Source organism: Schistocerca nitens, chromosome 3, assembly GCF_023898315.1.
Source record: "Schistocerca nitens isolate TAMUIC-IGC-003100 chromosome 3, iqSchNite1.1, whole genome shotgun sequence".
NCBI classification, from domain to species: domain Eukaryota; kingdom Metazoa; phylum Arthropoda; class Insecta; order Orthoptera; family Acrididae; genus Schistocerca; species Schistocerca nitens.
In genome coordinates, this window is record NC_064616.1 from 63442248 (window position 1) to 63586426 (window position 144179).

At 44.3% G+C, this 144179-nt stretch overlaps 1 protein-coding gene and 1 non-coding gene across 2 annotated transcripts; one reads left to right on the plus strand and one right to left on the minus strand.

Moving 5' to 3' along the window:
- Positions 1–27381: 27381 nt before the first annotated feature.
- Positions 27382–93326, minus strand: LOC126249076 (D(1A) dopamine receptor-like). Its single transcript, XM_049950727.1, has 3 exons — positions 92879–93326; positions 56951–57182; positions 27382–27553 (listed from the first exon to the last, which is right to left on the minus strand). The coding sequence occupies exons 1-3, from the start codon at positions 93324–93326 to the stop codon at positions 27382–27384; spliced, it is 852 nt and encodes a 283-aa protein (XP_049806684.1).
- Trnat-ugu (transfer RNA threonine (anticodon UGU)) lies at positions 89868–89942 on the plus strand. The gene has a single exon. It is a non-coding gene; the product is annotated as a tRNA-Thr (tRNA).
- Positions 93327–144179: the final 50853 nt, after the last annotated feature.

The following is a 144179-nucleotide window of genomic DNA, read 5'->3' on the forward strand; positions in this document are numbered from 1 at the left end:
TAAAAAGAACCATCACTGCATTTGCCTGAAGCGATTTACGGAAACAACGGAAACCTAAATCAGGAGGACCGGACGCGGGACTGAACCGTCGTCCTCCCGAATGCGAGTCCAGTGTGCTAACTACTGCGCCACCTCGTGCGCTGCGACTTCGATAGGAGCATCAACGGTAGTCACTACGCTTGTACTCACTATGTAGCACAGACTTGTGATTGTCTATAGTATTTCTTATTACATCTGTGTAGTTGCCAAAGTTATGTATTGTATTTTTCCCTGTTGTAACAAAACTCTTTATACGACTTGTTTGATCCTTTGCCTAGCGAACAGAGTATGCAGGCTTCCTAGCCACTAGCAGATTGACGACGAGGTTGGAATAAAGAGTTGCTGTGTAGACAGGCCTTGTCTCCTATGAATGTGATGCTCCACTCCCTCGGAGAATGACAGGTTTTGACACGGGTTTCCTTCTGCAGTTTATTTTTCTCCTGTATACTGAAAAACATTGGAGATTTTAGAGGGTATCAGGAGCAAAATAAACTGCAGAAGGAAACCGTGTAGAAAACCGTTATTCAAGGAGGTAACAGAGCCTCGCATTCATAGGAGACAACGCCTGTCTGCACAGCTACTAGCTCCATCTTTTCTCTACTGACGAACGTGCTAATCAGTCGCGGTCAATGATTAACAAACAACATTTCGATGCGTTCCGCATACGGTCCGTCAGCGTGCAAAAGTCACGTTTGCTGCCGAAGGGGTGGTCTAGTGCAGGCACCAGCACATGCAACTGCCTACAACTGCATCACAAAGGACACAAAAACTAGCTTGGAAGTAGGAACTGTTACGGCATAAATTCAAGCGCCGGCACACCACTCGGGAACAAGAGAGAAGAGATGGCTGTGAGAAGACGTCAGCCAGTCGCACATCGACCGACCCCTCTCCACGACGACAACGCGACTGCAGCGGCCCCTATGCGATTAGGACAGAAGCGTCGTGCACGACTGGTCTCGGCCTAGTCTACAGCAGTTTGAAGACTAGCAACTTGGACAGAAGCGTCAACTCTATCACTTGCTTGTACGGCTATGTAACACGGACTTGGGAATTGTTATACGGTAGAGAATTCTTATTTTGTGTGTCGCTCTTTGCTTGCGGCACATCTGCGTAACACAAAGTTAAGTATTGTAGTTTTTCATTTTGTAATAAAACTCATTAATAAGATTTGTTGGAATGTTGTCTAACGATCCGAGAAAGCCGGTTTGCTAGACACCCGATATTTGACGACCAGGCAGGATTTTAACAGCAACTCCACAACTGGACATTCGAAGTTTGGAAATGAAATAGCGAGACTAATGAGTCACGGAACATTGAGTTACCAGTGTTCTCCAACGCGCCTGCGACGATGACTAACTGAGACAAACCGCACGTACGCAGTACTGGTGGTGGTAAATATGAAGGAGAATGTGTGATCAGGATAAAATACGCACTCTTGTACGATTACACCGCCTTTCACAGAAGAACAACTAAAGATACCGAATAAAATATATTGTGTATGCAAATGACTGCAGATTTTTGCAGTGATATGTCAGATGAGTATCTATTAGCCATAATGGAATCAATCTATCATTTCCATACTCAGGTAGTGAGTGTTGAGAAAATAGCTTTTTTGGACCAAGTGATCGATGAATTGGTGAATTGGTTTCCTGTTGTCTTTCTCCAACTTCTTACGAAGTCTCATGTGTCAATGTTCTGTTGACGTCTGTGGTAATTGTTTATGCACTATAGTATTGCGTTCGATTTATGGATAACTACGGAATGAAATCGAGGGTCAGCTAAAAATTTGGAGCCATCATATGGCCACGCCCTTTCGGTTACCTTCATAGGTGTGCTCAGTTCAGCTTATCCATCCAGTAGATAAATTAACATTAGCTGTGCCACACACTCCCTCTCCGAGAGTCATTGTGGTCGTCTGGAACTACACTTAGGTCACGTAAATGTAAATTACGTATGTCATTGCTTACCCTGTTCAACCTCCTATTGGAAAGAGTGTACTTTCTCAACACACGTTGGTCCCTTTCCTTGCAGATATTTGGAGATATTTGAGGGTTGAGTAATATATGTATTTGTAGTGTGTAAGTAAGAGTAATGCATGTGTATGATGTAATGTTACTTTTGAGCTTCATGGTGATGATGAGAGGAGGAGGAGGGTAAAACCAGGTGTCAGCACAAAGCCTACGCCTCTTCAATAGCGCTAAGGGGGCAGCCGAACATAACGTCATCCGATGGACGGAACACCGTCAACAGTGTAACATGCCCTAAGTTCATCAGACACTGCGGAGAGGTTTCGAATTTAATCCAGGACTCGAGCAAACAATGGTGATCAGAAACTTTACACCACCATTTCTCCTCCGCTTTCCTAGTCCAGCGATCCGTTCACGCGTACGATAGCGACCTAGCCTGCGGAGGGGGGCACGATAAATTCTGAGCAACAGTGTCCCAGGAGTAATAGCCAATATTCAGGGATATGACACGAACGATCATTTCAATCAAAAAACTTTATGTGGATGTATGTCCTATTCCGAATAGTTTCCGAAAACAAAGTAATTTAATGTAAATTGTTATTTACTTTCTATATTACTAAAAATGGTTTAAATGGCTCTGAGCACTATGGGACTTAACATCGATGGTCATCAGTCCCCTAGAACTTAGAACTACTTAAACCTAACTAACCTAAGGACAGCACACAACACCCAGCCATCACGAGGCAGAGAAAATCCCTGACCCCGCCGGGAACCCGAGCGTGGGAAGCGAGAACGCTACCGCACGACCACGAGATGCGGCCTCTATATTACTCAACACAATGCCAGGTTTACACACGAACAACAGATAGAAAAAATTATAAGATGCTTTTTACAAAGTATCAACTAAAAAATAAAGATTTTTGACACATTCACCTCTAAGCATTGTCGCATACGTCTCAGTACATCTGTTGCACAGTTCACAATAAATGTTCGAACATCCCACTGTCTGCTCCAATGCATTTGTGCACTCTTGGGAGAACGTGTTGTGTTGCCTCTGCGCGTGCCCTAATGAGGGCAGCAGTGTCCATGATGAGACCGAGCAGTTCATCGTGCGTATCCACCTTCCGTAGGTACCCTTCAGGGTTCATTCGGCCCCATAAACAAAACTCTAATGTCGTAAGGTCTGGCGATCTTGGTGGCTAGTTAATTGTCCTACCACGACCAATCCATCGGTCAGGGTAAGTGTACTCGAGAAGTTCCCTCACACGTGTGGTAAAATGTGGAGAGGTCCGTCACGCTGGACGTACATTGGAGTCCGCGTGGCTAAAGGAACGTCTTCACGGCGCTCAACAAACCAATTATCCCAAAACTGCAACTGATTCTCACCCGACATTCAGTCCTCTAAAATAATTGGACCTATCAAAATATTACCGATCTTGCCGCACGAAACAATGATCAAAAATGAATTCGTAAAATGGTTTCCACTCTAAGGTGTGGATTTTCCAGCAGCCATTACGCATGTAGTTTATTCCATTCCGTGTAATCGTGGCCTCACGAGCGAATAGTATCAATGAAAGCAAATGACGATTGTCATTTAACCACTGACAAAATGCAAGTCTTGCGACATTGTCCACTGTTCCATAACGTATACACGTGGCTTCATCAATGAATAGTATTAAGGGAAGCAAAGATTTGTAAAAGATTTGTTTTGCTCTCATAGTTTTTGCCACTTACATGACTGTCAGTGAGGGAAAATTTTCGTTTCACTTTTCTTGAGCTGTGTAAATTATTCCTCAGGTATTCTGTACATGGTTCTGGAAAGTAGGAGGTGTTGTTGTTGTTGTGGTCTTCAGTCCTGAGACTGGTTTGATGCAGCTCTCCATGCTACCCTATCCTGTGCAAGTTTCTTCATCTCCCAGTACCTACTGCAACCTACATCCTTCTGAATCTGCTTAGTGTATTCATCTTTTGGTCTCCCTCTACGATTTTTACCGCCCACGCTGCCCTCCAATGCTAAATGTGTGATCCCTTGATGCCTCAGAACATGTCCTACCAACCGGTCACTTCTTCTCGTCAAGTTGTGCCAAAAACTCCTCTTCTCCCCAATTCTATTCAATACCTCCTCATTAGTTACGTGATCAATCCATCTAATCTTCAGCATTCTTCTGTAGCACCACATTTCGAAGGCTTCTATTCTCTTCTTGTCTAAGCTATTTATCGTCCACGTTTCACTTCCATACATGGCTACACTCCATACAAATACTTTCAGAAACGACTTCCTGACACTTAAATCAATACTCGATGTTAACAAATTTCTCTTCTTAAGAAACGCTTTCCTTGCCATTGCCAGTCTACATTTTATCTCCTCTCTACCTCGACCATCATCAGTTATTTTGCTCCCCAAATAGCAAAACTCCTTTACTACTTTAAGTGTCTCATTTCCTAATCTAGTTCCCTTAGCATCACCCGACTTAATTCGACTACATTCCATTATCCTCGTTTTGCTTTTGTTGATGTTCATCTTATATCCTCCTTTAAAGACACTGTCCATTCCGTCCAACTGCTCTTCCAAGCCCTTTGCTGTCTCTGACAGAATTACAATGTCATCGCCGAACCTCAAAGTTTTTATTTCTTCTCCATGGATTTTAATACCTACTCCGAATTTTTCTTTTGTTTACTTTACTGCTTGCTCAATATACAGATTGAATAACATTGGGGAGAGGCTACAACCCTGTCTCACTCCCTTCCCAAACACTGCTTCCCTTTCATGCGGTTCGACTCTTATAACTGCCATCGAGTTTCTGTACAAATTGTAAATAGCCGTTCGCTTCCTGTATTTTACCCCTGCCACCTTTAGAATTTGGAAGAGAGTATTCCAGTCAACATTGTCAAAAGCTTTCTCTAAGTCTACAAATGCTAGAAACGTAGGTTTGCCTTTCCTTAATCTTTCTTCTAAGATAAGTCGTAAGGTCAGTACTGCCTCACGTGCTCCAATATTTCTACGGAATCCAAACTGATCTTCCCCGATGTCAGCTTCTACCTGTTTTTCCATTCGTCTGTAAAGAATTCGTGTTAGTATTTAGCAGCTGTGACTTATTAAACTGATAGTTCGGTAATTTTCACATCTGTCAACACCTGCTTTCTATGGGATTGGAATTATTATATTCTTCTTGAAGTCTGAGGGTACTTCACCTGTCTCATACATCTTCCTCACCAGATGGTAGAGTTTTGTCAGGACTGGCTCTCCCAAGGCCGTCAGTAGTTCTAATGGAATGTTGTGTACTCTCAGGGCCTTGTTTCGACTCAGGTCTTTCAGTGCTCTGTTAAACTCTTCACGCAGTTTCGTATCTCCCATTTCATCTTCATCTACATTCTCTTCCATTTCTATAATATTGTCCTCAAGTACATCGCCCTTGTACAGACCCTCTATCTACTCATTCCATCTTTCTGCTTTCCCTTCTTTGGTTAGAACTGGGTTTCCATCTGAGCTTTTGATATTCATACAAGTGGTTCTCTTTTCTCCAAAGGTCTCTTTAATTTTCCTGTAGGCAGTATCTATCTTACCCCTAGTGAGATAAGCCTCCACATCCTTACATTTGTCCTCTAGCCATCCCTGCTTAGCCATTTTGCACTGCCTGTCGATCTCATTTTTGAGACATTTGAATTCCTTTTTGCCTGCTTCATTTACTGCATTTTTATATTTTCTCCTTTCATTTCTACCAGCCCTCGTCTTTTTACCTACTTGATCCTCTGCTGCCTTCACTACTTCGTCCCTCAGAGCTACCCATTCTTCTTCTACTGTACTTCTTTCCCCCACTGCTGTCAATTGTTCCCTTATGCTCTCCCTGAAACTCTGGTTTAGTCAGTTTATCCAGGTCCCATCTCCTTAAATTCCCACCTTTTTGCAGTTTCTTCAATTTTAATCTGCAGTTCATAACCAATAGATTGTGGTCAGAGTCCACATCTGGCCCTGGAAATGTCTTACAATTTAAAACCTGGTTCCTAAATCTCTGTCTTACCATTATATAATTTATCTGATACCTTTTAGTATCTCCGGGATTCTTCCAAGTAGGAGGTAGTATGAACGAAATTATTCTAAACCCAGTTGCCTTTTTATTTCAGTTTTATCGTGAGAGAGACTACTGTACTTACTTATGTTCGCGATATGATACAATTTAGTCACAATTATCACTTTCCGATCCTGGCCATAATCCGCTATGTCCTTTGCATTTGGCGCAACATTTGGCTCGAAAATTCTGTCAGCCAGTGTGCAATGTGCAAGTGGACGTGCCAGCTGTCAAGGGCGGAGCTGCAGGGCTCGTTTCTCCCCCGACCTCCTGCCGTGCTGGCCGATGCTGGTATAATCGTTAATTAGAACCGTAGTCCCAACGCGGTCATTGTTGCCCTTAGCTAACTGGCCCTTCGCACGCTGCAATCAATACGTTCATCAGAGAGACTTGCAAACGTTAGTGACTCTCCGAGAACGATCCCCTCCAGCTGCGTGTGTCCATACAGCTCCCAGCACGCCACAAGCATTATTTCTCCCTATGGCAAATTCTGCCATACAGGTGCATGATGTCGTGGACTATGGGTGGTAGGTTGTCAGAGCTATCTTCACATGTAGAATTCCTATTTTCAAGCCCTTCTCCAATCACTTTGGCCGCACAGGGTATCCGCGCGGTCTTGGGCGTCTTGACACGGTTCGCGAGGCTCCCCCGTCGGAAGTTCGAGTCCTCCCTCGGCCATGGGGGTGTGTGTTGTCCTTAGCGTAAGTTAGTTTAAGTTAGATTAAGTAGTGTGTTAGCCTAGGGACCGATGACATCAGCAGTTTGGTCCCATGGAAACTTACCACAAAGTTCCAAAGAATTTCCAATGACTTTGAGAACTCGAGTTCTGCACGCTGAGATTAAGTTAGATACCAAGAAAGATGTTGACTTTATCTCATCGTACATGGTGTACTTAAAGCCTTTCTCAAATCAAACAAACTTATTTCCAAGTAACTACGCTAGATACAGCTACACGGTTTGTTGCAAATGGCAGCTTCACTCATAACGCCTTTAAGGACACACTTTAACATGTCTATGCAATTTTTTGAAAGCGGTAGCTCAACTCATTAAGTTTTGACGGACGGACATGTTAGAACTTTAGGTTGCCCCTTAGTTACATGAATTTCAACCACGGTTAGTATTTCAACAAAATGGTGTCCGACACACCGGGGGTTATTTGTTTGCCAGTTCTTGAATGAAATCTTTCTGGATAAATGGATCTGTATCGTCGCCCAGTATCATAGGCCCGATATACACTCCTGGAAATGGAAAAAAGAACACATTGACACCGGTGTGTCAGACCCACCATACTTGCTCCGGACACTGCGAGAGGGCTGTACAAGCAATGATCACACGCACGGCACAGTGGACACACCAGGAACCGCGGTGTTGGCCGTCGAATGGCGCTAGCTGCGCAGCATTTGTGCACCGCCGCCGTCAGTGTCAGCCAGTTTGCCGTGGCATACGGAGCTCCATCGCAGTCTTTAACACTGGTAGCATGCCGCGACAGCGTGGACGTGAACCGTATGTGCAGTTGACGGACTTTGAGCGAGGGCGTATAGTGGGCATGCGGGAGGCCGGGTGGACGTACCGCCGAATTGCTCAACACGTGGGGCGTGAGGTCTCCACAGTACATCGATGTTGTCGCCAGTGGTCGGCGGAAGGTGCACGTGCCCGTCGACCTGGGACCGGACCGCAGCGACGCACGGATGCACGCCAAGACCGTAGGATCCTACGCAGTGCCGTAGGGGACCGCACCGCCACTTCCCAGCAAATTAGGGACACTGTTGCTCCTGGGGTATCGGCGAGGACCATTCGCAACCGTCTCCATGAAGCTGGGCTACGGTCCCGCACACCGTTAGGCCGTCTTCCGCTCACGCCCCAACATCGTGCAGCCCGCCTCCAGTGGTGTCGCGACAGGCGTGAATGGAGGGACGAATGGAGACGTGTCGTCTTCAGCGATGAGAGTCGCTTCTGCCTTGGTGCCAATGATGGTCGTATGCGTGTTTGGCGCCGTGCAGGTGAGCGCCACAATCAGGACTGCATACGACCGAGGCACACAGGGCCAACACCCGGCATCATGGTGTGGGGAGCGATCTCCTACACTGGCCGTACACCACTGGTGATCGTCGAGGGGACACTGAATAGTGCACGGTACATCCAAACCGTCATCGAACCCATCGTTCTACCATTCCTAGACCGGCAAGGGAACTTGCTGTTCCAACAGGACAATGCACGTCCGCATGTATCTCGTGCCACCCAACGTGCTCTAGAAGGTGTAAGTCAACTACCCTGGCCAGCAAGATCTCCGGATCTGTCCCCCATTGAGCATGTTTGGGACTGGATGAAGCGGCGTCTCACGCGGTCTGCACGTCCAGCACGAACGCTGGTCCAACTGAGGCGCCAGGTGGAAATGGCATGGCAAGCCGTTCCACAGGACTACATCCAGCATCTCTACGATCGTCTCCATGGGAGAATAGCAGCCTACATTGCTGCGAAAGGTGGATATACACTGTACTAGTGCCGACATTGTGCATGCTCTGTTGCCTGTGTCTATGTGCCTGTGGTTCTGTCAGTGTGATCATGTGATGTATCTGACCCCAGGAATTTGTCAATAAAGTTTCCCCTTCCTGGGACAATGAATTCACGGTGTTCTTATTTCAATTTCCAGGAGTGTACAATGAACACTAAGTTCATTGAGTTACGAGAACACAATTTTCCCTCTGGGAAACAAGTCTTGAAATACTCACGAACGAATAAACTCTTCTGGTTTGAACGCGAATAGTACCGGAGTCAGAATGCCTATTAATGATAAATGAAGAAACAGTTTTAAACTTACGTTAATCCTAAAAATGAAATGTATTCGTAGCGGCGAGTATTGACAACCATCAGCTGCATAATGGAATGACTACAATGAAAAATTGTGCTGGGACGGAACCCGAACCCAGATTACCCGCTTATCTCGAGCGGTCGTCTTACAATTACACTATTTGCGCACTCTTCAAGGCCGGCCGTGGTGGCCGAGCGGTTCTAGGCTCGAACTTGAAATGAGTCTGAGTTCTCAACATTTTAACTTGGGACTGTGCCGTCAGGTCTTCAGCTTCTTTCTAGCGAAGTGTTTTGTGCGTGTCCGAAGGAACACTGCGTCGTACTTATGAATAATAGAGGCACTGCAGTATCGTATTTATCCGCCGACACTGGCTAAGCGACTTTCAATTAAAATTTCTTCCCTGTACGAAAATATACATAATGGATGTACGTGAACAAGCTGTAGACACATGGTTGACGACATATGGAAGTTAAGGTCTGGCCTTGAAGCATGCAAAAAAATTAAATGGCTCTGAGCACTATGGGACTTAACTTCTGAGGTCATCAGTCCCCTAGAACTTAGAAGTACTTAAACCTAACTAAGGACATCACACGCATCCATGGCCGAGGCAGGATTCGAACCTGCGACCGCAGTTGTCGCGCGGTTCCGGACAGAAGCGCCTAGAACCGCTCGGCCACACCGGCCGGCCTTTAACTGACCGTTTATGGCAAATTCAAAGCTGCCGAGACTGCGGTCAGTGTATGACAAGCTTCGAAGCGTCCGTCGCTTTTAATTTGTAAAACAAGGTAGCAATGGGTATCTTCCTGGTAATACACTCATGTTCTGCGGAAACAAAACACCTTGAACGACTAGAGAGAGGACGTACTGCAGAAATAATTAGCATATCAATCAGAAGTTCCATGCGTGATGGCATCGACGCTTATAAGGCGCGAATGCCGTCCATCCATGCTTCATTCACATGATTCCAGAGTTCATCTGTGGTGGTTGACATTGGGTCACAATGCTGCACCCGTCGTTTCACCATATACAAAACATTTTCGATCGGTGACAAGTCTGGTGATCTGGAGGGTCAGGTCAAAAGGCTGACTCCTGTGACACCAAGAAGGCACGTGTTCGTGCGCAACGCGTGCTCGTGCATTGTCTTGCTGAGGAATGGCGTCTGGGGTGTTGTGCAGAAAGGGTATGGCTACGGGTCGCAGGAAGTTATTCACTTAGGTCACACTGATCACAGTGCCCTGGACACGCACCAACTGTAATTTGTGGTTGTACCCAATAGCACCCCACGCCGTCAGGCCGTGACAGAGCGCTGTATGTCGTGTGAGAACGCAGGCACTGCGATGCCGCTCCTCCTGCCTGCAGCAAATCAAAATGCGGCCTCATTTTCCAAGAAACAGAACCTGGATTCGTCCGAAGACGTTAGCTGATGCCATTCCTGTCCTTAGTGACGTTGTTCCATACACAATTACCGTCCGGTATGGTTCTGCACATTCGCCAAAGTAGGCGGAGAAGTGGACGATGCGCACGTAATCCATGCCGTAATAAACGACGACGGACTGTCACCCCTGATAGTATACTGTGTGTTACACTGTTCCACTGTTGAGCCAGAGGCGAAGAGGACGCACATCTGTCCTGCAATGCCATTCGGATGAGGTGTCGATCTTCTCGTGGGGTGGTCTGTATTATGCTGCCTGACGCATCTCGACTTGTTCTACGGCGTTCCGTGATCCAATCGGCACACACCCGTTACACATCCGAAACTTTTCGTCCCACACGGGCAGTAACTTTACGGATGGATGCGTCACGTTCTCTCATACCAATAATGTGCCCTCTTTAAAACTCACTCATTTGACGGTATGATTCGCGCATACGTCTGCGAGACATCCTGTACGTCTTCTCCAGCCACGCTGCTTCACGTCTTCTCAAACCACTCTGGTCCATTACCTTCGGTTTATAGCAACGAGAGCAGCAGGCAAATTTTACCGGTAGGTGGTGTTGCTTCCCGATATCGATGTTGACCTTGAATCCGCGGTCCAAACTGGTTCAAAAGCTAATCATTTCTGCAGAACATACTAATGAACGCGTCCATCGAATATTAATGTCCTATCTCTAGTCGTTCAAGTCGTTTTGTTTTATCTGAACATGAGCGTTCGTAGTGAACTTCATCTAGAAGCTGTACTCTTCTCGGAAAGAAAGCACAGACACAATTATGAAATTATGGATTTAACGCTCTATGTTTCGTTGTCGTTATATTACATGCCTAATTCGTTCAGGCAGAAGTCCTTTGCTATAATGACAGTACATTTCTGATTCATGAGAAACTCGTGACAATAATTTAAATTTTATCTTTTCCTATTCCTCTTTTCACAGATTGTACGTAACATTTCGACATATGTATCAGGTAATCCTACAATGCTTTGGAGAGGTTTAGTTAGGTACTGTTTTCATTTTGCAGCGACTGGCGTAAAGCAAAAGCAGTAGAACAATGACATTTCCTGGATTTTGTGGAACGCCAACGCTGCAGAGTAAGGAAGTATGGGATACGGACAAACGCCAGCATTTATAAATATTGCATCAACCGTAGCACGAAATCTAGCACTATTCATCTACATCATATAGTGAAACCTTAAACAAACGGATGCAGTCATAGTCTGCAAATTTTTCACGGTTTCTCCATGTCATCTCTGTACACAGTGTCCAGAAGTGCCGCTACCAAATTTAGTGCATATTTTTCGCTACTGATACTGCAGTTTCATTCTAACTATGGGTTGAACTGGGTTAGTTGCCTAGCCTGTACAGTCGCTGCACAATGCGGAATGTTCTGGCAGCCCTAGATTTCCTTTAAATACTATTATTAATATACGTTACGATCACGAAGTTCAACAATTCATTTCCGCAAAAATCTTGAATGTGGTTCTTTCGTAAAGGGAACGTAATATTCGTATTTCACCCAGAACATTTTCAAATCTATTGTTTTCGAGAATACCACAAAACTCTGATTGGTTTGAGAACAATAGCGAACATGATAAGAACAGTAGTGTCACACGATTTACGCAGGGAGCTGTTTAGAACAGGAAAAGGAATAACGAGCAGAAGAGATTTCGGTGTTTACCATCTCAATCGAGCGCCACCTGCGTGTCCCCTGATTTAATATCCAGGTCTACGAAGTTAATGGCACCGACGGACCAGAGTAATGAAAGAAGTTTGCAGAGAGCAGAGAGTAAATTACACCTGCAGTTTCTTTCGACGCTCAATACCAGTATCGTAGTTCGTTCTTGGACTCTTCACCATCGCTAATTTTTGCGTAAAGGAATTCATATGCCTCAATGCGGCTGCTTTTGGTTTCTATTGTCTATGAAAAGGTCGAGGCTTAATTTGTAAAGCTGGCTTTCCGTATAGCTATACACTGAGGTGTAGAAAATGTAATGCTCTATTTTCGGTACACCTTACTTCACTTTTACCGGCCTGCGCAGTGGGGCACAGCTAACATACACATACTAGCCTTCACCATGAACATATTTCGACTTCATTTGAAGTCTACCGCCACGTGTTCCTGTCTGTATGTGAAGGATAAACTCCAAAACTACTGTAGGGATTTTCATACGGTTTCCATTAATAGATTTATTCACGAGGAAGGTTTGTGTATATAATTTACTGCAATTAATAAAATGTTCCGGGCTATCATGCTGTGGTCGAACGGTGCTGAAAGCTTGCACGGCGGGGTGACAGCAGCAGGGGACGAAGGCAATCGACAACGGCTAATTGTGCTAGGGTATTCGAAGCACGTGACGTCATGCAGTGCCCGAGAGCACACGTAAACGGAATTCTGCTGCAGTCAGCAGCGAGCTAGGGTGCCAATCGGACACCCAAAGAAGCTACGATCCCCCTTGAAAATGTCCTCCACAGCTGCAGACGCGACGCGTGGTTTAAATGTGAAGCCCGGTACATTCTATTAATTGTGACACATCCGGCCGTGAAAGTTTACGTTTTACACATAATTTATTACTGCTATGCTAGACAATTCTTCCGGTCATAGATGCTTAGTGCTACCCGTGCGAAGCTGGGACAGGTCGATAGCTTTAATGTAGCGTATGGATATTATTACAAGTAATACGCCGTATTCAGCCTTACTCATAATATATAACGCGACTGGCAGCTACAATTGCATTTCCAAGGACTACATTGATGTTTTTGTGGAATAAATCTGCTTCAGTTAATTACCTAGCAATGAATGAACGATACGTGTGATAGCTTTTCAAGAAGTTCACCTTAGAAGAGATTAAACGACACTTAAATTATTAATATGGGTTACCTTAATTTGGATACAAGATTTCATTTTCTAAATTTACATTTACAGTTCAAATGATTTACTATGTTTATGACTGATACACGACTCGAATGATGGAGCGCAATTTGTGATCAAAAGATTTTTTGAAGAACCAGATATCATACTATTTTTGATTACATAGAAATCTAATATAAACTAAAATAATCAGAGGGATAGAACTTAATTTTTTTACGTTCTTGTACACACAGACCAGATACGGATGTCTTTTGATGCGCTGGGTGACTCAAACTATTCGTTCCAACTTCCTGCTCCCAGCGGTATGTAATTTATACGTTTGTGCATGTAATCAGGAAACAGTATCATACTATTTTCGTTTATGAAAACCGATGAAGTGATATGGACAGCTCATGACGAACCGTCTTTTGCCTACGTGTGATTACCTAATGCAGTATGCACACGAATACTCGTCTCCGTAGCTTAGATGACTATCTCAGTTTGACACTACCCTTTTCGCCAGTGCAACCTTTTCCCTGCGTCCTCCTTCTTCACCAGACGTAGTTTTCCTAAATCACTCAACATCGTTTCTTTGAGCACACGGTGGAAAAATCATCCCATCCTTGTCCAGCAGAAGTGGTCCGTCTTTAATGTGCAAGCTGTTGAAAGGAGGCTATACCGTAATCATCCATATTCTTTTGCTTTCCTCGGTTGTATCCGGTTGAAATCGCTAAGGTGAAAATGAATTTATAATTGCAGAGTTTGGCTGACGAACATCATAGATGTACGACCCACAGTACATGAGGACTAATCTGTGTAGCTGCGCCCCATGTATGGCATGTGCGAACGTATAGTTCTTGGCGGTAACGTGGAATAAATGAGATATTAAAAAAGAAAATCGGCTATGTCTTAAAATTTCCATTTCAATATCTCAATGAGAACAATGGTACAGGAACAAACAACTCTAAAACAGAAGTGGAAAGACTTAGCTACGTTTGCGGGGAATATTTGCAAGTGATGATTGAACATCACAGCCTCTCTACAAGAATGAAAGATAAGACAAAGAATTTAATGAAGTTATGTAAAAGTGAGACCACCCGATGTTACTAATCGTCACTTATTCTGTACTGTGAATATGCTTCAAAACTCTTTTTCGTTACAGAATATGTTTGTCGTAATAACTTAATCAGCGACATAATCCAGTGAACTGGAAAATAACATGTATTGTCTAATTTTGGGAACGGTTACTAAACAGTTGCACAAAATAAATAACTATTTCGTATAATAATTTGCCTTGGGATTCAGGAACGTACGTTAGACTCAAATTTTATGTATTTATTGAAGAGCCAATATCCTACGTGCTAACATCTGCATCACTACAGGAAGAATTATTTCATGGACTTCATACAGGATATATTGAAAACCGCAAATAATTACGTGTTGTACATACTGATTTTATAAAGTCATCTCTTCATACACTAAAAATATTGTCTTTAGGAATTAATCCCTGAGTATAGGTCGGAGCCATTACATACTGGATAGCTTGATTTTACGCGTCACTAGAGAGTTTTGTTAATCTGAAACGATCGGCAGAAACAGCTTCAGATTTGGTAAGTGACCTGCCACTATGCATAATTTTGAACTGCACGACATATGGAATAAATTGCTGTTTCTTGGTAGGTATCTCAAGTGGTCGGTGTCACAGGTTGCAATCTGTTAATTCCTGTAGAAAAACCAGAAGTGCTTTGAGTTCAAGGACGTTCGTGGGTACTTTTGACCTTCGCTAAAAATCGGTAATTACAGAAATGATTTGAAATGTCGTTATACGGGTACTACAGATTCCGCTCTACGGCCGCCCGATGGAGGTTCATTGCATGCCTACAACTGTACTCTGCCAGATTGTACTTGTATTATCTGCCCCTTCTCTCTTACATTCGCGAATGGCGAATGGGAAGAACAACTGACAGCAAGCCACTTTAGTTTCTCTGCTTTTTTGCGTTGTGGGTAGTTCGCGAGATGTTTTTGGGCTGAATTAATATCTGGTTTGACTTTTGGGAACGTACGCTCTGTGAATTTCAACATTAATACTCTCCGTGATGCAAAACGTTTCTCTTTCAGCGCCTACAACCGGAGTGCGACGAACAACTCAATAACGTTCTTGTGTTATTAAACGACGCCTTGAGGAAATATGCCTCTTTTCTTTTGATCTTTGCTACCTCCTCTAACAATCCTACGTGTTCATGATCCCAGATTAATATGCAGTACTTAAGAATCGGTCAGAGGAGTGTTTTGTAAATCACTTGTTTTGCGGGGTGAGTTACGTTTCCTGAGAATTGTTCCTATGAATTTCAGCCTTGCCCCTGCTTCTTCTACAACTTGTTTTTTAGGCTCGTTCCAGTTTAGGTCATAATGGACGGATACTCTTGGATACCTTTCGGTTGTAGATGTTTCCATTCATCTATCGGCTGTAGGGTAATTGGTCCTCCCATCTACTTATGCGTAATAACTTACATTCTCTTACGTTGAGTGGCAACTGCAAGTCTCTCTGCCAAACATCGATCTAATACAGGTCGTTTTGTATTTCGATACAATTTTCAGACGTTGCAGCATTCCTCCATACACCATCATCTGCATACATCTTCCTGGAGGTTCCTACGTTACCCACCAGATTTGTGTATGTACTGAATTGTCAAGGTACTCCTTGGGGTATAACAGAAGTTATTTCTACATCCGACGATTTCACCCTACTAATCGGTACTGAGTATGTTAAGCACCAGTTGTCAAACGCGTGATATTTTTACCACAACATGTTTCAGGACTACGTTATGTCATTATCAAGTGCTATAAAACAAGGAATCAAATCCATAAATCGCAATACTTCACGTACTGACAGTCGTATAAAAATATTTATACCGTCCTATAATATAAAATACTCAAAGCTTCTGTGGAATTAGGCACCGCCAGAACTAAAAACACAACAGCAAACATGCTAATATAAAACTCTTCCATGAACATCCCATGTTGACGTATTATATTCTCACGGCACACTCATAAACTCGAGACAGCCGCTTTCACCTACCAACAATAGTACTTTCCTACAACACATATGTCACAGCCCCCAAAGATGCTACCGTCTATCGTAAAATCTAGGAGCATTATACACTCCTGGAAATGGAAAAAAGAACACATTGACACCGGTGTGTCAGACCCACCATACTTGCTCCGGACACTGCGAGAGGGCTGTACAAGCAATGATCACACGCACGGCACAGCGGACACACCAGGAACCGCGGTGTTGGCCGTCGAATGGCGCTAGCTGCGCAGCATTTGTGCACCGCCGCCGTCAGTGTCAGCCAGTTTGCCGTGGCATACGGAGCTCCATCGCAGTCTTTAACATTGGTAGCATGCCGCGACAGCGTGGACGTGAACCGTATGTGCAGTTGACGGACTTTGAGCGAGGGCGTATAGTGGGCATGCGGGAGGCCGGGTGGACGTACCGCCGAATTGCTCAACACGTGGGGCGTGAGGTCTCCACAGTACATCGATGTTGTCGCCAGTGGTCGGCGGAAGGTGCACGTGCCCGTCGACCTGGGACCGGACCGCAGCGACGCACGGATGCACGCCAAGACCGTAGGATCCTACGCAGTGCCGTAGGGGACCGCACCGCCACTTCCCAGCAAATTAGGGACACTGTTGCTCCTGGGGTATCGGCGAGGACCATTCGCAACCGTCTCCATGAAGCTGGGCTACGGTCCCGCACACCGTTAGGCCGTCTTCCGCTCACGCCCCAACATCGTGCAGCCCGCCTCCAGTGGTGTCGCGACAGGCGTGAATGGAGGGACGAATGGAGACGTGTCGTCTTCAGCGATGAGAGTCGCTTCTGCCTTGGTGCCAATGATGGTCGTATGCGTGTTTGGCGCCGTGCAGGTGAGCGCCACAATCAGGACTGCATACGACCGAGACACACAGGGCCAACACCCGGCATCATGGTGGGGGGAGCGATCTCCTACACTGGCTGTACACCACTGGTGATCGTCGAGGGGACACTGAATAGTGCACGGTACATCCAAACCGTCATCGAACCCATCGTTCTCCCATTCCTAGACCGGCAAGGGAACTTGCTGTTCCAACAGGACAATCCACGTCCGCATGTATCCCGTGCCACCCAACGTGCTCTAGAAGGTGTAAGTCAACTACCCTGGCCAGCAAGATCTCCGGATCTGTCCCCCATTGAGCATGTTTGGGACTGGATGAAGCGTCGTCTCACGCGGTCTGCACGTCCAGCACGAACGCTGGTCCAACTGAGGCGCCAGGTGGAAATGGCATGGCAAGCCGTTCCACAGGACTACATCCAGCATCTCTACGATCGTCTCCATGGGAGAATAGCAGCCTGCATTGCTGCGAAAGGTGGATATACACTGTACTAGTGCCGAAATTGTGCATGCTCTGTTGCCTGTGTATATGTGCCTGTGGTTCTGTCAGTGTGATCATGTGATGTATCTGACCCCAGGAATGTGTCAATAAAGTTTCCCCTTCCTGGGACAATGAATTCACGGTGTTCTTATTTCAATTTCCAGGAGTGTATTTCGAGTCTAGTAAATTGTAAACCCCAATACTAAATTTCTGTTGCAACGCGTGCATCCATATAGAATTACGAACAGATAAAAACTGAATATCGCTAATTCGAATAAAAATGCGCAGAAATATAGACTGCCAGATTGAGGATTCATCTCATAAAAATTGGCGAGATTATTTAATAACTGATGGGTAAAAATTGCATTCAGGACGGACAACAAACTCGAGAAGAAAGTGAAAAATTGGCACAGGGGAGAACTCGATGAGGAAAGCGGGAGTTTATGAAATAAAGTGTCAGGATTGTTAAATGAAGCACGTGGAGAATACGGGAAGAAACTGCAATGTTAAGTTTAAAGAGTATAATAATAAAGAGAATGGGTTATCGACGGGGGAGAAACGAAGCATCTCAAGAATGAGTAGCATTCGTTGGGTAGCATCACAGATAGCATAAGGGTAATGCAGTTTGAGGATAAAGGGACGCTGTTGTCAAATTTAGAGGAAGTGAAATTTTTTTTTTTTTTTGTTTTAATAAATGAATGCCTCACCATGAGAAGAGAGAGGTGTCCAAGAGTCATTTCTGGGTCCACTTTAGCGATATCTTCCTTGGGAAACAGCCACCAAATTATTCGAATTAGCGGTGAGTTTTATGTCTGAAAATGCATGTTTGCTGCTGTCTTTGTATATTTTACGGTGCCTAATGCTACAGAAACTTTAAGGTATGTTATGCTGCTGGACGATATAAATATTTGTATATGGCTGCCAGTACGCGTAGTACTGCGATGTACTGATTTGTTTCCTCGTTTTATAGCACTTCATAATGGGATAACGTAGTCCCGAAACATGTGGTAAGAATATCACACGTTTGAAAACTGGTGAGCAACATGTTCAGTACTGATTCATGAGACAATCGTTCGATGGTTACACAACAGATACTCTGTTAAGATCGAACAGTTGAGTGCTGCCTGTAAGGAACTCCTGAATACCCTCTCAAAGTCTGTCCAGTACTCATGATGCTCGTATGTACGGAACTGTATCGAATACCTTCCAGAATCCAAGGAGTCCGAAATCAACTTAGTTACCGTTTTCTACGTCCTTTTCGAGCAAATGGACTAATAGAAGGGACTGAGTTTCACAAGATCTCTGTTTGAGGATTCCGTGTTACTCTCGGTACTTGAGTTTTCATTCCCTAAAATATGTCATAATGCGATAGTACACTGTATACACCGACTTCTCAACTGTGCTGACATAGAAACAGAAAAGTTTCAAAGCCAAAATATGCATATTTTAGCTGTGTCGTGTGATAACTCTCCGTTATCGTAATTTATCGTGTAGAAGACTACTGTAACACTTAGATGACCCATTTACCGAATACCAGTAATCTGTGGCACACAGAACATGTGAAAATCCAACATTCGGATTCTAAAGACGAACGACGAACTGGGACAATCCTTGCAGCGTCACTCAGCGCAATTTGTTCACATATACTGTCCTAGAAGATTCTTTTCTGAACAAGGGGCGACTCCTAAATGGACAAAAGCCTCATTACCTGCAACTGACTCCAAATCAATGTGTGATAGGAGTGTAGTGGCGAACAACTCTGAATTATTCGATATGGAAATGACGTTGTTTCAATTTTCGAGTCGAATCACGACACGTTCTTGATGTTTACGAAGACCGTTCATAATCTGATGCCGCAGAGGTATGCGTAAATATCACAAACGTATTCGTGTCCTCAATATGGTCGCGCCACCTACTGTGAAGGTGCTATTCGCTCAGGCACGATGGCGAGTCAATAGTTTTTTAGTGTAGTAACATATTGCCATTTTCCTCCATTTACATAGCAGATACCAGTGACCATCGTAGCCCGAGATACAGAAGTGTCTCGCTGCAGCTACTGGAACAATATTTATTTACGCAATGCTGCCTTTAGTTTATAAGTGTGCCCTGAGAATATAACACGCCAAAATGAGATACACTCCTGGAAATGGAAAAAAGAACACATTGACACCGGTGTGTCAGACCCACCATACTTGCTCCGGACACTGCAAGAGGGCTGTACAAGCAATGATCACACGCACGGCACAGCGGACACACCAGGAACCGCGGTGTGGGCCGTCGAATGGCGCTAGCTGCGCAGCATTTGTGCACCGCCGCCGTCAGTGTCAGCCAGTTTGCCGTGGCATACGGAGCTCCATCGCAGTCTTTAACACTGGTAGCATGCCGCGACAGCGTGGACGTGAACCGTATGTGCAGTTGACGGACTTTGAGCGAGGGCGTATAGTGGGCATGCGGGAGGCCGGGTGGACGTACCGCCGAATTGCTCAACACGTGGGGCGTGAGGTCTCCACAGTACATCGATGTTGTCGCCAGTGGTCGGCGGAAGGTGCACGTGCCAGTCGACCTGGGACCGGACCGCAGCGACGCACGGATGCACGCCAAGACCGTAGGATCCTACGCAGTGCCGTAGGGGACCGCACCGCCACTTCCCAGCAAATTAGGGACACTGTTGCTCCTGGGGTATCGGCGAGGACCATTCGCAACCGTCTCCATGAAGCTGGGCTACGGTCCCGCACACCGTTAGGCCGTCTTCCGCTCACGCCCCAACATCGTGCAGCCCGCCTCCAGTGGTGTCGCGACAGGCGTGAATGGAGGGACGAATGGAGACGTGTCGTCTTCAGCGATGAGAGTCGCTTCTGCCTTGGTGCCAATGATGGTCGTATGCGTGTTTGGCGCCGTGCAGGTGAGCGCCACAATCAGGACTGCATACGACCGAGGCACACAGGGCCAACACCCGGCATCATGGTGGGGAGAGCGATCTCCTACACTGGCCGTACACCACTTGTGATCGTCGAGGGGACACTGAATAGTGCACGGTACATCCAAACCGTCATCGAACCCATCGTTCTACCATTCCTAGACCGGCAAGGGAACTTGCTGTTCCAACAGGACAATGCACGTCCGCATGTATCTCGTGCCACCCAACGTGCTCTAGAAGGTGTAAGTCAACTACCCTGGCCAGCAAGATCTCCGGATCTGTCCCCCATTGAGCATGTTTGAGACTGGATGAAGCGGCGTCTCACGCGGTCTGCACGTCCAGCACGAACGCTGGTCCAACTGAGGCGCCAGGTGGAAATGGCATGGCAAGCCGTTCCACAGGACTACATCCAGCATCTCTACGATCGTCTCCATGGGAGAATAGCAGCCTGCATTGCTGCGAAAGGTGGATATACACTGTACTAGTGCCGACATTGTGCATGCTCTGTTGCCTGTGTCTATGTGCCTGTGGTTCTGTCAGTGTGATAATGTGATGTATCTGACCCCAGGAATGTGTCAATAAAGTTTCCCCTTCCTGGGACAATGAATTCACGGTGTTCTTATTTCAATTTCCAGGAGTGTATTATAGGTAAGAAGAGTAAGACGTATATTTGAGAACTTTTGCTAAAGCGAGTTGGTGCTTTGCTCTTAATTTGTTTTCTTATGCGTTTATGAGGTCTAGACTCACGCCGTTGTCGCCTGGCTGAAGTAGGTCAGAGGCCATCAGAAATCTGTCTCAACACCAAGTCAGCTTTTGTTGCAGGAGGAAATAGAAACATCATTCAGAGCGGCAATAGTTACTAGTTTAGACAAAACTTATATTTTAGCCTCTCTATTACACGCTATCAGTTCTCTACATTCTTTAATGTGCACTAGTTACTTTTGTAATCTGATAGCGTCCATAGCTAAGGACTATATTAGTTGGGTTGGCGACATTTTTAAAATAACTAATGCTGCGGTGGCCACAGCTGACATGTTTCAGGTTGGAGAATTAGCCTCAGTACTTCTCGGGCCTCTATGGCAACGACTGTAGGGCTTCAGGTACATCTCGTGTCGCTTGGAATTGGATTCCTCAAGCCACAGCACTTTCCAAAGAGCTTCATTCTCCATTTCGTCTTCACCTGAAGGTGAATAATACAACGAAGATTGGTTTCGGATGTCTGGACCAAAGACAAATGACGGCAATGGTCGCTAGGTTCCCGTATGAGATGTTGACTATTGCTGATAATACTGGTGAGTCACTTCGTCTGCTGTTATTTGAGTCGATCTTCCAATTATTTCCGGATTTGCATACACGAGAATGTTGCTTAACACTGGGAACTTCTGTGTCAGTGGGGAGGGAGGGGGGGTAGGTGTTGATACCCCCCAAGGCGGATGGATAATTGATATGGATTAAGTGTAATGGCTGAGGGGGCGGAAGCGGGGCGAGATGTTGAAAAGGAACTAAAAGCTGTTCGAAAGCATCGTATGCAACCCACAGCACGTCGAACCCACCAGTAACGCCTGTCTCCCATGTTCTGAGACCATTTTCCAATTCATTCCGATGGCCGATTGAAGTTCTGATGCCAGCTACCCTCGCTCGCTTGCGATTGGTGATATCGTCTCCAGGATGGACGGCAGTTCTTCGATCTTTAAGTCTAACACCACAGAGTCCGTCGATTCTGTGACGCTACCGGATGCAGATATCCGGAGCTATACGAAGTTAAATATAACATCCCCCTAAACACATCAGGCAACACACACTCAGAAAGCAGATAATCACGTCGCACAGAATGCCTGGTGTGCACGTGATGGTTTAATGGCTGAGAAAAACCGCTGTGTTCTAGTAACAAACAGTTAATTGTAACAAACCACAGTGAAATGTGCAAGGCACGTGTATGAGTTATAGATTTGCCAATCCGAGAAGCATTTCGAACCAAGACCGCAAATTATTCTGACTTTTTAATGGTAGCAACGCGTAGGTATTACTTGGAACTCAAAGCTTGCAGAATCCAGAAATAAATAATAGTGAAATTCTAAACTCCGAGTGGAACAGATGCTGTGAAGAAATCAGTAATATTCAATGAGAAAAATGCAGAATCTGAACACCGAGTAATCCGAATGAAGATACACGTCAAAGATATACCAGTAATAGTAATCTGTCTCTTTGTCAGCCAACGAGAGAGATGAACCTTGCACAGAACGCTTATAGAATATTGCGTATAGATTCCGAGTCCGCATCAGAGTAAGAAGGGAAGATTTCTACCTTTTAACTATAGAGCGGCAAACGCAGTCGTTTAAAACAAGCATCAGTGGTACCGAGGCAGAACCAGCTTTCATCAGACAATACAAACAGACCATCACCCAGCCCTCCATTGAGCTCCCGCTCGAAAACAAAGAAGTGGCAAATGGCGGTGGTTTTGCGTGAGTAGAAAGCACGCTACAGTGCGTCTGACTCGTAGCTGTCCTTGAAGTAACCGACTTGTAACAGTTCGTTGTGTTACTGTGGTGCCAAATGCTGCTCAAATTGCTGCTGCAGGTGCAGTGCGATGCGCCAGAGACATACATCCAACACAATGGTCTTCACTCTCGGTAGTGCCACGTCATCATCCAGAGCCCAGTACATTCTCGTGACGATCACTGCCAGCAAACACGTACAGTGGCTACATCCCTGCCAACCCTTTCTGCTGCATCACAGAAGGAATATCCAGCTACTCGTAGCCCTGTTATACGACTGTGTTCAAAGTCAGTGATGTGTCGATAATGGCGTCTTTGTCTCCTTACACGAATTCTTGACAAACATCAACTCACCACGTCGAGTCTGAAACGTAACTACACTACATCTACATCTACATTTATACTCCGCAAGCCACCCAACGGTGTGTGGCGGAGGGCACTTTACGTGCCACTGTCATTACCTCCCTTTCCTGTTCCAGTCGCGTATTGTTCGCGGGAAGAACGACTGTCTGAAAGCCTCCGTGCGCGCTCTTATCTCTCTAATTTTACATTCGTGATCTCCTCGGGAGGTAGAAGTAGGGGGAAGCAATATATTCGATACCTCATCCAGAAACGCACCCTCTCGAAACCTGGCGAGCAAGCTACACCGCGATGCAGAGCGCCTCTCTTGCAGAGTCTGCCACTTGAGTTTATTAAACATCTCCGTAACGCTATCACGGTTACCAAATAACCATGTGACGAAACGCGCCGCTCTTCTTTGGATCTTCTCTATCTCCTCCGTCAACCCGATCTGGTACGGATCCCACACTGATGAGCAATACTCAAGTATAGGTCGAACGAGTGTTTTGTAAGCCACCTCCTTTGTTGATGGACTATATTTTCTAAGCACTCTCCCAATGAATCTCAACCTGGTACCCGCCTTACCAACAATTAATTTTATATGATCATTCCACTTCAAATCGTTCCGCACGCATACTCCCAGATATTTTACAGAAGTAACTGCTACCAGTGTTTGTTCCGCTATCATATAATCATACAATAAGGGATCCTTCTTTCTATGTATTCGCAATACATTACATTTGTCTATGTTAAGGGACAGTTGCCACTCCCTGCACCAAGTGCCTATCCGCTGCAGATCTTCCTGCATTTCGCTACAATTTTCTAATGCTGCAACTTCTCTGTATACTACAGCATCATCCGCGAAAAGCCGCATGGAACTTCCGACACTATCTACTAGGTCATTTATATATATTGTGAAAAGCAATGGTCCCATAACACTCCCCTGTGGCACGCCAGAGGTTACTTTAACGTCTGTAGACGTCTCTCCATTGATAACAACATGCTGTGTTTTGTTTGCTAAAAACTCTTCAATCCAGCCACACAGCTGGTCTGATATTCCGTAGGCTCTTACTTTGTTTATCAGGCGACAGTGCGGAACTGTATCGAACGCCTTCCGGAAGTCAAGAAAAATAGCATCTACCTGGGAGCCTGTATCTAATATTTTCTGGGTCTCATGAACAAATAACGCGAGTTGGGTCTCACACGATCGCTGTTTCCGGAATCCATGTTGATTCCTACATAGCAGATGCTGGGTTTCCAAGAACGACATGATACTCGAGCAAAAAACATGTTCTAAAATTCTACAACAGATCGACGTCAGAGATATAAGTCTATAGTTTTGCGCATCTGCTCGACGACCCTTCTTGAAAACTGGGACTACCTGTGCTCTTTTCCAATCATTTGGAACCCTCCGTTCCTCTAGAGACTTGCGGTACACGGCTGTTAGAAGGAGGGCAAGTTCTTTCGCGTACTCTGTGTAGAATCGAATTGGTATCCCGTCAGGTCCAGTGGACTTTCCTCTGTTGAGTGATTCCAGTTGCTTTTCTATTCCTTGGACACTTATTTCGATGTCAGCCATTTTTTCGTTTGTGCGAGGATTTAGAGAAGGAACTGCAGTGCGGTCTTCCTCTGTGAAACAGCTTTGGAAAAAGGTGTTTAGTATTTCAGCTTTACGCGTGTCATCCTCTGTTTCAATGCCATCATCATCCCAGAGTGTCTGGATATGCTGTTTCGAGCCACTTACTGATTTAACGTAAGACCAGAACTTCCTAGGATTTTCTGTCAAGTCGGTACATAGAATTTTACTTTCGAATTCACTGAACGCTTCTCGCAGAGCCCTCCTTACGCTAACTTTGACATCGCTTAGCTTCTGTTTGTCTGACAGGTTTTGGCTGCGTTTAAACTTGGAGTGAAGCTCTCTTTGCTTTCGCAGTAGTTTCCTAACTTCGATGTTGTACCACGGTGGGTTTTTCCCGTCCCTCACAGTTTTACTCGGCACGTGCCTGTCTAAAACGCATTTTACGATTGCCTTGAACTTTTTCCATAAACACTCAACATTGTCATTAAAATTGCTACACCACGAAGATGACGTGCTACAGACGCGAAATTTAACCGACAGGAAGAAGATGCAAATAATTAGCTTTTCAGAGCATTCATACAAGGTTGGCGTCGGTGGCGACACCAACAACGTGCTGACAAGAGGAAAGTTTCCAACCGATTTCTCATACACAAACAGCAGTTGACCGGCGTTGCCTGGTGAAACGTTGTTGTGATGCCTCGTGTAAGGAGGAGAAATGCGTACCATCACGTTTCCGACTTTGATAAAGGTCAGACTGCAGCCTATCGCGATTGCGGTTTATCGTATCGCGACATTGCTGCTCGCATTGGTCGAGATCCAATGACTGTTAGCAGAATATGGAATCGGTGGGTTCAGCAGGGTAATACGGAACGCAGTGCTGGATCCCAATGGCCTCGTATCACTAGCAGTCGAGATGACAGGTCTCTTATCTGCATGGCTGTAACGGATCGTGCAGCCACGTCTCGATCCATGAGTCAACATAAGGTTACGTTTGCAAGACAACAACCATCTGCACGAACAGTTCGACGACGTTTGCAGCAGCATGGACTATCAGCTCGGAGACTATGGCTGCGGTTACCCTTGACGCTGCATCACAGACAGGAGCGCCTGCGATGGTGTACTCAACGACGAACCTGGGTGCACGAATACAAAACGTCATTTTTTCGGATGAATCCAGGTTCTGGTTGGAGCATCATGATGGTCGAATCCGTGTTTGGCGACATCGCGGTGAACGCACATTGGAAGCGTGTATTCGTCATCGCCATACTGGCATATCACCCGGGGTTATGGTATGGGGTGCCATTGGTTACACGTCTCGGTCACCTCTTGTTCGCATTGACGGCACTTTGAGCAGTGGACGTTACATTTCAGATGTGTTACGACCCGTGGCTCTACCCTTCATTGGATCCCTGCAAAACCCTACATTTCAGCAGGATAATGCACGACCGCATATAGCAGGTCCTGTACGGGCCTTTCTGGATACAGAAGCCGACCGCGGTGGCCTTGCGGTTCTAGGCGCTTCAGTCCGGAACCGCGTGACTGCTACGGTCGCAGGTTCGAATCCTGCCTCGGGCATGGACGTGTGTGATGTCCTTAGGTTAGTTAGGTTTAAGTAGTTCTAAGTTCTAGGGGACTGATGACCTCAGCTCTTAAGTCCCATAGTGCTCAGAGCCATTTTTTTGCATACAGAAAATGTTCGACTACTGCCCTGGCCAGCACATCCTCCACATGTCTCACCAATTGAAAACGTCTGGTGAATAGTGGCTGAGCAACTGGCTCGTCACAATACGCCAGTCACTACTCTTGATGAACTGTGGTATCGTGTTGAATCTGCATGGGCAGCTGTACCTGTACACGCCATCCAAGCTCTGCTTGACTCAATGCCCAGGCGTATCAAGGCCGTTATTACGGCCAGAGGTGGTTGTTGTGGGTACTGATTTCTCAGGATCTACGCACCGAAATTGTGCGAAAATGTAATCGCATGTTAGTTCTAGTATAATATATTTGTCCAATGAATATCCGTTTATCATCTGGATTTCTGCTTCGTGTAGCAATTTTAATGGCCAGTAGTGTATTGCTCACGACTGTAGGGCCGCTCTTATGCGACTGGTGCGAAACATAGACATCATCTTTCACATGTAGAAAAACGTCTATCAACTGTCGTTTATGTTGCACAACTCCTTCTTGGTGATGCGATTTCCTTTTCCGTTAGTACGTATATTAAAATATATAGGCTATGTTCGTTCACATTTTTACTAGATTATATTGTAAAATTTTGAAGAAAATCGGTCAGCAGTTTGCGGCATTCTCGGTACAACGCTAAACAACGACGTTTCGTTATACAATAGTACAGAATAGATAACAGGAAAGAGAAAGAAACCCTATTGGTAGTAGCACTGACTGATGGGCTATCAACATGTAGCTGATCGCATGTGCGCCTCGAAAAACTACTTCGACCGTCGGAGACTGTAGCGCGATTACGTAGGAGTGCGTTGGCCCCGGTAGAGCGTGGACCGGAGGTGGGAAGGCAGCGGCAGCGGCAGCGGCAGCGCCTCGGCGGCGCGCAGGCGCGGGGCTCGCACCTGTGTCTGCCGGCGGCGGCCGCTCGATGGCCCTCGTGGAGGGCCGCGTCCACTCTCGCCAGCGCCGCTGAATGGCACAATTACAGCCGCTTTACAACTGCACCCCACGCCAATTATGCGGCCCTCGGCAAAGGTTAAGTAAGGGAAGCGATACCTACACGTGGCCCACATTTCGTTACAGCGGCCTATCGATCCGGAGCACGGCCTGCTTATTAGCCCCGCTGCTAGCCGGTAGCGTTTCTTAAAAAACCTGTCTCTGTATTCTCACTGGGACTGCGAATCAATTACGAAGAAGAGACGACTAACTAAGATGCCTTATCTGAGCTATTTCTTTTTCTCCTTATTCATTGTTCTGTTCTTGTTAGAATCGCGAGCACGAGAAGAAAATTTCTCGTCCTCACTCGGAGATGACGTCGATATGAATGGTACGGTGTTTCATTTATGTTCGTGTATATCACGCAGTAACGTCAGTTATAAGTCAACTTAATCTTCACAGTAGTCAGAGAGAACCCGATCTGCACGGACGAAATTTCGATGATGGCATATGCCACCTGGAGGATAGGTAGAGGTTTCGACGTCGTCTGCCAACAGAGAACTTAGTGACGTAGCTACCAGAGCGCCGTCTGTGTCCACCCTTTAACGGGAAATGCTCACAGCCAGAAGGCTCAGTGTGGTGCAAACGTGTGAAGCGAGCAGGCAACGACACCGTGGAGACGCTCTCGTGTTCCCTACAGCTAAATAAGCGACTTCGATAGGAGTCAAATTGCGGCCTTCCGGGTGGCGGTGTGGTCTCCTAGAACTGCCACGCAGTGCAGCGTCGGTTGTGCAACGAAGCTGGTGTCAGTGGTCACACGAAAAATCTCTCGCGGTAGATGAGGTTTTCGGTGTCTACGCAGCACAGAGGTCGTATTGTAAGGGCAGTAGTGGCAGATGGTACAGCTACTACGGTACAGATAAGAGCACTTGTAAGCTCACTGTTGCGAACCGGTTATAGTGGGACTACGGGTACGCACACCTCTAGCCCATTTTCCAGTCACGCCACATCATCGACGTGCACGGCTCGACTGGTGCCGTCAGATGATCTGTTGGGAGATGGAATGGCGCGCCGTAGTATTCAGCGATGTGTCTGCATACAACATACGCCTGGTGAGCGCTGTCTCCGAGACACACTCTTCCCACCCGAGTCGTTACGGTCTGGGGTGCGATAAGCTACAACTCTCGTTCACTTTTGGTGTTCCTGGAGGGGATGCTAACCAGCGCTCCGTACTTTGTTAGACCGGTTCTTTTGCCGTTCTTGCAACAGGAAGGTGATGTGTTGTTCCAGCTGAACGTGCTCTGCAAGACGTGCAGCAACTTCCCTTTCCAGAACGATCTCCGGACTTGTATCCGATCGAGCACGTGTAGGATATGACGGGACGAGAAGTGATTCGTGCCACTCGTCAACCAACAACTCTTACAGAACTACGTGAACAGGTATAGCAGACGATGAATAACGTATCCTATGACATTATTCGACATCTGTACGATCGACTGGATGCCAGAGTCAGCGCCTGTGTTGCCGCCCTTGGAGGCTTCGTGCGTTGGTGTTTTAGCGTGGGTCGGTAACTGGATCCTCAGAACAGCTTGTTCTATTGATCTGTAAAGGTAATCATTTCACGTCCTCCATATGCACTGTACCGACAATAAATCTTGAGTCAATTGGAAAGCTCTAAAAGGGTGTAATAATTTTTTTTACAGCAGTATATTTACGATTTATTCTGTTTATTATCACAGTTACCATTGCTTCTGTGAAATTAATTTCACGACGGCGAAGGAGTCTGCAATATGTAGTCAGGGATGGGTAGGATTTCCCATAGCCACGCATGTATAGATGCAAAAGTACTGTAACGTGGTTACCGTCGCTTGGAGGAAAGTTTAGTGTAACTTTGTTGTGTTGCTCTTTCATGGCATTTGGTGAACCAGTACACGAGAACCACATTGGCCAACTCTCCCTCTGTAATCCTACTGCACTGTATCACTGTATTACTGTTAACGTTCGACTAACACTACACTACCGGTACGACAACTCCGAGCCGTAATGAATGCAAGCTTCAGGACAAAGAGGGAAGTGGGAAAACACCCCTGTACAAACCCCGAAATTTTGTCGGTAGAGTTCGGTGTCACCTTGCATAGGTTTCACTGAAACTGGTGAAATGGACACCACGCCTTCATAAAATTTTTAATATCAGCCTATTTATCGAAGAAAGAAATTCATTCAGGTCGGTGAATATTTGTAAGGAATATGCATCTATATTTTGATTTGTTCAGATACCGATGATTTTAAAAGTATTGCTACATTTTTGAAATGCGACCACATATAGGAACACTGATAAGTGCAAATTGTGTTATCGGACGATCGACGATGTCAATTATGCAGAATAAAAGCTCCACAGGCGAATGAGAAGAGAGAGTTCGGTACATTTTAAATAATGAAATAACTACGAAAATGTTTCGTGAAAAATGGGAGCCCCGTTACTTGAATGACGAATAAAAACAAAAGCAAATACGAATTTCCCCGTCGATGTTGGGACTGGTATGAAAAGCATCCTACTGATTTTATACGCCGATTTGATACTGTGGCTGACGCCTGGGTTCATACTTTTACGCAAGGGACGAAAGCAAAAACCAATTGCCCTATATCCAGTAAGATGGTGGTGCTGTTAACTGCCAGGACATTATAGTAAATGTCTTTTGAGATCCAGAAGTAATTCCTATTAATAACTGTTTTATCGAGTATAAATCTATAAAAGCGCAAAACGAAGCCGGTTGATCCAGTTAGATGAAAGATTTCGTAGGTAATTGCCATAGTTATTAACGAGAAACAATATGTTTCAACAAGACAATGAACATGTACACAAAGGTGCTTTTACAATAGGATTTAAACTGGGAATTGTTGGCACCGCTCTGTTCGCTAGATTTAGCACCCGCCGAATTTCACATTTGCCAGGAAAACGTTTCTTTACAAATAAAAGATGATGCCAGCCCTCGTTTTTAATTTTTTCCTTTTCGGTAGCTAAGTTGCAAACTGCAAGACTACCAATTCGGAGGTCTCGGGTTCGATCCATGATCAGTCCTAAGGTCTATCACTTATCACTTCCTTCACCTCTAGCAACGTATGTTGTTGTTAAATGCCGAGTTCCACCGTGGTTCGGTATACGTGTAAAACTGTAGGCTCCCATATAACTGGCTGCGTAAATCCGTTCAGATGTCGGCGGACGGCGACAGCATACCACCTCCAACAGGATCCGCCTAGTAAGTGCCGTAGCGTTCGATACAATTTTCGGATTGACGACTTCTTTATGTTCCGGGTCATTTAATAACGCACGTTAGAGCTCTTCTCGTTGGGCAGAGATCATTTATGGGGCTATACCCTTTCATATGCTGCTAAAAATTGGAATCGTCACACTCCCTGTTCCGAGGTTAAGGACATTCGAGATGTAATGCACGGTCCAGTCACATTAGTGTGACCACCGCCCATGTTTGACGTCAACGTGCAATACCCACTCACAGATGGCAGATGGCAGCACTGGTAGTGGAGGATGTATACATCGTGTCGGGGGTACGCGGAATACAGTGCAGTTGTTGTCGTAATACGGAAGTGGAAAAATTTATCTGGCGACCACGACGAAAAGGGCATTATGATTGGACTCCAATGGAAGGGTGGATGAATTTCCGAAATGGCCGAGCTTGTAAACTGTTCGAGTGCATGGCTGAATGGTGTTATCCATAACGGGCGCCAGGGCTAATGTGATCTGCGATGCATCACGGGCCACGTATGACAGGGTGATCGACGGCTGCGGAGATGTGTACGGGCGAACAGCCGTACAACTGTTGAGTAACTGACCGTCCAGATGAATCAAGGGCTGCCCACACTGCCTCCACAACGACCGTACAGCGAACGTTGCTGCGTGTGAGCTTCGCCGCATGCGCCAGGTTCACGCACCCACGCTTACTGCTGTTCATTGCACGCCAATACCGCATCTGGATGTCCACTGAGTGGCTACAGGTGGTCTCCCCAAATCAATCACGTTTTATACTCTGTCACACAGATGGAGATGTCCGCTGCCATGTCCGACACGAAACGTCTGAAAACAAACGCTTGCAACATTCGTCGGAAGGGTCCAATCCGGATGAGGAAGTTCTGTGGCCTGCGGAATGTTTTAATGGTATTCCCTGTGTGATATCGTTATTTTGGAAGGCACACTGCGTCAACCCATGCATACATCTATCCTCCATCCGCGCACGCTGTACGTTTTCCTCGGCACAATAGCATCTACCAGCAGAACAAAGCAACGTGTCACACAGTTCGCGGCCTGCATGCTCGGTTTGTAGTGCACCAGTATGGGTTCACCGTACTCCCCTGGCCGCCAACGTCTCCGGAGCTAAACCAGTCGAGAATCTGTGGGAACACGTGGATCGGGATGTACGCGCCATGGACCCTCAATCGAAGAACCTTGGGTACCTGGCCTCAGTACCGGAGTCGGCACGGCTGCACGTACCTGTCGGTACCTTCCTGCGGCCCACGCTACGAGAAGTTGTTACTCAGCCTGTTAACAAGTGGCCACCTGACAGTGTATAACAACATATTTCAGTATTAGGGATTATTTATTAACTTCAGCTATGTTCGTTCACACAAGGTTCATAAAAATAAAACAATCATTATGTTGGTGAAGCGAAGCAGTAATTACGTTTCTTTGTGTGGAATGCATTATCTCATTGCCTTTAAATAATACCTCCGGAACATTTGTGCATATATTTTAAATGAAGTACTACACTGGGGTCAAACCAATGTAATACAATTCTATTCAGAAGAATAATGTTGAGCCGGCAGCTGTGGCCGAGCGGTTCTAGGCGCTTCAGTCCGGAATCGCGCTGCTGCTACGGTCGCAGGTTCGAAACCTGCCTCGGGCATGGATGTGTGTGATGTCCTTAGGTTAGTTAGGTTTAAGTAGTTCTAAATTTAGGGGACTGATGACCTCAGATGTTAGGTCCCACAGTGCTTAGAGCCATTTGAGCCATTTTTAAATAAGATTGCACTAAAGGAATGGACGTAAGGGGCACTAAGTCTGAAAAATAAGTGCATTTTTTACTTAAGAAACACAGACATTCACTGGCACTCTGAGATATTTTCTCTTTGTCGCCGTACTACAATTACTGTGTGCAGAGGTGACGGAGATATTTCTCAGCAGAATAAAGGGAAGCTTCCGGCAGTACTTCTGAGAGGATGGCTGCAACGTGCTAGTCGTTTATAAAGCTTATCTCATAGGTACTGAAACTGAAGGAAAGCAACCAGCAACCCATGTGGTTGTCATTAAATTATAGTGCAAGGGACACAATCCTACGGGAAGAAAGATGCAGAGAATAAGACTATTAAGTATGGTAAAATCCAATATGGCGACCCCATGTATACAGGGGATAAAGGTCAGAAAAAAAGAAGAAAGACTGAACAAACAATCGACCATAGGGTTTGCTGCAGGAGCCGTAGAAGAACTCCACTGGGGTAATTTGGTAAAAACACGAAAAACTGAAGACGCGCGGCTGAATGGATCTCTGAACGTGAGTTTTTCTGAAAACGAGTCGAGTATCTGAAACGCACGGTACTTCTACTTGAGGTGACATGAATTATTTCGTCCCACTTGTGAACTAGTTCACCGACAAAGTTACTAGAAGAGCCCTATTTTAACATGGAATACGGAAAGTAAGTGAATGATATTTTTTGTATCTTAACACCCTTCTCCAAGGTCAATTAATCGTGAAACACAAAATAAGAGAACTCTATTTACAAACACACACAGGCGGAAAGAATCACAAAGCCAAAAAATAATTCATGTAGCGTAATGAAATTTCTGGAATCTATTTGTCCTGGTAACACATTTAAGTGATTATTATTCAAGGATCACTTGTTAATGTAAGCACGAGATAAGTCACTGCAAATGTGAAATGCTGGTACAATTATAAACGATGTAATCGCCAGAATGTTGAACGTAACAATGGAAACGTGCATGCATTGCACTACATCTACGTCTGCATCTACATCTACATGGTTACTCTGCAGTTCACACTTAAATGCCTGGAAGAGGGTTCATCAAACCGATTTCATACTACTTCCCTAACACTCCACTCTCGAATGGCGCGTGGGAAAAAGGAACACCTAAATCTTTCCGTTCGAGCTCTGATTTCTCTTATTTTATTATGATGATCATTTCTTCCTAAGTAGGTGGGTGCCAACAAAATATTTTCGCATTCGGAAGAGAAAGTTGATGATTGAAATTTCGTAAATAGATCTCGCCGCAAAGAAAACCGCCTTTGTGTCAATGACTGCCACACCAACTCGCGTATCATATCAGTCACACTGTCACCCCTATTGCGCGATAACACGGAACGAGCTGCCCTTCTTTTCACATTTTCGATGTCCTCCGTCATGCCTACCTGGTAAGGATCCACACCGCGCAGCAGAGGACGGACAAGGCTGTCTACTTGGTGGGTTTGTCGCATCTTCTAGGTGTTCTGCCAACAAAGCGCAGTCTTCGTTTCGCCTTCCCCACAATATTATCTATGAGGTCTTTCCAATATAAGTCGATCGTAATTGTAATTCCTAGGTATTTAGTCGAATTGACGGCCCTTAGATTTGTGCGATTTATCGTATACACAAAATTTTTCGGATTTCCTTCAGTACCCATGTGAATGACCTCTCACTTTTCTTTGTTTAGTGCCAATTGCCACTTTTCGCACCATACAGAAATTCTCCCTAGATCATTTTGTAATTGGAATTGATCGTCTGATGATTTTACTAGACGGTAAATTACGGCGTCATCTGCAAACAATCTAAGGGGGTTGCTCAAATTATCACCTAGATCACTTACGTAAATCAGGAACAGCAGAGGGCCTATGACACTACCTTTCGGAACGCCAGATACCACTTCTGTTCTACTCGATGATTTACCGTCTGTCACTACGAACTGTGACCTCTCTGAGAGGAAATCACGAATCCAGTCACACAACTGAAACAATACTCCATATGCACGCAATTTGACTAATAATCGCTTGTGAGGAACGGTATCAAAATCCTTCTGGTAATCTAGGAATATGGAATCGATCTGAGATCCCTTTTAGACAACACTCATTACTTCATGGGAATAAAGAGCTAGCTGTGTCGCACAAGAACGATATTTTTAGAATCCGTGTTGGTTATGTATCAATAAGTCATTTCTTCACGGTGATTCATAATATTTGAGTACAGTATATGCTCCAAAATCCTACTGCAAATTGAGGTCTGTGATATGGTTCTGTAATTCAATGGGTTACTCCTATTTCCTTTCTTGAATATTGGTGTGACCTGTACTACTTTCCCTTTAGGAACAGACCTTTCGTCAAGTGAGCGGTTGTATGTGAGTGCTAAGAAAGGTACTATTGTGTCTGCATGCTCTGAAAGGAACCTGATTGTATACCGTCTGGACCGGAAGACTTGCCTTTCTCAAGTGATTCGAGTGGTTTTGCAACACCTAAGATATCTACTTTTATGTCACTCATGCTAACAGATGTTCTGGTTTCGAATTCTGGAATATTTACTTAGTCTTCTTTCGTGAAGGAATCACGGAAAACTGTATTTAGTAACTCCGCTTTAGTGGCACCATCATCGGTAACATTTCCATCGCTATCGCGCAGTGACGGTATTTACTGTTTCTTACCACTGGTATACTTTACATACTACCAGAATCTCTCTGGGTTTTCTGCCATATTTTGAGATAATGTTTCATTGTGGAAACTATTAACAGCATCTCGCATTGACGTCCGCACTAAATTTCGAGCTTCCGTGAAACTTAGCCGGTCTTGGGGATTTTGCGTTCTTCTGAATTTGGCATGCTTTTTTCGTTGCCTCTGCAACAGTGTTCTGACGTGTTTTGTGTACATTGGTGGATCAGTTCCGTCTCTTATTAACTTATGCGGTATGAATCTATCTGTTGCTGCCGATACTGTATCTTTGAATTTGAGCCATATCCGGTCTACACTTACATAATTAGCTTGGAAGGAATGGAGACTCTCTCTTAGGAAGACATCAAGTGAATTTTTATCTGCTGTTTTAAATAGATATATTCGGCGTTTACTTTTAGTGGTTTTGGTTGATATGGTTTTGAGCCTCGCTACAATGACCTTGTGTTCACCAATCCCTGTATCCGTCATGACGCTCTCTATTAGATCAGGATTATTTGTGGTAAGAAGTCAAGTGTGTTTTCGCAACCATTTACAACTCGCGTGTGCTCATCAGCTAATTGTTCAAAGTAATTCTTAGTGAAAGCATTTAGTACAATTTCGGAAGATGTTTTCTGTCTACCACCGGCTTTGAACACGTATTTTCGCCAACAAATCGAGGGTAGGTTGAAGTCTCCACCAATTATAACTGTATGAGTGGGGTACTTATTTGTAATGAGATTCAAGTTTTCTTTGAACCGTTCAGCTATTATATCATCTGAGTCGGGGGGTCGGTAGAAGGGGCCAATTATTATTTAGGTACGGCTGTTGAGTATAACCTTTACCCATAGTATTTCGCAGGAACTATCTATTTCAACTTCACTACTAAATAAACTACTAACAAGCGACACAAACGCACCACAACCTACTTTATTTAATCTATCCTTTCTGAACACGGTTTGCGCCTCTGTAAAAATTTCGGCATAGTTTATCTCCGGCTTTAGCCAGCTTTCTGATCCTATAACGATTTCGAGTTCAGTGCTTTTATTATCGCTTGAAGCTCTGGTACTTTTCCAACACAGCTACGACAATTTATAACTACAATACCGACTGTTGCTTGGTCGATTCTCGTCGTTTCTTTGCCCTGTACCCTTTGAGACTGGAGCCCTTTTTGATCTTTCCCGAGACTGTCTAACCTAAAAAAACCGCCCAGTCCACACCACACAGACCCTGCTACCCTTGTAGCCGCCTCCTGTGTGTAGTGGACACCTGACCTATTTAGCGGAACCAGAAATCCCCACCACCCTACGGCGCAAGTCGAGGAATCTGCAGCCTACACGGTCGCACAACCGTCTGAACCTCTGATTCAGACTCTCCACTCGGTCCTGTCTGTCGACGATGCTGTACAGTTGCCGGATGTCAGTTTGTGGGATGGAGTTCCGTGTCTGTTGCACTGGGTCGGTCAAAACAGGGCCGGTTAATGCTGTTTGTGGATAACGCTGGAGTTGTCTTCCGATGATGTCCCACATGTGATCGACTGGAAACGGGTATGGTATCGAGCCTGCTGAGGCAACATGTCGACACTCAGTAGAGCATGTCGGGTTACAACAGGCTGCATAGGACAACCAAGAGAGTGCTCCAGCTGTCATACGAAATCGCACCCAAGAATATAACTCCAGGTGTAGGTCGAGTGTGTGTAGCACGCAGACAGGTTGGCTGTAGGCCCTCAACTAGCCCCCTTCTAATCTGGAGACGGCCATCAATGGCATCGAGGCAGACCTCCACACTGCCCTCGCCTCACAACACAGAAGTCGCAAACGGAGGTTGTTTGGGGTGATTGCAGTGCTCGCTACAAGGCGTCTGGCTCGGAGTTGTCCTTGAAGTAACCGATTTTTAACACTGACGTGGGTACCATCCCGGTATTCACCTAGTGGGATGTCGGAAACCACCTAAAAACCATATCCAGACTAGCCGGCACACCAGCTCTTGTAGTTAATTAATCCACTGGGCGGATTCGATGCAAGGCGGCGCGCTTCCTTAATCCCGAAATTGGCGTCATGCCGTGCGCGGCTATCCGGGCGAATACTTCATCCATTTCCTTGTAGTTATTAAATATTTTTCATTCACGTAGATCTGTGACTTTCGCCATGTTTGCTTATTATGAGTAGAGGTGATGGCTGACGCATTCACATTCAAATGGTTCAGATGGCTCTGAGCACTATGGAACTCAACATCTGAGGGCATCAGTCCCCTAGAAATTAGAACTGCTTAAACCTAACTAACCTAAGGACATCACACACATCCATGCCCGAGGGAGGATTCGAACCTGCGACCGTAGCACACACGCGGTTCCGCACTGAAGTGCCTAGAACCGCACGGTCACCGCGGCCGGCCGCATTCACATTCATTTGTCACGTTCGAAAGCGGAAAACGAGTGAATAGTAACCTGTATCACTCAGCCACAATACCTGGCGCAATTCTGATGCACACCTATAGTGGTTCTAGAAATAACTGTCTGCTTCGTTGTAAATGTCAGCAATAGGTACGAATAACAAGATACACGATCTACAAAAAGTGCTCTTCCAAACTCTCTGTGTCGTTTACATTACTGTCATCATTAAATTTTGAAATTAAATGATGTTAACCTATGCCCATATCACTAAGCGTAAAAGAAAAATTCATTCCCTTGTCTCGACATGTTTGCTGCTGCCTAAGGATTAAAGCAATGTTGACTATACAGTGTGGTGACAGAAGTCATGGGATACGTCGTAATATCACGTCGGGCCTGCTTTTGCCCGGTGTGGTGCAGCAACTCGACGTGGCATAGACGCAACAAGTCGGTGGAAGTTTCCTGCAGACGTACTGTGCTGCCTCTACAGCCGATCGTAACTGCGAAGGTGTTAAAGGTACAGGATTTTGTGCAAGAATTGATCTCTCGATTGTGTCGCATAAATGTCCGATGTGACTGATGTCTGGCGATATGGGTGGCCATATTATTCGGTCTAATTGTCGATAATCTTCTGACATGGTGCACTGTCATCCTTAAAAATTCCATCGTTGTTTGGGAAACTGATGTCCACGTATAGCAGGAAATGGTCTCCAAGTAGCCGAACATAGCCATTTCCACTCAATAATCGGTTCAATAGGATCAGTTTGACCAGAAGACCCAGTCAATTCTATGTAAACACACCCCTCACCATTACGAAGCCACCACCAGCTTGCACAGTGCCTCGTTGACAACTTGCGTCGATGGCGCCGTGGGGTCTACGACATGTTCGAACCCTACCATCAGCTCTTACCGACTGAGACCGGGACCCATCTGTCCAGGCCACGGATTCCCAGTCGTCTAGGGTCCAACCGATATGGTCACGAGCCCAATAGAGGCGCTGCAGGCGATGGCGCGATGTTAGCAAAGGCATTCGCGTCGGTCGTCTCTGCCATAACCCGTTAACGCCTAACTTCGCCGCACTGTGCTAATGGATGTGTCCGTCGTAAGTCACGCATTAATTTCTGCGGCTATTTCAAGCAGTTGCTTCTCTGTTAACACTGAAAACTCCACCCAAACGCCACTGCTCTCGGTCGTTAAGTGAAGGCGTCGGTAACGTGGTGAGAGGTAAGGCTTAAAATATGGTATTCTCGTAATACTGAATTCCCTAAAGATTTCCGAAATGGAATGTCTCATGCGCCTAGCTCCAACTACTTTTCCGCATTCGAAGTCTGTTAAAAACCGTCGTGGGGCCATAATCACGACGGAATCCTTTTCACGAGGGTGACTCTAGTACAAATGACAGTTCCGTCAATGTGCTAACCTACTATACCCTGTGCACACGAAACTACCGCCATCTGTATATGTGCATATCGCTGTCACTAGACTTTTGTCACCTCAGTGTAATATGAACCAATATTCTGATGGCAACCATTAGCTGTAGATGAAATTACATAAAAGATGCCCTTACGTTTCAGAATGAGCCTTTGAGGTTTGAAACTCGAGAAGACTCCATAAATTAAATAATAAAGAATTTTGAGTGGTTGCTATATTTTCTTTGTAAGACGAACGTACCGGTATTTACCAACACTAACTCAGACTTCGATAAGCGAGAATCGTCACATGGTCGCAAAATTTACAAAGAAATTAGTGTAGCAATTGTCGTCGTGTCGGTTAAATTTCGGAATTGTGTAACAGGACACGGAATTATCTCGTCAAATATTTCACCAAGAACGAAAACAACGAAAAATGTGGGACAGATTGGTGATATGTGGACAGTAGCAACTATGACAGAACTGTTGAAAATTTAAGTACAAAATTATTGTTACAGTAAAAACAAATCCCGTTATTGTAATTTAGGGGACGGTTAGTACGGAATTAAAGTTCTCCTGAAATCTAGATTCATCCCCGACTGCATCTTACTTTTCCTACTGTAGCTACCCTGGCTTGATGTTAGATAGAATTCGGACTGCAACAGCGGCCGCGATCCGCTGCGTGGTCTTTAGGGCAATCAGAATGTGAGTGAGACGGGCAGCCCACCCCTCGCGACTTCAAAGGCTGCCGCAACTCCCCCGGCCCGCGCCCACTGCCCTCCAATCCTCTGCAAGTACAATATTTGCATGTTTGGAAAATGTTGCGGTAGCCACAGAAATCCGAACTCGCTTCTGCTTTGTAGTTCACTTCACAAACATTCCGAGCTTGTGGCAATGCTGGCGCTACTAACACCAGAACCAGCGCATGCTTCCTACACATATTTGTTAAGTTTTTCGGTTTCGAAACGTAGCGTTGAAAAACATTTAAACGTTACGGACTAGACCAGCAGACTACTTTAGGTACGGTTCTGCAGCACGTACGGACCAGTATCATTATTCCTCCTCCTACGCTGCCCGCGATTTCTAGCCAAGACGAAAGTCTGTTCGACGCTTCTGTATGAACTCAAATTTCTCTAATTTTGCTTTCTTGTTTATTATGCTACGAGTATGAGAGAGGTGTTAACGGAATTCCTGTTAAACACTTTGAACTCATGTAACAGGTAAAGTGAGATGTTATTGCGAACACTATCTCATCTCGAGAAAAGTACAGAATCTATATCAATGAAACCATAGAAATTCCCTGTGATTCCCTCTACTAATATTTAAAGTGAAGTGTGGTCACGACTCCTTACAACCAGCTCACATTATTTGTTTATTTACTGTGATGAAATTATACTCGGCGTTTAAATCCTCGTGTGACCTTTCTGATTTATGTAGTTCATGATTATCGATGTATCGGTACAGTTAAATGTCGGGATAATTTCCTAAATATATTCACGATAATCGCAATGAACGAGAGCTCAATCTATAATGACCTCGATATCTAAGTGTGTCAATATCTAGCCTCCTTGCTCCGTTCGCTATATGCTTCAAACTTTTATACGTTGAATACTTTGTCCCAGAAACTTACAGGAAAATCAGTTTTGTAAAATGCAGTACAATCCCTGTCAATTATTAATTGCATAGATTTCGATACCAGGTTAGGTTAGGTTAGTGGTGTTTAACGTCCCGTCGACAACGAGGTCATTAGAGACGGAGCGCAAGCTCAGGTTAGGGAGGGATGGGGAAGGAAATCGGCAGTGCCCATTCAAAGGAACCATCCCGGCATTTGCCTGAAACGATTTAGGGAAATCACGGAAAACCTAAATCAGGATGGCCGGAGACGGGATTGAACCGTCGTCCTCCCGAATGCGAGTCCAGTGTGCTAACCACTGCGCCACCTCGCTCGGTTTTCGATACCAGTTGAAACATAAAACATGTAGCTGTTATTGTTAACGTAATAGTTGTTAATGTGACGATATAGAGGCGCCACTGGTTTTCAGAAAAACCTCAGTCGTAATTATAAAGAAATATAGTACCAATAAATAACGATTTATAAAAGGTATACCTTCGGGTGTGTAGTTGGCCTGACGTTTCCATTTTAACATGCGGTATATCTACGTCTGACCTAGGCTTGTTGTTAAGACATGCCATTAATCAGTTACCGCAGGACAACATTAGAAATCTTTCTTTTCGAATTCTTTGAAGTGATACTTCAGCCAGGGGCTACACTTATTTGTAATCGTTACGGACATGCACACTATTTCTAACAAAATTGATGTTTACAGCGCAAAAGTCTCCTACTTCTTATTTACTGTCACTCCCTGCCTTGACGAATCCACATTGAGACAAGTACGCTCTCTCTGACATACATAAACTGCGGTATTCCGGAGGATTCTTAAGACGAATTTCTTGTAGATATCTCAGTAATCATTACTACTGTCATACCAAGTAGCATGTCCCTTAATGAAGGTTTAGATGAAGACATTTAGGATTAAGCTGGACAACGGTATATCTAGCAGGACTGTATTTAAGGTAGATAGTTCAGAGGACTGATATAATCTTACTCGTTTCCTTACTCTCTTATTCCTTGTGATGTCGAAGATATGTTTTTCGTCTTGACGACAGCGAAACAGATCACTGTCATTGGAAATGTGGTCACAAATACGCATAGTCGCAGAACACAGGCTATTAAGAGTCTGAGGTAATGCACTCCACATAAATACAGTAATAGATAGAGAAAAATATCATGTTTCAAGAATAAGAATAAATAAAGCCCCAGACATCAATCGAATTGCTTGATGGACAACTACAGCTATCTGATAACTTGCGCCTAATATGATTTAAATATTTCTTTTTAACCAGATAGAAATAAATAATAGCAATTTAACGGTAAGCCATTTCAACTGGAAATTGAAAGGCCTTTGCTTCTACGTCATTATGGTGATGTGGTCTGGCAGGACGTTGTTCATGGCCTTTCTCGTTAGATCTGGTGATGAATTATCGACGTGTCTCGCCGAGGCAACTCTTACATCTTTCAGTGTGATCCGGTTCGTCACTTCAGGAGCGACGGATGCCTTTTTAAACAGGGACTACCTATGGAACAGATGCGTGTGCTGGCTAACAAAGGACGTCAGGGCACTAGGGGCCAGTCTACAAAAATAATGATTTTGCTGTAAGCAAGAGCAGCTGGAATATGAACAGCTATGCCCGTGTACAAAACACAAGGCTGCGGTCAATACGTACTACACGTTCCGCATGAACCTTCCAGAAGCGCTAGATTTTCACATAATAACACTTGAGAATAATGCTTCATTATTATGGAACCGATAGAGATATACCCCGAGTTACCATGTGAAAAACTATACTCCCTAGTCCAGGGACATCCTAATACTATTGACAAATATGATTACCTAGTTGCCGCCCAACGACAAGTTGTAGTTTTTTTTGTTGGACCACCTCTTCGTCAACGTGCCCCATGGCCAACGACACAAACACAACACGACACTACACTTTATATGCAAAAAACACTTTATGTACACAAAACAGTTAATCTTAAGCCAGCCGGACAAATGGAATCAGTTGGAAAGCTTTGCACTGGGCAGCGATCAACAAGAAGAATGAACTCCTAACGGATGTGGGAATATTACGCTGGGAAATTATCATACGGGAAATAAATTTGCAGCTGAAATGTTGTCCAATTAACTGCATTAGTACATCCGCATGTTGTTCCAGCTTGTTCTATAAATCCAAATTTGGTACATTCTGAATCTATGACAGCACTCTTCAAACAGATCTTAAATCTTTCGGTGTAAAATATTAGTAATATTATTGTTTAGCTCCGGTAATTAGTCTTCGGCCCCCAAACACTAACGCAGTAATGCCTTGCACCAAAAATGAAGAACTTCATTGCACTCTTGTTTTGCAGCTGGTATCATTTACATATACACACATAAAAATAGTTTTGTATCACCTCGGTTCCGAGAGTTCCGGAGCCTGTACAGAAAATTGGAATAGAGATCAACATAAACATCATTTCTGTCCTTTTTATTGCTCATGAAAACCACACATTGCATGTTGTACCACCATACAGCAAGTACTTCAGAGGTGGTGGTCCAGATTGCTGAACACATCGTTACCTCTAATACCCAGTAGCATGCCTTCTTGCATTGATGCATTCCTGTATTCTTCGTGGCATACTATCCACAAGTTCATCAAGGCACTGTTGGTCCAGACTGTCGCACTCCTCAACGGCGATTACGCGTAGATCCGACAGAGTGGTTGGTGGGTCACTTCGACCATAAACAGTCCTTTTCAATCTATCTGAGGCATGTTCCATAGGGTTTGCGTCTGGAGAACATGCTGGCCACTCTATTCGAGCGAAGTCGTCATCCTGAAGGAAGTCAGTCACAAGATGTGTGCCATTGGGGCGCGAATTGTCGTCCATGAAGACAAATGCCTCGCCAATATGCTGCCGATATGGTTGCACTGTCGGTCGGAGGATGACATTCACGTATCGTACAGCCGTTACGGCGCCTTCCATGACCACCAGCGGCATACGTCGACCCCACATAATGCCACCCCAAAATAGCAGGAACCTACACCTTGCTACACTCGCTGGACAGTGTGTGTAAGGCGTTGAGCCTGACTGGGTTGCCTCCAAACACGTATCCGAGGATTGTCTGGTTGAAGGCATATGCGACACTCATCTGTGAAGAGAACGCGATGCCAATCCTGAGCGATCCATTCGGCATGTTGTTGGGCCAATCTGCACCGCGCTGCATGGTCTCGTAGTTGCAAAGATAGACCTCGCCATGGACGTCGGGAATGAAGTTGGGCATCATGCAGCCTACTGCGCACCGTTTGAGTCGTAACACGACGTCCTGTGGCTGCACGAAAAGCTTTATTCAGCATGGTGGCCATAATCCATAGGTAGCGGTGATCCACTGCAGTAGTAGCCCTTGGGCGGCCTGGGCGAGACATGTCATCGACAATTCCTGTCTCTCTGTATCTCCTCCATGTCCGAATAACATCGCTTTGGTTCTCTCCGAGACGGCTGAACACTTCCCTTGTTGAGAGCCTTTAAGTAACAATGCGGACGTCATCAAACCGCGGTATTGACCGTCTGGGCATGGTTGAACTATAGACAACACGAGCCGTGCACCTCCTTCCTGGTGGGATGACTGGAACTGATCGGCTGTCGGACCCCATCCGTGTAATAGGCGCTGCTCATGCATCCCTGGGCGGGTTTAGTGACATCTCTGAACAGTCAAAGGGACTGTGTCTGTGATACAATATCCACAGTCAACTTCTATCATCAGGAGTTCTGGGAACGGGGGTGATGCAAAACTTTTTTGATGTGTGTATTTAAGATGTTGTCTCAGTCTATTAGTAACTTATGTAGCTGCTCAACTCTTAACCTGTCACTAGATTCAGGGCTATAATAACGTGAAAAGTTCAAAGGAATAGTCATTTACGAATTACTCTGTGTACGGAAGTGATGCTGAGTCAAGCCAGGTCCGTGAGTATCATAATGTAATGAGTTCCTTGAAATTTGAGGAATTTTGCACCGCGCGAAGAGGGCGTGGCATGTTGCGTCTGCAGGAACGCAGCACTTAAATATGCTGTGCATTTGTGTCTTCCTAGAAAACGTAACCGCTAGCGCATTAACTATTTAGTCGACTTCTGTGGAATTTGGAAGGTAGGAGTTTAGGTACTGGCGGAAGTAAACCCGTGAGGACGTGTCGTCAGTCGTGTTTAGGTACATCAGCTGGTAGAGCACTTGCCCGCAAAAGGCAAAGGTCCTGAGTTCGAGTATTGGTTCGGCACGTAGTTTTAATCTGAAAGGAAGTTTCTTGTGTTTACTGTCATTTATTAGTTCAGTTCCAGTTAAATGTTCACTATCCTAACAGGCTGTAATCCAAAAAAAGTTTTCGAAGGAACACTAAACGGTGAGTTGTGACAAGATGTTTAATGCATTGTATCACTTAAACTACAATTTCTGCATAATACAAGAATAACTTTATAATAAACAAATAAGAACTAAAAACCTACAAAATGATTGAAGACAATGATGGACAATGTTCACACAAAGTGGAAAGTTCAGTTTCTTGAAAATACGTTCACATTTATGGAACACATAAAAACTTTGAGAACAGATCACATACAGGCTGCTTATCATAATATGCAAGTATAATTGCAGATCTCTGAACACAAACAAAAATTCAGTCTTTCCACCAAAATAAAACTCGCTGTATTATTCTTCAAAATGGTTAAAGATTTCGTGTACGAAACCCACATCGCACAGCTGTCATAAACTAATTTGTCTGCAACATTAAAAAAAACACGGTTTGCATAATAATACTACTAACCTAACATTTAGGTTTAGCTGCATTGTCGATGAGCTTAGTTCGTTTATTGTACCACAATTCAAATAAACAAAAAATTTTCTGTATTATTTACCAAGATTTATAAAAATTCATTTTACAACATTACACTCCACATATGACACTACTGATGATCTAAATTACAAGATAAAGTGCTGTTGTTGATGATGATAGTTTGATCATTGTACTACATTTTAAAGAACTCAAAACTGAAAAAGTTGTCCGTATTATTTAGCAAAACACAAATGCCACAACTGATCTATCTTTCAGGTTAAAGTGCACTTGTTGAGAAGTGCATGGTGCTTCGATGAAATAGTATTAATTTACATTTGTACAGGAAAGAAATACGTGTTGCTTTCAACTACAAATACTTTTCAAAGGCACCCAAACATTACATTAACTTTATCATTCGCTACAACTTGCTTTTCACCTTTTGCTGATAATATTAAGTTTAGTGAAACTGACCAGTTCAAATGTCTAGGTGTTCAGATAGATAGTAAGCTGTCGTGGAAAGCCTACGTTCAGGATCTTGTTCAAAGACTTAATACTGCCATTTTTACTGTTCGAACGGTATCTGAGGTGAGTGATCGTTCGACACGAAAATCAGTCTACTTTCCTTATTTTCATTCGCTTATGTCGTATGATATTATATTTTGGGGTAACTCTTCCCATTCTAAAAGGATATTTTTGGCTCAGAAACGGGCGGTTCGGGCAATAAGTGGTGTAAGTTCACAAACCTCTTGTTGACCCCTGTTCATGAGTCTGGGTATTTTGACATTGGCCTCTCAATGTATATATAATCCTTACTGTGATTTCTTGTTAACAATATTAGCTTATTCCCAAGAATAAGCAGCTTTCTCTCGGTTCATACTCGACAGAAATCAAACCAGCATTTGGACCGGACTTTCTTAACTCTTGTGCAGAAAGGTGTGCATCCATTTTCAATAAGCTACCACTCTAATTAAAAAATCTTAGCAGTAATCCACGCGCTTACAAATCGAAACTGAAGAGTTTCCTTATGGGTCACTCCTTATATTCTGTCGAGGAATTCCTTGAAAAATTCAGCTGATTCTTGTTGTATTGTTGATTGCGTTTACTTAAACTTATGAAATGACATTTTTGGGTTCATAAACATTTTATTTTTATCTGTTATTACTTTTGTGTAGTAATTTCATGTACCGACACGTTCCGTGACATTGGAGATTTGCTCCTCAATTTAGTCCTACGGAACGTGACGTGTAAATACAATAAAAATTATGCTGTTGGAAACTACATGACATTTCACCCCATACATTACCATCCTACAGCACAACTCTTATCGGTCTGCCCATCACTATATTACGGCAATGCTGAAATAAATTTCCACATACATGATGATGTAGCAAAATTGGAACAAAGTATCACCCTGCACCTCTTTCAGTACATGAAATTAATAAAAATTGCCCCTTACAATGTGAATGCATGATGAACACTTTAGGGGCTGTGATGGAGAGTCGACTGCCATTACCTGATTTGCTATTGGGAGGATGATGGTCGGATGACGTATCATTTTCCTGGATCAATTTAACAAAATCACAGAAAACCTAAATCCAGATGGCCTGATGGGCATTTGAACTATCATCTTCCCAAATGCATAAAATAATTACATTTGGGGCAAATTTTCATGTAGTTTCCACAGCGTGATAGCCTAAGTTGGCATTATCAACAGAGAAATGTTTTGCACTGCAAGATAAAGTTAATACTTTATCATGGAGTGGATGACTGAAAGTAGTTGCAAGTGCATAGTTGAAGTCATAGCAATCCCTTGTCCGTTACCTATTACTACTGTTCAGTATGCTATTTTCCCGAAGTGTCATGTAGTTTCCACTGAGTGACAGCACAAGTGAGTGCTCAGCAACTGCACTTCATCCTGTAACTAGGATCAGTTAGTCATGAGCGTTTTGTTAAATAAATAGACAATTTTTTGATTTCTTTCAAACGTAGTACATCGATCAAACCATTATCATCAACACGTACACCTTAAGTTGTAATTTAGATCAGCAGTAGTGCCATATGTGGTTTGTAACCTAATGGAACTAAATATATCTATTTTCATAAATAATGCAGAAAATTGTTTGTTCCTTTAAAGTGTGGTACAGTTCTTGATTTAAGCTCATCGACAACTGCAGGAAAACCTGTCCGTTAGATTAACAGTGTAACTCAATCCAGGTGTATTCTTTTACGTTGCAGGAACAATTGTACTTTGATATTTATGATAAGCAACCTGCAGTTGTTCTGTATCCAGAATTTTTACAAATTTCATAAATACTTAAATTTGGGGGCAAAGCGTGTATTTTCAAGAAATCGAAATTTCCACACAGTGTGAACATTGTCCATCATTGTCTTTGACCACATTATATGCTTAAAATTCTTATTCAGAGGATTATGAAATTATCCTTCTGTAATAGGAAGATATGTAGTTTAATTAATTCAACTCATTACATATATCATCAAACTGTATCATTTTTAGAATGGTGTGATGTGTGGTAGTATCAGAAAAATGTACTGTCGGTGGATAAATAAGCTTCCATAGGTAGATCAAACGTGAAAAAAAGTGTTAGCCGATCAGTAACGTAGATTATATTTTTGTAGTGTAGAACATGATGCATTGTCTTCTGCCCCCTAAAATGGTTGTTGATGAAGTGCAAAATTATTGTGAAGCTTCTCAGAACGTCAGGTAAGGAAAGATCAGTCTTTGTACGACCGTTAACATAGCCACAACTAGGCTTAAGAACGAAATTCCAATACCTTTACGTGTACTGATAAATATTATGGGCAATTAAGATATGGAAACAACATTGTGGCACTTAATTTGGAGTCCATTGTCATGTGTTAAGTGTCAAGGGCAAATTAAACATTAATTGCACTCTTCATATTGCTGACAGTTATAGAATAGTAATTCAGACTATTTGATTGTGTCAACTACCACTGCTTGCCTACTTAGCATAGTATTTTTGGCAACATTTGTGTTGTACAGTTGTAAGTTTGGTCAGGTTCGTTTTCGTACATTGCCACATTTAGGCGTAAAATGAAGTGCAGCTGGATGTTTAGCGTGTTATATTTAGCCAAATGTATCTTGTGCTGTTGTGGAACTAGTTAGAAGGGGAAATGCCACTGAGGCACTTGAACTGAGAGTCCACACTCATGTTTTTGGCATCACTTTTGATGGATATTTTACACATGGAGAGAATATTGCGACAATTCAGTGTGTGTGTGTGTGTGTGTCTGTGTGTTTTTGTTTGTGTGTGTGTGTGCTTACGTGTTTCAGTTTTTTGTTAAGTAATTCAGGTCTTTCGAAAATTTTTGGACATAGCGCCTACAGATTCATTGGCTGTTTCGTTTTAATGCCCGTTTAAATACTATGCTGTGACTGTCTGTTTCGTTTCCATGGTAGATATTTTGAATTTTCTGTCAGTGTGTCGTCATCTAAAGGGGGCATCGCTTGTGATATCATAATTATGATGTCATACAAAAGGGAGCGTGGCTTGTAACGTCATGAGTTTGGCAATGATCAGCGCACGTGACTTCAAAAACCTAAATAAATCGCTTGAAGCAGTGTATTGCTGTTCTGCTATTATCCTGCTGAAAGAAGCCATCATCACTGGGGAACATACCAGGCGCAAAAATGCAGGTAATATGCAATAATGTTCACGCAGTCCGCAACAGTCATCGTGCCTTCAAATTACTGCTACAGATCTCACGGCAGCCCAGGCGAAGGTCCCCCTTAGTATAGTACTACCGCCACCCGCCAGTGCCAATGGCGTGGTGCAAGTTTAGAGCGACTTTTGGCCCGATTGTCATGCAATTCGTACACGACCATTGACCTGGTGACACAAGAAACGTGATTTATGCGGCCAGGTGACACGTTTCCATACATTCAAGGTCCAATCTCGATTATCCCGTGTGTAGTGCAGTCGTAATTGTCAGTGTCGCTGTAGGGACTGTCAGCTGCTCCATTATGTGCGCTGGACGGAAACACTTGTGACTTCACCAGTACTGTACTTTGTTGTCATATCGGCCATAGATCTTCGCTTATCATTCGTTACAAGGCATTCTGTGATGAGACGTGGACGTTCAACACCTTGTCACCTACTGGTCACTTCACCGTTCTTCAACCACACGACATTAGCACGGGAACAGGTAATCAGTTCCGCCGTGTCTGACACGCTCGTTACCGGGCACCGGGCACTTATGTAAGTGGATTTCACCATTTGCGGCCCCTAGCGTCGCACAAACGATTCCCCATCCGTCTCTGATCCGCTTGTATACTTACCACATCATGTGATACCGACGCCACCAGGCGACATTCAGTCTTGAGACGGGCATTAGTCATAGCGTTTCAGATCATCAGTCTATAAGGCTGGTCCCAGTGGGACCTTCACTTTGGACCAGAAACGACGCATAATACACGCCAGTGTCCGCGACAATTTAAGTTGTGAGGTATATATGTATTATTTTGCTCTCTATGTAAATTCTGTTTCTTACTTAAATATTGCACACACAGAGCAAAACCCTGTAGCTGAATAATCTTTGACTATTGCTACAATATCTGTGTGTTGCTGCACCACCTCTGGCTGAGATCGCTAGAAGAGTTCCACGCATTCTACACTGATAACCCAAAATATTATCATCATTGCCCACCGCGGCGTTGGATGTCGCCTTGTGACGCGGGGCCCAAAGTATGTAAGCGGATCAGACACGAAAGGGGGATCACTATAGCGAAGATATGCGCTGCAAATGGAGAAATCCATTGAGATACGCTACTTTGACAGAGAACAGTTTATAAGAACCTTCAACATCGCAGCACATCAGCAATCGTTGGTTAATATATTAAAAAACTAGAAACCCGCCTCGATTGCGTAAAAAGCACCTAGTGTTAACCTAGGTTTCGGCGTAGATAACTACACCTTCCTCAGAACAATAAAACCCACAAGTGCCTAAGAAGACCTTTGTCAATGATTAAATGAACACCATAGCTAAACATTTATAAACGAAAAAAAGGAAAACACGAACAGTACACATGTACAAAGTCTAAACCACTACTTAACTTCATGGTGTAACCTCCACCTCACACCGGCCTATGTTCGATGCGCCATGGTCCGCCATAAACTGCAGCTACAAAATCTGCAGCTGGTTAAAATTCCCGCCCTTCATTCGGTTTATTATGAACGTACGCACATTCCACTTTGTGGTGCGAAATTTTCAGGCGTGTTTTTTTTTAAATATTGCTTTACTGCTGTACGCTGTACATTTTTTTCGAGAAATCTGCAAAATATTCGTCAAGACATGAGGTAAGTGAAAATACCGTATAGAGCCAGGAATTTCTTTGGAGATTCAGTTGCGCATTTATTTCAGAAGTAATTTTACATTCAGGATAGCAGTGCATTTTTATATACTCAGTTAGCTCCAGTTTTTAGACACTGTTGAGCAATTCAAATTAAGCCTTTACATAATTTAGTATAGTGAGATTTTTGTACAGTACACGAGCTTAAGTTAGGAATTAGTTTCTTGCTAATATTTTTCGAGTTGTTCTGGTAGCCAGTTTTGAGAAGATCCACTCAGATAGAGAGAGGCAGACAAGGGGCTAAGTTACAAGGTTAAACAAATGGTTTTATGTGTGCGTGCTGTCAGCACTTGTAAATATTTTGGTGTTGAGTTGCAGTTCAGACTCCGAAATTCGTCAATGTTCTTAGAGTGTAGTTCAAGAACTTGCAGTATTTGTTGATGCTAGTGAAAACTTTGTAATTTATTGAGAGTCAGCCACACTCGCAATTCCCATATTTTATTTTGTACTTTAACGAACTCAGTATTGTTGTATGATAGTAGTAAGCTAATTTTAAAAATTATCTTATATTCGTATTTAGCTGCTTCTATTTTTATTTCAATGTTGCAAATTTGGTATTTATGCCATTTTCTGACCTAAGATTTGATGTTGCATTGTTTCACAGAAATAGCTTAACAATAACTTTGTTCTAGGACTGTTCCTTTTGATGGTAATCAATCATTGGTTGTTTTTATTGACATTTATAGATTTGATACACACATACGGATTAAGGTGGAGCGAAAATGAATCTGCGAAGGCTCATACTTCGCGCTCAGCCTAAGATCCCTAAGAACGGATAGCCAATATGGCAAATAGTAAATTACATTGATAGAGGTTGTTTTTTCTGGCCGACATCAACCTGCATGCCACTAACAGATCTATTCTACATCTACGTACATCCATACTCCGCAAGCCACCTTATGGTGTGTGCCGTCATTAATAACAGCCAATGTCTGTATCACCATTAAAAGTAACGCAGTCCTGCAATAACGTTACCTTCAACCCACTTCTATAATATAATATTAATATTAAATCTTAAGCATGAAAACAGCGCAAATGCCAAAGTTACAACAGTGAATTAAAATACCGCATTTACCTCTCAATGATGAGAGGAATTTCCAGGAGCGACACATGGTTCGCATTCAACGTTAAACTTTTAAGTCCCTATTTCCCACCTGGAAAAATGGAGTAGGTAGACGCCCCGAATTGGCGTCAGTTAAAGATTTGCACACTCGGACATTGAGTCCCGTGCTTTTTGTTTCTTTCTTTCTTTCTTTTTTTTTTAAAAAAAGCTAAAAGTGAATATGACATCACCTAATAAATTTATAGAATATTTAGAGATTTAGTACAAAAAATTAATGGTTGGTTGGTTTTGGGGAAGGAGACCAGACAGCGTGGTCATCGGTCTCATCGGATTAGGGAAGGATGGGGAAGGAAGTCGGCCGTGCCCTTTCAGAGGAACCATCCCGGCATTTGCCTGGAGTGATTTAGGGAAATCACGGAAAACCTAAATCAGGATGGCCGGACGCGGGATTGAACCGTCGTCCTCCCGAATGCGAGTCCAGTGTCTTACCACTGCGCCACCTCGCTCGGTGGTAAAAAAAAAAAAAAAAAAAAAAAAAAAATTTAGGTTATTTTACTGTATAAAGAGTTACGTAAGTAAAGTCTCGAAGGTTGTCCAGAAAGTAATGCACCGCATATCTTTTCTCAGTCGAAAACAATGCTACGAATCGAACCGTTACGTATGTACAATTTGAAGTCTCCTGACTGAGCGCGCCACGTTTCCGTCACTTCCGACAGATAGCGTAGCAGCAGGACTGTTTCAAAATGGCGTCTCTAGGTGATGTACGTTACAAGCAACGTGCCATCATTGAATTTCTCACTGCAGAGAAAGAAACCGTGGGGAATATTCACAAACGCTTGTGCAAAGTCTATGGAGCATCTGCTGTCGACAGAAGCACGGTTGGTCGCTGGGCACGGAGGTGAGGTCATCACAAGGCGGTTCGCCGGAGCTCCACGATTTGCAGCGGTCGGGGAGACCATCCACGGCTGTCACACCTGATAGGCCTATGTTGCAGCGAGCTGATGTTGTCATTCCGCGAGGAGGGACACATTACGACTCGGCAGTTGGCGCTGCATCTCTCAAACAGCAAAGGAAGTGTGGATGCAATTATCCGCTCTCTCGGATGTTCAAAATTATGTGCAATATGGGTCCCGCGGTGTCTATCGGTGGATCACAAATCGCACAGAACAAACGTTGATTTTGATTTTGTGCAACGTTTTGAAGCTGAGGAGGAGGCCTTCTTGTCCCAGATTGTGACAGAGGATGAAACTTGGGTTCACCATTTTGAGCCCGAGACAAAACGACAGTCGCTGGAATGGCGCCATTTCCACTCGCCACAGCAGAAAAAATTCAAAGCAACTGCTTCCTCCGGCAAGGCCAGGATCACCGTGGTCTGGGACTGTGAAGGTATGATTCTCACTGATGTGACGCCAAGAGGCGGTACGATTAATTCAGAAGCATATGTCAACACATTAACAAAACTCGGGACGCGCTTCCGGTGACTTCGGCGCCACCAGGAGATGTTTTGCTGCAACACGACAACGCTCGGCCCCACATAAGTATGAGGACAGCTGAACACATCGCAAAACAGGGTTGGACAGTGTTACCCCATCCACCCTACAGCCCTGACCTCGGTTGGGCTATTAAAGAATGGCATTTGTGGAAGAAATTTTAGGACGATGAGGAGGTGATTCGCACAGCGCAGCACTGGCTCCGCCAGCAGGACAAGGATTGGTACCGACAGGGCATACACGCCCTTGTTTCGCGCCGGAGGGAGGCCACAGAACAGGATGGAGATTACGTGGAGAAAAGAGTGTGTAGGTAAAACACCATTTTTCGTGTGTGTAATTCTCATTATGTTCAATAAAGAATTGTCGAAGAAAAAAATGCGGTGCACTACTTTCTGGGCAACGCTCGTAAATAAAAGACAGAACAGTTGTGAAATTTCTGACCGGGTGTTGCGATCTTCCGAGCTATTAAGAGTGTCAATGTAACGACTCCGTAAGGACTTTCGTATCTACTACAACGGCACGTTTGGGGACTCTGAAAGAACATTGTTTTCAGCGTAGTTCAAGGTCACGGCTGACCAGCTGCAGAGGTGTTTGGAGAACAACGCTGCTGTTCGAAGGAAAACCGCAGACTGCTCTTGTCCAGCATGCGACGTACGAACTTGGAGAGACGCGCCGCCGGGAGGGGTCCTGGCGGGGCTTTGCGAAACTCTGCATCTGTGCCAAATTGCAGCTGCACTGCCCACGGCTAGCCGCGCCGCCTGTCACAGTGACAGTCCCGCAACACACGTACTATTTCATACTGGCCTATATGGTTACGATAGTGAGTGAATGCCTTAGAAGTTATCTATTGGCTGACGATCTTATACAGGGTGTACGCCTCACGCACAGGTTAATCGTCTCTAGTCGAACTGCTTGTGAAGTAATGACATTTCCTCGAATGTTGGCTACACTGCATTTTATCGAAAAGTTGAGTACAGCTTTCTGTTCGAGTGTCAGTTGTGAGAAGCTCGTATTCTCGAGTTGTTACAGAAATGGGGCAGTTTGCATTAGAACAGCGAATTAATATTGTGGAGTTTTACGTAAAGACAGGCTCCGTCAAGGAATGCCAAGAAATGTTTCGATCGAAGTATCGTGGTAGGAAACTCCCCATAACCAGCACTGTCCGAGATGTGTACAAGAAATGGAGGACTGTAGGATCTGTTCAGACTGTACAGAGCAATAGGCCACCGATAGTGAGGGCCCCTGTAACTACAGACAGAATTCGTACGGACGTTACGAGAAGTCCCCGAAAATTGGTAAGGAGGTTATCGCAACAGGGTGGTGTAGCTCGTACATCGTGTCATCGTGTACTGCATACTATGGAATTAAAAGCCTATCGCGTGAGTGTGGTGCAAGATTTGAAATTTGAGGATCAGAAGAAAAAGACTTCATTATTGTAACTGCCTGTCAACACCAACTGCTAACGGTTACCTGGACCCCTTACTTTACTTCATGTAAGATGAAGCCTGGTTTCATTAGTCAGGTTAAGCAAACTCCTAGAATTGCAGATACTGGTCGCAGGCCACCCTCATATTCTGCAAGAAGAACCTGTCCACTCAGAGAAGATACGTGTTTGCTGTGCATTATCGGGCTTGCGCTTTATAGGCCACATTTTTTTCAACTAACAGTGTCAGATATCTAGAAAAATGGTTCAAATGGCTCTGACCGCTATGGGACTTAACATCTGAGGTAATCAGTCCCCTAGAACTTAGAAGTACTTAAACCCAGCTAACCTAAGGACATCACACACACCCATGCCCGAGACAGGATTCGAACCTGCGACCGTAGCAGCAGCGCGGCTCCGGACTGAAAGGCCTAGAACCGCTCAGCCACTCCGGCCGGCTCGCCAGAAGATGGGGTAGTGGCATATCTACCAGAGCGCCATCTGTCTCTATCATGTTCTAGGGAATGCTCACAGCCAAAAGGGTCAGTGTGACGCTAAAGCGTGAAGCAAGCAGGCAACCATGCCATGGAGAGGCACTCGTGCTCCCTACAGCCAACTGAACACCTTTGAAGGAGGTCAAATTATGGCCATCTAAGTGACGAAATGGTCCTTTCGGAGAATTCTCACACAAGTTGGACGTGCTACGTCAGCTGTGCAGAGACGCTGGTGTGGGTGGTGTCGTGAACGTTCTCACACATGTAAACGAAGTTCTGGACCTCCACGCAGCATAGACGCCCGCCAGGATCGTCCTATTGGAAGGGCAGCAGTGGAAGATCGTACAGGTGTCACAGCACAGATAAGAAAGGCTTGAGATTCGAGACGTGTAAACACGAACTGTTCCGAACCGGTTATTAGAAGTGGAAGTACGGGCACGCAAACCTATAGCCCGTCTTTCAGTCGTGTCTCAGCATCGACGTGCCTTGCTCGAATGGTGCTGTCAGAGGATCATTTGGAAGGTGGGATGGCGCGCCGTGGTCTTCAGTGATGAAAGCAGATCCTTGCTGCACGCAAGTGACGGTCGTTTGCGCATGCGACGTAGACGTGGCAAGCGCTGTCTCGTAGAGTGCATTTGTACAAGACACACTGGTCCCACAGCAGCCCTTTTGGTCTGGGGTGCGATAAGCTGCAACTCTTGTTCACGTTTGGTGTTTTTGGAGAGGACGCTAAGCAGCGCTCGGTACATGCAGAATGTTGTTACACCCAGGAAAGTGTTATGTTCTTCCAACAGGATAATGCCCGCCCACACACTGCCCGTGAAACTCAACGTGCTACGAAATACGTTCAGCAACTTCCCTGTCCAGAACGACATCCAGACTTGTCTCCAATCGAGCACGTGTAGGCTATGATGAAGTGACTCGTGCGACTCGTCAATCAACAAGTCTTACAGATCAGGTCGGACAGACACCATATGCACTATCGTAACAATAAATTTTGAATGTACTGTGAATCTCTAAATGGGTGTACTAATTTATTTTTTTTCGGCAGTGTGATTCGATGTGACAAGATAAATCGGATAACTGTGAATCGAAACTTGGAGAGCCGGCCGGAGTGACGGAGCGGTTCTAGGCGCTTCAGTCTGTAACCGCGCGACCGCTACGGTCGCAGGATCGAATCCTGCCACGGGCATGAATGTGTGTGATGTCCTTAGGTTATTTAGTTTTAAGTAGTTCTAAGTTCTAGGGGACTGATGACCTCGGCAATTAAGTCCCATAGTGCTCAGAGCCATTTGAACCATTTTTGAAACTTGGAGACATGCTTTACCCACTGACGCGTGTCGTGCTTCAATATGTCTTGTACGTTTCGCGCAGTCGTCTTCTAGAACCCAGAGGTACTTATCAATTGGCTGCTGGAAGATAATACGTGATTCCACAGTTAATTTATCAAGTAAGCAGAATCACCCTCGACAGGCAGTAAATGAGACAGGAGTGTGTGTGTGTGCGTGTGTGTAACTACCTTCCAGATGGTTGAGTCTGTGGGGAAACAATAGGCTGGCGTCTGCAGCGCCGGCTGCAAGAAACCGAAATGAAATCAGGCCGCAAGCTGTGTAGTGTGGCTGCCCGCGGAGGCGTGACTGGGCTTTGTGGCGTCGGCTACGTGAGGCGACTGACGCGGCCGCCGGGGCTCCTGTTTAAGGCTAGTGGTAATCCACTTCTGTAATCAACGGCCGACTTCATCTCCGGCAGCGGGCGCGCCGTTCTAATTGGGCACGCGTGAACAATGGCGTAGCTCGTCACGTTAAAATCTCCGGGCCACACAATAGCGGCGGGCTCCTCTATACATTTCAGCTGCTTTAAACCCGCCTGCGCCACCAGCCTCTCGGTCTGGCCTCAGAGCAACGTGCGCAAACGTTGCGCAGCGCCCAAATAACGCACACATCTCCCACATCTTCTTCACCTGACAATCTCTACGTTCTGGGAATTCGTGCAGACTTCGCATTATAGAGGAATCGAGCGAATTTCAGACTAGCTACCACTCTGGCATATTCACACATGACCATCGTGTCTAAAAGCGGGATCACCTAGATATACACACACGGTTCCTTACTACACCCCGTGGCTTAAATATCTAGGTATAACGTTGTAAACCGCGGTGAAATGGAACGGGCACATGAGTTCCGTTGTGGGGAAGGCGAATGGTCGACTATGGTTTATTAAGACTAGGAAAGAGTAGATCATCTTTTGTGGTGTACTGAGATATCACACAAGAAGAGTTTGCGATAGTTGGTACCAGAAGTACCGCCGATGTCCGTCCGTAGCAGGAACATCGCTGCACGAAAACCGGTCACGCTGCCCGCGAGGCGAGGGGCAGCACCACCAGGTAGAGAGACGCTCGCGTAAGTACCCTTGCACGAGTAGGAGTTGTCAGCTGCAAGTTGTAGGTCAGCCCGAGTCTTGCTAGGGAGTTCCTATAGAACGTTGTCGAGCGAGATAGAAACCGTGGCCGATAGTCAGACAGTAGTTAGTCTTCAGCAGAAACACAACAATTAGGACAATAAAATTGACATGTATGGATAGAGACAGCCTGCCTCGAGATTTAACTGAATACTGTTAGCTTGGAACTTTTTTTTTTAATAGTACACCAGGACAATAGATTAGTTCTCTTCCGACTTTAGTTCAGTGAACATTATTTAGTTTTTGCTCGAGGATCTGTAGGCAAAAAGAACTGGAAATTTGTGGTAAGAACTTACGGGTCCAAACTGCTGAGTTCGTCGGTCCCCAAGCTTATACACTACTTAATCTAACTTAAACTACGGACAACACACACACCCATGCCCGAGGGACGACTCGAACCTCCGACGGGGGGAGCCGCGCGTACCGTGACAAGGCGCCACAGACGGCGCGGCTACCCCGCGCGGCGATCTGTAGTGAAAGGAGGATCAGATAGACTAAAGCTGCATTCTACAACTGCTATAACCAGCGTTAACAAAGTCGAGAAATATATATTATTATTCAGTATTCTGTGTCACTGTCATTTTTTATGTGCTGCCCTAGAACCCACGTATCTGTCCTACCCGCCCTCAGTTGTTAGTCTTTTTCAGCGGCAGCGAGATATTCATCAAAGTGGAAGTCCCCAGTCCACAACAGATTTAACCTTTTGAGTACCAGTGGTTCCTACATGAAACCACCATTCTTTGGAGGTACCAATGCCTTTCATATGAAACCACCGACGCTACTGCAAGACAGCAGAAACATCTAGTCGTAGGCCAGGTGCTGCTACTAATGTAGTGCATAGCAGCGATCAAATCAACAGTCGGCGTGGACATCGTGCCACAAGATTGTCGCATGTAGTACTTTTTAAAGTGATCATATTGAGGAGATCATTGACACTGAAGGTAAGCATATCTTCAGTTACTGTAACGCAAATTTGAGTTTGTACCACAGCTTTTATGAGTGGTTTCAAAATGAAACCACTGGAGTAGTATGTGATTTTGATGTATATTTATTAACTTTAAGGTCCATTTTTGATTGTTATTTAGGACTACAATTCATTTTACACATCATGAGTTCATGGAAGTTTCAATATGTGGGATTGTGTATAGGAAAAATGCGAAATTGCTTTCAAATCTATCTCATGACATGATGGGTGGTTGAATACTGTACATCCCAGTGGTTCCAAAGTAAAACCACAACAATTGAATCATTATGTTTTCCAATTTATTTTTTTATTTGTTGATTACTATGATAATAAAGGTTAACTTTGTGAAAAATTTATAAATTAATTTCTTTTTCTTGGTGGGCCTCCCAGGGTTAAAGGAGAGGAGACCACGTAACGAACATATCTGTGATCCATTCTTGAGTACTGCATGGCTGTTTGGGATCCCCAATAACTCAGGTTAAAAGAAGACATCCAAGCAATTCAGATACTTTCTGTTAGATTTGTTACTGGTAAGTGCGATCAGCAAATATAGAAATTCTACGTGATCTCAAATTGTAATCCCTCGACAGAAGAAGACGTTCTATTCGCAAAGATTTTTTTTTTCAAACCGCTGCACCTCTGGGAGGCGGCAAAGTTGTCGTAATACACTCCAGGAAATGGAAATAAGAACACCGTGAATTCATTGTCCCAGGAAGGGGAAACTTTATTGACACATTCCTGGGGTCAGATACATCACATGATCACACTGACAGAACCACAGGCACATAGACACAGGCAACAGAGCATGCACAATGTCGGCACTAGTACAGTGTATATCCACCTTTCGCAGCAATGCAGGCTGCTATTCTCCCATGGAGACGATCGTAGAGATGCTCGATGTAGTCCTGTGGAACGGCTTGCCATGCCATTTCCACCTGGCGCCTCAGTTGGACCAGCGTTCGTGCTGGACGTGCACACCGCGTGAGACGACGCTTCATCCAGTCCCAAACATGCTCAATGGGGGACAGATCCGGAGATCTTGCTGGCCAGGGTAGTTGACTTACACCTTCTAGAGCACGTTGGGTGGCACGGGATACATGCGGACGTGCATTGTCCTGTTGGAACAGCAAGTTCCCTTGCCGGTCTAGGAATGGTAGAACGATGGGTTCGATGACGGTTTGGATGTACCGTGCACTATTCAGTGTCCCCTCGACGATCACCAGTGGTGTACGGCCAGTGTAGGAGATCGCTCCCCACACCATGATGCCGGGTGTTGGCCCTGTGTGCCTCGGTCGTATGCAGTCCTGATTGTGGCGCTCACCTGCACGGCGCCAAACACGCATACGACCATCATTGGCACCAAGGCAGAAGCGACTCTCATCGCTGAAGACGACACGTCTCCATTCGTCCCTCCATTCACGCCTGTCGCGACACCACTGGAGGCGGGCTGCACGATGTTGGGGCGTGAGCGGAAGACGGCCTAACGGTGTGCGGGACCGTAGCCCAGCTTCATGGAGACGGTTGCGAATGGTCCTCGCCGATACCCCAGGAGCAACAGTGTCCCTAATTTGCTGGGAAGTGGCGGTGCGGTCCCCTACGGCACTGCGTAGGATCCTACGGTCTTGGCGTGCATCCGCGCGTCGCTGCGGTCCGGTCCCAGGTCGACGGGCACGTGCACCTTCCGCCGACCACTGGCGACAACATCGATGTACTGTGGAGACCTCACGCCCCACGTGTTGAGCAATTCGGCGGTACGTCCACCCGGCCTCCCGCATGCCCACTATACGCCCTCGCTCAAAGTCCGTCAACTGCACATACGGTTCATGTCCACGCTGTCGCGGCATGCTACCAGTGTTAAAGACTGCGATGGAGCTCCGTATGCCACGGCAAACTGGCTGAAACTGACGGCGACGGTGCACAAATGCTGCGCAGCTAGCGCCATTCGACGGCCAACACCGCGGTTCCTGGAGTGTCCGCTGTGCCGTGCGTGTGATCATTGCTTGTACAGCCCTCTCGCAGTGTCCGGAGCAAGTATGGTGGGTCTGACACACCGGTGTCAATGTGTTCTTTTTTCCATTTCCAGTAGTGTACCTCCTGGCTCTTACAACGACGATGATTTAAATGCCATTATAAAATGATCTCTAAAATGATTTGGTTTACGTACATACGTTAAAGCACTTAAAGGAGAGATAAAAACGACAAAAAAGTCAATAGATATTAGCCGGAAGGTGCAATAGTACCACTACTGGGATTCTTAAAGAACCATTTTTGTGAATTATGCTGAGAAAATTTACGTGTCGGATCGAGCTGTGGATTTACATCAGGTTAATACAATCCGTGTTAAATGTAATGTAGTAACGAATTCATATTTCAATGAGCCATTAATACACAGTATATACGGATTTTTCCCTACAGTGGAATGAGGATGAAAACTGGCTGAGGTGCCGAGCAACCGAATACGCCTCCCAGTGAGTGTTCAGACAATGGACCATATAGAGCTGAATATTGTTGACCAGGACAGGAATTCAGTCGATTTTCGAGGAATGACAGAGCGCAAGGTCAGATTAGCTGAGGGTGAGGAAAGAAATCGAAGGTGCCATTTCAAAGAAACCATCATGCGGTTTACCTTCATAAATCACGGAAAACTTAAAATAATATGACCAGACAAGGATTTGAACTGTCGTCCTCCCAAATGTGCCGCACGGGATTAGCCGAGCGGACTGAGGCGCTGCAGTCATGAACTGTCCGGCTGGTCCCGGCGGAGGTTCGAGTCCACCCTCGGGCATGGGTGTGTGTGTTGTCCTTAGGATAATTTAGGTTAAGTAGTGTGTAAGCTTAGGGACTGATGACCTTAGCAGTTAAGTCCCATAAGATTTCACACACATTTGAACATTTTTCCTCCCAAATGTATGTCCAGTGTGTTAACCACTGTGGTTCAAATGGCTCTGAGCACTATGGGACTTAACTTCTGAGGTCATCAGTCCCCTAGAACTTAGAACTACTTAAACCTAACTAACCTAAGGTCATCACACACATCCATGCCCGAGGCAGGATTCGAACATGCGACCGTAGCGGTCGCGCGGTTCCAGACTGTAGCGCCTAGAACCGCTCGGCCACTATGGCCGGCCTAACCACTGTGCCACGTCACTCTGTATCTACAGGTATTGCATCCCTTGTTCTATTAGACTACAAGAAACGAATAACGAGTACAATCGCGGAAGAGAGCACTGAGGTGATGTGAGCGAAAAGGTTCATGTAAAAGGTTAAAACAGAAAATGGGGAACGAGTAGAATTTAGCTAAGTGATTCCTGTTAGTTTATGTTAATATTAGGAACACACTAACACAGTAGAGACAAAAGAAGTACGTAAACTATTGGCAAGATAATTTGTACATTACTGGGCGAATGATGAAGTTAATCATATTAACAACGCGAAACAACGGCCAGTTGTTTTCCTCTAGAAAATCTTTAAAATGTTAACAATGATGTTGCACGTGGTATCAGTATATCACTGCAGCATACTGAGTTGACTATGTGCTAAAAGCACGCCAGTAGACGTCTTGAAAGCTTAGTTTACGAAAGCTGAAATACCGCTAAGAAATAAAAACTATAATTTTCATACAATACAAAATCTGACTTTTCAACAAGGCCATACATCGCTGAGAAATAATCTATAGCATTTGTTACATTGTTTCATCTAGTGACACTGCTTGACACTTACAAAGTTCAGCCCTAGGAAAGAGGACGTGGAGTTTGGAGAGGCACCTCAGCCAGCGCAATTATATCTCTCTGGCAGCGGGTGCAGAAGAAGCATGTGTACATTTCGCAGGCGCAGCACTTTAATGAACTCCGATCCTATTGATGGCTGGCGGTGGGCGGAAATCTCAGCCTGCGAGTCTCGTCATCGTCATAATGAAGCCTGAGTGGGCATTAGAGCTTCCTTGAGGGGATAATAAGAGGAGGAGAATCTCATGCCTTTCATAAGTTCAGAATGAATGGACCAAAGCGTTACTGCAATCTGTGCCACGTCGTATATTCTCATGTAGTCTGGATTCCATTAATTAGCAAATAACGGCACAGCTTTCATCATTATTTTGATAATCGCAATTTTAGGGAACGAAACATTCACATAGAGATTTTCAGGAAGGGTGAAATGTTCAAGTTTAACGTTCCGTTTCAGCCTTAGAAGAACAAGCTGTGATTTAGTTTGACAAAAACTAGGGAAGTAAATTAGAGCGTCCATGTTAAAGGAATATTAGGAAACAAGGGAACACCTGAATTCAGGAGTCAGCACTTCCTCATCAATATACACTCCTGGAAATTGAAATAAGAACACCGTGAATTCATTGTCCCAGGAAGGGGAAACTTTATTGACACATTCCTGCGGTCAGATACATCACATGATCACACTGACAGAACCACAGGCACATAGACACAGGCAACAGAGCATGCACAATGTCGGCACTAGTACAGTGTATATCCACCTTTCGCAGCAATGCAGGCTGCTATTCTCCCATGGAGACGATCGTAGAGATGCTCGATGTAGTCCTGTGGAACGGCTTGCCATGCCATTTCCACCTGGCGCCTCAGTTGGACCAGCGTTCGTGCTGGACGTGCACACCGCGTGAGACGACGCTTCATCCAGTCCCAAACATGCTCAATGGGGGACAGATCCGGAGATCTTGCTGGCCAGGGTAGTTGACTTACACCTTCTAGAGCACGTTGGGTGGCACGGGATACATGCGGACGTGCATTGTCCTGTTGGAACAGCAAGTTCCCTTGCCGGTCTAGGAATGGTAGAACGATGGGTTCGATGACGGTTTGGATGTACCGTGCACTATTCAGTGTCCCCTCGACGATCACCAGTGGTGTACGGCCAGTGTAGGAGATCGCTCCCCACACCATGATGCCGGGTGTTGGCCCTGTGTGCCTCGGTCGTATGCAGTCCTGATTGTGGCGCTCACCTGCACGGCGCCAAACACGCATACGACCATCATTGGCACCAAGGCAGAAGCGACTCTCATCGCTGAAGACGACACGTCTCCATTCGTCCCTCCATTCACGCCTGTCGCGACACCACTGGAGGCGGGCTGCACGATGTTGGGGCGTGAGCGGAAGACGGCCTAACGGTGTGCGGGACCGTAGCCCAGCTTCATGGAGACGGTTGCGAATGGTCCTCGCCGATACCCCAGGAGCAACAGTGTCCCTAATTTGCTGGGAAGTGGCGGTGCGGTCCCCTACGGCACTGCGTAGGATCCTACGGTCTTGGCGTGCATCCGTGCGTCGCTGCGGTCCGGTCCCAGGTCGACGGGCACGTGCACCTTCCGCCGACCACTGGTGACAACATCGATGTACTGTGGAGACCTCACGCCCCACGTGTTGAGCAATTCGGCGGTACGTCCACCCGGCCTCCCGCATGCCCACTATACGCCCTCGCTCAAAGTCCGTCAACTGCACATACGGTTCACGTCCACGCTGTCGCGGCATGCTACCAGTGTTAAAGACTGCGATGGAGCTCCGTATGCCACGGCAAACTGGCTGACACTGACGGCGGCGGTGCACAAATGCTGCGCAGCTAGCGCCATTCGACGGCCAACACCGCGGTTCCTGGTGTGTCCGCTGTGCCGTGCGTGTGATCATTGCTTGTACAGCCCTCTCGCAGTGTCCGGAGCAAGTATGGTGGGTCTGACACACCGGGGTCAATGTGTTCTTTTTTCCATTTCCAGGAGTGTATGTTGATATCTCCACCTCTTTCGGTAGGCTATTATACGTTCAGGATGCCTAGTCTCTTGACTCATGGTTTGTTGGTAGATTCTGGGAGAATAGAAAGGAAAAAATCCTTTGAACGAAAACACTTCCTACTTCTCTGAAACTCAAATTAGGTTGCGTAATCGGAAGTCAAAATCGTTGAAAATACGAGTCACAACTAAAAGGAAGTATTGTAAACTGTAATATATTTTTCGCTATTTTTTCCAGTTATTAGCAGTTACCGTGTATACGGCTAGAACTGCGTAACAAGTTTAACCACGTAGCATATAATGAGTAGTGGTGCCACAGTTAACAGAAGTTTCAAGTGTTAGATAAGATAGCTGAATCGAACGTCCCATGATGAGCAGAAATTTATTAAGTTCAACTTTCGTACAAATGTATAGTGTACAGCTTTCTATTGAAGAAAACATGCTGTTATGATAATTATGCTGCGATATCGTCTTTGTCAACGTAAACGATAACGGTTAAAAGGAGACTTTTCGATAATGATTTATTCTGTGTCACGGCGAATATTATAATTAAATGATTCGAAATATATGTTAAAGATCGTCTCCGTATTGACAAGGGTAGTTCGGAGTACAGCATTGTCCTTTTAGCACTGCTAAAACATTAGATTCGTTCCCGCTTCATACGCTTCCTACTGGGAGGAGGATTCGCCCAAAAAAAGAAGAACTGGTCCACTACAGTTCTGGTTCATCATACCGTGCGCCGATATCCTGGGGTTGACTAGAAAAAACACAGCAGCATTTCTTCGAATAAGAAGATGTGACACAGATGATACGTTGCATGGTAAGAAGTTCGTTAACCCCTGACACTAATCGGGAGGAGTTGGCTATATCTCAGCACACTCTGCTTTCTTTCACTTTATGCTCGGCTAGACCAACACAAATACAACGTTATACTGCACTAGCACGAAGGTAGAAGCAACTTCAGGCGTCTTAGAGCCCTTCTTCACAGTCCATATCATATAAACGTAAACGAGAAAGGTCATGGGATACGTCCTAATAACGTGTCGAACCTTCAACTAGACATGCATGGACTCAACAAGACGTTGGAAGTACCCTGTAAAAATATTAAGGCGTGCTGCTTCCATAGCCCTCCGTAATCGCGAAAGTGTTGCCGGTGCAGGATTTAGTGCACGAACTGAACTCTCGATTATTTTCCATAAGTGTTTCATGGGTTTCATGTCAGGCGATCTGAGTGGCCAACTCATTCGCTCGAATTATCCAGAATGTTCTTCAAACCAGTCGCGAACAACTGTGGCACGGGACGTAGCGCATTGTCATCCATAAATATTCCATCGTTGTTTGGGAACATGTAGCCCATGAATGGCTGCAAATGGTCTCCAAGTAGCCGAACATAACCATTTCCAATGAATGATCATATAAACACACCATTAATGGGTCACCGCCAGCTTGCACAGTGCCTTGTTGAGAACTTCTATCCATGGCTTTGTGGGGTGTGCGCCACACTCGATCCCTGACATCAGCTCTTACCGACAGGAATCGGAACTCAGCCCACCAGACCATGGTTTTCCTGTCGTCCGACCGATATGGTCACGAGCCCAGGAGAGGCGCTTCAGGCGATGTCGTGGCACTCACTCAGGTATAACTTCGCCGCACTGTCCTAACGGATACTTTCGTCCTACTCCCATATTGATTTATGCTGTTATTTCAATCAGCGTTGCTCGTCTGTTAACACTGACAACTTTAAGCAAACGCCACTGCTCTTGGTTGTTAAGTGAAGGCCGTCGGCAACTGCGTTGTCCGTGGCGAGTGGTATTGCCTGACATCTGGTATTTTCGGCACACTCTTGACACTGTGAATCTCTGAATACTGAATCCTCTATTGATCTCCGAAACAGAATGTCCCAGGCGTCTAGCTCCAGCTATCATTCTGCGTTCGAGGACTGTTAATTCCGGCCATCATCACGTCGGAAACCTTTCCACATGAATCACCTGAGTACAAATGACAGCTCCGCCAATGCACTGCCTTCTTATACCTCGTGTACGCGATACTAGCGCCATCTATATATGTGCATATCTCTATCCCATGACTTTTGTTACCTCAGTGTGCTAATGACCTGGTAAACAATATTAATTGCTTTCTTAGACTTTCTGCAGATGAGGCAGTTACATAAATGGAAGTTCTGCCTGAAAAAAGTCCACAAATATTCAGTTGCATTTTTACAAGTTTTGACAAAGGTGCAAAAGTTGGTAACGTTCATCAAATGGTCTAAATTTTAAAATGTGATCCTCGCAAATCGTAAGAACGCTGTGTACCATGACTACAGTATCAGTGAGTCATACCTGGTGTCAAACACTTACAAATACCTGAGTTCTGCAGTTTGTTGGGATATGAAAATTGAATGGTCGCATAGGCACAAGCGTAGGAGCTACAGGTGGAACTCTTTGGTTTATTGATAGGATACTGGGAAAATGAAAGCCTGTTTACAGAGAACGCTGTTTACAATACATTCGTGACATCGATCCTAGAATACTGATGAAGTATGTGGGTCCTATAATAAATAGGACTAAGATGAGATATTGATGTATACAAACGGCAGCGCGAATGGTATCTATGTGTATCCCCTACGGGGACCGCGAAGAGTACATTAGACGAATTACGGTGCTTAAAAAGGCATTTAAGAAGGCATTCTTCAAATGCAAATCACTAATAAAAGAATACACCCAAAAAAGAGAGTTAAAATTTCCACTGCACCATTCAACGTCTTGTTATGGGACTTAATTTGAATTTAAAGTTTCGCTTCTTTACTTTATTTATCGCCTTTGATAAAATCATGGAAAAGAAACCAGCTTTCTCTATATATTTGGTATTCAGAATAAACCTGCCTCTGCATAGGTAGAAACGAGATCCAGTCACAAATTTTGGGATTATAAGGGAGAAGCGTAGATGTCCACTGCCCAAATAATGTTCTCCTTGGAACAATTTCGAGTATAGCGGTGCGAAAAGGCGCCACAGCACCTACGGTGGCACCTAAAACACTACAAAATCAACTGAGTCACATAGGATAAGCCGAACACATAGTGACTACCCCAGCGAAATTACAACAGGTAGGTGTGCGATATTCAAGAATTTATCAACAGCGCACACATGGCCAAAGCCACGAATGATGTTTGTCTAAGACGTACGTATTGTGATAGATCGCGATGGTCAGCTCGTCAACCAGTCTCAGAGAACACCTGATGAAGACGTCGAGTTACGACGTCGAAATATCGTGTTGGGAAGACGAGGATAACCGGCAGTACACCCGATTCTACAAGATGACAACAAATCACCGGGAAAGTCTTAGAAATTATAACACTAATCGTCTGTGGAGAGAGAGCCAGCAATTTTCACATCCTGGGTTTGCTGTTGAACGTCGTAAGTAACAGGAAAATTTCATCATCTTCTGAAGAGGAATCGCGGAAGGACATGGCACACCTTGAGCCACATCAAAGCCATCATCATTGCAGCGAGTTAAGTACATCGTACGTCCTCGAATTTCCTCAGCAACATTGGTATTATTTGTTTGTCGCTTGTAATCTGCAATCTTTCTTTCAGCATTACTTTTCTGAATACAGAGTGCGTCACCTAAAATACGCCCTTCCGGTATTTACGAAACCGTTGAAGTTGTCGAAACAAGATTTCCGAAAAACAGTAGAGCGCCCTTACTTTGTGCTCAGTGGCTTTATAACTACTTTATCTACCTATATATTAATATAATCCATTTCAGTTTTATAAGGAACTGTACCCATTGCGGTAATTTCTTATAACCATTGTCATATGATGTTATCATGATTCATACTGATAATTTTGCTAACAGTAGTAGGATATGTGTTAAATATGAAAACCATGACTGCCGCCAAGATTCAGTCTCCGCTCTTGTGGCACGTTAACATCAGGTAACGAGGAGGCACCCATAAGCATGAAGCGGCTTGATCTTCTTTTTGCACATACCGCGATTCTCGTTGCGACAAGTTTCAAATGCTTGACTCGCTCTACCCAAACGCGGATTTCTCTCCTACTGCAAAATGTATTTTTACATCTTAGGGAGCAGAAAGCGTTAAATAGAAATTTAAATATGTTTCCCTTAAGTGACAGTATTTACAATCCAAATAAATAGTAAAGTATAGTATAGCATAGCAATTTTAAAATTTTTGCAGTTCTCGGTATGACCAATGTTTGCTGAATTCTTCCACAGTAACAGAACACTGACTGCATGCAATAATTTACGTAAACTACGATACAATTCGTTTTGACGCTACTGTTACACATCTACAGGATTGGAAGGAGCAAATAAAGAGACGGAAATTACTATACTTGTGCGGCTTCTATCAAACGACGACGTTCTCTGTAGCCACTTTGCTTACGATACTGGAAGTACCCATGACTCTTGCGACCGCAATAAGGTGAGTGTCTCCGATGGAGAAGGGTAATTTAGCTTTCAAACCAAATATTACGAAAGTTTCAACTGGATGTTAAGAGAAGCAACCAACCCGAACTACATCTTCCTATAAAATGTCTAGAAGTAAAACGCAACAAGAAAACTTTCAATAAACTTATTGCGCATTTCAGAATTGTTCACTTCAGTAAATGAATAATTACTAGTGACAAATTCACATATTTCAAGATGAGACAGATTTATTGTGAGAGAGTGGGAAGAGGGTGTTAAGTGTGCAAAAATTAAAGCTCGATCAAAAAGGCAACCTGTAAGTAAGGCATGCAATGTGTAATTTTCCCTGCCGTAATAATCTACACGTACAACAGGATCATCATCATTAACACCACCATCAACATAATCATAAATCAAGGTTAAACCATATCTGGTTTATTCTACCCCCGAGTAGTTTGATCTCTCTATCTTTTCTCTGGCCACCCTTTCCGTCGAGACTTCGCAGCGAAGATACGTGTTTACTTTTATTGCTCATGGCTGCTTCCGAACGATATCTTTATACGTAGAGACAGTGTTCGGTATTCAGTGATTGATACAAGGAGCAGTGAAATGAAAAGGAGGCAGAAAGAAATCCCTTATTATTGACAACTGCAGCACTATTCCAGTCTTCAAATTTGGGAATGATCCCGACCTGATTTTATAATACCACGCCACCTCGTTATCCTCATGTGTAAGGACAACGTTATAACCAATTTTAAAGTGTCATATGGAGTGGTACTTAGAAAGGATCAGATTACCGTTTCACGGCAATGTTACGGCAAGGGAAGAATCATGCCGTCCCCACTCTCACCTCAGTGTGGGTGTGCGGACTGTGTCGAGGTTTCGAGATTCCTCGACCTACGCTATGGGGTGGAAGATTGTAGGACGCCCATCGATAGATAAAGGGTGCGCAACACACAGGAAGCAGCTACATGGTGAGCACATAGAGGTTTTTTAGATTAGGTTCCTTCCCACGGGAAACAAACCGTTGGCCTGAAAAATTAGCAGTTCATGACACTGATGTGGGTGTGACAACTGTAAAAATTGTTAGTTCGCCTAAACTGGTCATTCCAAAGGATTTAAATATGCTAAATCTCGCGTTAGTAAATTGTCGAAGTGTCTGTAGCAATATCCCCGAGCTACTCTCCGAAATAAAAGTAGTAACGCCAATATTGTATTGGGTACCGAAAGCTGGTTGAAACCAGACATAATTAGCAGTGAAAATTTGAACTCGGATTGGACAGTGTTAAGGAAGGATGACACTGATGGTGTGTTCATTGCAGTTAAAAGCTGTTTAAACGCAGTTGAGATCGATAGTGTGTCTGACTGTGAAATAGTCTGCATAAAGCTGTCAATCAGACAAGGATTGACCATTGTATTAGGATGTCTTTATAGACCACCAGCATCCGCAACAAACGTCGCAGAACGTTTCAGGGAAAGTCTTGAGTACATAGCAATTAAATATCATAATGGTTGAGATGGCTCTGAGCGCTATGGGACTTAACATCTGAGGTCATCAGTCCCCTAAAACTTAGAAGTACGTAGACCTAACTAACATAAGGACATCACCCACATCCATGCCCGAGGCAGGATTCGAACCTGCGACCGTAGCAGTCGCGCGGTTCCTGACTGAAGAGCCTAAAACCGCTTGGCCACAGCGGCCGGCAAATATCCAAATTATCTATTAGTTATAGGTGGAGACTTTAATCTGGCGTCTATTTACTGGGAAAATTGCACGTTTATCACAGGAGGCAAAAGCAAAGACTCGTGTGAAGTTATTCTAGGAGCGCTCTCAACATACAACTTTGAGCAACTGGTTAGAAAACCAACTCAAGACGGGAACATATTAGATATCTTGGCTACAGACCTGATCTTTTTGAGGAAGTTAATCTGGAAGAAGGTATTAGCGACCATAACGTCGTTGTGGCTTCTATGGCAAAGAAAACACCGTAGAGTTTTCTTGTTTGGGAAAGCAAATAAAAGTGTCATTAATGAATATCTTCGTAGTCAGCTCCAAGCATTCACCGCGGGACACAAAGATACTGAGCATCTTTGACCGGAATTTAACGATATTGTCCACCACGTGCTAGAGAAATACGCTCCTAGCAAAAAAATTTAGGGGTGGGAAAGGATCCACCTTTGTTCAAAAAACATATTAGGAAGTTGCAGAAAATTTTGCACAGTCGTTTTAAACATAGTCACTGCCCCGCTGACAAACAGATATTATGCAAGATGAAAACAGCTGTCAAAACGTCAATGAGAGGTTATTTTAACGAATTTGAAAGCAGTAATTTATCTGCAGCTACTAAAAATAACCCAAAAAATTTGGTCGTACGTAAAATCTATGAACGCTACAAATAATTCAATACCTTCTCTTGAAGTACAGGTAATGTAACGGATGATGATAAACAGAGGGCCGAAATTCTAAACCTAGCTTTCAAAAACTCGTTTACGATAGAGGACTGCAACACCATTCCCCCTCTCAATTATCGAACAAACGCAAGGATGGCTGACATAGTGTTTAATGTATCTGAGATTGTAAAACAGTTAAGATCCTTAGACGCCAGGAAGGCATCTGGCACAGACGGTATCCCCGTAAGATTTTATGTTGACTATGCGACAAATATAGCACCATTCTTATCCACAATCCATCGGAGATCATTGGAACCGTGGAAAGTTCCACGGGACTGGAAGAAGGTCCAGGTCATAGCAGTCTATAAAATGGGTAGAAAATCGGATGCACATAATTACCGGCCAATTTCAGTGACATCGATTCATTGTAGAATCATGGAACATATTTTGTGGTCAGACATAATGACGTTTCTAGACTCTGAGAAGCTCATCTGCAGAAACCAGCACGGTTTTAGGAAACAGTGGTCATGCGAGACGCAGCTGGCTCTCTTCGTGCATGATATACAAGTTCCAGATACCGGCTCCCAGGTTTATGCCACATTCCTTGACTTTTGAAAGGCGTTCGAATCAGTTCCGCACTGTCGCTTGCTCCAAAAAGTGGGCGCTTACGGTCTATCCGATGACATATGCGATTCAATAGAAAGTTTTCTAACAGACAGAGAGCAGTATGTTGTCCTGATTCAAATGGCTTTAAGCACTATGGGATTTAACATCTGAAGTCATCAGTCCCCTAAACTTAGAACTACTTAAACCTAACTAACTTAAGGACATCACACACAGCCATGCCCGAGGCAAGATTCGAACCTACGAAAGTAGCAGCAGCGCGGCTCCGGACTGCAGCGTCTAGAACCGCTCGGCCACAGAGGCCGGCTGTCGTCCTGAATGGGGAGACCTCAACAGAAACAAGCGTAACATCAGGTGTGCCCCAGGGCTGCGTAATAGGTCCGCTGCTTTCTACGATTTACACAAACGATGTGGTTGATGGAACTGACAGCGGTAACTGAAGCAAGACTGGATACTGATCTTAAGGAAAAGGTGAATGGACGAACGAAGATCTTAAGTTTTCTACGTTAACCTCGACAGCAAAAATCTTTCGCGGAAAAATATTAGTCCTGCATAATCTGAAAATCAAGTAACATACACTCACGACTAAGCACAATTCAGAACGAAGTCAGTTTAATATAGCCAGTGCAGTATCACAAAACGAAGTCCCCGAGCGGGATGACGTCACAACAGCAAGTGGAAACAGGAGCGCAGACAGAGGAGTGGGTGAGCCTTTGACTGGCGGCCAATTTGCCTTGCTAACCGATTATGCTGCCAAGCTTCCCTATAGGCTGAGTTCCGCCAAAGCAAAGATATTACTCGTGCCTTCCACCTAGAGGTATACTACCCCAGCAGACACAAGTGATTAAATTCTTTGAGACAGACAAATGCCTACTGACGCCTACACGTATACGCGGGGTGAAAGGTGTCTAGCTACAGAGTTCTTTAAAAATTGCTGAGGTTTTCCCCCACATTTTAGTATCTGCATGAGCCACGACCGCTGGGACTACAGCAGACAATGAAAGAGCTTTTTAAAACATAAATAGAACCAAATTATTTCAAGTCTTGCTTGACAAGGTTCCTTCGTAACATTCAGTAACAGTAATACAAATCGTCTATGACAGAACATATATCTGAAGTTGAAAAAGAATTACACTTCACTGATCTAGATAAAGGAGCCATGTATCAACTAATCTCTTTAATTAGTATGTTGACAATGCCATAATAAATAGCAATAATCGTAATACGCTTTGCAGACAGCCAAGTGATCTAACCTAGAACAGAATATTATGGAGAAAAAGGGCTCTAAATGCCTGTGAAAATAAAAATGACAATAATTTACATACATCCACACAAAAAACAAAATTGTCGGTATTTCGAGTATGTGAATGAGTTACAACTAAGACAGTCATTAATAAGGAGACGGGAGGGGGTGAAAGCCGAATCTCTGGCGTTTTCAACCTGTCGCATTCTGGCTGAGGGAGACAACCGTGAAAAAAAAACCGGGCAGGGCTGTAAGTAGTCCTTCACCGCACAACGCTCGCAACGTGGGCAGGTAACATTCTCTTACAGAAAAACTTCAAGCTCCCACGGACACAACTGGTCACAGAATAACAGTGTAGTCATTCTTAATGTGGTGTCACCGCTAGACACCACACTTGCTAGGTGGTAGCTTTAAATCGGCCGCGGTCCATTAGTACATGTCGGACCCGCGTGTCGCCACTGTGTGATCGTAGACCGAGCGCCACCACACGGCAGGTCTCGAGAGACGGACCAGCACTCGCCCCAGTTGTACGGACGACATTGCTAGCGACTACACGTACGAAGCCTTTCTCTCATTTGCCGAGAGACAGTTAGAATAGCCTTCAGCTAAGTCCATGGCTACGACCTAGCAAGGCGCCATTAACCATATCTGGAGAGAGTCTCACTTGTATTATCAAGAGAAATGTACCACAAAGAATTAAAGTTAAGTATACGAGAAGCTCCGTTATTTTCTTTATAGCTTTCATCACGTATCCTGTTTCAGACTTAACGCAAGACGGCTTGAGTTGACGCGTGCCCTTTCGGCTACCTCCCTTGTGTCTAGACTGTCTTGTCTAGACACAGCACTTAATATGGTTCTCGTTCGGCATATTGCCTCAGAATGTCACGAACACCTGCCTGAAAATTGCATCAGATAATACTTGCCCTTACTCAGTTGGTAATGGCTTTGATAATTTAAATGGTAATACAGTTATTTTCAACCTAATACGACAGCGGGAAGTGAAAATAAACAATCAAAATTCGTCATTTAGAGATACCATTTTAGATAGGTCACTGGCACAGCGAAGAGAAGGTCGTGATAAGTGTATCTTATTTGTAAAGGGCGATCAAAAAGCTGAAGTCCATAAGTTCCTGCTGCTCACCTCGCCCGGCAGGAATCGTCGACCCTTCTAGGTCATTTTTAAGTGACCGAATGTGTGATAATCGTATGGGGAGACAACAGGAATACAGGGTCTCTTCTCGGACCATTACCAGCACGGAACTCGATGGACTTTTTCACAGCGGTAGTTTCCGACAGTGTCTACCGGTGTCGGTCCTTCGTCAGCCATGAAGAACAGCACTTTGGTGCTGTTTGGACGCATTTGGCAATGGCGTAGTCACAGATCACGTTTCTGCACTTACCTCGCGCACACTAATCACTTGCCTACACGCCGGTGCTCATATATCCGCATGGATCCTAGAGCTAATGAGTAACTGTATCACAACAATGCAAATTCCTAAACTGTGGAGGAAAGCTCGGGTATTGCGTTATTAAAACCAGGGAAAGACCCAGCTGAAGCTAAAAATTTCCGGCCTGTGTCACTGCTTTGTCATTTATTTAAAGTGCTGGAGCGAATGATCCTCAAACGCATAGCTGATAATGTGGACAAAGCCCTTATTAACGAACAAGCTGGATTTCGACCAGGAAAACCATGCTGCGGCCAAATCCTTAATCTCACACAGTACATCGAAGACGGCTATCAGAGAGGAGAAGTAACTGGGGTGGCATTCCTGGATCTCAGTGCGGCATATGACACAGTTAACCATAAGTTGCTTACCCAGAAAGTGTATAATGTCACTAAGGACTACACCCTTTCTATGTTCGTACAATGCATGCTACAGAACAGACGCTACTATGTAACCTTACAATCTAAAAACAGCCGATGGAGGACACAGAAAAATGGACTTGCACAGGGTAGTGTCTTAGCTCCAATATTATTTAACATCTATACCAATGATCTTCCCATCAGCCACCAGACACGAATGTTCATATATGCTGATGATGCAGCAGTGGCCACTCAGGATAAAACCTTTGAACAAGTGGAGGAGAATCTCACAGGAGCCTTAACAGAACTTGCTACCTATTACGACGGCAATAATCTCAAACCAAACCCTAGTAAATCTCAAGTATCCGCCTTCCATCTTAGGAACAAACAAGCCAAACGGAAACTCCGAGTCATGTGGCAAGGGGAAGAGCTGAAACACACATACAGCCCAAAATACCTGGGAGTAACACTGGACAGAGCACTTACTTTTAAGCAGCACTGTCACAACACTAAAAAAAAGGTCTGTGCCAGGAACAACATACTGCGGAAGCTAACAGGTTCATCGTGGGGAGCTCAACCGCATGTTTTGCGCACCACGGGTCTGGTGCTGAGTATCTCAGCAGCGGAATATGCGGCGCCAGTTTGGAGGAACTCTGCTCACACTAAACAAGTTGACGTCGCCGTAAACGAAACTGTACGTATTGCCACAGGATGCCTCAAACCAACTCCCACAGACATCATTTATCCCATCATAGGCATAGCACCACCCACTATTCGCAGACAAGTAGCCGCCGAGATCGAAAGATCAAAACAAAAGAATGATCCTCGACACCCGATGCACATGCAACGAAAACAACGTGTCCGGTTGAAATCCCGCAGGAGTTTCAGTGAAACTACTGAAGAGCTCGCCACCAAGCCCGTCGCAAGACGGCTACCTCTTTGGGAAGAAATGGTGCCACACTCCACAATGGAATTACTTGATGAGGGATCTGCAGGATTTCAACTACCTTTTACAACTTGGAGGTCATTAAACCGGCTGCGCACTGGAGTAACTAGGTGCAAATCAAACCTATTTAAATGGGGTTACAGTGACAGCGATAGGTGTGAATGCGGAGCAATACAGGACTTGGACCACCTACTGATTTGCCCAGATATGTCTATAACATGCACTAAAGGTGATATTTTGAAAGTCAATGACAAAGCAATCTACGTTGCTAAGTACTGGGAAGGGAAGATATAATTGGTGCATCCGGATACGGAAGAAGAAGAATCGGAGCCGCGCTACGTTTCATATACGCACCAGCAAGCAATCCGTCCCTGACAATAAAAGAGTCGTCCTATTGCATTCAGTGTAGTATTGATGTGGCAGGCGCACAGTCCTCAGACAGAAGTTTACTCTTTCGTTTTCTGTCAAGTCTTTAGCGTTGTCGCCGTTAATGACACATAAGTAACGTGAAGACTGGTTTTTATTTTCTTACTTTCATTCACCGTAGATTGTAGTTTTAGAAGTGTGACTTTACATCGCCTACAGTATAACAGTCGTAGGTCTCTTGACACTACGATATTCTTGTAGCTGAGTGCTTGAGTTACTGCATTCGGCAGTATTATCGTACACTAACATGACGAAAGTTGTGGAATAGCAATATGCACAGAAACAACTAGCTGTAGTATCGTACACAAGACATAAAATGGCAGTGCATTGGCGGATATGTAATTTGTACTCAGACGATTCGTGTGAAAAGGTGTCCGACTCGAATATGGTCGCATTATGGGAATTACCAGACTTTGAATGCGGAATGGTAGTTGGAGCTAGATGCACGGGACATTCTATTTCGAAAGTCGTTAGGGAATTCAATATTCGGAGATCAACAGTGTCACGAGTGTGCCGAGAATACCACGTTCAGGCAATACCTCTCACCACGGCCAACGACCGAGAGCAGCGGGGTTTGCGTAACGTTGTCAGTGCTAACAGACAAGTAACGCTGCATAAAATAACCGTGGAAATCAATAAGGGCCGCACGACGAACGTATGCGTTAGGACAGTGTGGGAAATTTTGATGTTAATGGGTTATGGCAGCAAACAACCGACGCCAGTGCCTTTGCTATCAGCACGACATCGCCTGTAGCGCATCTTCTTGGCTCGTGACCATATCGGTTCGACCCTAGACGACTATAAAACCGTGGCCTGGTGAGATGAAGTCCGATTTTAGTTGGTAAGTGCTGACGGTAGGTTTCAAGTGTGGCCCAGACCCCACGAAACCGTGGACTCAAGTGGCGAACAAGGTACTGTGCAAGATGATAGTGTCTCGATAACGGTGTGGGCTGTTTTTACATGGAATGGACTGGGTCCTCCGGTTCATTTGAACCGATCATTGACTAAGAGTGGTTATTTCCGGCTTCTTTGCATCCATTCGTGAACTTCACTGTCCCGAACAATGATGCCATGTCACCGGAGCACAGTTCTTCGCGATTGGTTTGAAGAACATTCTGGACAATTCCAGCGAATGATTTGGCCACCCAAATCTCCCGACATTAATCCCATCGAACATTTAGGGGACATAATCTAGTGGTCAGTTCGTGGACATCATCCTGCATCGGCAACACTTTCGCAATTTCGGGCGCCTATAGAAGCAGCATGCCTCAATATATTCTGCAGGGGACGTCCAACGACTTGTTGAGTCCCTGTTACGGCGAGTTGCTACACTCCGCCTGAAAAAAGAAGGTCCGACACGTTATTAGGAGGTGTCACATGACTTCTGTCACTGCAGAATAGTGTCTCAAAAGAGAGCATCCGACAACTCGGTGCGCGACTGGATGATTTGTTCAAGACAATGTGAGCTCTGACTCTGGTCCTGTGTTAATGATCGCATCCAATGTATAATGTGTATAATACGTTAGCAATAATTCATTCATGTAGGAGCATTCCGAAAGCAGTATTTTCTTCAATCTATAATCGCAATGGTTTTTTTTTCCTATTGGCTACCGATTTCTCAACCCATTCTATGATACAAAACCACAGTACATAGTTAAAATATTAATAATCCAAGAAATATTTACAAAATACAGTATTTTCTCTCTCTGACAGCGAACTTACGGTACAGAGTGCAAGTTAGAAACATTGTAGGTAGCCCATTTCTCCTGCCACGCATTCGTCACGCTCGCTTCGCAAGCTGGTGTATCAAACACTAAAAATAATAGTCTATGTACAGACATTCTTTTTTCATTCATACGAGTCACATTATAAACGATATCCAAACAATAAAAATAGCACGAAAAAATAAAATTTACGAAATCGCATAACAAAACAAAGATTAACATAGTCTCTACTGTAATAAAACATTCAAAGCAAAATAGAAAATTTAGCTAGCCATGTTTACATTCATAGCTTATATACGGTTTATGTTACTATAAAACATCGATGTGACTACGAAACATTTAATCAAGTAAATATCATCATAATGATAGCATTATACACTGAACTGCTAAAAAAACTGGTATAGGCATGCATATTCAAATACAGTGACGTGTTAACATGCAGAATACGGAGCTGCGACAGCAACGCCTATATAAGGCAACAAGTGTCTAGCGCAGTTGTTAGATCGGTTACTGCTGCTACAATGGCAGGTTACCAAGATTTGAGAGAGTTTGAACGTGGTGTTAGAGTCAGCGCAAGAGCGATGGGACACAGCATCTCCGAGGTAGCGATTAAGTTGGGATTTTCCCGTACGACCATTTCACGAATGTACCATGAATAACCGAGCGAGGTGGCGCAGTGGTTAGACACTGGACTCGCATTCGGGAGGACGACGGTTCAATCACGCGTCCGGCCATCCTGATTTAGGTTTTCCGTGATTTCCCTAAATCACTCCAGGCAAATGCCTGGATGGGTCCTTTCAAAGGGCACGACCGACTTCCTTCCCCGTCCTTCCCTAATCCGATGAGACCGATGACCTCGGTGTCTGGTCTCCTTCCCCAAAACAACCCCCCCCCCCAAATGTACCATGAATATCAGAAATCAGATAAAACATCAAATCTCCGACATCGCTCGAGCGGAAAAAGATCCTGCGAGAACGGGACCAACGACGACTGAAGAGAATCGTTCACCGTGAGAGAAGTGCAACCCTTCCGCGAATTGCTGCAGATTTCAATGCTGACAAGTGTCAGCGTGTGAACCATACAACGAAACATCATCGATTTGAGCTGTTGATGGCTGGAAACATGTTGCCTGGTCGTTTCAAATTGTGTCGAGCGGCTGGACGTGTACTGGTATGGAATTCATGGACCCTGCAAGTCAGCAGGGAGCTGTTCAAGCTGGTGGAGGCTCTGTAATGTTGTGGGACGTGTTCAGTTGGAGTGATATGGGACCCCTGATACAAACAGACTCGACTCTGACAGGTGACACGTACGTAAGCATCCCATCTGATCAATTGCATCCACTCATGTCCATTTTGCGTTCCGAAAGACTTGGGCAATTCCAGCAGGGCAATTCGACACCCTAGACGTCCAGAACTGCTACAGAGTGGCACTAGGAAGACTCTTCTAAGTTTAAACACTTCCGCTGGTTACCAAACTCGCAAGACATGAGCACTATTGAGCATATCTCGGATGCCTTGCAACGTGCTTTCCAGAAGAGATCTCCACCCCTCGTATTCTTACGGATTCGTGGACAGTCCTGCAGGATTCATGGTGTCAATTCCCTCCAGCACTACTTCAGACATTAGTCGAGTTCGTGCTACATCGTGTTGCGGAACTTCTGCGTGCTTGCTGGGGCCCTACAAGATATTAGGCAGGTGTGCCAGTTTCTTTGGCCCTTCAGTGTACATTGAAAACAATGAAGTATTTTTGTTCAAAGGATATTCAGCGTGTAGGGGGGCTAGCGGCGCAGTGAGGCCAAGTGTTTCCCTGCAGCTGCGAACTGACGATATCTGTCCGCTTTTCCAGTGTTGTGTTTATCCCACTAGTTTCCGTGTGTACGCTGGGGTTCTGGGCTGCGCGGAATCGTATTTCCTCCACACGGTGTTGCAGTTTATCAACCCGCCACGGCCTTGATAAACACTCCTCGTACGTATCGTGCAGTTGTGAGAGGTTGCATCGATCTGCTGCGGTATTGGGAGAAGGGCACAACATTCATTCATACAACCGCTCTGTGCTGTGGCTGTAATCCTATTACGGCACTCTAATCTAATACTTATGTTTTAATGTTCTAATCCCGGCAGCGCTGTGAGTCTGTAAGTGATGAGATCACTTTAGGTACGTAGTTAACTTTTGTATCCCAATTTAAAATAATAAGTCTAGTTTAAGATAACAGGGGCCTTAGAAACATACTATTTTAAATACATGGCACTGGAAGGGAGGTCATAGATCATTAACTGACTCTCGCAGAGTAATACTTAGCCTCAATGCGCTGCTGACCCCTCTGGATGCTGAATATCTTTTCGAAAAAAAACACTTTCGAGTTTTCACTGAATGATGATAATATTATGACGACATTTACTCGATTAAATGGTTCATGTTCATATCGATGTTTTATAGAGGTAAAAAATCGTATACAAACTGTGCATGCAAATATGGTCGCCTAAATTTGCTATTTTTTCTCTTTTTTTGGTGTGGGGGCTGTTTCATTCTTTGTTTTATTACGTGCTTTCGTACGTTTTATTTTTTCGTGCTAGTTTTATTCTTTGGTTTTTGTATCATGTGACCCTTTTTTAAGAAAGAAGAATCTCTTATCATTGCCGGACGCAGTTTACTTCTATTTAAACCTTGATTTGACCTTTACTTTTATTAGTTGAAACACCTGTTCGGAAAGCTAGCGTGACGGCTGCTTACCAAGGCAATGGGGCTACCTTCATACATATTTTAAGGCAGTATTTTGTACCATATGTTTGCTTTCATAGAGAGAAAATATTTTGTAAATGTTTCTTGCGTTACTAATTTCAGTGTTTACTATGATTTATTTGATCATAGAGTGATCTGAGGATGGAATTGTATATCGAAAGCGGTATACTCTAAGAAAAATAAAAAAATTGTGATTACAAGCTAAAAAAACATTCTTCTGACTGTGTTGATGGATTTAGTCGACTTACTAACACACATCTCGCTCACTCACTAGAAGCAAGAAAAAAATGTTATTTTTTTTATTTTATTCGAACGTGCAATCACTCTGCACACAGGAGTTGCGAGAGAGGAAATACAGCGAATAAAGAATATTATTAAGTGTTTAAAAGGATTGTGGGATGAGCAGAAATGTATATTGAAAAGTCATTCATGAGGTTTTGAATACTCAACGAATTATTCACTTGAAAAAGAATGACACTCATGAGAGGTCGCTGCCTATTCTTGATGGACCACAGTGGTGCTGCAGTGAAAAACAAACTACACATTAATTCATAGCACCAGTCTTACACGACAGTCAGACAAAACAGAAGACTGTGCTGTTTGTTCTACTAGAACAGATGATCCATTTTTTTGTATTCGACATAGGTTATGGGTAGCTGAGGGCTCTTGACGTAAACATCACTATCTGAAACCGAAATGAGGACCAGTGACACCACGAGTCCACATGACGATCACCACGTGACTAACGCACTGACGAGAGAACATTCCCAGGAGTAAATAAGCGTTCTTGATGAAACTCCACCGGTGTGTAGAAGGGTAAAATAATGCAATACGTATTTTTTGGTTATTGTCTTATTTTACTTTTAAGGGGTAAAGCACACCCCAAAACGTAATTTGGCCTATTAAATTTAGAGGGAATATCTTCGAAACCAATGTCTACAAAAATGTGTTTCATATAGAAATTGAAATGTAGTTCACGATCTTGAATAGTGTATAATCAACTTTTTCAATAATTTGAAATTTTTTAAAATGCCTCAACGCCATTAATTAATTTTCAAAAATGAAAATTTTTGTTACAACATAAATTAAAGGAGCTTTCATACCGCATCCATCCTGCTGGTTCCCGAAATACCTTTTTTGTGAAATAAGCTGTGCGAAACGTGCTCTCGGGGTATTTTCAACATACATAATTCACATATCTAAACGTTCGTTATTATTCTAATTATTTACTTATTTTTCTTTCTACTTTAAATTGTTGTTTTATGTTTCACATTCACTATTTTTTTGTTTATTAGTTTACCGTTTTACATATGTGTATTTTGTTACTTGAAAATAATAAGTAACTCATTATTTTGCTTCAAAATTATTACAATAATGACAATCTATAAAGAAATGCTCAGAACATAACTTTTTACGCCATGCACATAAAATGAATGAAATTTCTCCACATAATACAAACAATGGGCAACACAGTATTAAACAAAATTCAGCAGGAATCTCAAATTATGGCGGGATATTTTCTAAATATTCTGATTTGTACCAGTAAATTAGGCAAAAATTGGGAAGACGATTGATTATGTACTGGTGACTGCAACTTGATTATATTGTTTCTCAACTGGAGATTGACATCATAAGTATTCAGCAGAACTAGATTTGAAAATCTTCACGAAAGTTATTTCAAGATCGAAAGCTGTATATGTCCAACGGCTGTACCTGCCCCGCCGAGTCTTTTGGGATCACCAGATGAATAAGTTCTTTGTCCTCAGGTAGGACGCTCGGAACGATTTTTCACACTGACCACCTCCCTTTTCATAGTTTTTTTTAAGCTAATGGACCGTTTGGACCTAGGATTTCAGAAGCTCTTTTTGAAGCCCCAAATATTCTTGTGACGCCATCAAAATCCACTAAACTATTGTCTGACGACGTCAAAATACATTCGAGAGACGTTTCCTTTCCCAGTGTGGGAAAATTATATGTATTATTTTAGTTTCTGGGGGTGGTCAATGTGAGAAAACCGTTTTGGGTGTCGTACCTGAGTCCAAGGACCTTGTCTATCTTGCGATCCAAAAAGACTCGACAGGACAGGTTCATCAGTTGGATATACGTCGCCTTCGATGTTGGTAGAAGTTTGCGAGAAAATTTTCAGATCTATTACTGTTGAACGATTATGTTTTCAATCTCCACTTGAGAAATAATATAATCGATCTGCAGCCACTGGTACATTATCAATTCTGTTCGCAAAGGTTTTCTATAGTACTGAAATATGCCTGGTATAAATGATGATATTTAAAGGATCACGCATCAATATTTCCTGTTGAATTTTGTTTTGTATTGTGTTGTTCGTCTTGAGTATTACGTGAAGACATTTCATTCATTTGATGTGCATGGTGTAAAAAAGTTATGCTTTAAGCATTTGTTTACACGTTATCAGTTTTGTAATGATTTCGTGTCATAATAATGAGTTACTTGATATTTTCAACTAACAAAATACATGTATGTGAAAACATAAACTAAAGAAAGTAATAAAAACTTGAAAGCGCAACGTATAACAACAGTTTAAAACATATAACAAAAATAAATAAAACAAATAAGTACAATAATAAAGAACGTTTAGATATTTTAATTAATTGCGTTGAAAATACTCTGACAGCACATTGTTTACACCTTATTTTCTAAATATTTTGTTTCTGAATCCAGCTTCGTCACACTAGGATGGATATGATGTGAAACCTCTTTAATTTATGTTGTAACACGTTTTCAATCTTCAAAATTAATTAATGGTAGTGGGATATTTTCAGAAATTTCTAATTCTTACAAAAATCGATTATAAGGATTTCAGTAACGTCCATTACATTTCAACTTTTAGATGAAACAATTTTCTTCTATACTTTGGTTTCAAGGATTCCTTCTATACCTAATAGGCCAAAGTATCTTTCGGGGTGTGTTTTTCTCCTTAAAAGTGAAATTGGGCGAACGCAAAAAATACATATTGCATTATTCTGACTCATACAACTTAAGTTTCATCAAGATCGTTAGTTTACACCTGGGAATGTTCCTAGTGAGTAAAATGAGGCAGTGATTAACGCACTGTATTTCTGTTGCCCACCATTTCAAGTGAGTTATAGGGTCCTCCTAATTCCTGCCCATTTTGACGATACTACCAGAAAAGATGGTGATGTTATCTATGGCAGTCTGTTTGGCACCTGTCACATTCCAACATCACAGAAAGCGTTTGGCAGTTGCTAGAACACTTTTCAAACTGTGTAAACTGTGAAAACAAGTTGGACTTTTTCTGTCTTTCATGGATTTACGTCCTGCACAACCTAATTGATACTACACATAAATACTTCTAAAATCCTTCATTGAGATTCAGAAACAACCTGTAAAATAGTAAAAATCTATTCTGCCGTCTGAGCTTGGTAAAACAATTTCATGCTTATTAAAAAAATGGTTCAAATGGCTCTAAGCACTATGGAACTAAACATCTGAGGTCATCAGTCTCCTAGACTTAGAACTACTTAAATCTAACTAACCTAAGGACATCACACACATCCATGCCCGAGGCAGCATTCGAACCTGCGACCGTAGCAACAGCGCGGTTCCGGACTGAAGCGCCTAGAACTTCTCGACCACAGCGGCCGGCTGCTTATTAAAGGAAACATAAACAGCGAAGACTAATCATCGAAGATTCACAATTCGTATTGTCATTTATAACACAATTTTGAAACTTAATTGGAGGGCCAAACGCATAAAAAATCAGGGTTTCGAAGAGAACCCGTGGTACGAGTTCAGTGGATATGCTAGTCAAACATTCCGACGATCTTAAAATCTGCTCCGTATACCCAGTCGTCACTTCCCAAATGCGTGTCATCATGTTGTAGCTCATAATGAAAGTTCCTAACATAGCGATACTGTATCTTAATTCAGTCTGAAACGTTGCTGAAACCTCGGCAACATGTTCTTGACCCTCCAGTGTGCAGAGGAACACAACAAAAACCATCTCAAAATAATCGCACAACAAGATGGTCAATTGAAACCGTTAGGAGAACTGCAAAATACCGACACCTTAATGTTTACTTACTGCCTTTGAATACGTAGATCACCGATCATGCTGATCAGGCACATACAATCTTCTTCAGTGTGAAGAGACGAGTGCTTGTTTCTGTTGAAGTCTCCCCATTCAGGACGACAACGGGCCGCTGTGGCCTAGCGGTTCTAGGCGCTTCGGTCCGGAACCGCGCTGTTGCTAGGTCGCAGGTTCGAATCCTGCCTCGGACATGGATGTGTGTGATGTCCTTAGGTTAGCTAGGTATAAGTAGTTCTAAGTCTAGGGGACTGATGATCTCAGATGTTAAGTCCCATAGTGCTTAGAGCCATTTGAACCATAAATGAAAGTTAGTATGCATGTTTCTACGTCTGAAAGATGACGTCTATTCAAATTTTGCCCCAGTCGCATAAGAGTGGCGCTAGTAGCACCCCTATGAGAATGCAAATCAGATTCGCTTCAAATACACGCCGTAACTGGCGTGAACGTCACTTAAAAATTCACATTGGAAGTGGTGAGTTGATGTTAGTCAAGAATGCCTTTAAGGCGACAAAGACGCCATTACCAACTCCTCACTGAGTTCCAACGCGGTCGTGTGATAGGGCTTCGAGAAACTAGATGTCCCTTCTAGCTGAATATTCCTTGTGCGATATTGCAAAAAGACGTGAAAGAAATGTGGCTTCTGAACGTAACTGGTGGAAGCGGTGGTCATGAGAACGTACGGTCGCAAGAAGACCGGGCTCCGGAGGGCCACGTGGCACTATCGAGAAGGAGGGCCATCACGTTGGGCGTATGGCTCTGGCCCATCACACAGCAATTTCAGCAGCACCTCGCACCACAGTGACACAACGAACTGTTAGAAAATAGTTACTTCAAGGGCAGCTCCGAGTCATACGCCCTGTAGCGTGCATTTCACTGAACTCCAACCACCGCCACTTGCGATTTCAGTGGTGTCAAGCGAGAGCCCACAAGATGATGATGATGTTTGGTTTGTGGGGCGCTCAACTGCTCGGTTGTCAGCGCTCGTACAAATTCTCAACCTTTTCTCAGTCCGATCTCGCCACTTTTCAGGAATGATGATGGAATGATGAGGACAACACAGTCATCTCGAGGCAGGTGAAAATCCCTGACCCCGCCGGGAATCGAACGCAGGACCCCGCGCTCGGGAAGCGAGAACGCGACCGCGAGACCACGTGCCGCGGACAGCCCACAAGAGGGCAGGGTGGAGGTCTGTAGCATTTTCTGATGACAGCTGGTTCTGCCTTGGTGCCAGGGATGGCCATTTTTTGGTTAGAAGGGCCTGTAACGAACCTGCTTGCGTGCTAGACACACTGGGTGTACACCTGGAGCAATGGTCTGGGGTGCGATTTCTCGATTTCGTTTCACAGCAGGAGCACTCTCGTAGTTATCCCACGCACTCTGACAGCAAATTTGTGCATCAGTCTGTTGATTCGGCCTGTTGCGCTGTCATTGGTGAACTGTATTCCGGGGGGTGGTTTCGAACACGATAACACTCGCGACACATACCGCTGTTGTAACTCAACATGCTCTACAGAGTGTCGACATATTACCTTGGCCTGCTCGATCAACAGATGTCTATCCAGTCAAGCACATCTGGGACATCACCGGACGACAACTCCAGCGTCATCCGCAACAATCATTAACGGTCCATATATTAACCGACCGGGTGCAACTAGCAAGGAACTCCATCTCACAAACTGAACATCCGGCACCTGCACAGCACAATGCATGCATGTTTGCATTCAGGATTGTGACTTTCACTCCGTTTTATGATGTACCAGCATTTCGCATTTGCAGTGGCGTATCTCGCGTATACATTAACTTGTGATCTTACATTGCTAATCACTTAAATGTCTTATCTAGACGAATGTATTCCCGAAATTTCATTACTCTACATTAATTATTTTTGGTGCTGTGATTATTTTTCCGTCAGTGTAGTATAGGTAGGAACTTCAAAAAGTTAGTAACCCATGTCATGCCCCTCTGTGACCTTTAGGCAACGAGAGTCTCGCATTGTCAGAAGAGAGCAGATGTCCCGCGTTTCCTGCAGAGACATTTCTGTTGCGGTGCAGACAACAGGCGCAGCGCAGTGTGAAGCGTACTTGAAAGCTCAATTGCGGGGGACGGTATTGTGAACAAGATGTCCACATTTCAAACCGATTCACCGTGAAATTCTGGCGATATATGAAGCAACTGCAACGTCGACTGCATCAGTAGTGATATGATGTGAATAGTTTGACCAAAGCGTGGGTGACGCGGTTAGTGAAGTCCAGTACATGCACCATGGGGTTTCCACCTTCTCGGCAAGTTGAATGAACATAAGGGAGAAATACATTTTCATACGGTGAGGCCAGTCACACAGCGGTTCTCGAATGGCTCCATCGAAAAGGAATGGATTTCAATGATCGAGGAACTGAACTGTTCGTAGAATGTTCCGGACTTTTCTTACAGAGATCTGGTGACTGCGTTGAAAAATAGTGTTATGTATTTGTATCACTTTGAAGTATAGTGTTTAACTTGGCCTATGACAATAATATGTAACTTAGTTTTGGAAGTCCCATCGCACACCTTATCTCTTTTATCTAGACCAGACCAGATTACCTTTTGCCAGGAAGAAAAATAAAAGCTGGCCGCTGTGATCGAGCGGTTCTAGGCGCTTCAGTCCGGAACTGCGCTGCTGCTACGGTCGCAGGTTCGAATCCTGCCTCGGGCATGGATGTATGTGATGTCCTTAGGTTAGTTAGGTTTAAGTAGTTCTAATTCTAGGGGACTGATAACCTCAAATGTTAAGTCCCATAGTGCTTAGAGCCATTTGAACCATTTGATAAATAAAAAAAAACGTGCCAAGCAGCTGTTGTCTAGTAACCAGCACGAATGCCTTTTTTGCGTCTTTGTTAGTTACGAAGATAAGATCAGCATGTAAATCAGCACTATTTCTTCAAGTATCACCGTACATTTTTTATTCGGTGAACCACTTCCTCGTCACGATACCTGTTCAAAAACATATTACAGTGTACCATTCACGGAAACATGACGTTGTCAGAAATGTGACACAAAACTGACATGTATTCTCCTGTACTAGCACACAGCGCAGTGAATATAACTCGCCCAACTACACACAAACCTTGAACTGAAAACAGTAGACTGAACTTAAAGCACATTCAGTCAATTTTGTGTTTTGTTTTTATTGCGTTATGTTTACATGAGTGGTACACTGTGTACGTTTCTGAATTGGAGTTTCGGATAGCATGTGGATTATAGAATAAAAATATAGAGTACTATTTAAAACAGATGTACTGCTATCCATAACTTTGTAACGAGCAAAGTTATAAGAAAGGCAAATATGCTGAGTAATGTTCTGGTAGCTAAACTACAATGGCCAGATACATTCTTTATTTTGCTTCTGCACAAATACATACTTGGAGCGGTCTAGATAAATGGGGCCCCTTTGTATATGACAGATATATCTGTAATGTATTTGCACAATGACCTTGGTTTTACTGTTGTGAGAACAAATTTTGGGATCTCAAAAGTTTTTTCCTAAACGTTCGGCTCCCCATCTCCTCAAAATGACACCTCACCCTGTTTAATTCTAATCAACCATTTTTCTAATACTGGTAACCACTTGCGTACCGAGTGTAACACATACATTATGTGTATCCGGACACCTGGCTGAAACTGACATACAAGTTCGTGGTGCCTTCCAACGGTAATGCTGGAATTCAATATAGTGTTGGCCCAACCTTAGCCGTGATGACAACTTTCACACTCGCAGGCATACGTTCAATCAGGTGCTGGAAGGTTTCTTGGGAATGGCAGCCCATTCTTCACGGAGTGCTGCACTGAGGACAGGTATCGATGTCGGTCGGTGAGGCCTGGCACGAAGTCGGCGTCCCAAAACACCCCAGAGGTGTCCTATAGGATTCAGGTCAGGACTCTGTGCAGGCCAGTCCATTACAGGGATTTTATTGTCTTGTAACCACTCCGCCACAGGCCGTGCATTGTGAACTGGTGCTCGGTCGTGTTGAAAGATGAAATCGTCATCCCCGAATTGCTCTTCAACAGTGGGAAGAAAGAAGGTGCTTAAAACATCAATGTAGGCCTGTGCTGTAACATTGCCACGCAAAACAACAAGGGTTGCAAGCCCCCTCCCTGAGAAACACGACCACATCATAACACCAACGCCTCCGAATTTTACTGTTGGCACTACACACGCTGGCAGATGACGTTTACCGGATATTCGCCATACTCCACACAACGTTTTTCCACTGTTCAATCGTCCAATGTTTACGCTCCTTACACCGAGCGAGGCGTCGTTTGGCAATTACCGTCGTGATGTGTGGCTTATGAGCAGCCGCTCGACCATGAAATCCAAGTTTTCTCAAAAATGTTCAAATGTATGTGAAATCTTATGGGACTTAACTACTAATGTTATCAGTCCCTAAGCCTACAACGAATTAACCTAAATTAACCTAAGTACAAACACACACACCTATATATGAAGGTAGCATCTGTTCCCGAAAGAACAGTTACCGTGGATGACCATGCAGCTTTGCTAGAAATGAAATGATAATTAAATGGACACCCTAGCTGCAAACAGGCGTTGTTGTACTTCATTGGGGACATGTTGAAAATGTGTGCCCCGACCGGGACTCGAACCCGGGATCTCCTGCTTACGTGTCCCCAATGAAGTACAACAACGCCTGTTTGCAGCTAGGGTGTCCATTTAATTATCATTTCATTTCTAGCAAAGCTGCATGGTCATCCACTGTAACTGTTCTTTCGGGAACAGATACTAGCTTCATATATAGTTAAAACATTGCTTCCCGGCCATTGACCTTCTTGTGCGAACGCACACGCTATGCCCGAACTCGTACGGGACTTGGTAGATTAATCTGCCACGAGTAATGAGTATGATGGGCAAACATCTATTAGGCGCACTACGAATGTAGTGGTGTGGACATGTTGGGAATGTGGATCTCACGGGGAGCGTGCAAGGGATAAGTCCCTGCAGACGCACTATCCTCTGTGCCCGCGGTGGCTCAGATGGATAGAGCGTCTGCCATGTAAGCAGGAGATCCCGGGTTCGAGTCCCGGTCGGGGCACACATTTTCAACATGTCCCCAATGAAGTACAACGCCTGTTTGCAGCTAGGGTGTCCATTTAATTATCATTACACACACCTATGCCCGAGGGAGGACTCGAACCTCCGCCGGGATCAGCCGCACAGTCCATGGCTGCAGGGCCTAAGACCGCTCGGCTAATCCCGCGCCAAGTTTTCTCACCTCCCGCCTAACTGTCATAGTACTTGCAGTGGATCCTGATGCAGTTTTGAATTCCTGTGTGACGGTCTAGATAGATGTCTGCCTATTACATATTACGACCCTTTTCAACTGTCGGCTGTCTCTATCAGTCAACAGAGGAGGTCGGCCTGTACCCTTTTGTGCTGTACGTGTCCCTTCACGTTTCCACTTCACTATTACATCGGAAGCAATGAACCTAGGGATGCTTAGGAGTGTGGAAATCTCGCGTACAGATGTATGACACAAGTAATACCCAGTCACGTGACCACGTTAGAAGTCCGTGAGTTCCGTGTAGCGCCCCATTCCGCTCTCCCACGATGTCTAATGACTACTGAAGTCGCTGATATGGAGTACCTGGCAGTAGGTGGCAGCACAATGCACCTAATACGAAAAACGTACTTTTTGGGGGTGTTCAGATACTTTTGTTGACATAGTGTATGATAGCACTCTTACTATCGAAAATACAGTGACGGAAAAAAATCACAACACCATGTGCGACATTAACGAAAGTTGGTAGGCGTGTTCCTACCCCTGAAAGACGACGTCTATTCCGTTTTCACCCCAGTCGCATGAGAGTGGCGCTAGTAGTGTCACTATAAGGATGCAGGTGAGGTTTGCTTTAAATACGAACTGTAATGGTCGTGGGCGTTAGTTACTTTCGAGAGCGGACGAGGTGAGTTGATGTTAGTCAAGAATGCCTTAAGACGACAAAGACGTCATTATCAACTAACTGAACGAGGTCATTTAGTTGGGCCACGGGAAGTCGTATGTTCCTTCTGCGATGCTGCAGAAAGACTTGGCAGAAATGTAGCCGCTAAAATGATTGCTAGCAGCGGTGGTCTCGAGAATGTATGGTCGCAAGAAGACTGGGCTCCGGACGACAATGTTGAACTGCCGAGACAGAAGACCATCGTTCTCGGCGTACGACTCTTTCGCATCGAACTGCAACTGCACCAGCAGTTTGAGCAGCAGTTGGCACCACGACGTCTCAACTGAATGTAACTATCGGTCACTCAGACCCACAAGCCCTGTAGCGTGCTTCGCAGTGACCCCAAACCTCCACCATTTGCGACTGCAGTCATGTCAAGCGAGAGCTCATTGGAGAGCGGAGTGAGGTCTTTTGTGTTTTCTGATGAAAGGTGGCTCTGCCACGATGACTGTGATGGCCGTGTGTTTGTCAGAGGGAGATCAGGTGATCGCCTGCAACCAGCCTTTCTGCGCGCTAGACACTTGGAATTAAGGTCTGGAGTGCGATTTCGTTTCGCAGCAGGAGCACTCTCTAGTTATCCCACGCACTCTGAATGCAAAATCGTACGTCAGTCTAGTGATTCGACTTGTTGTACCATTCATGAACTCTATTCCAGAGGGTGTTTTCCAGCGTGACAACGCTCTTCCACATACCGGTGTTGTAATCCACCATGGTCTACCGAGCGTCCACATGTTGCCTTGGCCTGCTCGATCATCACATCTGCCTCCAATGTAGCACATTTGAGACATCATCGGACGATAATTCCAGTTTCATCCACAACCATCATTAATCGTCCCTGTCTTCACCGACCAAGTGGAAATGGCATGGAGCTGCATCCCACAAACTGAATATCCGACACCTGCACAACACAATGGATGCACGTTTGCTTTCGGAGTTATGGCTTTTACACCGGTTTTTAATGCACCAGCACTGCACATCTGCCGTGACTTATCTCGCGCCTACATTAACTTGTGTACTCCCGAAATTTCATTACTCTTAATTATTTGTTGTTGTTGTGCTTTTTTCCGTCAGTGCATAATGAAATCAGTGCCTCGTATTTAATGCTGTTGCTAATTCAGACAAGAATATAAGGACGTGCTAACGTACCTTGTCAACGTTTATTCAGATATACATGAAAGAAAATGGAGAAAACTTCAACCTGAACTTATCTGGGTAAAACATCCTAAAAGTTCTATACAGTGTGGTCAGAAAATGTCTGAAACGCTTGTAGGGATGTTGCAGGGCAGGTTGTACTGAGATATGAATGTTACAAAAAAAATTCGATACGTTGCGCCGTTTCCGAGTTATTTAGCATTGAAGTTAGCCAATCAGATCGTCGCGCGCGTAAATTCAAGTTTCAGCTAACGAGACAAAGCAGTCGTTGGGCAACACGGCCCCTGGCAGGCCGCTTCAGTGTGAGCGCGACGCCCCGATTGGCTAAATTCTATGCTAAATAACTCGGAAACGGAGCAACGTATCGAATTTCTTTCTTAACATTTATGTCTGAGTACAACCTGCCCTGTAACATCCCTACAAGCAACTCACACATTTTCTGACCACCCTGTATATACGTACATATCATTCCGTAACTATGTTTGCTCATTGAGGGCAGGTGTTTTGCCAGTGAGTGTAGATCTCTCTTTCTTTTAGGATATTTAGTAATCTGCCTTTTCTGACCAGTGAGGAATTGTAATGTTGTTAGTGATTTCATTAGCAGAATGTGTGTACTCTCTCAAATGAGCATTAAATGCTGCAGGATTGAATTCACTAAAATTACATGTTCCCTAAACTTCGTTTTGAAGGTCCTCCCTGTTTGCCCAACATAAACCTTACGTCGGAGCGTATTTACCCGTTAGCAATAGTACTGTCAGCAGTAACTGGTCGATGCCGAAGTGTGAATTAACTCGATAGACACTACAGTAGGAGAAGCAACGTGCGAGCAGGACTGCTCCGACACGCCAATGTGCGACAGACGTGGGAGTGAACTCACCGATCATGATGGCAGCCCTGTTGGTGGTGCGCTTGGCCCTGTAGGTGAGCGGCCGTGTGACGGAGAAGTAGCGGTCGAAGGAGATGATGAGCAGGTTGAGCACGGACGCGTTGCTGGCCAGGTAGTCGAGCGCCAGCCACGTGTCGCAGATGTGCGGCCCGAGCGGCCAGTAGCCCAGGATCGTGGACACGGTGAACAGCGGCATCGAGATGAGCCCGATGGCCAGGTCGGCCACTGCCAGCGAGAACAGGAAGTAGTTGCTGATGGTCTGCAGCTGCTTGTCGATCTTGAACGAGATCATCACCATGGAGTTCCCGACGACGGTGACGAGGCTGAGGAAGCCGGCGACGATGGCGATGAGCACCATCTCCGGGATGGAGTATCGGCCCGACACCTCCGTCGCCGGGGGCGGCACCGTGCCGTTGAGCACCACGTCGGTGTCGTTCATTGCGTCTCTACGTCTTCATCTGCAGACAAAACGTACCACACACTCACATGGAGAAAACAAGCGCTCCGCGACATTATCAACTAATACCAACTATGCCAACACATGCATACACGTCTTTAATACGATACTTGAAAATTTTGGGTGGAATACGGGAAATAAAATGATTAAAGGCAACCAAGTACTGGTTGTACGTACATAGCAACATTTTTGAGTAACCGCCATTTTTCCCGTTTTCCTTCGTTCCTTAGAAGCTTCAAAATTCGTGGAGGTATGTTCCATCATAGGAACTAAATGAAAGGCAGTCTGTTTTTTTACCGGACGCGTTTCACTTTTTTTTATTTATGAAGCACCTTCAGTGGCCTGTAATATACAGGGATAAGTAAAATAATGTGAATACCTGTACTTACTTGGGAATGGTTTATTAATAAGGGAATGGACCCCATTTGCCCGTAATACAGCTACGATTCTTCTTGAAATACTGGCATATAATGATAGTATAGTCTCCAGTGGAGTGTTATGCCACTCTTTGATCAGAAAGTCTTCAAACTCTTGTAGTGAGCAGGAAGGTGGGCTCTAATACCGCCCAACAAGGCTTCGATAATGTTCAAGTGGCTGGGACTCTGAGCACTGTGGGACTCAACTGCTGTGGTTATCAGTCCCCTAGAACTTAGAACTACTTAAACCTAACTAACCTAAGGACATCACACACATCCATGCCCGAGGCAGGATTCGAACCTGCGACCGTAGCAGTCCCACGGTTCCGGACTGCGGGCCTAGAACCGCGAGACCACCGCGGCCGGCAATAATGTTCAAGTCCCGAGACTGTGTTGGCCAGGGAGGTGGAGGAGGAGGAAGAGGAAGTTAGTGTTTAACGTCCCGTCGACAACGAGGTCATTAGAGACAGAGCGCAAGCTCGGGTTAAGGAATGATGCGGAAGGAAATGGGCCGTGCCCTTTCAAAGGAACCATCCCGGCATTCGCCTGAAACGATTTAGGGAAATCACGGGAAACCTAAATCAGGATGGCTGGAGACGGGATTGAACCGTCGTCCTCCCGAATGCGAGTCCAGTGTGCTAACCACTGCGCCACCTCGATCGGTGGCTAGGGAAGACGCTGCAGTTCAGTTGCATGCTCCTCGTAGCACGATTGCACTGCACTGGCTGTGTGAATGGGTGCATTATCGTCCTTAAATACAGCATTATTGTTGGGGAACAGCATTTGAAACCGAGGGTGCACCTGATCACATAAAATGTTCACATAATCGTTAGATGTAACACGGCCTTTAATAGTAATGATGGATCAGCGGAATACCATGATATGGCTGCCCAAACCATCACACTTCCACCTCCATGCTTAATCGTTGGAATCAGGCAATCCGGGTTGTTGGTTTCTTTTGGCATTCTCCAGACGTAAACCCCGTCCGATGTTCGAAAAAATGGAGACGTTGACTCGTCGAACTATATGGCGTATTTCCACCGATCAACCGCCCAGGATTCATGCTCCTGACACCACGTTTTACACTTCTCTGCGTTGGTTGTCGTTACTAACGGTTTCGGTATAGCAGCTCTTCCATGAATATTCCCTTTATGGAGTTCTCGGCGGACAGTGACGACAGAAACGAGGTCTCGAAGATGGCTATTGAGCTCTGCAGTTAATTCAGCCGCCGTAGTTTTCTGTTGTTTTGACAAAATTCGTGTTAACGTACGACGATCTCCGTCGTTTAGTTTTGATTTGTGCCCACTATTACGCTTACACGATGGTGTCTTCTAATGTTTTGTGTAGGCTGTCATGACTGTTGAAACAGTTGCTCTTGTAACATTCAGTAAGTTGGCTGTCTTCGTTACTGATGCTCGAGCTAATCGGGCCCCCACAATCTGCTTCCTTTGGAACTCTCTTAGGTCTTTCAGTGCACGTCGACCTCAGTCTCTAAATCCAAATACTAAGTGCGAACAACTCGTAAACAACCTGCACTGATGCCTAGCCCGTACTGAACACTCACAGTCCAGCGCGACACGTGCCTATTTTGCGTTGTTGACCGTCAAACACAACCATCCCATTACTACCACTATTCACATTATTTTGCTGATCCCCTGTACGTTTACATATATTTTGTACTAGTTACAAATATGTTACTATATTACGTTTTTTCAAGTTTTTCTCTTGTTTTTCAGATCACAAAAAACTTTTGTGGCACAAGTTTCATGAGGTTACATTATCGCTTGGTGTTACTTACGACTTCCAATTTTGCTGGTTCTTGTGCGTGATCCTGGAGATGTGATCATTCGATCTCTGTAGTCCAGGTGGCTGATTTACGGTGTTTTTTCACCGACATCTATTACAACACATCACTTGCATCCGGCCGCCGTGGTCTAGCGGTTCTAGGCGCTCAGTCCGGAACCCCGCGACTGCTACGGTCGCAGGTTCGAATCCTGCCTCGGGCATGAATGTGTGTGATGTCCTTAGGTTAGTTAGGTTTAAGTAGTTCTAAGTTCTAGGGGACTGATGACCACAGATGTTAAGTCCCATAGTGCTCAGAGCCATTTGAGCCATCACTTGCAATTTTTTTGACTGACTACTATGTGTGTGTTTACAGTCTGTTGTGTTGCCAGCTGTCGCTCTGTGTTTATTTTTGGTTTTCTTTTTGTGTTGAGCGTGAGTGTTTGCGCGCCCACGCGCGTTCGCTCGCCCGTGTGTGTGTGTGTGTGTGTGTGTGTGTGTCATTCTTTGTGGGAGTACTTTTTTTAATGTGTGGATATGTTATTCTTTATGTGAGTGGATTTGTGTGTGTGTGTGTTGAGGGGGGGGGGGGGGCGGGGTGGGCGGGAGACAGGAAGAGAGTAGGCAGAGGAACACTCATTAATTACATACTCTGGTTATGTTTCACATTTCTGTTTGTTATTGTTTTAGTGGCTAACATGATCACTGAGTCACTGCTTACAATGATTTGGTCATTAATTACTTTCTTTTTCATTGCAAGGGCTCTTTGTTTATGAACGTTTTCCTCTAATGCGAGGAGATTTTTGTTGTAATTGTTCACTCTAAAAATTTTCAGGTCTGCTTCCATGTTGGATGATTCATGTCCATGTTTTATCAGGTGCTCAGCCAAGGTAGAACGGCTGTTTTCATGCTTTCATCTTCATATAAATAAAAGAAGTGAAACGAGTATGGCAAAGAACGAACTGCCTTTCAGTTAGTTGCAAAGATGGAATATACCTCCATAAATTTCTGCTTAAGTTGGAACATTATGGGATGATGGGGAAAGCTCAAGAATATTTCACTTGATATCTGCAAGGTAGGAAGTAGAAGGTCTTCCTCCAGTGTCAGTAAGCAGGGAAGAGGTTTGAATTTGGCTGGGGTCATATAAAGCTGATATGTGACAACGATCTGACACTATACATGAGAGATAACACAAAAATTACTTTCTTTGCATGTGACGCAAGTGTTATTATGAAAGATGTGAAACGTAATGTCAACTCTGCAGCTAATAAGGGAGTCATTAAATCAAATGGCTCTGAACACTAGGGGACTTAACATCTGAGGTCATCAGTCCCCTAGAACTTAGAACTACTTAAACCTAACTAACCTAAGGACATTACACACATCCATGCCCGAGGCAGGATTTGAACCTGCGACCGTAGCGGTCGCACGGTTCCAGACTGAAGCGCGTAGAACCGCTCGGCCACAACGGCCGGCGGGAGTTAGTAACATTAGCGCATGCTTTTCAGATAACAGATTAATTCTTAACAGCAACAAAACGCAATGAATATATTTTCTGACACGTACCTCTCAAAAAAGCGAAATTTTATTGTCAGGAGCTGTTCAAACAATTAGTGAAGTTGAACATTTTAAGTTCTTACGACTGTGGGTATTTCGAAGCCTTTTTTGAAGTATTACTTTCGAGATCTTGTGCAGAAATGAACAGTACTATGTTCACTGTAAGAATGATAGCCATTGTCTCTGACACTCAAGCACGAAGTCTTGTTACCTTTGCTTACTTTCACTATAATCTCGTTTCGTGTTATATACTGGGGTAACTCTGTGCGCTCACCACGAATATTCTTACCGCGCGGGATAGTGCAGTGGTTAGCACAGTGAATTCGCATTCTGGAGTACGACGGTTCAATACCCTGATTTAGGGTTTCCGTGATTTCCCTAAATTGCTTAAGGCAAATGTCGGGATGGTTCCTTCGAAATGGCAAGGTCGCTTTATCTTTCCATGCTTCCCTAGCCATAGCTTGTGCTCCGTCTCTAATGACCCCGTTGTCGACGGGACGTTAAACACTAATCTCCTCCAACCAGGAATATTCTTACGCGAAGAACAAGGCAAGTGCCATCACTCGATTTCCCAGAAACGCCTCTCAGTGCAATAGGAGCCAAAATAAGCGAACACATGTCTCGGCTTATCCACAAATATTCGATCGTTTCTGAGAAACAGACGATCAAAGTTTTCGACGTACTCTATATGCCTCTTAGCGCGCGATTATTTACACCGCGGTCACGGCACAGTACATAGCGTCGCCCCGTGTTCGAAACCCGCTTATTGTTCCTATTTTTTGTGTTTCATTTATCTATCCATGACCGTAGAAGATTACTACACAAATGTTTCTTGTGAAATTAGGCGATGGCGTTATATTAAATGTATAATTGCAATTGAATTTCACAATAGTTGCCATACATTTATGATATAACATGTGTGTGTATGGTTTTTTCAGGTATTAAAATCTTTTTGAATTCTCATATTCTTATATTTATTTTTGTATCAATTAACGTATTAATTCTTATATTTTATTCTTATATTTATTCTTCAGAAAGATTTGGTGAATTCCCTTGGATGATATCGATCGTACAAATATTCCAAACATAGAAATTTCGAACACTGAGCATCGGGCGAAGGCAGGTTTGTCAAAGTGACATTTATTCGTATGAATCCCACTCAGGAATGAAATGTCGGTAACACTGCTGAAGATATCACACGTTGGTAACAATTTGGTAGCAACCCACGCATAACGGATCATCTTCCCGAAAACTGCCGCTTGCAGCTGATTACGAATCAAGATGCACTACAGGAATTTCAAAAAAATGGTTCAAATGGCTCTGAGCACTATGGGACTCAATTGCTGAGGTCATTAGTCCCCTAGAACTTAGAACTAGTTAAACCTAACTAACCTAAGGACATCACAAACATCCATGCCCGAGGCAGGATTCGAACCTGCGACCGTAGCGGTCTTGCGGTTCCAGGCTCGAGCGCCTTTAACCGCACGGCCACTTCGGCCGGCTACAGGAATTTCACCGAAAACAATTTCAAATACTTTTCCCATTCATTTCCTGTTTACAGGAAACAATTAGTAGACAAATAACAAAAATGTCATTTCAACATTGGAAAACATTCGTGCAGTAATCTTCTACGAACATGGGTATATAAATGAAAGAGTACAAAATGAAAACAATAATGCGGTTTCGAACACGAGGCTCGAGAGTGTGCAGCCGTGACACTAGCCACTGTGCTACCGCTAACGTTGAACATAGTACGCGCTAAAAGGCACATGAAATACCTCGAAAACTTTCACTATCGTCTCCTTACAAACTGTCGATTGTCTATGGATAAGCTAAGACACGTGCCCGCTTACTTTGACCCCTCTTCCACTGAGCGAAGTTTCTGGGAAGTTTGGTTGTGACACTTACGTGGTTTCCTCTTTCGCTCAGAAAAGGTCGGTCAGCCTGATCTTCGGTTTCAGCTCGCGAACGTCGTTATTCGTCGTAGTTAAGGTGTCTCTGTATTGTAATTCTGCCATCCGTGTAAGGTGAGGTAACCTGAACGTGATGCAAAATCAAAAAATTCGTCTGTATTTCTGAAAGAAAAAGCTAACTTTTAAGAAAAAAACTGTAAATTTTAGTGTATCTAAGCTGCTTTGAAACAAAAGTGTATATAATTTTTTTTAAAGCTACAAATAAAGATTAGAAAAAAATAAAGACAATCTGTCATTTTTGGACCGAAATTCTTAAACATCATACGACTCGTCCAAAATATAAAACACACGTGATATTGTTATTACACTGAATATAGAAGGTTGAGGTCTTAAAAAGATATAGAGGCCACACAAAACGATACTTATGTATAACCAGGATTTTTCTGTTTAGTATATTTCTCGGAAATTTATGGCGTGAAACGTACGTCAGAAAGAACTACCGAATTTCAGTTGTTTGTTTCCCCTATTTTTAATACTATAAAACCACCCGGCAACGGGTAGGAACTCTCCACAATTTTACTTCTTATATTGACATTAACACAAAAATAAGAGATATGTAGAAGAGAATCACCATCTGACATTTCTTCGTGAACATCAACAGGACTGCAGAAAGCAGATTCCTTGTTTGATATTTCCCGCCCCAGTAGCAACATGAGGAATCTGGAATTTCCTCATCCCATCGCTCTTATTAATAAGCAAAACGTCTTTTTCATTTAACTGAAAAACTATTCTGTTTATGTGCACAGACGTTAGATATATGATTTCGAGGTCATTTTCCAGTACTTTTCGTGTGGTGCGGACATATCTGTATCTGTATGAATTCCTCTTTCGGCGTTGAAATTTAGCCAAGATATAATCTCCTCCACTAACATGTGGATCTGTCATAACAACAGGATCTAGTGTGGTTTCTCGAAAGAGATCGACATTATCCGTGCTATCGTCACTCATCAAGAGATAGTACGCCGGAATAATTGAAATTAGTCTCTTCAGCTTCCTTTCATTTTTGTGTACTTGCTACAGCTTTGGTCACGAGCATAGCGTTTGGTGTGTGTGTGTGTGTGTGTGTGTGTGTGTGTGTGTGTGTGTGTGTGCGCGCATGTGTGTATTGAGCCAGGGACCTAGAAATGACGGTGAGGCTTCGTCCCGCTGGAGCCCTCAGTGGTTCACAACCACCCTACAACAGACCGCAGGAGTCCACCCACGCCACCGCTGCCGCTCCACACAGAACCCAGGGTTACTGTGCGGTTCGCACCCCCCCCCCCCTCCCCCCGCCCCCGGGAGCGTCTCATACCAGACGAGTGTGCCCCAGATGTTTGCGTGGTAGAGTAATGATGGTGTACGCGTACGTGGAGAAAGTGTTTGCGCATCACGCAACAATCGAAGGGAAACCATCCCGCATTCGCCGAGGCAGATGGAAAACCGCCTAAAAACCATCCATAGGCTGGCCGGCACACCGGACCTCGACACTAATCCGCCGGGCGGATTCGTGCCGGGGCCGACTGCGTTTGGTGTGCTTGCTTTTTTATTAGAGGCTTCTCTTTTTCACTGTGTTTTTACCCGCGGGGATTTGGTTTGTGTCGGTTGTGTTGCTGGCGTATGGGCAGGGCGGCAACCCGGAGAACTCCATTGTGTGGCCGATGGCTCGCATGTAGGCAACAACGTTTGTCTTTTGGGAATCAAGTGTATCACATTTTGGAATGGAGAGTATCATATTTAAGAATTATACTGATTGATTAATAATTACCTCCGGATAATAAAATGACAATAATGAATAATTCAATTCACAGCAAAATCTTCTGTGTATGTAATACAAATTTGGTGGGTATAGAGTAAATACTTGAGTAAGAATGGCAAACGTTCTAGAGTCGGGCACACATTTATTTTCAGTTTGAAAAAGCTGTTGGTCCGAATTCCTTTTTACTGTCAGAGTGAAGTTGCTAACCGTGAAACAAGTTATATCTAACTATTCCAAAACAATGGCAGCATAACTAAAAGTAGGAACACTCGTGATAGGTATGGTTTTCTTATGAACAGACTAGGCGTCTAATTGCTTGGAAAGTTTTGTCTGGATCAGTTTTAGGACACTTTAGCCTAGAAATATTCCGTCATAGGCTTTGTTATAGATAACTCTGAATCATTCAGAAGAAACTACAACATTCATTCAGTGTAAACTAGCAGAAATATGATATACACTTGGATAACACTTGGTAAAGCATTGTAAATACAGGTGTGCAGCATTTAACAGGATTCTTTTTCAATAGAGTTTCAGCAGGACTGAAAAATTAAAGTATTCAGATCTCCTTTAAAAGGTTTCCTTCTAGCATTCTACTCCTATCCTGTACGGGGACTCCACGCAGTAGTTTATAACTTCTCTGTGTACTGTGTTATTTATTCACACATTCTCTCACAATTCTTCATGTTTTTTTTAATTTTTCGGTTCACAGATTTTCTAATTATCCTTCTGAAAACTATGTGCTGTGGATCACATAGTCGCACGGAACCTTATAAATACATAAAATGAAGTAAAATAAAACAAACCGTATAGCTGAGGCGCTAAGCTGTCAGCAGCCACATAAGCGAGACTGAGATGTTAGCTAATAGGGATGCAACCCGGGACAATGTATACGAGCGTTAGTCAAAAAGTGTAAGTTATCAGCACGAAAAAATAAAGTAGTGAAATTCAATTTTTGTTTGCTTGCAGATACGTGTCTGCATGGCTGTTAGCTGCCAAGAGAGACATTTATTTCATCCATTATAAAATGGGCTTGTGATTGGGAAGCATTTATTTGTAACTTTACGTATATATAGCCAGCTTGTGCTATTAGTATTTACAATGGAGAAACTACGGAAGACGTTTACATTTATGTGCTTAACTTTCTTATCCTCGAACACGTTTCGTTATTTTTGCCAAAATATCGTCACTGTTGCTGTACTGCAAAATTTGTAAAGGATAAATCTCCTAACTGAATGGCAACAGACTGAAAGCAGTCGATGGGCATTTAAATCGTTAACTCATGCACGCGGCTCACTTTTACCTCGACTTCTTTCGGATCTGTCAATGTTCTCACTTGAACAATGATATTATTGTAGTAATTTTTGTGGTACTTTTACTCTGACACCGTGTAGCTCTTTGTGTAAACGGAGAGGAGTATGTCAACGTAAGAATTCGCGTGTAATGTTTGTTTTTGATAAATTAATGTGCCTATTACGTGTGTTTCTTTCTTTCGTGTGTTATCTATCTATTTTTGTGCGTTTGTATGAAACGAGGCACCTATGACGAGTGTACATTATATTTTTTGTGAGTTCGCTGTTTGATTATTTGTTTACTGGTAGTGTGTCAAGTATCTGACGTGTGGTTTTTTTTTATCCCGGCAGTCGGCTACTACGTCGTTTGTTAGCATAAACAAATCACGCTTTCCTATATTTACTTGTTCTTAAATTCATGTTTCTGTGTATACATAACTCTAAAGCTTCTAGATGATGTGAGAACCATGACTGTTGTCTAGTCTCCTACTCTGACAATAATTTTCCTTTTTGTTATCACGTTTGTGGGCGAGAGGTTGTGGTCACGAAGATGGTGAGCAAATGTGGACTTCTCAGCCTAGTATTTGGCAAGCTTTTCTATGTTCTTTGTAGATTGTTTACACGTTTCTGGTCGTTAAGCCCAAGTACATTGCGTAACAGCTATAATTCAATTATTAAATGAATATTTCTTATACGTGTATCTTATTGGTAAAGATACACTCACACTTACAAATGACACGTGAAAAGCATATATTATAGACGAAAGGACCAAACAAAGCACGGAAGTGACGAAAATGAACACAATCTGGCACACACAATAGATAATATGTTCAGAAATATTTCATCTCTGTAGAATACAAAACAACCCTCACAACAATAACCCCCTATTATGGTATTTTGTCCGAAGACCGTTCTGATGGTCTCTATACGCTAGCCTGTCCTGTTCAGAATACTCCTTCTGTGCAATACTACTGCAACCTATATGCATTTGAATCTACTTACTGTCGTCAATCGATTTTTAATCAAGCTGTGCCATAAAATTCACGTCTCCCCAGTTCATTTGTATACCTCTTCATTGGTTAGTCGATCTTCCCATCTGGTCTTTAGCATTCTTCTTTCGCATGACATTTAAAACGGTTGTATTACTTGTTGTCACATTTATGTAAGCTATATCACAAAAAAGTACTTTCAAGAATTACATTTTTCTTAACTTTTGCCCCTCTGCATTTTATGAGTTCTTTGCTCATGCGATCGTCAGTTGTTTTGCTACCCAAATATCATAACTCAGCCCGGGTTCCCGGGTTCGATTCCCGGCGGGGTCAGGGATTTTTCTCTGCCTCGTGATGGCTGGGTGTTGTGTGCTGTCCTTAGGTTAATTAGGTTTAAGTAGTTCTAAGTTCTAGGGGACTGATGACCATAGATGTTAAGTCCCATAGTGCTCAGAGCCATTTTTTTATCATAACTCATCTACTACTTTTACTCTCTCCTAACCATCATTTGATTTAATCGAACTGCATTCCATGAACCTTGTTTCTATTTATTACTGCTCGTATTCTCAAAATACTGTCCATTCCGTTCATATGACCTTCCAGGAAGTACTTTGCAGTCTGACAGAATTTCATCAGCAAACTTTGAAGTTTTCATTTTTTCCGCCTGAACGTCTCGTTTTTTTCCTTTTTTTCTTTTTTTTCCGCCTTCCGTGTCCTTCGGCTGTTAGTTGTTGCCTGGATTCTGTACTAGTTATAGGTAATCTTTCCCTCCTTGCATTTATGCTCTTATAACATAACAATTTCCATGAATGTATTCCATTGACAAAAACACTTTTATTATACACAAATGCTATAAATGTGGGGTTCGCTTCCTTCAACATATCCTCTAAGATACTTCGTAACGTTAGTATTATTAGGTGTGTTCCAACATTTCTCCAACATTCAAATTGATCTTACTGCAGGTCAGCTTCCAGTAGTAATTCCACGCTGTTATTCGGCAGGTCTGTAACGACAGACCTCTCAATATTTAACGATACGTGCAGCAATAGCTGTACATAAAAAGGCAATGAGTGATAAAACCGGCCACAGACCAGTCATTGTGCACGTGGAATCAGGAACGGACACGAGGGAGTTAAAAGCCAACCAGCGAACGAGAGTGAAGAGTAAGAAATTAAATCAAACACAAATTGCATTCAGTCTTGTAAAAAACATTTATGAAAGTGTTTCTTTACGATTTTTCTACAGCACATCGCTGGCGAAACTCTTACATAAAACAGGCGATGCATCCGGTAATAATAATAATAATAGAAAGTAATGAAATTTTACTTATTGTTTGTGTAAAATAAAGTAACAAAAATATATGAATATATTTGTACGTGATTTCGAGGCATACATTCTGGGCACTTGCACGCTTGGAGTTGCCAAATGTGCCTTCAACAGTGGTTCCAATCCGGAGTGGCACCAAGTCAGACAGACCTTGGATGACAGACACGAATATCTCATTCCATGCTGCTTCGTCTTTACCGCAGAGTACATGGAAATAGACAGGTCAAGGGAGATGATTTTTCTTTTGTTTCAGAAAGGAGGCGTAGATATTCTGAGTATCATACCGTTGTTGGAGCGTAACGTATAGAATATCCAGAAAGAGCCTGCGTTTAACTTCGCTAATGTAAGTGTTGGGAGTACACTCTAAAAGAGTGGCAACGTACCGTCGGACTGCGAGTACAGGAAAATTGTATCATGTGCTCGTGATGAAACAGACACTGATTATAATTAGTATGGGCCAATCTCTGAGAACTGGTTTGAATTAAAGAACCGTAGATACCTACGTTTGTCTTATTAAGTTTGAATTATTTGATTTTCGGTGACAGACTACACATGTTGCGAAAAATCAGAATTGTTCTCTCGACTCAACCAAATCTACCAGCATGAAATCAATATATATATATATATATATATATATATATATATATATTTTTTTATTTTTTATTTTTTTTTTTGAGTCATCACTCTTCTTACTGGTTTGATGCGGGCCGCCACGAATTCATCTCCTGTGCCAACCTTTTCATCTCAGAGTAGTACATGCAACCGACGTCCTAAGTTATTTGCTGGGTGTAGTCCAATCTCTATCTTCCTCTACAGTTTTTGCCCTCCACAGCTCCCACCAGTACCATGGAAGTCACTCCATGGTGTCTTAACAGATATCCTATCATCCTGTCCCTTCTTCTTGTCAGTGTTTTCCACATTTTCCTTTCCTCTCCGATTCTGCGTAGAACCTCCTCGTTCCTTACTTTATCAGTCCACCTAATTTTCAACATTCGTCTGTAACACCACACCTCAAATGCTTCGAATCTCTTCTGTTCCTGTTTTAGCATAGTCCGTGTTTCACTACCACACAATGCAGTGCTCCAAACGTACATTCTCAGGAATTTCTTCCTCAAATTGAGGCGTATGTTAGAGACCAGTAGAGCTCTATTTGGACAGGAATCCCCTTTCTGCCAGTGCTAGTCTACTTTTGATGTCCTCCTTGCTTCGTCCGTCATTGGTTATTTTGCTGCCAAGTAGTAGGATTCCTTAACTTCATCTGCTTCGTAACTATCAATCCTGATGTTAAGTTTCTCGCTGTTCTCATTTCTGCTACTTCTCATTACTTTCGTCTTTCTTCTATTTACTCTCAATCCATATTCTGTACTTATTACATTGTTCATTCCATCAGCAGATCATGCAGTTCTTCTTCACTTTCACTCAGGACAGCATTGTCATCAGTGAATCTTATCACTGATATCCTTTCAGCTTGAATTTTAATCCCACTCTTGAACCGTTCTTTTATTTCGTTCATTGCTTCTTCGATCTTCGATATACAGAATGAACCGTAGGGGCGAAAGACTCAATCCCTGTCTTACACCATTTTTAATCCGACCACTTCGTTCTTGGTCGTCCACTCTTAATTTCCCCTCTTGGCTCTTGTACATATTATATATTACCTTCCCGGGTTCGATTCCCGGCGGGGTCTGGGATTTTCTCTGCCTCGTGATGACTGGGTGTTGTGTGATGTCCTTAGGTTAGTTAAGTTTAAGTAGTTCTGAGTTCTAGGGGACTGATGACCATAGATGTTAAGTCCCATAGTGCTCAGAGCCATTTGAACCGTATATTACCTGTCTCTCGCTACAGTTTACCCCTATTTTTCTCAGGGTTTCGAACGTCTTGCACCATTTTACATTGTCGAACGCTTATTCGAGGTGGACAAATCCTATGGAGGTGTCTTGATTTTTCTTTAGTCTTGCTTCCATTATCAACCACAACGCCAGAGTTGCCTCTTGGGGCGGGGTAGGGCTGCTAAATGCACCTCCTGTAAAAATGCGATGTCTATTTCCGAAGACCATATCATTTCTTTCAGAAGATATATCTTGACTGACGCGCGGACGCCGTTGACATTCAGTGTCGCTATACGGTATGCGTGGAGCTGTGTTCTACCGTGGTGGGGAACTGCAGGTCACTGTTGTGAATATGCGGGGGCATCCGGCAGGAGGGGCTGCCGGCGCCCCTCGCACGGCGCAAAAGTCGACATGAGTAAGTTGCCTCCCCTGTACGGGATCTGCTGTTTCTTCAAAATCCTCGCTCCGCGCCTGTGGTGACGGCGTAGCCGTGGTATCCATATGTTCAACGGCTGCTGACACTGCCAGATCGGCTGGCATCGTTCCTTCTTCGGTAGGGGCTTCAGAAGCAGAACATTCCGATCCGTCGATGCGAGAGCCACTGAGGGCCGCCGTCCACAGACGCACTGACGACGCCGTCGTTCACGGTTTCCGACGTCGAAACGTTGATTTCCTCAACAGGTAATGTATCATTTGGACAGTGTGATGAATATCGTTCCGACGTCGTACGGCGCCTTCTTTTGCGCCGTTTAGGAGAGCACTGTTTATGCAATCGTCCTTCCTTGTCAGAAGACGAGAGAGAGTCGCGACGGTCGAGCAGAAAGGCCACCGTCGGGACAACCGTAGAGTCGACCGAGGAGTCACGTTCGACGTGAGCGTCGGCCACGGGCGCAGCCGCAGCAACCACTGGAACTGAGGACACGGCGGAAGTCACATCGTCAGTCACCTCGTCCGCAACCGTTTCAGGAAGGAGCGAAACGTTATCCATCAGCTGTGCACTTGATTCCGAGTGCCGCCGGGCGGCCGGCGGAGACTTACGCGCCGTCGCATCTGTGATCGCAAGTTCTGTAGACGACGAGGGAATCACTACTCCTCCAGTTGGTAGCTGCGTCATCCGTCGCTGCAGACATTCAGATCTGACGTGTCCCTCTTTTACACACCCAGAATGGTTCAAATGGCTCTGATCACTATGGGACTCAACATCTTAGGTGATAAGTCCCCTAGAACGTATAACTACATAAACCTAACGAACCTAAGGACATCACACACACCCATGCCCGAGGCAGGATTCGAACCTGCGACCGTAGCAGTCCCGCAGTTCCGGACTGCAGCGCCAGAACCGCACGGCCACCGCGGCCGGCACACACCCAGAACAAGTACGCATCTGACAGTCGTACACGATTACGGGCCGACGTCCGCTGATGGTCAGATAAGCCGGAACATGGCTGCGGAGATGAACTGTGATCTGACGCACCCCGTTAAGAACAGAGTACGTGCGAAGTGGGCCCAGCGTTGTGATCATGAACAGAGCCATACATCTAAGGCTTTGGGACGTGCATAGTCCGGGCAAAAGTTGGAACGCACTATCGATTTCCTGACTTTATCTGCCACGATCTCAGTGCGCGAAGACTAAGTCGCAATGTAAATAAACACCAGCTCACACGCTCCGCAGGCGGAGGTGCGGCACGTCCTCTCCGGACGGCCGCTAAAGCCAGACTGATTAGTAATCAAAGACGCTATCCCTCGACCATGGCATGTGATGTTATTTCAGTGATTAGAATATCTTGTCAAATTTACAGAGAACTTGACAGTACGGATCAACTTATCAGTATAACGTTGCACCTCCTCTGACTTGGATGCGTGATTGGGGAGGGTGTCATAAAGCCACTGTCTGCTCTCCTGGGGGAAGCTGGTCCACAATTGTTGTAATTGGGAATTGATATCCTGAATACTGGCAGTAGGACGGAGTTGACCACCCACCTGGTCCCACACATGATCTACTGGGGACAGATCTGGGAGTCTTGCTGGCCACATGAGTAATTAAACATCATGCAGACAGTTCATAGAGACACTTGCCTTGTATGGACGAGCATTATCCTGTTGAAAAATGGTACCACGATATGGTCATACACATGGCAGGGAATATCCGTGAGGTACCGTTGTGCCGTTAGAGTTCCGTGAATCACCTGACGTCATACCCTATCCCTCCAGGTCTAACAGGATATTGGAAGAATAGGACCTCACCATAGGCCGCATCCTTACTTGTCGACGATGGTTATTCGGGGTAGTCCAGAACCGATATATCGTTGAACACGATGCGAAGCCATTCATCAGCAGTCGGTGCTTTATGATTGCGAGACCACTCCAAACGCAACCGTTTGCGTTTAGTGTCAGTGGCAGCCTACGCATAAGACGCTTGCTGCTAGTCTGCGACCAGTGGTACAAGATGACACAGAATGTTGCAGGGAGCCCATTACTTGTTCTCGGACGGCAGACGCGGTATTGAAGGGGCTGAGGTGCGCTTGGTGCACAATACGACGATCTTCCCTTGCGATCGTCACACGAGGTCGCTGGAACTTTGAGGACGAGTGTTCCCATGTAGTCCAACATTAGGTCACTTTCATACATAAATCTGGGTGTTACACGATTCCACTACCGATCAAATGGAAATACATACCGAGGCCCCTTTCAGACTCAGAGGCCACACGAGTGCGTAACGCTTTCGTGTCCTTGACACCATCACTCAACATCTGAAGCTGTTCACACCCCGTATGTACCATACCAGATCTGGTAACAGCACGACACACGAACAGCTTCAATAATTAATAGAATTAGCAAAACAAATTAATTTTTGATTACACCTGGTGATCTGACTGGTCAGTGCACTGTGTGGTAGCACAGTTAAAGGACGAGTGGAAAGTGTCCTTGTCCCTCGCAGGACGTTGCAACGTCAGTACGCAGTTTCTCCAACATTTTAAGGCGTTGTAAATCGAATTAGTGATGGGTGACGTTTCAAATTCTGATTCATGCGTACAGATTTAGGTTTTCCCGTAGTTTTTCTTAAACGTATACGGGCAAATGCAGGTAGCTTATCTGTGAGTAAATGGTCGATTTCCTCTCTATTGATGTTAATGTAGAGCCTGTGTTTCGTCTATGATACTACGTTAATCAATAATCTTTTTCTTAAAATTTCCGTCTATGCGACACGTAAAATCTGTTTAAATAGAGATGAGCTGTAGCTTCGTATGTACTAAAACTGTTTCTGTCAATGCAAAATAATTATTGGCCTAGTAGATATATTCAAAATCATGAAGCCTTTTACTTTTTTTACGATTTTATTTGGGAACCGTCTTTCGTCAGTGGCAATAATTTCCCAGTTACCGATTTTCACTTTTTCTGTTACCACGGGATTGTCCGATGCACAGCGTGAGAAACCTAATGTTCTCAAACTCAAACATCTGTTGACAGCTTGCAGATGTTACGGCCATAGTTTAGTGGTTAGCGTCGATGGCTGCTGACCTGAGGTCCATCCTCGGTGAACGCCTTAGAATGATACGGAGTGGGTAGGCCTGTGTGGACACCGCCCCTGCCTCTCAATGTCAACTGATGAGTAACGCGAATAAATAAGCAACGAACTTCAAATGCGGTGACAAAAGTCATGGGGCAGCGATAGCTACATATACAGATGGCGGTAGTAGAACATACATAAGGTAGAATAGGGTAGTGGCGGAGCTGTTCTCAGGTGATTCATGTGAAAAGATTTCGGACGTGGCCATGATCGCAGAAAGGGAATTAACATATACGAGGAGAGTTATACAGAGCTCGTTAACGTTTGCGATGAAACATTTCGCAAAAGTATACGAGAGAAGATTTCAAATTGAAAGGTGTCGACTAATGCAGTGTAAACATGGCAAAGTGACGTTCTCGTGCCACGCTCCGTCATAATATGCAGCCATATGATAGGCCTCCGCAACTAAGATAAAACTTGTATCCTTTTGGCCTCAGTTTATACGACATACGATACTATATATTAAATTTACGAAATAATTTTTCAGCTTCAGTCACTTTAATTTAGTAATATTTATAGACACGACGAGTTTAGGCAGCATGCTACATTCATCTGCTATAATAAAGTACATGAACACTAGTTTCTACTTAGAGAAATCTTTTTAAGTGTGATGCGGTCTATTTGCTTACGTACTGAAATTTGTCCCTGTGCAGACAGGATTATTTAGTATAATGTGCTGAGTTATGTGTCTTGTACATTTAAATAATATCAGTGACGTCTTCATTTACATATTTCCGATTATATTTTTATACGGAACACAGCGCACAATAACAAACACAACACCTTCATTTCACACTTTCACAATTAATTTTTACCTTCCAAAGAGTCTTAAATTATAAAACAAAATTATTTCAGTTAATACTGTTGGTACCGTGTCGTTCCGCAGGTAAGTGATGAGACTGAGCTGGCACTCGAAAACAAAAAGCGACGAGGCGAACTACATTTAGTAAGCGACAGTTTGATATTACTTAACTTTATTCGATGCAGCGTCCGGATACAGGGCAGGCCACAATTCAGTCAAAGTGTTCGCTAAATGCGATCCGTTGAGGCGGAGGTGACAAATGCAACCGCGAGCGGACGACCCGAAGACTGAAGCGAGACTGGCCACGAGCTGGCCGGTGAGCGCCTTTTCAACCCTTCCGGCGGGGCGCGGCGCCCCCTGGCTGGGGAGGTTCTCCCCGCCGGAGGACGCGGATTGGCGGCAGCGCGCGTGGCTAAGGCCGCCAGCCTCTGACACCGACCTGGCCCGTGGTCCAGTCAATAGGCAACGACTCCACACTACGAGTACACACTTTTTGCACACGCATATTCGTGTCATACTATACGTTATACAGTATGATTGCTTAGGAATTACTGGTTTATTCGGTATTTTAAGTCAATTTTTATGCAGGGTGTTTTACAATTCACGTTACACACTTGCAGAGGCTGTAGAAGGTACTTACTACACCGAGTTTTCCTCAGGAACCGACGTGCGGAAACGTCATCCAACGACGTAACAGAGTGCCAAAGCTATAGGCACCGGGTTCTGTTAACGTATGTGTATACAGGATGATTCCGTAATGATGTAACCAACTAGTGGCGGAGCTGTTCTCAGGTGATTCATGTGAAAAGATTTCGGACGTGGCCATGATCGCAGAAAGGGAATTAACATATTCCGAAAGCGGAATAGTAGTTGGAGCTAGAAGCCTGGGACATTCCATTTCGGAAATCGTAAGGAAACTCAGTATTCGGAGATCCACAGCGTCAAGACTGTGTCGAGAATATCAGATTTCAGGCATTGCCTTTCACCACGGACAACGCAGTGGACGACGACGTTAACGACCGAGGGCAGCGGCGTTTGGGTCGAGTTGTCAGTGCTGCCAGACAAGCAACACTGCGTGAAATAACAACAGAAATCGATAAGGACTGTACCACGAACGTATCCGTTAGGACAGTGCGGCGAAATTTGGCGTTAACGGGCTATGATAACAGACGACGACGCGAGTGCCTTTGCTAAAAGCACGACATCGCCTGCAGCGCCTCACCTGGGCTCGTGAACGTATCAGTTGGAGGCTAGACATAATGAAGAGATCAGTTCGTGCCCAAAATGCTGCACTGGCAACACCTTTACAATTATGGACGGCTGTAGAGGCAGCATGGATCGATATTTCTGCAGGGGACTTCCAGCGACTTTTTGAGTTGACGCCACGTCCGGTCACTGCACAACGCCGGAGAAAAGGAGCTCCGTCATGATATTAGGACGTATCCAATGACTTTTGTCACCTTAGAATATAAGGGGCGTGAGCAGTGTAGATACTGAGTGGCCACTGTCAAGGCCTCAGGGATGCTGCGCAGGAGTATAATCCGCGTTATCAGCTCCCGACAGGGGCCTCAATATGGGTCTACATATCGGTTGGCTGGTCTAATCATGCAATATTCGGAAGTGGCATCCCGCACCATAAGTTGGCACTAGAAGCTCCAGGACTGAGGAATTACCCTACCATGCATAGCCTACCGTTGACAACGCAATATAAATTGCTGAAGTTGTAGTGGTGCCGTCTCCGGGAGACCTGGACTGCCAATGAGTGACGTAGCGTTGTGTTCATCGATGAACAGAGGTGCTGCACTATCCCAGATGACTATCGATGGAGAGTATTGTGGGATAGGTCGCTTTCTTTCCTAACGTCCTGTTAATCCTGACGTCATGGTATGGGCGGTCACCTGGTATGACTTTAGGTCACGGCTACTGCTGACTGAGGGAATTTCGACAGCACAGTGGTATAGCACGGACAACCTGCATCCTCATGTGTTATCTGTCATGAAACAGTATCGTGGTGCCATTTTTCAGCAGGATAATACTCGTGCCCCTATGAACTGTTTGTGTGATGCTCAAGTACTCTCGTGGCCAGCACGGTCTCCAGATTTGTCCCCAACAGGACGTGTGTGGGACCAGGCGGAATTCAGTTCCTCCCTATTTGCAGTATCCAGAATATCAAGGACCAGTTACAACAGTTGAAGAAAGTAAGTACCGACAACCGTTATTTTATTAATTATTTTATCGGACTACCTCATTGGCACAAACTTCACGCCCCTATACACGTAGCTACGTAAGTCATCTAAACGTCTACGATATTATAGGGATCATTAATTTAAACTGGCTTTGCAATCGTGGGCTCTCCACACCTCTAGAGGTGATCACGAGCCCAGGAGAGGCGGTGCAGGCGACGTCGTGCTGTTAGCAAAGGTCCTTGCATTGATCGTCTGCTGCCATAGGCCATTAACGCCAAGTTTCGCCACTCTCTCCTTACGCATACGTTCGTCGTACGTCCCACATCGATTTCTGCAGTTATTTCACTAGTGTTGCTTGTCTGGCAGCACTGACAACTCTACGCAAATTCCGCTGTTTGCAATCATCAAGTGAAGGCTATCGGACCCTGCATTGTCCGTGGTGAGAGGTAATGCCAGAAATTTGGTATTCTCGGCATACTCTTAGCAACTTGGGTTTCAGAAGTTGAATTCCCTAACGATTTACGAAATGGTATGTGCCTTGCATCTACCTCCAGCTACCATTCTGTTAATAACAAATAAAAACCGTTTCACATGGAGCATCTGAGAACAAATGACAGTTCCGCCAACGCGGTGCCCTTTTATACCTCTTGTACGTGATAAATACCGCCATCTGTACATGTGCGTATACCTATCCCTCGATTTTCGTCACCTCATTGTAATCCTATTCTGTCACTCGTCTTGGATAGTTAGTCAAAATAAGTGTCGTTGTAGAAATATGTTTTCTGCCCCCTACTTGCTTGTGGACACGTGTGGCGTTGCCCAAGTCACCGCGAAGGTCGCAAGCTGTGTGAGGTCAGAAGGTCGGCGGAGAAAGCGAGAGGTCACGCAGCGCCCCTTGTTGGTTATTTGGGGCAGTGGGTCGGGCAGAGACGGCGGCACCCATAAACGGCGACAGCGGTCCGCCATCAGCCCTCGCCGCCAGCTCCGGCACTCGAGTGGAAATTCGCAACCGGAGGGGGATTGTGCGGTCTCCGGATGTATGTGACCGAGGGGACCAGCGCAGACCGCCCACCGCCATCTGGAAGTCCTGTCCTCGCCCCAGCGCCCTTCACACCCTTCTCTGCTCTTCCACCGTCAGCCTTCATCTACTCGATACGCGTTGTTGGTTAATGACTACTTATTCCGTACAGCAGTTATACAATATACAGATCGATTACTCCTAAGTTATAATTTATGGTTCCCGGGAGTGAGAGGCAACTGATAGGTTTGCGATCACAGAGCTTGATTAACACTTTCATTTCCCATGAGATATCGATAAGTGGTCTCAGTGTCGAAACATTGTGCAAAACAAAGCGATCACCCAGATGGAAATGAGCCGGCCGAGGTGGCCGAGCGTTTCTCGGCGCTACAATCTGAAACCGCGCGACCGCTAAGGTCGCAGGTTCGAATCCTGCCTCGGGCATGGATGTGTGTAATGTCCTTAGCTTAGTTAGGTTTAAGTAGTTCTAAGTTCTAGGGGACTGATGACCTTAGAAGTTAAGTCCTATAGTGTTCAGAGCCATTTGAACCAGATGGAAATGTGACAAAGGGTCTGTTATGAATTAAGTATTTCTTAAACAGATCTAGTGGTAACGACGAGCCTCGAACCGGGGTTAGAGTCACGGTCCGGTGCAAACTTTCAATTTGACGTGCAGTTAGTATATCTATTCCTAACACAGCTGAAGCCAAGTTATTCGCATTCAGCGAGCAATAAACGAGAATACCGTGTTCGAATCACAGTTCGCCACAAATTTTCATGTGTCACCAATTGGAACTACATCTATACCTATCACAGCTGAAACCAAATTATTCGCATTGAGCGAATTTATTTTCAAGTAGTTTGGGACAGCAAATGTCTGTTCATCCAGATATTCAATTATTTTTTTGATTTATCCAGGCTACGATCACATACGCTAAATGAGAGGGGGGAAAAACAATCGATAGACAAGTTGTGTGCTCCTACTTTACGTGCAAGACATGTTCCGCGTGTTCGTGTAGCGTGTGCTTAAAGAGACAAGATTTCACCTTCATGCATGTGTAAACTCTCTAAAAATTACGTGCATTGTAGCGAGAATTCCTTACACGGTAATAAATCTGACTAGTGAAAATAAACCGTACCAGAAATTCCGCTTCGTCGGAAAATGTTAATTTGAAATAACTTGAGGGGCGATCAAACATTTTCCATTCGAAGGCCACATTAACCTCTTACCTACATGTCGGTTTTTAAACAGTGAGAGTCGGTTGCCCCTACCTGCGACGTTTTATGCAACCCCCAAACCACGCGCGAGATTTTCATATTCTCTCGCACGCTGTGCGCAAACTATTGGTTCTACAGAAAAATGAACAGGATCTTTTTCGTAAGAAATTTGATGTAGTTAAATTCTGTAGTGGGAAGCGTTTTCTCAGGAGGTCATGGTTTTGGAGTTAGTCAAGAGAAACGTACAAAATGGACCTTAAAACACACGTCCACCCCCACACTCAACCCTGACCAGTTAGGATTTCACAGCAGCTTCTCCTACACCTGCACAAGAATTTCTGACTACACGAACCATTGGTGATATTCGATTTTTTTGCCTTCATTGACTGGTCTTATTACGCCACCAGCTTGGTCGGGCACTTACAAGTTGCAAAACTAACTTTTGTGTAAATTTTACCTTACAGTCTTGTGAATTTTAACAGAATGGAACAAACAATTAGATAGTTGTTTGCGTCAGGCCTTCTGAATACGAAACTACTGTGCTTGTAAGGTTAAGACTGGATCGAATTGTCAACGTAGCGTAATGTTTAGAAAATCCGTTTTCCTTTCATTAGCCTCACGGGCGCATTTAAAGGAATAATGTTAACGAAATAGCCGATGGTGGCGTAAGAGCCAAAAAAGGTCGAATATCGGGAATAGTTCGTGGAGCTGGAAAATTTGTGAAGTGGTAGGAGAGAGTGTCACGAACACTATACTCAAAATCCTGACTGGTGAGGAATGAATGTGGGGCTGGAGGCGCGTTTGAAGGCCACTACATTAAATTTCCTACAAAAGAGTTCCCTTCATACTTTTCTGTAGGACTAATAGTTTGCTCGTATCGAGCGAGAGGACATGAAAACATCATGCGTGGTTTTTGAAGGGCAGATACAACATTGTTGGTTGCATAAAACAACAGCGGTATGGACACTTGAATCACTCCGTATACGCCCACGGGAGTCGCGTTGGGTTGCAGACACGTAGCAGCAATATCCCGAACGGAAACTTTTTGATCGCCCCTTATATATATGCATGATGGAAATGTTGAATGATTTAATCCAAAAAATCGCAGCAGCCAATAATGAAGGTTTTGAGTCACTGTGTGTACTTAGGTTTGTTTAATTTTTAGAATCAGCTGATTTTTAGAATATCTTAATATCTTCACTTGATACTATATTAATAACTTGATTTATGGACGCTCAGCTGTTGATTCAATTTATCCTGTTGCCAGGACCATTTTCTACCAATCATCTGAGATGCCATAGAAGACGCGACTGTTCTATCTCACTGCTGTACAGTCGCATCGCTGTGTAAGGCGAAGTGCGTAAGACATAATATCCTTACTTTGGGAAAGGTTCAAAATATGTGACTGAAGTTTTCGACAGATGATAAAACGCAGAGTGGAACGTGATTGTGTTCCGTGCTTAGTTGGTTTTTCTCTTGCATCAGCAGAGATACTGAAACAAGTGTGTTTTTTTTTTATAGAACGACGTAATTTTTTAAAGCTATTCGAAAGCTCCCGAAAATACGAGGAGAGTTATACAGAGCTCGTTAACGTTAGCGATGAAACATTTCGCAAAAGTATACGAGACAAGATTTCAAATTGAAAGGTGTCGACTAATGAAGTGTAAACATGGCAAAGTGACGTTCTCGTGCCACGCTCCGTCATAATATGCTGCCGTATGATAGGCCTAAGCTACTAAGATAAAAGTTGTATCCTTTTGGCCTCAGTTTATACGACATACGATACTATATATTAAATTTACGAAATAATCTTACAGCTTCAGTCACTTTAATTTAGTAATATTTATAGACACGACGAGTTTAGGCAGCATGCTACATTCATCTGCTATAATAAAGTGCATGAACACTAATTTCTACTTAGAGAAATCTTTTTAAGTGTGATGACGTCTATTTGCATATGTACTGAAATTTGTCCTGTGCAGACAGGATTATTTAGTATAATGTGCTGAGTTACGTGTCTTGTACATTTAAATAATATCAGTGACGTCTTCATTTACATATTTGCGATTATACATTTATACGGAACACAGCGCACGATAACAAACACAACACCTTCATTTCACACTTTCACAATTAATTTTTACCTTCCAAAGAGTCTTAAATTATAAAACAAATTTATTTCAGTTTATACGGTAGGTACCGTGTCGTTCCACAGGTAAGTGATGAGGCTGAGCTGGCACTCGAACACAAAAAGCGACGAGGCGAACTACATTTAGTAAGCGACAGTTTGATATTACTTAACTTTATTCGATGCAGCGTCCGGATACAGGGCAGGCCACAATTCAGTCAAAGTGTTCGCTAAATGCGATCCGTTGAGGCGGAGGTGACAAATGCAACCGCGAGCGGACGACCCGAAGACTGAAGCGAGACTGGCCACGAGCTGGCCGGTGAGCGCCTTTTCAACCCTTCCGGCGGGGCGCGGCGCCCCCTGGCTGGGGAGGTTCTCCCCGCCGGAGGACGCGGATTGGCGGCAGCGCGCGTGGCTAAGGCCGCCAGCCTCTGACACCGACCTGGCCCGTGGTCCAGTCAATAGGCAACGACTCCACACTACGAGTACACACTTTTTGCACACGCATATTCGTGTCATACTATACGTTATACAGTATGATTGCTTAGGAATTACTGGTTTATTCGGTATTTTAAGTCAATTTTTATGCAGGGTGTTTCACAACTCACGTTACATACTTGTAGAGGTTGTAGAAGGTACTTACTACACCGAGTTTTCCTCAGGAACCCACGTACGGAAACGTCATCCAACGACGTAACAGAGTGCCAAAGCTATAGGCACCGGGTTCTGTTAATATATGTGTATACAGGATGATTCCGTGATGATGTAACAAACTTTCTTAGACGATGGAGAACGATAAATGTATCAGATTGAGGTTAGGGTCCTTGACTCTGAAACGAACGAGTCGAAAGTTAGACGCGAAAATCGTTCTGATACCTCCGACAATTAAATACATGTACCGATATTGTTGTTGTCAAAAACGTTGGGTATGCATCATTCAGCCGTGATAGTATGGACCGAGACAAAAAAAAGTCTAGTAAACGTGGGATCTTAAATGCTACCTGAGGAGCTTTGAGTGCTTGTTTATCTTCGCTAGTGTGAAACACACCTCCGCTACGGAACAAGTCCTCGTAGCTCTTGAGGTACATCTTTTAGAGCCCACGTTTACTAGAAGTTTTTCTTGTTTTGGTCCACACTACCGTCTCTAAAAGTTGTCTACCCTTCAGTCTCAGCAAACAACAGTACCGGTACATGTAATTCACTGTCAGAGGTATCACCACGGTTTTAACTTATAACTTTCGACTCGTTCGTTTACTGTGCACGGATCCTTACCTCAAAACGATACATATATCCCTCTCTATGGAATAACCCTGTATACCACAGGTGTCTCATTTTAAACTATACCGGCCGATATCTCTGGACCCGCACAATTTTGCGAAAGAAATCTCTAGTAAAGGTCGTAAGGTTTGAAGGGGGTCGTGGAGTGGGTACCTCGAAATGTCCTTGAATCCAGTTTTCATGGTCAAACCAAGGTCAAGTGCATTTCCGCAATAGCTAACCCCAATTTTTTATTCTATATTTACATTCCACGTGAAAAAAGCGCATTGTTTGTAGGGAACAATTTTTCGGAAAACCAATGGTTTGTCGCCACTGGACACTTCATTATAGCTTTCCCAGGTTACCAGTATCTCGAGAACGAAGCGAGATCGGGAAAAATTTTCTATGAAAATCCTGTATGGTTTCTGAACACTCTCCACTGGTGAAATTTTCGTGACTTCGAAATTGCCTTGAACTTCTTTAGTAGGGATTAACCTGAAAGCAAATACCATCGGCATTATCGGAATCCAATGTGCACCACGTAGAGGCTGCCCAGCAGACTTCGCACATCGTTAGGCCTGATTAACATGGTTATCACTAGGAATTTAGGATCTCAGATGCTCGATCAACTGCCCATTTCGCCTAATGCACATTTGCACTCTCTGTAAGAAACTGGTCTCGACATCATTCAATGGCTGATGGGTGATTGCCTGGAAAGCCGCCACAGTCCTTTCTCTCATATCTTCTGCCGTCGTCGGGGGAGTGGAGTACAAACTGGAAATTTTTGGTAACGACTATGAGACCAACCTGCTGAGGTCGTCGGTCCCTAGGCATACCCACTACTTAATCTAACTTAAACTAACTTGTGCTAAGGACAACACATACACCCATGCCCGAGGGAGGACTCGAACCTCCGACGGGAGGAGCCGTGAGAACCGTGACAAGACGGGCGAGGCCGCACGGCTACCCCGCGCGGCGAGTGGAACACAACTTCTGCTTCACAGCTCCCTATTAGAAGAAGTCCAAATGAGTTCGGCGATCATATCTTAAAATATGTGCACAAGCTCATGTTGAAGTGTACGACCTTTGCAGAACCAAGCAAAAAGTTGGAAGGCCTGATGCAACGATGTAGCCTGATATGGCAGCTCCGCTTGATGGTGATTACTCCGCAATATCCAATTCCAGATGTCATATGTTTAAATTTGAGCACATTTTTCTGTTACTTTTGCGATAAATTTCACCGTAAAAATTAATAAGCACTATATCGCTGCACTAGTATTTTCAAGAGCTTCCGAATGACGTTTAAAATGTGTATTGTTTCGTGAAAATATCCTACTTGATTCAATATCTCATTCCTCACAAGAGTTAAAAGAACTGAACAAATAATTAAATCACGTGTGCACTGCGAAATGGATGAGTGTGATGTCTTTAGGTTATTTATATTTAAGTAGTTCTAAGTTCTAGGGGACTGATGATCTCAGAAGTTAAGTCCCATAGTGCTCAGAGCTATTTGAACCACTGCGAAATATCTTTTGACGAAAAGCTTGTTTAGATATCCTGAACCATTCATGAAACAAAAGTGATATTACGTCTTATGCGACTTGCCGAATATAGTAGTTGAAACATTGAGAACATATTTCCAAGAGGTGGTGAGTACTGAGGAGTCTAGCATTTATCCTATGAATGTTGTTTCATTCATATATCCACTACGTCCTTTATTTATATTTTTCTTCTTCAAATACCATTGCACACCATATTATAAAACGTTTATCAGAAGGTAAGTAATCGGTGACGTGTGTTTGTTTGTAAAACCTTGCTGCAACTATATGACAGTCCATGTAACTTGATACGTTTGTAAGGCAGTTACATTAAATTAATCTTCAACAGGCTACTAGAGACCATGGAATTCCTACATAAATACACTTGAATTTTTGTCTAATGCTCTTGTTCATCGGACACCACATGCAGAGGATAAGCAAGATTCGCCTGAACAGGGATGGCGAAGCCAGCTTCCCTTCTGTGTCTAGCGAGTCCGATGAACAAGAGCATTAGACAAAAAATCGCTGTACTAGGCTTCAGAAGAACAGTATTTCAAAAACGGTACATTTAGTGGTACGATACAACACGTACTTTTACTGATTCCACTCAAAAACACGGTAGTCACTAGTTTGAGAGTTATCCCTTGCGTAATATCTTTCCTCTAATGTCCCTCTCTGGCTTGTCTTGACCCCCCCCCCCCTTCTATAATCATCTCAAGCGGTGATTGATACGAATTTTGCAGTCAGTTCATCATTGGAAATTCTCTGACTGTTTTGTTAGTTCGCTACGGTCGCAGGTTCGAATCCTGCCTCGGGCATGGATGTGTGTCATGTCCTTAGGTTAGTTAGGTTTAACTAGTTCTAAGTTCTAGGGGACTAATGACCTCAGCAGTTGAGTCCCATAGTGCTCAGAGCCATTTGAACCATTTTTTGTTTTGTTAGTTGTACTTCATAATGACGTCGAATTGCTCATGTACTGAAATTTATCCCTGTCCTGACAGAATTATTTAGTTTAATGTGCTGAGTTATGTGTCTTGTAAATTTAAATAATATCAGTGACGTCTTCATTTACATATTTGCGATTATACATTTATACGGAACACAGCGCACGATAACAAACACAACACCTTCATTTCACACTTTCACATTAGTTTTTACCTCAAAGAGTCTTAAATAATAAAACAAAAATTATTTCAGTTAATACTGTTGGTACCGTGTCGTTCCGCAGGTAAGTGATGAGACTGAGCTGGCACTCGAACACAAAAAGCGACGAGGCGAACTACATTTAGTAAGCGACAGTTTGATATTACTTAACTTTATTCGATGCAGCGTCCGGATACAGGGCAGGCCACAATTCAGTCAAAGTGTTCACTAAATCCGATCCGTTGAGGCGGAGGTGACAAATGCAACCGCGAGCGGACGACCCGAAGACTGAAGCGAGACTGGCCACGAGCTGGCCGGTGAGCGCCTTTTCAACCCTTCCGGCGGGGCGCGGCGCCCCCTGGCTGGGGAGGTTCTCCCCGCCGGAGGACGCGGATTGGCGGCAGCGCGCGTGGCTAAGGCCGCCAGCCTCTGACAGCGACCTGACCCGTGGTCCAGTCAATAGGCAAGGACTCCACACTACGAGTACACACTTTTTGCACACGCATATTCGTGTCATACTACACGTTATACAGTATGATTGCTTAGGAATTACTGGTTTATTCGGTATTTTAAGTCAATTTTTATGCAGGGTGTTTCACAACTCACGTTACACACTTGTAGAGGTTGTAGAAGGTACTTACTACACCGAGATTTCCTCAGGAACCCACGTACGGAAACGTCATCCAACGACGTAACAGAGTGCCAAAGCTATAGGCACCGGGTCCTGTTAATATATGTGTATACAGGATGATTCCGTGATGATGTAACAAACTTTCTTAGACGATGGAGGACGATAAATATATCTGATTGAGGTTAGGGTCCTTGACTCGGAAACGAACGAGTCGAAAGTTAGAGGCGAAAATCTATCTTATACCTCCGTCAATTAAATACATGTCCCGATATTGTTGTTGTCAAGAACGTAGGGTATGCATCCTTCAGCCGTGATAGTACGGACCGAGACAAGAAAAAATGTCTAGTAAACGTGGGATCTTAAATGCTACCTGGGGAGCTTTGAGTGCTTGTTTATCTTCGCTAGTGTGAAACACACCTCCGCTACGGAACAAGTCCTCGTAGCTTTTGAGGTACACATTTTAGAGGCCACCACGTTTTAGAGCCCACGTTTACTAGACGTTTTTCTTATTTTGGTCCACACTACCGTCTCTTAAAGTTTCCTACCCTTCAGTCTCAGCAAAAACAATACCGGTACATGTATTTCACTGTCAGATGTATCACCACGGTTTTAACTTATAACTTTCGACTCGTTCGTTTACTGTGCACGGATCCTTACCTCAAAACGATACATATATCCCTCTCTATGAAATATCCCTGTATACCACAGGTGTCTCATTTTAATCCATACCGGCCGATATCTCTGGACCTGCACTATTCTGCAGAAGAAATCTCTAGTAGAGGTCGTAAGGTTTGAAGGGGGTCACGGAGTGGCTACCTCGAAATGACCTTGAATCCAGTTTTTATGGTCAAACCAAAGTCAAGTGCATTTCTGCAAAAGGTAACCCCTATTTTTTATTCCATATTTACATTCTACGTGAAAAAAACGCATTGTTTGTAGGGAACAATTTTCGGAAAACCAATGGTTTGTCGCCACAGGACACTTCATTATAGCTTTCCCAGGTTACCAGTATCTCGAGAACGAAGCGAGATCGGGAAAAATTTTCTATGAAAATCCTGTATGGTTTCTGAACACTCTCCACTGGTGAAATTTTCGTGAATTTGAAATTGCCTTGAAATTCTTCAGTAGGTATTAACCTGAAAGCAAATACCATCAGAATTATCGGAATCCAATGTGCACCACGTAGAGGCTGCCCAGCAGACTTCGCACATCGTTAGGCCTGATTAACATGGTTATCACTAGGAATTTAGGATCTCAGATGCTCGACCAACTGCCCAATTCGCCTAATGCACATTTGCACTCTCTGTAAGAAACTGGTCTCGACATCATTCAATGGCTGATGGGTGATTGCCTGGAAAGCCGCCACAGTCCTTTCCCTCATATCTTCTGCCGTCGTCGGGGGAGTGGAGTACAAACTGGAAATTTTTGGCAACGACTATGAGACCAACCTGCTGAGGTCGTCGGTCCCTAGGCATACCCACTACTTAATCTAACTTAAACTAACTTGTGCTACGGACAACACATACACCCATGCCCGAGGGAGGACTCGAACCTCCGACGGGAGGAGCCGTGAGAACCGTGACAAGACGGGCGAGGCCGCACGGCTACCCCGCGCGGCGAGTGGAATACAACTTCTGCTTCACAGTTTACTATTAGAAGAAGTCCAATGGTGTTTGGCGATCATATCTTAAAATATGCGCACAAGCTCATGTTGAAGTGTACGACCTTTGCAGAACCAAGCAAAAAGTTGGAAGGCCTGATGCAACGATGTAGCCTGATATGGCAGCTCCGCTTGATGGTGATTACTCCGCAATATCCAATTCCAGATGTCATATGTTTAAACTTGAGCACATTTTTCTGATACTTTTGCGATAAATTTCAGCTTGAAAATTAATGAGCGCTATATCGCTGCACTAGTTCCTTCAACAGCTTTCGAATGACGTTTACAATGTATATTGCTTCGTGAAAATATCCTACTTGAATCAAAATTTCACTTAGCACAAGAGTGAAAAGAACTGAACAAATAATTAAATCACGTGTGCACTACCAAATCGATTTGTGATGTCCTTAGGTTAGTTAGGTTTACGTACTTCTAAGTTCTAGGGGACTGACAACCTCAGACTTTAAGTCCCATTGTGCTCAGAGCCATTTGAACCACTGCGAAATAAATTTTGACGAAAAGCTCGTTTAGATATCCTGAACCATTCATGAAACAAAACTGATATTACGTCTTATGCGACTTACCCTATATAGTAGTTGAAACATTGAGAACATGTTTCCAAGTAGTGGTGAGTACTGAAGAGTCAAGCATTTATCCTATGAATGTTGTTTCATTCATATATCCACTACGTCCTTTATTTATATTATTCTTCTTCAAATACCATTGCACACCATATTATAAAACGTTTATCAGAAGGTAAGTAATCGGTGACGTGTGTTTGTTTGTAAAATTTTGCTGCAAATATATGACAGTCCATGTAACTTGATACGTTTGTAAGGCAGTTACATTAAATTAATCTTCAACAGGCTACTAGAGACCATGGAATTCCTACATAAATTCACTTGAATTTTTGTCTAATGCTCCTGTTCATCGGACACCACATGCAGAGGATAAGCAAGATTCGCTTGAACAGGGTTGCCGAAGCCAGCTTCCCTTCTGTGTCTAGCGAGTCCGATGAACAAGAGCATTAGACAAAAAATCGCTGTACTAGGCTTCAGAAGAACAGTATTTCAAAAACGGTACATTTAGTGGTACGATACAACACGTACTTTTACTGATTCCACTCAAAAAGATGGTAGTCACTAGTTTGAGAGTTATCCCTTGCGCAATATCTTTCATCTAATGTCTCTCTCTGGCTTGTCTTGACCCCCCCCCCCCTTTCTATAATCATCTCAAGCGGTGATTGATACGAATTTTGCAGCCAGTTCATCATTGGAAATTCTCTGACTGTTTTGTTAGTTGTACTTCATAATGAGTTCGATTTGCTCATGTACTGAAATTTGTCCCTGTCCAGACAGAATTATTTAGTTTAATGTGCTGAGTTATGTGTCTTGTACATTTAAATAATATCAGTGACGTCTTCATTTACATATTTGCGATTATATTTTTATACGGAACACAGCGCACGATAACAAACACAACACCTTCATTTCACACTTTCACATTAGTTTTTACCTCAAAGAGTCTTAAATAATAAAACAAAAATTATTTCAGTTTATACGGTAGGTACCGTGTCGTTCCGCAGGTAAGTGATGAGACTGAGCTGGCACTCGAAAACAAAAAGCGACGAGGCGAACTACATTTAGTAAGCGACAGTTTGATATTACTTAACTTTATTCGATGCAGCGTCCGGATACAGGGCAGGCCACAATTCAGTCAAAGTGTTCGCTAAATGCGATCCGTTGAGGCGGAGGTGACAAATGCAACCGCGAGCGGACGACCCGAAGACTGAAGCGAGACTGGCCACGAGCTGGCCGGTGAGCGCCTTTTCAACCCTTCCGGCGGGGCGCGGCGCCCCCTGGCTGGGGAGGTTCTCCCCGCCGGAGGACGCGGATTGGCGGCAGCGCGCGTGGCTAAGGCCGCCAGCCTCTGACACCGACCTGGCCCGTGGTCCAGTCAATAGGCAACGACTCCACACTACGAGTACACACTTTTTGCACACGCATATTCGTGTCATACTATACGTTATACAGTATGATTGCTTAGGAATTACTGGTTTATTCGGTATTTTAAGTCAATTTTTATGCAGGGTGTTTCACAACTCACGTTACACACTTGTAGAGGTTGTAGAAGGTACTTACTACACCGAGATTTCCTCAGGAACCCACGTACGGAAACGTCTTCCAACGACGTAACTGAGTGTCAAGGCTATAGGCACAGGGTCCTGTTAATATCTGTGTATACAGGATGATTCCGTGATGATGTAACAAACTTTCTTAGACGATGTAGAACGATAAATGTATCAGATTGAGGTTAGAGTCCTTGACTCGGAAACGAACGAGTCGAAAGTTAGAGGTGAAAATCTATCTGATACCTCCGTCACTTAAATACATGTACCGATATTGTTGTTGTCAAGAACGTAGAGTATGCATCTTTCATTCGTGATAGTATGGACCGAGACAAGAAAAAATGTCTAGTAAACGTGGGATCTTAAATGCTACCTGGGGAGCTTAGAGTGCTTGTTTATGTTCGCTAGTGTGAAACACACCTCCGCTACGGAACAAGTCCTCGTAGCTGTTGAGGTACATCTTTTAGAGCCCATTTTTACTAGACGTTTTTCTTATTTTGGTCCACACTACCGTCTCTAAAAGTTGTCTTCCCTTCAGTCTCAGCAACAACAGCACCAGTACATATATTTCACTGTCAGAGGTATCACCACGGTTTTAACTTATAACTTTCGACTCGTTCGTTTACTGTGCACGGATCCTTACCTCAAATCGATATATTTATGCCAGTCCATCTTTCTTCAAAGTTTGTAACATCATCACAGAATAACCCTGTATGCCACATGTGTGTCATTTTAATCCATACCGGCCGATATCTCTGGACCTGCACTATTCTGCAAAAGAAATCTCTAGTAGAGGTCGTAAGGTTTGAAGGGGGTCACGGAGTGGCTACCTCGAAATGACCTTGAATCCAGTTTTTATGGTCAAACCAAAGTCAAGTGCATTACTGCGAAAGGTAACCCCTATTTTTTATTCCATATTTACATTCTACGTGAAAAAAACGCATTGTTTGTAGGGAACAATTTTCGGAAAACCAATGGTTTGTCGCCACTGGACACTTCATTATAGCTTTCCCAGGTTACCAGTATCTCGAGAACGAAGCGAGATCGGGAAAAATTTTCTATGAAAATCCTGTATGGTTTCTGAACACTCTCCACTGGTGAAATTTTCGTGAATTTGAAATTGCCTTGAAATTCTTCAGTAGGTATTAACCTGAAAGCAAATACCATCAGCATTATCGGAATCCAATGTGCACCACGTAGAGGCTGCCCAGCAGACTTCGCACATCGTTAGGCCTGATTAACATGGTTATCACTAGGAATTTAGGATCTCAGATGCTCGACCAACTGCCCATTTCGCCTAATGCACATTTGCACTCTCTGTAAGAAACTGGTCTCGACATCATTCAATGGCTGATGGGTGATTGCCTGGAAAGCCGCCACAGTCCTTTCTCTCATATCTTCTGCCGTCGTCGGGGGAGTGGAGTACAAACTGGAAATTTTGGTAACGACTATGAGACCAACCTGCTGAGGTCGTCGGTCCCTAGGCATACCCACTACTTAATCTAACCTAAACTAACTTGTGCTAAGGACAACACATACACCCATGCCCGAGGGAGGACTCGAACCTCCGACGGGAGGAGCCGTGAGAACCGTGACAAGACGGGCGAGGCCGCACGGCTACCCCGCGCGGCGAGTGGAATACAACTTCTGCTTCACAGCTCCCCATTAGAAGAAGTCCAAATGAGTTCGGCGATCATATCTTAAAATATGTGCACTAGCTCATGTTGAAGTGTACGACCTTTGCAGAACCAAGCAAAAAGTTGGAAGGCCTGATGCAACGATGTAGCCTGATATGGCAGCTCCGCTTGATGGTGATTACTCCGCAATATCCAATTCCAGATGTCATATGTTTAAACTTGAGCACATTTTTCTGATACTTTTGCGATAAATTTCAGCTTGAAAATTAATGAGCGCTATATCGCTGCACTAGTTCCTTCAACAGCTTTCGAATGACGTTTACAATGTATATTGCTTCGTGAAAATATCCTACTTGAATCAAAATTTCATTTAGCACAAGAGTGAAAAGAACGGAACAAATAATTAAATCACGTGTGCACTACCAAATCGATTTGTGATGTCCTTAGGTTAGTTAGGTTTACGTACTTCTAAGTTCTAGGGGACTGACAACCTCAGACGTTAAGTCCCATTGTGCTCAGACCCATTTGAACCACTGCGAAATAAATTTTGACGAAAAGCTCGTTTAGATATCCTGAACCATTCATGAAACAAAAGTGATATTTCGTCTAATACAACTTGTCCTTTATAGTATTTGAAACATTGAGAACATGTTTCCAAGCAGTGGTGAGTACTGAGGAGTCAAGCATTTGTCTTATGAATGTTGTTTGATTCATATGTCCACTACGTCCTTTATTTATATTATTCATCTCCAAATTCAATTCTTCACTATATTATAAAACGTTTATCAGAAGGTCATAAACCGGTGACGTGTCTTTGTTTGTAAAATTTTGCTGCAAATATATGACAGTCCATGTAAGATGATACGTTTGTAAGGCAGTTACATTACATTAATCTTCAACAGACTACTAGAGACCATGGAATTCCTACATAAATTCACTTGAATTTTTGTCTAATGCTCCTGTTCATCGGACACCACATGCAGAGGATAAGCAAGATTCGCTTGAACAGGGTTGGCGAAGCCAGCTTCCCTTCTGTGTCTAGCGAGTCCGATGAACAAGAGCATTAGACAAAAAATCGCTGTACTAGGCTTCAGAAGAACAGTATTTCAAACACGGTACATTTAGTGGTACGATACAACACGTACTTTTACTGATTCCACTCAAAAAGATGGTAGTCACTAGTTTGAGAGTTATCCCTTGCGCAATATCTTTCATCTAATGTCTCTCTCTGGCTTGTCTTGACCCCCCCCTTTCTATAATCATCTCAAGCGGTGATTGATACGAATTTTGCAGCCAGTTCATCATTGGAAATTCTCTGACTGTTTTGTTAGTTGTCCTTCATAATGGAATCTATTTGCTCATGTAATGAAATTTGTCCCTGTCTGGACAGAATTATTTAATTTAATGTGCTGAGGTATGTGTCTTGTACATTTAAATAATATCAGTGACGTCTTCATTTACATATTTGCGATTATATTTTTTTACGGAACACAGCGCACGATAACAAACACAACACCTTCATTTCACACTTTCACATTAGTTTTTACCTCAAAGAGTCTTAAATTATAAAACAAAATTATTTCAGTCCATACGGTAGGTACCGTGTCGTTCCGCAGGTAAGTGATGAGACTGAGCTGGCACTCGAACACAAAAAGCGACGAGGCGAACTACATTTAGTAAGCGACAGTTTGATATTACTTAACTTTATTCGATGCAGCGTCCGGATACAGGGCAGGCCACAATTCAGTCAAAGTGTTCGCTAAATGCGATCCGTTGAGGCGGAGGTGACAAATGCAACCGCGAGCGGACGACCCGAAGACTGAAGCGAGACTGGCCACGAGCTGGCCGGTGAGCGCCTTTTCAACCCTTCCGGCGGGGCGCGGCGCCCCCTGGCTGGGGAGGTTCTCCCCGCCGGAGGACGCGGATTGGCGGCAGCGCGCGTGGCTAAGGCCGCCAGCCTCTGACAGCGACCTGACCCGTGATCCAGTCAATAGGCAAAGACTCCACACTACGAGTACACACTTTTTGCACACGCATATTCGTGTCATACTATACGTTATACAGTATGATTGCTTAGGAATTACTGGTTTATTCGGTATTTTAAGTCAATTTTTATGCAGGGTGTTTCACAACTCACGTTACACACTTGTAGAGGTTGTAGAAGGTACTTACTACACCGAGATTTCCTCAGGAACCCACGTACGGAAACGTCTTCCCACGACGTAACTGAGTGTCAAAGCTATAGGCACAGGGTCCTGTTAATCTATGTGTATACAGGATGATTCCGTGATGATGTAACAAACTTTCTTAGACGATGTAGAACGATAAATGTATCAGATTGAGGTTAGAGTCCTTGACTCGGAAACGAACGAGTCGAAAGTTAGAGGCGAAAATCTATCTGATACCTCCGTCACTTAAATACATGTACCGATATTGTTGTTGTCAAGAACATAGGGTATGCGTCTTTCAGCCTTGATAGTATGGACCGAGACAAGAAAAAATGTCTAGTAAACGTGGGATCTTAAATGCTACCTGGGGAGCTTTGAGTGCTTGTTTACGTTCGCTAGTGTGAAACACACCTCCGCTACGGAACAAGTCCTCGTAGCTCTTGAGGTACACATTTTAGAGGCCACCACATTTTAGAGCCCACGTTTACTAGACGTTTTTCTTATTTTGGTCCACACTACCGTCTCTAAAAGTTGTCTACCCTTCAGTCTCAGCAAAAACAATACCGGTACATGTATTTCACTGTCAGAGGTATCACCACGGTCTTCACTTATAACTTTCGACGTTCGTTTACTGTGCACGGATCCTTACCTCAAACGATACATATATCCCTCTCTGTGGAATAACCCTGTATACCACATGTGTGTCATTTTAATCCATACCGGCCGATATCTCTGGACCGGCACAATTCTGCAAAAGAAATCTCTAGTAAAGGTCGTAAGGTTTGAAGGGGGTCACAGAGTGGCTGCCTCGAAATGACCTTGAATCCAGTATCCATAGTCAAACCAAGGTCAAGTGCATTTCCGCAAAAGGTAACCCCAATTTTTTATTCCATATTTACATTCCACGTGAAAAAAACGCATTGTTTGTAGGGAACAATTTTTCGGAAAACCAATGGTTTGTCGCCACTGGACACTTCATTATAGCTTTCCCAGGTTACCAGTATCTCGAGAACGAAGCGAGATCGGGAAAAATTTTCTATGAAAATCCTGTATGGTTTCTGAACACTCTCCACTGGTGAAATTTTCGTGACTTTGAAATTGCCTTGAAATTCTTTAGTAGGGATTAACCTGAAAGCAAATACCATCGGCATTATCGGAATCCAATTTGCACCACGTAGAGGCTGCCCAGCAGACTTCGCACGTCGTTAGGCCTGATTAACATGGTTATCACTAGGAATTTAGGATCTCAGATGCTCGATCAACTGCCCATTTCGCCTAATGCACATTTGCACTCTCTGTAAGAAACTGGTCTCGACATCATTCAATGGCTGATGGGTGATTGCCTGGAAAGCCGCCACAGTCCTTTCTCTCATATCTTCTGCCGTCGTCGGGGGAGTGGAGTACAAACTGGAAATTTTTGGTAACGACTATGAGACCAACCTGCTGAGGTCGTCGGTCCCTAGGCATACCCACTACTTAATCTAACTTAAACTAACTTGTGCTAAGGACAACACATACACCCATGCCCGAGGGAGGACTCGAACCTCCGACGGGAGGAGCCGTGAGAACCGTGACAAGACGGGCGAGGCCGCACGGCTACCCCGCGCGGCGAGTGGAATACAACTTCTGCTTCAAAAAAATGGTTCAAATGGCTCTGAGCACTATGGGACTCAACTGCTGTGGTCATAAGTCCCCTAGAACTTAGAACTACTTAAACCTAACTAACCTAAGGACATCACACACATCCATGCCCGAGGCAGGATTCGAACCTGCGACCGTAGCGGTCGTGCGGTTCCAGACTGTAGCGCCTTTAACCGCTCGGCCACTCCGGCCGGCAACTTCTGCTTCACAGCTCCCTATTAGAAGAAGTCCAAATGAGTTCGGCGATCATATCTTAAAATATGTGCACAAGCTCATGTTGAAGTGAACGACCTTTGCAGAACCAAGCAAAAAGTTGGAAGGCCTGATGCAACGATGTAGCCTGATATGGCAGCTCCGCTTGATGGTGATTACTCCGCAATATCCAATTCCAGATGTCATATGTTTAAACTTGAGCACATTTTTCTGATACTTTTGCGATAAATTTCAGCTTGAAAATTAATGAGCGCTATATCGCTGCACTAGTTCCTTCAACAGCTTTCGAATGACGTTTACAATGTACACTCCTGGAAATGGAAAAAAGAACACATTGACACCGGTGTGTCAGACCCACCATACTTGCTCCGGACACTGCGAGAGGGCTGTACAAGCAATGATCACACGCACGGCACAGCGGACACACCAGGACCCGCGGTGTTGGCCGTCGAATGGCGCTAGCTGCGCAGCATTTGTGCACCGCCGCCGTCAGTGTCAGCCAGTTTGCCGTGGCATACGGAGCTCCATCGCAGTCTTTAACACTGGTAGCATGCCGCGACAGCGTGGACGTGAACCGTATGTGCAGTTGACGGACTTTGAGCGAGGGCGTATAGTGGCCATGCGGGAGGCTGGGTGGACGTACCGCCGAATTGCTCAACATCTGGGGCGTGAGGTCTCCACAGTACATCGATGTTGTCGCCAGTGGTCGGCGGAAGGTGCACGTGCCCGTCGACCTGGGACCGGACCGCAGCGACGCACGGATGCACGCCAAGACCGTAGGATCCTACGCAGTGCCGTAGGGGACCGCACCGACACTTCCCAGCAAATTAGGGACACTGTTGCTCCTGGGGTATCGGCGAGGACCATTCACAACCGTCTCCATGAAGCTGGGCTACGGTCCCGCACACCGTTAGGCCGTCTTCCGCTCACGCCCCAACATCGTGCAGCCCGCCTCCAGTGGTGTCGCGACAGGCGTGAATGGAGGGACGAATGGAGACGTGTCGTCTTCAGCGATGAGAGTCGCTTCTGCCTTGGTGCCAATGATGGTCGTATGCGTGTTTGGCGCCGTGCAGGTGAGCGCCACAATCAGGACTGCATACGACCGAGGCACACAGGGCCAACACCCGGCATCATGGTGTGGGGAGCGATCTCCTACACTGGCCGTACACCACTGGTGATCGTCGAGGGGACACTGAATAGTGTACGGTACATCCAAACCGTCATCGAACCCATCGTTCTACCATTCCTAGACCGGCAAGGGAACTTGCTGTTCCAACAGGACAATGCACGTCCGCATGTATCCCGTGACACCCAACGTGCTCTAGAAGGTGTAAGTCAACTACCCTGGCCAGCAAGATCTCCGGATCAGTCCCCCATTGAGCATGTTTGGGACTGGATGAAGCGTCGTCTCACGCGGTCTGCACGTCCAGCACGAACGCTGGTCCAACTGAGGCGCCAGGTGGAAATGGCATGGCAAGCCGTTCCACAGGACTACATCCAGCATCTCTACGATCGTCTCCATGGGAGAATAGCAGCCTGCATTGCTGCGAAAGGTGGATATGCACTGTACTAGTGCCGACATTGTGCATGCTCTGTTGCCTGTGTCTATGTGCCTGTGGTTCTGTCAGTGTGATCATGTGATGTATCTGACCCCAGGAATGTGTCAATAAAGTTTCCCCTTCCTGGGACAATGAATTCACGGTGTTCTTATTTCAATTTCCAGGAGTGTATATTGCTTCGTGAAAATATCCTACTTGAATCAAAATTTCACTTATCGCAAGAGTGAAAAGAACTGAACAAATAATTAAATCACGTGTGCACTACCAAATCGATTTGTGATGTCCTTAGGTTAGTTTGGTTTACGTACTTCTAAGTTCTAGGGGACTGACAACCTCAGACGTTAAGTCCCATTGTGCTCAGACCCATTTGAACCACTGCGAAATAAATTTTGACGAAAAGCTCGTTTAGATATCCTGAACCATTCATGAAACAAAAGTGATATTACGTCTTATGCGACTTACCCTATATAGTAGTTGAAACATTGAGAACATGTTTCCAAGTAGTGGTGAGTACTGAAGAGTCAAGCATTTATCCTATGAATGTTGTTTCATTCATATATCCACTACGTCCTTTATTTATATTTTTCTTCTTCAAATACCATTGCATACCATATTATAAAACGTTTATCAGAAGGTAAGTAATCGGTGACGTGTGTTTGTTTGTAAAATTTTGCTGCAAATATATGACAGTCCATATAAGATGATACGTTTGTAAGGCAGTTACATTAAATTAATCTTCAACAGACTACTAGAGACCATGGAATTCTTACATAAATTCACTTGAATTTTTGTCTACTGCTCTTGTTCATCGGACACCACATGCAGAGGATAAGCAAGATTCGCTTGAACAGGGTTGCCGAAGCCAGCTTCCCTTCTGTGTCTAGCGAGTCCGATGAACAAGAGCATTAGACAAAAAATCGCTGTACTAGGCTTCAGAAGAACAGTATTTCAAAAACGGTACATTTAGTGGTACGATAAAACACGTACTTTTACTGATTCCACTCAAAAAGATGGTAGTCACTAGTTTGAGAGTTATCCCTTGCGCAATATCTTTCATCTAATGTCTCTCTCTGGCTTGTCTTGACCCCCCTCCCTTCTATAATCATCTCAAGCGGTGATTGATACGAATTTTGCAGCCAGTTGATCATTGGAAATTCTCTGACTGTTTTGTTAGTTGTACTTCATAATGAGGTCGATTTGCTCATGTACTGAAATTTGTCCCTGTCCAGACAGAATTATTTAGTTTAATGTGCTGAGTTATGTGTCTTGTACATTTAAATAATATCAGTGACGTCTTCATTTACATATTTGCGATTATATTTTTTTACGGAACACAGCGCACGATAACAAACACAACACCTTCATTTCACACTTTCACATTAGTTTTTACCTCAAAGAGTCTTAAATAATAAAACAAAAATTATTTCAGTTTATACGGTAGGTACCGTGTCGTTCCGCAGGTAAGTGATGAGACTGAGCTGGCACTCGAAAACAAAAAGCGACGAGGCGAACTACATTTAGTAAGCGACAGTTTGATATTACTTAACTTTATTCGATGCAGCGTCCGGATACAGGGCAGGCCACAATTCAGTCAAAGTGTTCACTAAATCCGATCCGTTGAGGCGGAGGTGACAAATGCAACCGCGAGCGGACGACCCGAAGACTGAAGCGAGACTGGCCACGAGCTGGCCGGTGAGCGCCTTTTCAACCCTTCCGGCGGGGCGCGGCGCCCCCTGGCTGGGGAGGTTCTCCCCGCCGGAGGACGCGGATTGGCGGCAGCGCGCGTGGCTAAGGCCGCCAGCCTCTGACAGCGACCTGACCCGTGATCCAGTCAATAGGCAAAGACTCCACACTACGAGTACACACTTTTTGCACACGCATATTCGTGTCATACTATACGTTATACAGTATGATTGCTTAGGAATTACTGGTTTATTCGGTATTTTAAGTCAATTTTTATGCAGGGTGTTTCACAACTCACGTTACACACTTGTAGAGGTTGTAGAAGGTACTTACTACACCGAGATTTCCTCAGGAACCCACGTACGGAAACGTCTTCCAACGACGTAACTGAGTGTCAAAGCTATAGGCACAGGGTCCTGTTAATATATGTGTATACAGGATGATTCCGTGATGATGTAACAAACTTTCTTAGACCATGTAGAACGATAAATGTATCAGATTGAGGTTAGAGTCCTTGACTCGGAAACGAACGAGTCGAAAGTTAGAGGCGAAAATCTATCTGATACCTCCGTCACTTAAATACATGTATCGATATTGTTGTTGTCAAGAACATAGGGTATGCGTCTTTCAGCCTTGATAGTATGGACCGAGACAAGAAAAAATGTCTAATAAACGTGGGATCTTAAATGCTACCTGGGGAGCTTTGAGTGCTTGTTTACGTTCGCTAGTGTGAAACACACCTCCGCTACGGAACAAGTCCTCGTAGCTCTTGAGGTACACATTTTAGAGGCCACCACATTTTAGAGCCCACGTTTACTAGACGTTTTTCTTATTTTGGTCCACACTACCGTCTCTAAAAGTTTTCTACCCTTCAGTCTCAGCAAAAACAATACCGGTACATGTATTTCACTGTCAGAGGTATCACCACGGTTTTAACTTATAACTTTCGACTCGTTCGTTTACTGTGCACGGATCCTTACCTCAAAACGATACATATATCCCTCTCTATGGAATAACCCTGTATACCACATGTGTGTCATTTTAATCCATACCGGCCGATATCTTTGGACCGGCACAATTCTGCAAAAGAAATCTCTAGTAAAGGTCGTAAGGTTTGAAGGGGGTCACAGAGTGGCTGCCTCGAAATGACCTTGAATCCAGTATCCATAGTCAAACCAAGGTCAAGTGCATTTCCGCAAAAGGTAACCCCAATTTTTTATTCCATATGTACATTCCACGTGAAAAAAACGCATTGTTTGTAGCGAACAATTTTTCGGTAAACCAATGGTTTGTCGCCACTGGACACTTCATTATAGCTTTCCCAGGTTACCAGTATCTCGAGAACGAAGCGAGATCGGGAAAAATTTTCTATGAAAACCCTGTATGGTTTCTGAACACTCTCCACTGGTGAAATTTTCGTGACTTTGAAATTGCCTTGAAATTCTTTAGTAGGGATTAACCTGAAAGCAAATACCATCGGCATTATCGGAATCCAATGTGCACCACGTAGAGGCTGCCCAGCAGACTTCGCACGTCGTTAGGCCTGATTAACATGGTTATCACTAGGAATTTAGGATCTCAGATGCTCGATCAACTGCCCATTTCGCCTAATGCACATTTGCACTCTCTGTAAGAAACTGGTCTCGACATCATTCAATGGCTGATGGGTGATTGCCTGGGAAGCCGCCACAGTCCTTTCTCTCATATCTTCTGCCGTCGTCGGGGGAGTGGAGTACAAACTGGAAATTTTTGGTAACGACTATGAGACCAACCTGCTGAGGTCGTCGGTCCCTAGGCATACCCACTACTTAATCTAACTTAAACTAACTTGTGCTAAGGACAACACATACACCCATGCCCGAGGGAGGACTCGAACCTCCGACGGGAGGAACCGTGAGAACCGTGACAAGACGGGCGAGGCCGCACGGCTACCCCGCGCGGCGAGTGGAGTACAACTTCTGCTTCACAGCTCCCTATTAGAAGAAGTCCAAATGAGTTCGGCGATCATATCTTAAAATATGTGCACAAGCTCATGTTGAAGTGTACGACCTTTGCAGAACCAAGCAAAAAGTTGGAAGGCCTGATGCAACGATGTAGCCTGATATGGCAGCTCCGCTTGATGGTGATTACTCCGCAATATCCAATTCCAGATGTCATATGTTTAAACTTGAGCACATTTTTCTGATACTTTTGCGATAAATTTCAGCTTGAAAATTAATGAGCGCTATATCGCTGCACTAGTTCCTTCAACAGCTTTCGAATGACGTTTACAATGTATATTGCTTCGTGAAAATATCCTACTTGAATCAAAATTTCATTTAGCACAAGAGTGAAAAGAACTGAACAAATAATTAAATCACGTGTGCACTACCAAATCGATTTGTGATGTCCTTAGGTTAGTTAGGTTTACGTACTTCTAAGTTCTAGGGGACTGACAACCTCAGACGTTAAGTCCCATTGTGCTCAGAGCCATTTGAACCACTGCGAAATAAATTTTGACGAAAAGCTCGTTTAGATATCCTGAACCATTCATGAAACAAAAGTGATATTACGTCTTATGCGACTTACCCTATATAGTAGTTGAAACATTGAGAACATGTTTCCAAGTAGTGGTGAGTACTGAAGAGTCAAGCATTTATCCTATGAATGTTGTTTCATTCATATATCCACTACGTCCTTTATTTATATTTTTATCTCCATATACCATTGCACATTGTATTATAAAACATTTATCAGAAGGTAATAAATCGGTGACGTGTGTGACAGTCCATGTAACTTAATACGTTTGTAAGGCAGTTACATTAAGTTAATCTTCAACAGGCTACTAGAGAGCATGGAATTCCTACATAAATACACTTGAATTTTTGTCTAATGCTCTTGTTCATCGGACCCCACATGCAGAGGATAAGCAAGATTCGCCTGAACAGGGTTTGCGAACCCAGCTTACCCTCTGCATCTAGGGAGTCCGATGAACAAGAAAATGGCTCTGAGCACTGTGTGACTTAACATCTGTGGTCATCAGTCCCCTAGAACTTAGAACTACTTAAACCTAACTAACCTAACGACATTGCAGACATCCATGCCCGAGGCAGGATCCGAACCTGCGACCGTAGCGGTCACGCGGTTCCAGACTAAAGCGCCTAGAACCGCTCGGCTACTCTGGCAGGCGATGATCAAGAGCATTAGACAAAAAATCGCAGTACTAGGCTTCAGAAGAACTGTATTTCAAGTACGGTACATCTAGTGGTACGATATAACACGTACTTTTACTGAGTCCACTCAAAAAGAACACGTGAGGCAATACCTACGACTACGACTTATCTTAGAAGAAAGATTAAGGAAAGGCAAACCTACGTTTCTAGTATCTGTAGACTTAGAGAAAGCTTTTGACAATGTTGACTGGAATACTCTCTTACAAATTCTGAAGATGGCGGGGATAAAATACAGAGAGCGAAAGGCTATTTACAATTTGTACAGAAACCAGATGGCAGTTATAAGAGTCGAGGGGTATGAAAGGGAAGCAGTGGTTGGGAAGGGAGTGAGACAGGGTTGTAGCCTATCCCCGATGTTATTCAATCTGTATATTGAGCAAGCAATAAAGGAAACAAAAGAAAAATTTGGAGTAGGTATTAAAATCCATGGAGAAGAAATAAAAACTTTGAGGTTCGCCGATGACATTGTAATTCTGTCAAAGACAGCAAAGGACTTGGAAGAGCAGTTGAACGGAATGGACAGTGTCTTGAAAGGAGGGTATAAGATGAACATCAACAAAAGCAAAACGAGGGTAATGGAATGTAGTCGAATTCAAATGGTTCAAATTGCTCTGAGCACTATGGGACTCAACTGCTGTGGTCATCAGTCCCCTAGAACTTAGAACTACTTAAACCTAACTAACCTAAGGACATCACACACATCCATGCCCGAGGCAGGATTCGAACCTGTGACCGTAGCAGTCGCACGGTTCCGGACTGCGCGCCTAGAACCGCGAGACCACCGCGGCCGGCCAGGTAGTCGAATTAAATCGGGAGATGCTGAGGGGATTAGATTAGGAAATGAGACACTTGAAGTAGTAAAGGAGTTTTGCTATTTGGGGAGCAAAATAACTGATGATGGTCGAAGTAGAGAGGATATAAAATGTAGACTGGCAATGGCAAGGAATGCGTTTCTTAAGAAGAGAAATTTGTTAACATCGAGTATTGATTTAAGTGTCAGGAAGTCGTTTCTGAAAGTATTTGTATGGAGTGTAGCCATGTATGGAAGTGAAACGTGGACGATAAATAGCTTAGACAAGAAGAGAATAGAAGCTTTCGAAATGTGGTGCTACAGAAGAATGCTGAAGACTAGATGGGTTGATCACATAACTAATGAGGAGGTATTGAATAGAATTGGGGAGAAGAGGAGCTTGTGGCACAACTTGACTAGAAGAAGGGATCGGTTGGTAGGGCATGTTCTGGAACATCGAGGGATCACCAATTTAGTATTGGAGGGCAGCGTGGAGGGTAAAAATCGTAGAGGGAGACCAAGAGATGAATACACTAAATAGATTCAGGAGGATGTAGGTTGCAGCAGGTACTGGGAGATGAAGAAGCTTGCACAGGATAGAGTAGCATGGAGAACTGCATCAAACCAGTCTCAGGACTGAAGACCACAACAACAACAACAACTCAAAAAGATGGTAGTCACTAGTCTGAGAGTTGTCCCTTGCGTAATATCTTTCCTCTAATGTCTCTCTCTGGCTTTTCTTGACCCCCCCCCCCCTTCTATAATCATCTCAAGCGGTGATTGATACGAATTTTGCAGTCAGTTCATCATTGGAAATTCTCTAACTGTTTTGTTAGTTGTACTTTGATCGCACTCCATGAAGCAATATTCAGCGAAGCGATTTCGTAAGGAAATCAATTTGTACATTTGTTAAAAGGTGTGAGAAGTGTTAAGGAACTGCAGCTTCTTTTGTTCTTCCTGTAGTAGTGCAGTGGTTGCCATGCGAGGACCCGGGTTCGATTCCCGGTACTATCAGGGATTTTTTTCCTGGTGTGAGGACTGAAAAGGGGTGGAACTGAATATTCCAACCGAGGCCAACTGAGGAGCAAATTGACCACGTAGTAGCGGCTCTGGGTCACGAAAAGTGGCAACAGCCGGGAGCACAGTAGCCTAGGATGACACGGCGGTCGGTCGGTAACGATGGGCCCGCCGCGGCGAGTGGATGCAGTTAAATACTTGCACCAAATGTTGACTTTTCAGTGGAGTTTCCACGATGTCAAAACTGTTCCCTAACGATGTGCATGTAAGTGCTGTGATCAAAAAGCCTCCTTTATCTACTAAATCTCTTATATGAATTAAGTCTTTTATCAACACGGGTGTTGGTTTTAACAACGCATTTCTTTACTAGGCTTCGTGCTGTTAGAAGTGGTACGCCCTTGCATCCTTTCGATCTTCGAACTGATTTACCCACCCAGTTATAAGAAGTGACCCACAGTTTACTGTGAGATATGAAACAGCACAAATAGGCATTTTTTTTTAAAATATTAACAGATAACTGTCGGAGGTGAAACGATCCATGACTGACCGAGAAAGTAAGAAAGATTGACCACTGAACACTGGATTCTTGAATTTGTAGTCTTACACAAGAAAATGCCAAAAACTAACACCCCGAATTTTTTAGTGAAAGCCCTAAAAGCTTTCTAAATAAAACTAACTTATTAATAGTCTACACCTTTATTCTTCATGTCTACATATTTATTTCTCAATATATTTACCCTGGCGACGAACACATTTCCCCCAACTAGAAACTAGTTCGTTGATAGCGTCACCGTGGAACGTTTGATTTTATTGACGAAGCCACAACCTCACCTCTAGTTGCACCACTTCATCACCATCAAGGGTGATCTTTAAGCTTTGGAAACAGATAATAATTGAATGGAGCCAAATCAGGACTGTATGGAGGATTATCAGTGACAGTGAACCCCAGGCGTCAGATCATTGCAGATGTCGCAGCACGTTTGTGTGGACGAAAACATAGAATTAGTGCTTTCAATTTTCTGAGGGTCTCTCTCTCGCACCGATATCTTACATTACATACTGCCACGTTACACACTTCAATTAGAAGGCATCTAGCGGCAGAGGGTTCTAACTTGCGGCAGCGAAGCGGGAAAGTTGACCAGATAGTATACATGACGTGTAACGTCTCAGCCGATATTAAGAACAAAATAAAAAATAAAAATGGGGTATTGCATTTCAGCAAGCCGACGTACTTAGCCACTTAGCCACAGAGCCAGGAATCACTTAGGATGATTTCACACTGAAGATGAACGACTAAATCTACATCTACATCCATACTCCGCAAGCCACCTGACGGTGTGTGGCGGAGGGTATTTGACTACCTCTATCGGTTCTCCCTTCTATTCCAGTCTCGTATTGTTCGTGTACTGTAAAGGCGTATCCCCATTGAAAATGGTAGTGTAAGCCGTCCTCGTAAAACAGGTTTTTTTTATAGAAAAGGCAGAGCTCTCTCGTCATTTCAGTCGGATCCTCTTCTTGAATAGGGAACAAGGAAATTTCAAATAGTCAAATGGTTCAAATGGCTCTGAGCACTATGGGACTCAACTGCTGAGGTCATTAGTCCCCTAGAACTTAGAACTACTTAAACCTAACTAACCTAAGGACATCACAAACATCCATGCCCGAGGCAGGATTCGAACCTGCGACCGTAGCGGTCGTGCGGTTCCAGACTGCAGCGCCTTTAACCGCACGGCCATTTCGGCCGGCTTTTCAAATAGTCCATCTCCGTAATCTCTGGATAGCGTCGCTCGAATGCCACATACGGAGTGAGGCACTATTTCGATTTGGATAATTTTTGATAGATGAAAAATATTGATAATGTATTATTATTTTGACGAATACCAACTATGGTCTCATAAAAACAGTGAACAGCATGTTTTCGTAACATTATAAACCACTGAGCTACAGGCATCAATTTTATTTTTCCACTTTTTTATTAGGTAGCTTTTTTTCTGTCTGTTTGGTCGGTATAATTTTGCAGTTGCTTTTAAATTACCTTCCCAGTGAGCTACACATTTTCAGTTTTAAACATGGCTCAGAACTGGATGAACTCGCAACGTTAACTCACTTTCTTCTCTGGTGTGTAGTGGAGGGTAGTTTGTTTCCTCGTCGAGCTGTAGACTTGACAGGTTCAACATAGCTCGGAACTGGATGACAAAGCGATATTAACTGGCTTTTTTGGCTGACGTGTGGTGGAAGGAACTTTCTGTAACACTGCCGATTCACCCTTCCCCTGTTCCAGTCCCAAAATTTTGTGCAAACAACGATTGATGGTAAGCCTCTGTGTCAGCGCGAATATCTATAATTTTTAGCTTCCTTGCCTTTCCATGATGTACACGTAGGCGGAAGCAGTATATTGGCAGAGTCAGGTGAAGATAAACTTTAATAAGCCTGAAATTAGCCCGCACGGTTAGCCGTGCGTTCTAACGCACAGTCTGCTTTCGGCTGCGGTGGGGCGAGGACGTCCGCTGCGCCCCGCCGTGCGCGACCGTGAGCGCTTGCTTGTGTTTACCTTCTCGCGGCGCGAGTTGTATTTGTTCCAAGTTCAGTGCGATTATGGCACACACATGGCGCCACGATACGATCAAAGTTACTTTCCAACCAGATCACGCGCGTCCTCGAGCCTATGAAATAGAACAGTTCATTCGCGACGATCTACGTTTAGATCCGGCGACCGTCGTCGGAATACATTTTTCTATAACGGCGAGCGTGGTTTATGTTAAAATGACCAGTGCAGAGGTCTGCGCGACAGTGGTTTCTAAATACTCGAACTCTCTCCGATTCAAACATTCTGACGGGCATATCGGTGCAGTGACGGTGGATCATGCAGGCATGGGCCTAAGGACTGTAAGAGTTTTTGAGCTCCCTTTCGAAGTCCCAGAGGAAGTTGTCAAGGACGCCTTCCGACCATATGGCAATGTTATCAGCCACGTTGCAGAAAAGTGGCAAACTTTCTCGACGTATAAGGTCTACAACGGTGTGCGCCAAATTAAACTTGAGCTCAAGAAACATGTGCCGTCCTATTTGAACATCGGTGGCTGTCGTGCAATCATCATGTACGACGGTCAACCGCGTACCTGTTCCGGATGTGGGCAGGAAGGCCATGTTCGATCGAGCTGCGTACAACGTAGAATTACGCAGATACCAGTGGGAGACTCCGTTTCCCCGACGGGGACGACAATCCTGCCCCTCACATACGCTCAGACGACGATGCGCACCATAGTTGAGGACGAAACGGGCAATCAGACACATCCATCGACGCCAGAAGTACCAAGGGAGGAAGAGGAAGGACCCTCGGTGCCAACCCATCTGTCGCCCCCTCCACAGCAACAACAGCATCAACAGTCCCACGGACTCCAGACGCAACATAACATTCAGAACGCGATGGACGTGGACGCGAACATTGTCCCAACCGCGGCTTTCCTAGCGGAAGGTGATACGACGCTGGATTGCCTCCCACATTCGGATACGGATGTCCACGTTCGAAAGCAACGTTCGCCCCGACGACGCAAGCGACGTCGGCGGACCCCTTCTGACGATTGCCTCCTACACACGGCCGGTCAAGAAGGTGACATCTCATCAGACAGCATGGATGCTGCGCCTGCTGAGGATCTAAGTGGTGTATACGGGTCACTTGCCCATACTACGAGTGCCCAGTTACTTCTTGCACCACAAACGCGGCAGGTCGCGTCGATGGATGGCGCTCCGTCTACCTCTACCAAAGACGACGTACGTGAGAGAGATTTAGGTGCCGATCAGCTACACAGCATCGTGTTGCACCCACTGTGGTCGGACGATGTTGAGGAACTTCCTGAAGAGGGCACGGGTGACAGGGGAGGGGGCGGCATTGGGGATGCCACTCCTAGCGTGAAAGACTCATAATTTGTAACGGGTTTGGTGGGTCCGGCATCTCTTGCGGTTAGCTTTTATTGCCATGGCGTCTACCCTAGGTGAAGAGGCTAGGCAGCACACCTTTCGCCTTGCCACAATCAACATCAACGCGATAAGGGCACCACACAAACTGACAATGCTCCAACGCATGCTTGATGCGGCGGACATCGACGTGGCCCTCTTACAGGAAGTATGTGTCGCTAGTTTCCCTGACTTCTACGGATATACCGCCCACATCTCCCACGCCTCTTCTACCGATTGTGGTGTGGCCGTTCTGCTACGGGACGGTTTGGCGGCTACGGACGTACTGTACTTACCGAGTGCAAGAGCCATGGCAGTAACTGTCAACGGTGTACGACTCATCAATGTATATGCCCCTTCAGGATCAGGGAGACGGAGAGATCGGGCCCGCTTTTTTTCGGAAGATATTACGCGTCTATTTATGGGCCACATAGACGATATGGTGATCGGAGGAGATTTTAACTGTACATTATCTCCATCTGATCAGCAGCCACATCACGTCCCGTGTGCGGAATTGGAAATGCTAGTGCGTGACCTCCACCTGATTGACACGTGGCGCCACATCCATGGCCCAGCTCCTGGTTACACCCATTATACAAGCCATTCATCAAGTCGGTTGGACAGGTTTTACGTCACAAGCACCCTTTCGACGGCGACGAGAGGAGCAGAGCTCTGGCCCACTGCATTGACCGACCACACAGCCTATATTTGCACCATTGCCCTCCAACCTGCACGTGTGTGGCGCAGTAGGCCCCCCTGGAAACTGAACGTCGCCCATCTGGACGAGCCAG

What these genes read in the sequence shown, in the direction of transcription:
- LOC126249076 (XM_049950727.1), bottom strand. Translation starts at nt 93,326, where the DNA reads ATGAACGACACCGACGTGGTGCTCAACGGCACGGTGCCGCCCCCGGCG. An exon ending in CAGGGCTGCCATCATGATCG is followed by an intron (nt 57,183 to 92,878) that starts GTGAGTTCACTC and finishes CGTTGCTCTGAG; the next exon opens with GCCAGACCGAGAGGCTGGTG. An exon ending in GGCCGCGTCAGTCGCCTCAC is followed by an intron (nt 27,554 to 56,950) that starts GTAGCCGACGCC and finishes TGTGCCATTCAG; the next exon opens with CGGCGCTGGCGAGAGTGGAC.